The sequence below is a fragment of the Argentina silus genome (genome assembly GCF_951799395.1).
Source record: "Argentina silus genome assembly, chromosome: 1".
Lineage (NCBI taxonomy): Eukaryota > Metazoa > Chordata > Actinopteri > Argentiniformes > Argentinidae > Argentina > Argentina silus.
Genome location: NC_139655.1, coordinates 17,087,595 through 17,231,773, shown reverse-complemented (window position 1 = coordinate 17,231,773; position 144,179 = coordinate 17,087,595). Strand labels below are relative to the sequence as shown.

The window sequence follows — 144,179 nt, the reverse complement described above, 5'->3', positions numbered from 1 at the left end:
GAGAATCCATTTGCAATTTAAATGGAAATTTAATGACCCCATGGTGGCAGTGAATTAGCCTGCTGATCAATTGATCATGTCAAGGACAAATAGGTAAACAAACATGTCCATTAGCTCTGCACCTCCTCCTGCCCCCTCCTCCTCCCCCATCTCCTCCCTGCTGGGGAAGAGTGCTGGAGGATCACAAACAGAGAGGATGGGGGGTATGAATGGGGTAGGTGGGAGAGTCAAACAAGGCCTTGCCTCACTTGAATTGGCTCTGACACACACACACACACACACACACACACAATCCCCCACAGAGACAGACCTGCCCACCTCTTTACACAGGCAGTTGGGCCCAGCAAGGCTCCTTTGAGAGGTAGTGGAGAGGGATAGCAGAGTAGGCAGTGAGGGTCTCCAAGCACAAGCTGTGTGGAACCAGACCTGCTGCCAGACGCCACCCAATCTGCCCCCCAAATCAGAGGCATCTGTGAGAGAATGAGGTGGATATCTTGGTGTGGTGCCTATGTGTTGAAGCAGTGTGTGTGTGTGTGTGTGTGTGTGTGTGTGTGTGTGTGTGTGTGTGTGTGTGTGTGTGTGTGTGTGTGTGTGTGTAAGCTGCCAATTCCAGAGAATCCATGCACTTTATGAGCTGGAATCAGAGGATGGGTTTGTTGCTTGAATATTGATAATTATATATAATTGCGGGTTACTGCTGTAGCAACACAAGCCTTTAGATCTTTTTAAAAGGACTGTGATATATTGTGACAGTTAATCATTGAATTAAATGTAAGAATTCCACAAAATGTGTGTATAGGCACAGATTCAAGTACAGTATGAACATTTCACTGCAGATGAATAGAGTTGGATACATGGTGATATTTTATAACATATATGTGTTGAAATATTTGAAACGTGAACTATTTTCCTCACCCCTCAAGTCATGTTTTGAGAAATGAAGACCAAATTTAGTGTGAATCAAAATATTGAACCAGTCACTGGCGAGGTCCACAATTAACCAATCAATAAATGGTGAATATCCTTCTTCTCTTTCATTAGTCACAATTGCTTCATTCTATCATCTGGACGTTTTTTTTATTTTTTTATTTCTCTCTGAGAACTCACTCAATCTTTTAACATAATTTACCCTAATGGGACACAGATAAAGACTTTCTCTGGCTTGAATGCTTCAGCCATTTTGATTACCGCAGAATGGCTGAAGCATCAATAAAACTCCTATACAAAGTCAATCAATGCGTATAATCAGACTTAAAAGATAAGTTTAGGTTCTGAAGAACTTTTCAACCTGCACTGTTTGTTCATCAGGCATAGAGACCTCTTTGAGAGGTATTTTAGGGTTAACCTATGCCTATGTTTTTAAGTGAGTTTTGATATGGAGTATGGTGAGCTGAATTCAAATGATATGCCATAGTAGGCAAATCTCCATCCATCGATCACTCGATGTGGATTTTTTTTCATGTTGCCCCATGCTTGCTCAGCTAATACAAAAATGTCCACAGCCCAACTTGGAAGCTGGATATCATCCCCAGCCTTTAATGGCAAGGACATATTGAAAGGTATTTAAAAATTATATTAACTATTTTTATAAGTTTCCTATACACTATGCTCCCCAACAACATTATGGGAATGGTGTCAAAACTGTACAACTAGCCTCCATCACACCTGTTACACAGATATGACACACCAACATGTTGCCTCTATGATGCAGCTACTATGACCTGTCTAAAACACAGTGAATGAAACAAGAACAAAGTCACATTACATGAGACAGTAGTTTAATACAGGATGACATTTTTACCCAGGGACAAGAGGCAAAAATGCAAAAAAGCTTTTTAAAAGGGCCATTTGTAAAACAAGGAGTTTAAACCCAGATTACAGGACAACAATAAAACAATCCCTGTATGTTCATTCCCGTAATACACTGTGAAGAAGAGGATTTATATTTATTGTGGCGATGCAGAGCATCAGGCTGCCTCACTGTGAAACATTTGCTCCCAGGCCAGGTATAATCCCTGTGTGGGGAGGATGCTTAGCCAGTGATGAGCTGAAGATTTAGGAAGTATTACCACTTGCCACCAAGGGAAAACGTCCTTCAATCCAGTCTATATCTGTGGTTTGGTGATGATTATCTTCTTCCTCTCCACACTCTTAAAGAGTTGGATTTCTTCGGATTGGTTTAATTGGCTCTAATGACTAAATTGCTCTAGCTAAGCTTCATTAGCTTACAGCATTAGCTCTATTAAGTGGGGAGGGAGCCAGGGGCAGATAGTCATTCTGAGTGTTGATGAAGGCATCATAAGGGCAGAATCCAAATGGAACTTTTGTAAAAGCATATGTCTCTGCTTATGATACATGCCATTTATATATGCCATTTAGCTGATGCTTTCATCCAGAGTGACTTACATTGCAGTGAGTGCATTTCAGTATATATGGTCCCAGCAGGAATCAAGCGCCATGCTCTACCAACTGAGCCACAGAGGACTGTGACAATTTCTACTTCAGTGACAAGTGCATGTTCTTCTCAAGATAATGTCTAACCTGTGATACAATAAAAGCAAAACACTTTAAATGGTGTTTCAATGTTTTGTCTGTGTGAGCACAGGAGTCAGAACAGCATCACTGCAAAGTGTCCAAATACACTGTGTACTGTAAGTACATTAGCACTAGTGCAATTTAAGCACATTTTCAGTAATAATACAGTCATTTTCCTGCCTCTAGCTGGTAGGTCTACTTCCCCTAACCTCCACAGTGCTCACTAAAACCCTCACCACATGAGCCTCAATTCTCTAACCCAGATTAAGGTCTGATATTCTAAAGAGGAGCCGATACAGTAGGATTGGAAGTTAAGACAGATGTTGTAGGGGAGGGATTCAGGCTCAGGGGGCAGAGGGCTTTGCTGGGAAACATACTGTCAGCGCTGGGTAGATTCACCCCTATGAGCCCATTCCTTTAATTCGGAGAGGAATATGGGCGAATTAGGGCATGCCCCTATCTATATTAGCAGCGTGGAGTGGAGGACAGACAGCATTAATACCATATCTGTGGTGGATCAGGGAATTCTTGTCGTCTCTACTTTATCACTGTGTGTATCTTGGCTCATTCTAGTTCCAGATTGTTACTGTCTTGTATACCTGGACCTAGCCTGGTTAGGTTCCCCTTTGGGCACTGACACCCCTCATCCAATATCTATTGATGGGGTTTTATCAGTGTATGTCACTCTAAAGTAAAAGCATCTACTAAATTAATATCATATTGTCATGGTCTGGTGAACAGAGGGCTGAAGGCTACAATATTTGAATCACAGGTCAGATGATATTTTAAGAGAAGGGGTTAGAATAAGTTATTTACACTTTACACAGCACCTTAACCAAGCACTGTAAGATAATACCCAAATGATGTTCACACTTTTTAGCAAGACGACTTCTACTGCTATGAGAATTTATGTCTTGCTTGGGTGAAGCTGAGACATCTGTGTTAACCCTTCCCGTGGTAACGACATATCGCTGAGTGTATCTTAAATCTAGAAGCTATTTCTATGCTTTTGTCAGTTTTGACACATTTATCTTTGTGTCTGGAGCAGCTCATGCTATCAAATTTCTCATTGGGGGATTGATAAAGCACTGTGTTATCTTATCCTGAACAGATTATAATTATAACTATAATTCACCAACCTCATTTCAGTTCTACGGGTGAGTGCCCAATGGATGAATATTACTGCATTGGAACCAAAGAAAAAATCAATAGGAGCTTCTGTCAGGATACGCTAGTATTCCCCAACCTGTGCCCCCCTAACTGTGCACCCCACCCCAACCCCCCTCTCCTCTGGCCCTCCTTATAAACTGCTACACTGACTCAATAATAATCACCCAATCAGGGTTGGGATTCAACTGCTTCAAAAACTTCAGGACTAAATGCCAGGGCAGCTACTATACAAGGATCTAAACAGACATTGTTCAAACTACTGTACACCGTAACTCTTGGTCCTATAATGGGCTGGACCGACGCTATTGTTTTCAAATGTTCTCGTGGCTCTGGGGGAAGACAAGATGTAAGAGCAGGTCAGGATTATTAATGAACATCATATACTGTAGGATAACGACAGTCGTATAGTACCCTGTGTCAGGATGCACATTAGCTCAGTTGATGTACTGTATGGTCCTGTCCTGTTGTGGTTTATATTTTTATTTGGTTCACAATGACCACTGAATTTGATTATTTGAGTGTGGATGCAACAGATATGAAAACCTGTAAAACCTGAAACTCAATCTGTAAAAACTATACACGTATGCATCATTCTACGCTTTTTGTTTTTGAGGTTACCAGGGGCAATCTTCTAACTGATGGTAAAAGCTTGTCAGTAATGGTTAGTTTCTCCAAGAAACTCACTACTTTGGATCTTTAGCTCCTGGTTCAGCCCCAGAATGTGTGAGATTTTTTACCCTTCTCTTGTTTTTTCCCCTTTTCTTTTTTCTTTTTCGAAGCGAAGGTGGATTAAGGCAGAGGGGCTTTTGTTTAGATAAAGCGAGGGATTAGAGAGAGATTTGCCCCCATAAAGTTGTGGGCTTGATGGGCCTTTTATCCCTCCATGTCGCTAAAGCTGTGTTGCCTCTGGATTAGGACTATACAATGGGGCCCCTTGTGCTGAGGGATCGGGGCCAGAGAGAGAGAGAGAGAGAGAGAGAGAGAGAGAGAGAGAGAGAGAGAGAGAGAAGAAAAAGAACAGAAACAGGACAGACAGAGTAAGTAGGGAGAGGAAGAGAGGGAGTGAGAAAAGAAAAATAATGGGGTATGGGACATATGTAGAAAAAGCAGCGAGACAGAGGGAACGAGAGACAAGGGAGAAAAGAGGGTGATAGAAAAAAGAGAGAAAGGGAAAAAGAGGGGGAATTATACAGCTTTAAGGAAAACTGACAGGTTTAAAAACTTTTAGCGGGGGGATTTTGAGAGGAGATCCTGAGATCTTGTCACGAATAAAAGGATTTCAGGAGGATTCGGAGGCGTGGCGTTGTACAATAAACCAAAAGTGCCGCTGTCCCTTTAACACAGGTATCTAATTTGGAAAATAAAGCAGGGAAAAACGGGTTTAAGATGAAGGTGCTGCTAATAACGTGTCCAATAGATGGCTCCTGGCAAATTGCTTTGTTATTCTTGTCAAAAAGGTCTCCTGGAAGCAGTCGATTTTAAACTACACATCAAAATGATTAATTGCCCTGGGATGAACAGATGCTGAAATACCCTTGAATGGAGACGGGGAGGCTAAAGCTTGCTGGATTGCAGACCTAATGTATTAATGAAGTTGCAGAAACATCATTAGAACTATTAATTAGCTATTAGCGAGCAGTATTCACTGACAGTGAAACATGTTTTCCAGGCTCCTGTTTTTCTTCTAAAGTAAAACATAGGCTACTATTCAATCGTTTTCATGTAAATGAAATTGGGGGGCAATTATCCAATTGGCGAATTAAGTTCACAGTGCCTACTTACAGGCGTCATTCTTCACCTTTATCATCCTTTATTCTATAAAATATTGTTTCCATTCTTTAAATTACAGTATAGGCTATGAATGTAGACCATTTACTGTACGAGGATGGCAAACCACATGAAGATGACCATCCTCATGGATACATTTTGACAAGCGCACAGGACTTAAACTAGCCGATGACATGTCGCCAAAAATATGTGATGACATTTAAGATAGCTCCTCTGCAATGTAGGACCGTGGGGTTATAAATGGATGAGGTGGGGACTTTTGGCAGGGCTAGAGGTATTCTAATGGGAAGCTCTTGTGACACTTGACGTTTAAACCTTTCAGATGCGCTGGACAGTATAGTCGCGCTAAATCCACCGAAAGAGGCTTTGGGGAAGAGGCGCTGAGAGGAACTCTTTCTCGCTTTAATTGCTTTAGAAACGGTCTTCACAAAGAGACATTGCCCAGATTTACCTCCCGTTTAAGTTCTTATTTTCATTGGTTCACAAGTTAATCCTTTTTCTTTCTCAGACCTAAAAAACCGAGTGATACGAAGGCGACAGAAACTGGAGAGGGACACGAGTCCTACAAGCAAAACTTTTTAGTGTAGAAATGTAGGCCTACATCAAAAGTTTAAAATCCATGATCTATGTGTCATACCTAAATATGTAGGTCTAACAATGATAGCAATATGCTTATTATTATTATTATTATTATTATTATTATTATTATTATTATAGCCTAATTTAAGGTTGAAAAAGTGTCCATTCTACAATGTTAATTGACCCTAACCCTAACCCTAACCCTAACCCATATTTAGGCTTCAAGTAGACTTGCTTAGAAAAACGAATCTGAACAACGCGAATATAGAAATGTAACAAAACATCTGACATTGTCCCCAATTGGAGCACATAATTGAACTGCTAACTCAACCAATGGTTAGCCTATTTGCAAACGAAATATTAGGACCAACACAAGCGTTCAACTCCTGCCTTTGCACCAATCAAAGAAATCAGCAAATGACACGCTATTTAAGAAATTAATTGCGAGATGAAGAGTAACATTTTCCAATTCAAAAGCATATAGGGATCAAGACAATATTGTCGAGTTTTTCATTCACACCCTACTAGATAATACAGCCATCACTATTTTCTTGATTAGTCTCAATCATTTGAGTGCGTAACTCAAAAGTAACGTTCAATTCATGTTTTCAATATTAGAGATCTCTCTAATAATAAGATTAATCAGGAGTCATACAATATTAAAATCATATTTGGTTTACATTCAGACATTTCCATTAGTGCCTTATTCAAATAAGCTATATCAATCAAATAATATAGTGAAATAATATACTTATTATGAGTTGCAATACCTGCTGTGTATGTAACACCGCCTCACACACACGCACGCACGCACACACGCACACGCACGCACACACACACACACACACACACACACACACACACACACACACACACACACACACACACACACACGTTCACGAAAGTTACATTTTAAAAATGTGACACATCAATGGAGTTCAATTTAAGCTAAGTGTGTCCAGACAAATTCATCACGTCACGTATAAGAGGGGGCATTATAGCCTATAAAAATGAAATATTTCTGTCTACAATTCAAATTAAAAAATTAAAAAAAAAAAAACGTGACAGAGATACAACTGCGGTTAGTATGTTCACCCTGGCCCTCATTCCCCTAGAATCTTTAACAAAATATGCAAGCTTTACATTAAAGGCTACTTTGCGCTGCCCTTAATTCCCACCTAAACGGTTTTGCTCCGGGAGAAGAAATCTTCTCTAAAAACCCTTCAAGAAGAGAAGGGCATTATTGTTTTAATCCTCTTACCCGCAGTCATTTTAAGACAGGGGTTTTGGAGGCTAGGGTGGCGTCTTGTCTTCCCTATCCTATCCCAAATCCTTCAAGGCCGAGAGAGATTCTAAAGGCACTAGCCTGGCATCTATTAGTGATCTCTCCAAAGTCTCTCCACCGCGCTTTCTCCTCCAATGGCATGAGGAAAGCCGAAAAGCAAACAAAACCAACGTGAGGTAAGACTTGCATCCATGCACATCACGAATGGCAAAGTATTCGGAGGAATAGGACATTTATTTGCACCTTTAATGCACCTTTTATTTGTACAAAATACAAAAGTATACACTTTTTAATATAGCCTATCTTGCAATAGATTATATCTCTCAAATAAAACTGTAACAACAGTGTCAGTTTAAGTTAAAACTTTATTTTCTCTGTTTATAAATCAACTGAGTATTTTTTACAATATTAGAAATTGAGTCTATCGATCTCGAAAGATATATCTTGATTATAGATTAGAATCAATCATGTCTGATAGTTTTAATTTAGAAAACACATGATTCCTCAAAATCGATAGAAATGTTAAAAAGTGTAGGCTATAGGCTATGGTCTTTGAGAAATCATTGCCTATCCTTGTTTTTACACTTGTTTTCTCGAGGAGCTAAGCATTTATACTCTTCTTAATCCATTAATTGACTAAACGTTTATTATTTCAAACACATTCAACAACAAAAATATGTTGACCGACACATACATTTCTTAAGTTGATTATTTCGAAAATAAGTTGGGTCATTGGCCAGAAGTATGCTCGTATTCGAAAACAGATCCTCTTTATTTGATTGACAGCTTCAAGGACCACTAGAAAGCTTACATGACCTCACGGAGCACTCTTTAAAATCCTTCTTCAGCTCCTAGCCTGGTAGATGGCAGTTTCCCATGTTGAGTGCGAGACGCAGATCATTCTGACACGCGGATAGCAGCGCAGCGCGCGTTTCACACAAGGCATCCGAATTATATGGACTTGCAAGAGTTCGTGAAGAAGACGACACAATTGGACATTATTACACACAAGGAGACACAATTATAAGAATCAGAAATATACAAACTGCTTTAGATACGGGATACACGTTCATACGTCAAAACTTCCGAGGACAACTGTACTGTTTTGGCGAGAGGTAAGAACTTTGTCTTATTTTGAGAGGTAAGGACTTTGTCTTATTAATGGTAAGGAAAACAAGAGTAGCCTATTGATAGACAATGGTGCAAAACAATTGCCTTTTGTAGGCTTATGCATTGCGTATTAAGCAAGAATTTACAGCACAATATATTGATATCGTTGTGTCGAAAATGTCTGAATCAGAAGTCCAATATCCTTGATCAAAGAACTAAATTAGGAATATAAAATGTAACTACGTTTATAGACTACATGTCCATAAATCTGCCGTACACCTCCATATGAAAGCTGTTATATTTTTTTAATATTTTAAAGAATGGGTTAGATAAATATTTTTCAGACAAAAACTGTAGACCTATTAGATACTGTGTGATAGAGTACTATCCAAAGTAGTAGACCTAGATATTTTGTATTTACCTTTTTGTATTTACGATTTGAAACTTGCGTGATAGTCTATATACAGTGACCGACAGGTCATGCAGTAATTATACTGTAGGCCTAGTATACGTTTTAAAATTGTATTAATGATCTTAATGTGCAAAATATCTACCTAGACTCTATGTATTTTGATGGCATGCGTAAGTAGCCTACCTCAGAGTAATGCCACGCAGGAATTCTGAAAAGTTGTCTAAACTTCTTTCGATGACTCATGTCGATTTTGACTTGCAGCGAGAAATTGCTGTTGATTTTGGTTCAAGATATACTCAACATTTACATCCAATACATTTAAAAGTAGCACCATTTAACCAAATTATGGCTATACAATGTATCTCTCTCAACTCTTATGTAGGCCTACAATTGAGTAAATATACTATACAGCAACCTAAAACCACTTGCATTAGCCTTGGTTTAATGATAATCAATGAAAGAATTATACAAAAAAGTAGCTCATGTAAACTATATGCCCCTCACCCCGCCCCTTCACGTGAAATTCACTAATCAAACACTTATCTCGCGGCCTTTGACAGTTTGGAATAAAAAACAATATATGAGTGACACTGCAAAGCGCAGATTGTCGCTTGCCACACGAGTTGCCTCAGGCACATGGGTTTTTAGCAATAACATTTTTCCTAATTTAGTCAGATCAGAGAATTGCACTGTACATGCCAATTTACATAATGACGTTTTAATAATCGAAGCATTGCAGTGCATGCTGCCAGGGGCTCTAAAACATAATGCCCGGGGCAAGGATAGGCGCATGAATAGACAACAATAAGAGCATGACACTATTTAGAATAAGCAGGCTTTTGTAAAAAAGAAAAAAAAATGTAGCCTTACAGCGTGACGGTTATCAATGACATTAAACAAATTAATAACGTGAATCTAAATATTGAAGAGTTGAAAATTGGCCTGTGAGTTTTTGAGGCTATTCCTCACACCTATCTTTCTCTCACATTTATTTCACACACACACACACACACACACACACACACACACACACACACACACACACACACACACACACACACACACACACACACGCACGTTGTTGAACCGCACTACGTCCGTCCATGTCAGCTTTGATGATAAATGGAGGTCCTCGCAGTCGAAACCTATTTGCACTTCCATTAGACGGGAAGCCAAATGGGGATCAACATGCATATTTTACCCGCGGAGAAGCCATACATCTCAGCCAAAACGTTGCCCCGGGGCGATGGGATAAGAGGCCGCGAGAGAGGGGTGGGAGGAAAGCGGGCTCCGTTTAACTCAAATACTTGGGGGAGCAAAGTAAATGTTTAGCGAAGCACCTTCTGTCCAGGCGAATTAAACTATTCCCAATTGCCTTCTGATCACATTCATCAGGCGCTGCGGTGACTTAATAGGTTGGGAATGGGCACTGCAGGCGTCATTCACACACCCACGGCCAACACCCACGGCACACACTCACGGATCTCACGCACACAGACGGCTGTTCGCCCCGGGAAATGGACAACAGCTAAATGGTGTTGAAACTACTCCTTAAATAAACATTGTAATGACGCCTTTAAATCAACAAAACTATAATTATTGCAAGGATTCCATAACATATTCCATAACAACAACAACAACAACAACAACAATAATAATAACAATAGTAATAGTCAGAATAATTACCAGAACAACGAAGTAAGTAATAGCCTAGTGGATTAAGAAGGCTATTGTCAGGGGTAATGAAGATGAATTAACCGCAAATGAAAACGTAATTATAAAAAGCATGTAGGCCTAGTGAGCAATTAGGCTATTGTTATTATTCAATTAAAAGCATACATTCGATTGTTATCACAGACTGCGTAGGCCTACATAGCGTATAGAATCTCTTTATTGTCTTCAGAATTGTGCTGATTTAGAGATGTGATTCGGGACTCTGAATTATTTTTCTTTCGCCTTGGGCATGATTTAAGAGGCATAATTCATTCTGTTATGTAATTCTTTTAGGCTATATAAACGACTGAAACATATATCTTTTATCAAGCTTAACCTTCTTATGAGAATAACTGAGACGATAATGCAGTCCCTGAATCAAATTTCATCCTGAAATTATTTAGAAAATGACAATGAAGATGACCTAATGGTTTATACGTCTGACTTTTCAATAATGTGAATGCCCACATTTATGAGATGCAAATGACAAATTACCCATGGACAAAAAATGAAATGGTTTATTTTCTCTTTCTCTCTGTTCTCTCGCCTAAATCATATAGCCTATGATACACTTAATATCGCCCGCCTGGACGTCAAATGAAACAGGCCTATGGAGAACGGTGTTAAATTTCAGACGCCGGTGAAAAGAAATATCATAGGCATACTACTACATCCCAGACCTATGTCAAAATGCTGTATGGGGAGAAACGGCAATTTAGGAACTCTCTTACTCTCTCCAAGTCCCCAGATAGGCCTATCTGCCATGCATGGAAAGATTTATATATTTTCTTGGCGGACTCTCTGTAATAGTCATAACTGCTTGGGTCTCCAAGATATCCCTTCTTGTCAACGACCTGGATACTAATACATATCTAATCGTGTCCTGAAGCATTTCACTTGAAGGACCTACAAAAATGGAGGATGGCTGCATTCTGAGACCTAAATATAATAAATAAATAGGCTTTAGTTTCTTGTTTAAATGTGTATTCTGTCCATCTCCATGTCCACTGTGATTAACTAATATACTTGCAATGTTGTAATTTTTTTATTATAATACAATACCTTTTTTTTCTTATCATGCAGTCAAATATGGGCCACAGGGTCGTGTTTTCAGGGAAGCATTTTGAATATGTAAGCTATTCAGATTGTAACAATTAATTATAGCGTAACTGTCTAAACTGTGTGGAGAGTAGGCCTATGCATTTCTCATAACTATATTCAATATGATCTACCGTTTCAGGTTGCCACCTCTCAAAGCATCGCTTTCAAGGGGGATTTGCGCTTTGCTCCGATCACAGGGAAATTAAGTGATTAAATTCATTCATAAGACATTCGTTACGCTTCATTAGACGAACGAGTGATAATTCGGCTTCCCCAATTAAAAGCCTTTTGTATAATTAATAGCTTGAACCAAGCGATAAGGATGTTAATGGGTAACGTTTTTGTCTGAGTCCAGATTTATTTTAAAATCTATTGCCCCTGAGCCAGATCTGCCTCTTCGAAAAGAAATGTGTCCATACGATTATCGCCTGAATAAAAATAATGTCGGCTAAATCTACGGAGATACACGACCGATGATATAAGTGGGCTGTTGAAACAACAGGACTTTGACAAATGCAAATTACGTGACAGTTCATAAAGAAAACCCTGAAGTGATCAAATTACGAACAATAATAACCTCTGTCAAATTGAACCTCTGTCAAATTGAACCTCTGTCAAATACTCAACTGCCGGTAAACCCTCCCCCAATTATAATAGGTTGTAGGCGTACAGTGCGCGCCTATAAGCAAAAGTGGGCACATACCGCATGCAGTGCGCAAAAGTAAAGGGCATGGCCATCTCCTTTCAGAAAAGCCAAATCAAATGTGCATCACGTGTCTGTGTTTGTGCTCCAACAGATATTGTCCGTCATGCAGCACTATGGAGTGAACGGCTACTCTCTTCACGCAATGAACTCCCTGAGCGCCATGTACAACCTGCACCAGCAGGCCGCTCAACAGGCGCAGCAGGCGCCTGACTATCGGCCCTCTGTGCACGCGCTCACCCTCGCCGAGAGACTGGCTGGTACTGGCACACACACCGAAAGACTGACGCACGCACGCACGCACACACACACACACACACTTTTTGCCATATTGTTCATTGCATTTCCATGCCCATGTCAATTTAATTAAACTTGCCGTGTCTCTTCTCTTCCAACGGCTGCACATTTCAAGACATCATACTTGAGGCTCGTTACGGGTCCCAGCATCGTAAACAGCGGAGGAGCCGCACTGCATTCACTGCCCAGCAGCTGGAGGCCCTAGAGAAGACGTTCCAGAAGACCCACTACCCTGACGTGGTGATGCGTGAGCGCCTGGCCATGTGCACTAACCTCCCCGAGGCCCGCGTGCAGGTAAGCATATTAGAGCGCACGTGACCAAACATGAAAGACAAATTCACTACGAGTAATTAGAACACATGTAAAATAGATGGCATTGAATATAAATCAGAATTTAATTAGATAAACGTTCTTCTCAACACAACTAAACCAAACATATCCATGTATCCTGGTATTAAAATATCTCACACTTTAGCATGCTTCTCATGGTCTCCCAACTTGTCCTCCCTTCAAACAGGTATGGTTCAAGAACCGCCGGGCCAAGTTCCGCAAGAAGCAGCGCAGCCTGCAGAAGGAGCAGCTGCAGAAACAGAAGGAGGCTACAGCAGAGGTAGGGGACAAGGAGGAAGTGCCCATTATTCCAGAGAGCCAGCTCCCTCCCTCCTCTTCATCCTCCTCTTCCTCTCTGGAGGCAGAGGGTCCGGGCCACTCATTGCCGTTAGAGATGTGTGTGGAGCTGAACGTGACCTCTGCGGAGCAGTCTGGCTGTGAGTCGGCGACGGAGGACAATGCAACCGACAAGGAGGAGGAGGCGAAACCACTGAGAGAGGAGCTAAAGTGTGAGAGGGCGATGACGCCCGGGAACGTCTCCCCACCTTGCAAACGGCTCAGCCCCAAACCTGGTAAGGACATGCTCTTTTGACTAGCTTTGCTACACCTCTGTTGTGCTCTGTTGTAGAGCATAGGCAATAGATAAAAAGCAGGGGTTAATCCTCAGAAATCAAGAGTCCATCAGGACAGCCAATCAAGTGCAAATAATTACTTCAAATGATCACATTATCCCCTAACACTAATTCAATGATAGTAATGTTCACAAAGTGGCAATAGGGCTTCACTGGTTCTTCATCAGTTCACAGTGGCCCTGTTTCACAGCCCCAAGAGCAACTTAATGTTCTCAAACCTTGAAACTTCTTTGCTTTTCTTCCCTTCCCAGACTCCCCCCTGGTGTCCCCGTCAGTGACGCCCTCTTCCAGTGGTGTCAGCAGTGGAATTTCCCAAAGCCACTGCTACTCCTCCTCCCCGCTCAGCCTCTTCCGCTTGCAGGAGCAATTTCGCCAGCACATGGCTGCCACCAACAACCTGGTGCACTACCCCTCCTTCGACATGGGCACTCCATCCTCCCTGCCCTACATGGGAATGAACGTCAACATGGCCCCAGCGCCACTGGGTTCTCTGCCCTGCCAGTCCTATTACCAGTCCCTGTCCCACCATGCTCAGCAGGTGTGGAACAGCCCTCTGCTCCAGGCCTCCGGAGGTCTCCCCAGCCATAACAGCAAGACCACCAGCATTGAGAACCTCCGGCTGCGAGCAAAGCAGCATGCTGCCTCCTTGGGACTGGACACCATGCCAAACTGAGCCCCAGGATCTGAGTGCGGCCTAGCCTGAAGATCAAAACCATACACCCCACCATACTATGTCTGTTACTTTCGTAGTCCATTAGGAACTAAACCCTGCATCAAACAGGTTCAGGACATTAGCATTCAGAGCTCAGAAAAAAAAAAAACAACATCTTCATCTCACCCTGGATTGAGTGCTCTCCGGCTTCTAACTCTTGGGCTGCCAACACAGCAGGTCATAACACAAAAATGTATCCATAAAAAAGAATAGGCATACATATTTTACCTACTGGAGTTGCAAGTCCCTGTATTCATCAGACACAAAGGGCCTCTGACTACTGACATGCAGATGGAGACAAGTAAATAAATTCCCCTCATTGATATATTTACCTGTCTAGTGATGCACTCAGTGAGTGAGAAAGACTTTGCAATGTAATGTTTACAGATATAGAATGAAGTGAGGCACTTTTTGAGGCACTGAGGAATTTGGGTCTTTTGGGGGGGAGATCTTCATTGGTGCAGCTCAGAGACCAATCGCATCATGGGACCATTAACAATTAAATTAGGCTTTGTATGTATGAGGCATGTACTACATAGGACATACATAAATAAACTCAAGCCATGCTCTCCTTAATTGCTTAAATAAAAGTGACTAATTTACCAGTTTAATAGCCAGTATTAAACCACTTTGTACATAGACTGGCTTGGTAACGAGAAAATGATTTCAGTGACTAAATGTGCAAAGCTTTTGATTACATTTTGCCCTGGGCAGATGGAGGGGAGCATATGCAATTACAGTATGAACATGCATACCATTTAAGATGCCCTTTTTTAAATCCAAAGCTCTGAAGAAAAAAACACCACAAACACAAGTGATGGGAGAGCATCATCTCAAGTCCATTGATATCCTGAAAAACCGAGGGAGGAGAATGCAAAATAGAGATTCACACTTGGATAAATTACTGCAAATATTGAATATCTTTTTATGTAACTTGGCACCATTAATCCCTCCAAGAAACTGTCACTGGGGGGTCTGATGGGGCTGGGAGATAGCTGTATACAGCACTTCCTATTGTAACAGAAAGTAAGCACTTGGAGAAGTGGGTGATCTCTCCTTTCCTTTCAACTGTCTGTCTGTGTCTCTCTGTGCTGGGATCCCACAAAGTCTGTCCACCACGATGATGTAAATTATTTTAATATGTAAATTAAGAAAAAATATGTCTATCTATTAATGTTTACTGGTAAGACAAATGTTAAGTTCTCACATGTTTAAAATGAATTAAGAACCGTCTGAGTTGGCGTTTCTTGTAGTTGTAAGTCATAGGATTGTATGGGCTTACGCCTTCCCTTCCCTTTTCTCCTGAGATCTCTGAAACTGTACCGTCTGGCTGTCTATGTATTTCCACCATTTGAGTTCCATTGTTGCTGTGATCTTCAAGTTCTACTGTTTCTCCAACTATCTTTGTCATACTAATTTGTCCAGTGATTGATTTAAAATGGTGGAGATTGATACAGAAATCATAGGCATATTTTTTCCCTCTGTTAACAATGTAGGTTTGAACAGTGATGTTGTAAAATAAATCCTAAATAAAAGCATTGCTTGGAGATCTTTATAACCACGGCTTCCCTCTCTGTTATTGCGTTCCCTGTGAATTAAAAATATCCACAGCCAATCATTAAAGAAAAGCAAGCCTATCATGTCTATTTAGATAGGGAAGTAATTAAAAAAAAAAATGTAAAGTCCAACTTTCAATAAACTAGCTCTGCACAACTACTGTATTGCTACTTTCCACTACTAGGCCAACAACAACAACAACAACAACAACAACAACAGTACATTCAACAGCAAGTTCCAGAGTGGGAAATAACCACTTGAACGAGTTGTTGAACAGTGGAAACTCAGGACAGTAAGATGATATCCGAGTTCACGAGTTGTGACGTGTCAACTGCAAGGGAGTAGGAACGATATGGACATGGGGGGAGGGGACGACACACATTTTGCTATGGGGGTCCGGGGGCATGCCAAGGATACAGACAAATCTTAACTTACAATTGAAGCAACTTACAAAGGGGGGTTTGTGAACGGGCACTTACTCTTGTACAATCCGATCAGTCTTAGGACCATGGCCATTCATACTATACTGAATACCAGTGTGATACCGCTCTCTCTCTTTCCCTCTCTGCCTGTCTGTCACTCTCCTGCATGAAGTTAACACATGCACCCTTGTATCATTTCATCAGAGATCATATGTGATTATCCAGATTTATTCACACTATGACAGATCATTAGTCTATGATTATATGGTATTGGAGAGGCACTTCTCACCATCTTACATATTGGTTTGTGGCCTCTCTCCCTCTCTGCCTGTTGTTTGCTCATCTCTGTCACACTCCTGCCATGATTATGATAGCACCAAACAAACACATCTCACATTAGTTCTAACATGTCAAAGTGTATTCACATTCACTTTTTACTTAAACTTAGGCTACTGTTTGTTGTTGCCTACTTAGTAATTGGTAATGATGCTGCTGCTATTTCACTCACACACTGTAAAAACGTAAAAACGTAGCAGTGGGGAAGTGGGGAATAACTCACATTGCAGGCTGACAACAGCAGAGGCATTTTTTAAATAAAAGTCTCTCAACACATCTGGTGAGTCCTTTTACAAAATAGAAAACCGGCGACTCCACATTGGGGGGGGGGGGGGGGGGTGTTATGTGATATGTCCTTGATCCACTGTAACCTTTCAGCTTCTCGTCAGAAAACAGACGTTGATTATGACAGCAAATGGTCAAAATGTCAAGAGTATTCATCTTTTTGTACAATGTTTACATATTTAATTGTTAACAATCACAGGTGTATGTATAATGCATGTAGTTTGTTAACAATCTCATTGGTTGAAGGGTTGTTCCCACTTCCCATGTAAACAAACACCTCTTGATTTGTACTTGTAATTCATTATTCACAAACAAACACCTTTTGATTTGTATTCGTAAAAAAGGTTTGAATTAATGCAAAATGATTTATGAGTAAATGCTCTAAAATGTGTAAACATCATAATGCGTGAATAAAAACGAAAGCAGTGACAAACATCTTTTCAAAGTTTTCTTTTTAAAAGCATGGCGTTGAGTTAGAACTGTCAAATCTGCATTTGCAGATCACATTACATCTGTGCATCTGTTTACATTTTTGTATAGAATTTTGGCACTACCCTTCCGCTTGTACACGGAAAACGATCCACAAATGCAGGGTTTAAGGAGTTAGCCCTCTCAACTGCAATCAAAGGTCTTATTAGAAAATAATATTAACTGTGGTTAAACATTTTTGATATATACAATTAATATATTATTTCAATTAGATGGAAATTCTATTGATTTTATGACATAGCTCCATCCCTAGGCTAGTGTATTACACTAATAATGCCATTCAAAGATTGACATTCCAAAAACATAATGCTAATCTGGATTTTTATTTTGACGAGAATCGCTGGCTTCATGGTGCTGAAGGTTGAATGCACGTGGAAGCTTTGGTGGAAGTGAAGGGATATGATCGGGTGCAAGGGGATGGACTGTGTGCCCACGAGACTGCTAAACAATTAGATAGCTACAAAGATCCAGTACTGCTAAATTGGTTTTAGTTTTACTAGTCACAACTCTTAGGCAAACTGAACAGCTGAAGCTTCCAATGCAGTTTGAAACACTGCAGCTCTTCCATCCCAACTCTCATGCAATCTATTACCCCACTTACAGGGTGTATCCCATTAATCAAAAAAAATCTCCTTTCCACTACCACTTTCCTGACCCGGAACTCGATTTTCGTGTCGCCATTTTGAAGGGTCGCCCAATAGTGTAGGAGAAGTTGAAGTCCACTTCAGATACTTGCCGAAGGCAACTTTGGTGGAGGAGCCAGTAATGGAGAATCCTTGAAGAATCCTTGTTGGAGATAGAATTAGTCAGCTGAAAGTGTTAATTCTTCAATTTTTTCATCAGTAGCAGAGAATGTATATTCCAGCATAGACCTACCCAATTTACACATTTCACTTTGATTTTCAATGCTGATAATCATTGCATTTTAACACGTTATTCATATGAATAACATTTTCTTTCTAAATGCTGCCATTGTCCCACTCCTCAATGAACATGGCTCCATTGAAAGCTCTGTGATTGGTTTGCAGTCATTGGTAATTGTCGTCGCAACATATGATGCTGAAGTGGGTAGGATGTCCCAATTCTCACCACTCAGCAATTTTCTCCTCCACTCATCTTCAGATATTTTGAAAAGTGAAATGTTTTGGGACACGTCTACAGTCTTCCACCAAAGCTTCCACTTACGATCATCCACTAGCAGTTGATGCTTCCGGTTCTCATTGAGAGGTTCCATTTACGATTCCCCAGTTCCACACCCGCGTCACCCTTCCAACATTCACCCTTCCATTGCCTTATCAGTTGTTAGTTGAATATTACATATCACATTAGAGGAATAGGCATGTATAATGCTTCATAATTGGCCTTGACCATATTGATTCAGGCTAAATATTATTAGTGGTATAATACTAGTGTCAATGTCATTTAACAACGGAATAAGTGGAGAATGGTAAAGAGAAAAAAAATGTGTTAAGGAGGGAGGGATGTGAGAAAAAAGAGGAGGGACAAAGGTTATTGATAACAAGGAGCAAAGACAGAAAATATATGGGAGAAGGGCAGAATGACAGTGAGGAGGGGAGAGAGAGAGGTAGAGACACATACACAGAAAGGGAAACAAGGTAATCTGGAAAAATAAAAAGCGTGTGGGGACATAAGCCATCCCAGATGAATAAGCAGCCCATTATCCTGAAGAATGACGGCCTGGGGCGCTGATTATGCTGCTATTATATCTTAAACAGCGTGGTTTGTCAAAATGCAAAGGACCTACCACACACACACACACACACACACACACACACACACACACACACACACACACACACACACACACACACACACACACACACACACACACAGGGTCTCCCCCTCTGGTAGTGTTCTATCTGAGATTGCCATCCCTACCACCACATTTACTGTGCCCTTGCTAAACTAATATGTATCTGAGAGCCTGGCTGTGACATTGTAAACTGTTAATTGAATTGGCCTCCTAGATATATTTTCCCTCCTGTGTAAATAAAAAATGCACCTGGTAGGATACCGCCTGTTATAATGGAAAATTATTGTTATGAATGAACACTTCATGAAAAGCGGATACATGGGATAACATCATAGATTAACAGAGTGTTAATGTGAACGTAGATCCTAACCTCAACCTTGCTGTGTTTCATTACATTACAGATAACCTACATCGAGGGCATCCTAGCTGTAACACTGATATGACTCTTGATATGCAATGCTGAATGTCCTTGTTATCGAGCGGTAGCCATCTATAAAGGTACACGGCAGCATTTCCCCCCCTGAGATTTTGAACTAGCAAACACAACACAATATTTTTGTTCTAATAGCTACCTTACACCCATCCCCCAAACACACCCACATAGATACATGGACACACTCGCAAACACGCGCATGTGCACACACACGCACCAGTGCCTGAGGGCCTAACAAGGATTGCTAAATTGTAGTGGTGTGGGATCAAGTGTGTTCAGCCCTTGATGCAGGATCAGGTGCTTCCTCTCTAAAATACTCAGCATGAAAGTCTTTACTGTCCTGGTATATTGTACATTATCAAATGTCACTACATGATAATTATCTACTCTGACCATACCGTACCAAACTTACCAAACAAGGCAAACACACACACACACACACACACACACACACACACACACACACACACACACACACACACACACACACACACACACACACACACACACACACACACACACTTCCGGAGCAAGCTCTGCACAAAAATCACAGTGTACCATTCAATCAGTGTTTTTTCTCTCTCTCCTCCTATGGTTCTCTTAAAGGTTTTAACCACGCTGAGAATGAAAAGTGCCACCGTAAGAAACCTTGGCCCATTAAGGAGGTGACAGCCTCTGCCAGAATATGATCCTAATCCTATTTCTAGCATTCTTTTAGCCCGCTGGCATCGCAATTTTGCCACATATTCTCCAAGCTGTCAACCCAAGGAAATCCCTCTAATAGCGCATTGTTCAGATACACATCAAAGTGTTCCTGGAAACCACTGGGAGCTTAGTGACACACACACACACACAATTAACGCTAAGAAATTAACCATTCTAAAATTCAACAAACTTGACCAAGTCTATGAACCAAGTAAACCAAATCCATGACTGTTGTCAGCTTTCCCACAAAACTTTTCCACCTAACGTTGTTGGATGGATAGTAAATGAAAGAAATAAGGGAAAAAGTGACATACAGGACAAAGAGAGGGGGGAGTGATAGCCAGAAGGGGATAACAGGTGGTTATAACAGGCCACCCTCCTTTAGTTCCACTTTATCTTCCATTCTATTCCTTCCCTTTTTAAACATTCAGCCTGCTACTCGTCCCAGAGTAATCCTCTTAACGGGAAAAAAAAAACTATTTTCTAGTGTGGCCCAACCAAAGCCAATGGGACCACTAGATCTCCTGTCCCTGAGACACAGTGGCAGTCAATAATACTTCACACCAGCAGATGCACCCAATGCAAATATTAAATTAAATTACAAGATTCTAATTGACTGTCCATCAAAACATCACATACAGTGCCCTGTGTAAGTAATGGGACAAGCATTTTTTCTTCTTTAGGCTCTACACTCCAAAAATGTGGATTTGAAATCAAACAATTACTATGAGGTTAAAGTGGAGATTCTCAGCTTCTATTTAATGGCATTTGTGTACATATTGGTTTCACCTTTGAGAAATGACATGTTTTATGCATAGTCCCCCTATTTTAAGGTACCTGAAAGTAACGAGACAATTGGCTTGACAGGTGTTTCTGGTAAGTCAGGTGTGTTCCGTCACATCGTTTGTGCAGGCATAAGAGAGCTGTCAATGTGTAGTATTGATTCTAGGCTTTGGATTTGCTATTGGTATCTGTCAACATGAGGACCAAAGAGGTGTCAATGAAATTCAAGGAAGCCATTATTAGGCTGAAAATCTGAATAAAACTCAGAAACATAGCCAAAACCTTAGGCTTGCCAAAATAAACAAAGAAAATAAAGAAATAAAGAAACAAAAGCACTGATGAGCTCAGAAATCGCAAACAGGCTGGTAGGCCAAGGAAGACTTCCACAGTGGATGACTGATCACTTAATTAAGAAAACCACCAAAACAACTGTCCCACAAATCAGGAACACTCTCCAGGAGGTAGGCGTGAATGTGTCAGACTACCATCTGCAGAATACGTCACCAGCAAAACTACAGAGACTTCACAGCAAGGTGCAAACCACTAATTATCCTCAAAAATGATGGTCAGGTTACAGTTTGCTAAAAAGTGCCTTAAAAGGCTGCAGAGGCCTGGAAAAAGGTATTGTGGACAGATAAGATGAATGTTATCATGGACCAGAGTGGTTGCAAGAGGAAAGTTTGGGAAAAATAGGATCTGCCCAATATTTACAGCATACCACCTCATCTGTGAAACATGGTGTAGGGGGTGTTAAGGGTTTGGGCATGTATAGCTGCTACTAGAAGTGGCTAGCTTGTCGTAATTGATGATCTAACTGCTGATGGCAGCAGAACAATGTATTCTGAAGTGTACAGAAACATCTTGTCTGCTCGAGTACAAGAAAACACCTCCAAATGGATGGCGCTTCATCATACAGTAAGACAATTGTTACGACTCTAGATGAAAACTTGTCTACGTCTAGGGGCTGTAGAGGAGTCGCAACAAAAGGGAGTACACCAAACTTATTGTAGGAATTAAACAGGCCACAATCCAACTAATATACAGGTATCTATTTGCTCAGGGCAAACACAAACACAAGACACACGCCAAGGGGAAAAGGGAACTACAAGCGGTGCCAAAGAAAAGAAATCATAAACAAAAGTGATCTCCTAAACTAGTGCAATAGTAGGCTATTAATACTATCAAGGCTATGCTAAAATGCTATGCTACACTAGACTAATACATACAGAGGGCGGCACCCACTCCTAACCTGGTGAATTGTAACAGAGGTAAGCCTACGTGGTGGAAATGTAAACCCATGGGTCTCTTACCTATTCACCTTACCCCTATGGCATACAAATAACAGAGACAAACTACGAGAAAACAAGATGAGGACGAAAAATAAAATAGGTAAACAATGACGTAAACAACCACTGACTACAACCTAACAAAAGAAAACACGATGTAAACTATAATATGTAGGGGATTCGAACAAACAATGGAATCGCGAGTCGACGGCAACACAGGAACAGACAGGAACAGATGAGCGAAGGGGACGAATGGCCAATTGCTGATGGACACCTGAATATAGAATAATAGGACAAGGGAGAAACAGAAGGAAACACAAAACACATCAAGGACACACGTACATACAGGAGTGGGAATGTAACACAATGACCCAAAACATACTGCCGTAGCAACTAGGGAATTTTTCAGGGCCAAAAAGTGGAAAGGTCCTGACTGGCCAAGGCAATCTTCAGATTTAAATCCATTTGAACAAGCATTTAATTTCCTGATAAGATTTTAGGCAAAAAGACCTCAAAACAAGCAACAACTGAAGATACCCGGTGTGTGGTGGGGTCAATGAATCGCAGACTTCAGGCAGTTATTGCATGTACCATATACAAACTTGAGTGCTTAATTTGGACATTTGATACATCTGTCCCATTACTTTTGGGTACCCTGAAAAAGGGGGACTATGCATAAAAAGTGGTGTAATTTCTGAATGGTGAAACCAATATGTACACAAATACCATCAAATAAAAACTGAGAATCTCTACTTTAACCTCATAGTAATTGTTTGAATTTCAAATCCAAACTTGCTTAGAAAAAATGCTTCACTGTACCATTATTTATGCAGTGTACTGTATATTTCCGTAAAATGTGTGGAACCATTTTATTTCTAGTGGGCGAGAGTGTCACAATGTGTCAATTGGCCCCTACCTGTGTATGCTTCTGAAGCACTTCACTGATTGAATAATTAGTGGGCTTGCTTCAGCAAATAAAAGCTGAGAATCTCTACTTTAACCACATAGTGATTGTTTGAATTTCAAATCCAACCTTTTTGAGTGTAGAGCAAAAAGAAGAAACAATGCTTCACTGTCCCATTATTTAGGCAGGGCACTGTATCTCAATTATCAGCAATGAAACAATTTGTTTTGTTAATTAAGTCAGTTGAAACTAAATAAAACATTTTTTTAAGTACATCATACAGACATTTCAATTATCTGTAAATGTATTTTTTTTTTTGTGGTGCTAGAATGCAGGGACAAGGCCATGCTGTGTCATATTTGAGCCCTGTAGCAGAGGGGTTTCCTGCTGAGCCCACTGTCTCGGTGCGTCTGGGACAAAGACCCCCACTGGTGAGATCCTCTCATCACAGCAGACTGGGCTGGCTGTCTGATCCTCGCCTGTGGGCTTAAAACCCAGCACCAGCTCCTATATAAACATATGGAAAGAAGGCCTTGGATGGGAAGAGGTAATATCTCCTATAAACTTGGGGATGACTTTTGCCCCCGTGCCTTCTGTTGGTTTTTAATGAACTAGGTGCCCTGGCCTATTCAATCAAAACCGGCCATCTGTGTTTCCGGGATGAACCTAATACAACATTCTACTGCAAGATAGTTTTTTTATTATTGTCCACAAAGCAATTGTACATATCACAGCCACAGGCTGAATTGCAGATACAATTTACAATTGACTAATAACAATTAAACAGAACACCACCACAGACCACACATTTAAGTTTTACTCTACTTCTTCATCCCTCTCTGACACACATTCTGTATTTGTCACTACTGACACACATTCTCTTTTAAACATGTAAGCTTTCTCCATCTCTCTCTCACACACACACACACACACACTAATTCAATAATGAACCGCCCAGTATATAGAGAGGCAGAGAGAGTGCAACTCATCCCTAATAGTCTCCCGTCCCATGAGTGTTAAAAAATGTAAATTTATGTAAAAACCCATAGGAAACACATATTTACAATACGTTTAGGTAATCACAAGATGTGGACATGGCATTCTAGCCCCGCCAGCAGAAGCAGTCAATACAGAAATAGTTTTTATGTGTCATTAATTCCCTTTGCATTCCCTGATACATCCTCTGTTACCGAGGTAATACAGTAATCACTCACAATTGCACAGAAAATGATCTGCACTCATCTGTGGAATAAAAAGGCGAAGGGGAAAACGAGGTGAGACACCCCATTTTAGCACTCTCTTGCGTCCTTAATGTTCATCTGAGAGTCGTCGAGCAAACAGCTCCCCTCTCCCTTAGTGCAAGATTGGACTAGACTTGCGAGCCGCTTAATGGCAGCGGGAAGTCGATGACATTCAACAGCGCCCACTCGTTAGCATACCTTTTTCATGCTACATTGCGTGGCCGGTACAACAAAGGGTTGAAGAGCTACCTTTGTGCTCATGTTAGATATGAGAGAAAAAACATTGTACATTTTGAGTGATATTGTATCAATGCAAAACTGCGACACTTACACCACTGTAATGACAGGCCTCAACATTCTCTGAAAGTCAAAGGTGACATGAATAATAATTGTTCATTATGCTAATTTAAAGGCCAAGATGAAAGTGCCCCAAAGTATAAAACTTAAGAAAAATAAAATAGAAAACCAAGTTTGAGGCCGCATTTGTATACTGAAGTTTTGTATTGTCTGAGTCATATTTATACTTATGATTATGTAGAATACTGTGTAGGCACAGTAATATACCAGTCCTCTGCTGACAATAAAATAAATGGAGGGCAGATAGAGGGCTAACTTGTACATTTGTCTATGGCTGACATCTGCAGGCCAAAAGTAGCAACGCATACACATGGCAGCTGTTTGTATACAACACAATTATATATATCAAATCAACCAAATGCTTTACTTTGTGCGGATTCTCAAAAACACATGAGTACAAAAATGCGACCACCTCAGGGGGTGTTTCTGCTTTATGCCCATATCAGTTCGTTCTAGCTCATCCTCTGCAGCTTGCACATGTAGATGGGTCCAAAGTTAGCAGCCAAGTGGGGCAGGACCAGTTCTCCCAGCTGGGGGTCGGGGGCGAAGTTGAAGGTGTCCTTAAAGAGGCGTGTGAGAGGTCGGAGGTCAGCTACATGGACATTGATGCTGTGTTCATTTCTGGCAAGGTGAATGGCCTGCTTCACCACGTACTGGTTCTGGAGCTGTGAGAGGGAGCAGGTGGAGTAGAGGACCTCTCCTCCTGGCCGAGCAGCCTTGATACCAGCCCTGGGGAAGGACAACAGATCTGTATTTAGTAGTGTCTGTTACATTATGACAGACAGATAGGATGCACATCACATTCCATCAGTGCTCAATATACAGAGCTCAAATATATAGAGCTCAAATTGAATTGCCTATATCATAACATAGCTATTATAGTTAGCAAGTTAAAGGAGCAGGGCGTAGATTTGTAGGAAATCTACCACCTCTGGCCACCACAACAAAATTCTGTTTGAAGTTCCAAACAACATTTGCAACATCCTCCCTAATAATAATATAACCAACCAAATTGGACTTGTGTTTCTGCATGCGCAAACGATTCTAAGAGGCATCCGCCAGAGACAGAAAGAAGAAATCTGTGAGTCGACTCCCTTGATTTGCATAAAAACATGTTGTTACTGTTCTGACTGTCAACCGAGTTTCCAGACCAAAATAGCGTTTGTACATAAAATGTATTTCAAGGGATCTCATTCCCTGATCGCTACTGATTAAACTTAGTCATTACAACCATTTAGATAGCTTGAATGTAACATACTGGACCTAAAAAAATAATAATATCATACATCATATGACAAAGCAACTGAGGGGTACAACTAGGACAAATGTGAAGAATCGATTGCAGACTCAACCACAGCCAACTGAAATTATGAGCTTGAGTATAGTCATTATAGCACAAATACAATGTGGAACACTTACAGAAGGAGTTCTGTCTGCAGTTGGGGCAGCCTCTGCCTCTCCTTTGTCCTGGTCCTCTTAAAGATGTTGTTGTCCTCCTCCATCACTGAGTGTCTGTCAGTGGTGCAGGGAACATCAACAAGAACCTGGCGGGAACCGGGACATTGAACTTACCACAAGAAATAACATCAAATTCCCTTACAATTAGGAGTAGCTAATGGTAGTTATGTACCATGACTTCCCTTTTTATCAAACAACAATCATTATAAAATAAATCACAATACTTACTCTGTCAAAGGTGTTCTTCTCAATTTCACCCCAATTCCTGCCGTCAAAGGAAGTGATGCGCACCCTCTCATCTCTCAACAGCTCTTCAGAAAGATAACTGTTGAGGACACGGCGAAGGCGAAAGGTGCGCGACACTGAGGAGTCATTGACACACAGATAACCTGCAAAACACAAGCTAACACTAATAACCATTCAAAAAATATTTATTGACGCAAATGAACATGACACTGCCAGTCAATGTAAAGTTATAGATATTATTGAATGTATATGCCAGAATTCCTGTTGTCTTTCAAGACTAATCCCCAATACAAAGGTAAGAGACAGGATGTTGTTTATAATAGACAGGACATTGTACAACAGTCATTATCCTCTTACGGATGGCCTGAGTCTGGAGCAGAGCAAGGGTCTTGCCCCCAGGGGCGGCACAGAGGTCCAACACGGCATGTCCCTCCTGGACATCGAGCGCCAAGGCAGGCAAAATGGACGCTGCGTCCATGAGGTAGTACCCAAGCAATCCATACTTGTCTGGTCTAGGGGGAAAGAGAGAGGACATAAATTAACAATAGGATTATATGTTAGCTATTTGTATATCCCAGAGATCTACATGGTGTTATTTTGACTACAGCAGTGGTCTGATCCTAGGACTGAGAACAACTGTTTGCTTTCCAGACAAACAGCCCATCCATTTAGCCACACAGATGGAACAGCAGCAATCACAGTAAACATGGATAACCTCCTGTTACAGGTCACCTCACACTTACAGAGTCTCTAAGAATCTCACCTGGCAGGCTTGAATCGTGAAATATCTCCCCTTGGAAAAACAAAGCACTTGATGTTGGGGCTGAGGTGAGGAGGTGCCACCTCTTGACTGACACATGGAAACTCAGGAGACAAGGACTCTTGATTGGGAGAATGTGCAGCCTCTTGCAGTCTGCCCTGCATTGCTCCGCCAACCCTATCCGTGAATGGAGCCAGGTGGCTGACAAAGTCTCTACATCCCTGGGCCTGCAGGTCAGCCATTACCCCATCTGGGTTGGAGAAGTTGTTCACCAGAGCCCCATACTTCTGTTCACAGAGCATACTGACACGGACTGAAGGCCACTGCGCTCCTAGCTCTAGACCATAGGTGGCATCAAGGTTCTGTAAGGCCAGGTTTGTGGCAGGGTACTTAGGCTGGGAGACAGCCTGCGGAGAGATCACAACATTTAAAAACGTTACTATGAATTTACTTGAGAACAGCAGGAAAAGGACCCTCAAACAAGGCATATGGCAGGATTTAGTCACTTTGAATAGTATTTTGATCACTGTTTTCATCCATGAATTTCAGAGCCAGACGTTCTAGCTAACTTTTGTCACAAGCAGCTTGGGTGCGTAGTTCCAATTAACCTTATCAGCATGGACGCAGGTTTGTTTACCCTCCTGAAGAGAGCAGAATATACCACTTTGATAGTTTGAAGTTTGTCTTGATGATCAAACTGTCACAACAAGCTAGATTGAACAGCAAATCACTGATCAAATCAATATGCAGTGCATTGAACATGTGAAATGTTCATTTGGCATAAGTAACTGTGCACATAAAATAAATAACCGTTGCGCTATTTATCAATGGACATCATTTCAGGTCATTTTTGAGATATGGACTTTTGCCTAATCAGCATTAAGAGCATCTTTTTGCCATTGTTTAATCATGAGAATTGTGCTACAAAGGAACCATGTAAACTAAATGATATGTCAGCAGATTTATCGGTGAATGTTACCCCCCACAAATCCGCATCGGACCCAAAAAATCTAGTATCGGTCGGGTTTAGAGTTTAGGGTTTTTTTCAGCACCGAGCGCGAGTAGACAGCGCCCTTGGTGCTGAAAAACAAACAAACTCCAGATGACTTTGCTGCTGAAATGCCCCCTCTCCCAGACGACCTCGCTGCTGCAGTCCTGCAATACTCCCGCGCCCGCCATACTTACCTGGGCTCATCCCGCTTGATTCATTGTTTGTTACTATGTATTCGTACGTTTCTATGTGTCCGATTCATTTTGATGAAGGCTAGCATGGCCTAAAAGTCAATGTTACGTCTTTTTTGGAATACAAATTCGTGTTTAAACCGCCGAGCGAGTCTCGTGGGCTAATCTTCTCCATGAACAGACCCTCTACAGAAATAAAAACAGTCCCACAAACGTCACAAAAGTAATCCAGTTCTCAAACCGAATAATCTGTCTCTCTTGACTTTAGACCGTTGTAGGCATAATAGTTACACCAACGAAAACTAATCTCCAGATTGGTTTTGGTTCTGGCATAATATAATACTTTGAAAACAGTGTCACAGAGCAGCTGGGCTGGCTAGCGAGAAGCGACGTGTCGTAGCTGTCGTCCACAGACAGTTATCTGGACGAAAAACGGTCTTACCCTAGATTGTGCTTTGTTTACGAGGTATTACATTCACCAGTATCTAACCCATACGACACACCTACCCATTTTGCTTTCACACGATTCCGTCGAGGCGTCTGGCACAGTAAACCTTTAATTTTACGTAGCAGCAATCTTGTGCCCATAAACGCCGCCATCTGAATGTGCCACGCTCTATGTATTCCGTTTTCTCTTCGGTCAGAAGTTTAGTTCCCGCTTGGTACATCAGAGGCGAGGGTCCCCCATTCCAAACCTATGTAGCTAGATGGTTGGAGCACTGCCATCTAGTGAATATAAAAGAAACAAAAAGAAACATTCTTCCGGTGATCTTGCTCGTTATTTCCTGTGTGTGACCTCAACACGTCCTCCTCCACAGATACTCCTCTGCTGAGAGTCTGTGAGCCAGAACGTGTCTCTGCTGCAAAATTTAGGACTACAATCATGGTTTTTGCAAAGAAAATGATCATGTATGGGGAGCCCGATGACGAGGTATTGATACAGATGAAAATTTACCCGTGTTACAGCCATTTTATCTGTTTTTTTCCCCCGACCAAGCCGATGTTGCGCAACTGTTTAAAGTCATTTAGTTAGCTGCCTAGCATGCTAATGCTACCCCATTGCTAACTGCTATTGGACATCTCATCTTTTATTTTTTTCTAAAGAAAAAAAAAATCTTAATTGATCATGTCACGATTTAATGTCGACGATTTAATAACAGCTGGTACCATGTACATTTAGATGGTTGTTTTAAACCATTATTAAATATGTCTGGGCAGCAAAATCCTATCATTATCAAAACGTTAATTGATGTTGCATACCACCTATTTTAAAAATATTTACCACCAGCTCATTCTCACTTCTCAGCTATGTGATATCCATAACTCAGATACTTTTATGGGGTTTATACAGGAAGTGTAAAGCACGTTCAAGATTTGTGGTCAGATAAAGTATACAGTAAACATGTTGTCCCCCTCCTTGTGTGAATATTTGCGACAATATGAAACTGAAAAGTTACCGGAAAAAGTTACCAGTGCTTATTTGATTTATTATCAGTCTTGCTTCTCACATATTTGCGTTTATTTGAAGGCAGTCCACGGATTTGAGGTAGGCTGGAAAGTTACCGGAGCTTGTAGTGCTTAATTGAATAATTTCCAAGGATTTGACAGTATCATTTGAAAACAGTCAATTGGCCAAAATGGCACCACTTTAGCCGCACCATCACGAGATGAATCGTCGTCACCTCGAAACTCCTAACAATAATTTTGACAAGACGCATCATTCACCCAAGTTTCGTCAAAATTGTCCCAGTGCTGTTGGAGATAAAGCGTGACAGAACGGACAGAGACCGACCCATAGTCCCCTCCCCGATTTCATCGTGGGGGACAAAGACATTCCTCCATGGAGAATAAAGAGTCATGGCAGCTTTAATACATTTCTATATGCACTTTTTCACATGATGGATCCTACTAAATATGCCCCCCAATGATGTCATTGGCAAGGATGAAAAGGAAGACATGGTGGCAGAGGAGGAAGAAGAGGCAGAAGGAGATGAGGATGAGGAGGAAGAGGAGGAAGACATGGTGGCAAGTATTTTTTTTTTATCATAGACAATGAAGAAGCTGTTGTTACGGCTGTTGTGTGTGTGTTTGTTGTTCACTGTGCTTCTTCCCAGGTTACCGCCCTTTCCCTTCCTATTGCCATGGTGACAGCCTAGGTGCGCACACATCTTCTCACCTGGTCATCAAGAGTGGACTATAAAAGGCTGGGAAGAACTCACAGATGTTGCCAGTGGGCCATCCAGCAACCTATCGTGTTGTGCTATAGCGCCCCTTTACTACGGTGGTAGTGTGTGCTGGTGTCGGTAAATCTGACTCCTTGAGAGTGTGTTTAATTACGGTGTTAACCTTATTTTGCTATAACTGCTATCTTTTGTTAAACCAATCCTCGCTTTCTCCCCTTTCTGAGAAGGTTTTCAGTTGGTGTTTGCAAGTTCTCGGATTATTTTGTATGATCAATACATTATTGGTTTATCCATATTCTCCCATCTGCCTCCCCTTCCCCAGTCCACTTTATTGTTACTCCCCTCATCCTCTAGATCTTACTTGGGGACGTAACAGCTGTGAAGATAAAACATTTTTTATTATGATTAGTAATGCATGTTGTATGCATACTTGCGTGTACACGTGCTTACAGTTAGGGCCAATGTTAGTCACAAATATATTGAACACCATGAGATACTGGAAATTATTTATTTTTGTTGATAATCTAGCATTTGTTTAAACATGCTGTGAGTTAAGGCCATTTGAAACTGAGTAAACTTCTCATGTTCATACTTATTTAAGCAAACTTGGGCCTTGTCCTCAAACAACCCCTAGCCACAACATCCTTAACACTTCTTTAGATCTGAAAGGATGTGATTGGTTTCAACAGGATAGTTAAAATTCTTATCTAATCAGAAAGGAGCTTTTTTTACCATCTCGCGTCTTAACGATTAAATTGTTAGGGGTTGTTTTGGTACAGGGCCTTGGAAATAGTATGTCCTGTCTTTAACACCTTTCCTGTAGATTGAGTGTTAGTGTTATTGATCACCTGTCCTCTTTGTCCCTCACAGGACCCCCTAGAGACAATACGGCAGAAGTGTGAACAGACTGAGCACTGCGTACATGCACGGGAAAGGCTGGAGGCGTGCGAGGGCAGAGTGGGCTCACGGTCAGAAACTGAGGAGGACTGCACAGAAGAACTCTTTGACTTTCTACATGCACGGGACCACTGTGTAAGTGTGTGTGAGTGGAGGCATAGCATACCTGCAAGGTATACAGTGCCCTACATTACTTAGGCAGGGCACTGTGTGCGTGTGAGCGGAGATTAAAAACCTAAAATGCAATCACCATTGTTTTTAATAAACATTTTCCCATTAACTCAAAACCAATAGTTGTTTCTCCTCCCCTGTCACAGGTAGCGCACAAGGTCTTCCACAACATGAAGTGAGCCTCGTCCACCATTCTGTCATTTCTAGTAGTGTTTTGTAGTGGAATGCTACAATTGTGCAGTCAGGCAAGGCTTCAAACCAGATTTTGTTGTATGTATTAATGTGAATAAATGACACTTCTTATTGATATATCTTGGGTTCCTGGACTAAATATGCTGTTTTCTGTATACATTACTTGAAGCCATTGGAGATACAGTATGTCAATTCTTATAAAGTTAGGTATATAGCTGATCTACTGCTTGTGTTGGTGATGGACGCTAATTTCTGTGGTCCAAGTGAACAAAGACTGCCTAGGACAGCCCACTCAGGAGTAATTGCATTAAAATGAGTTCCAAGCACTGCAGACCCTGTCTCCCATTTACTTTTTCCCCAGTCTTTGCATTGGTTTTGGTGAACAGTTCAGACAAGATACTCCTAATCCGATTAGATTTGCAGAGTCTGGCTTGGCCCTTTGCTGAGAATGTTGGCGTCACTGAATATTTTGAAACAAAGTAAATTCAGACCTTAGCAATAGAGAATATTGTGACCATTCCGTCACTGTACAGTTGTGTTGAAGGTGTCTTTTTCTCTCCTCGTTTGACTTGTACCACAAACCAGTATTAATGTAACCTTATCATACAGATTTTCCTTGTAAACACAACATTACATTCTTGGTTTTAGTATCTTGAAGGGTTGCAGTGGGATGTGGCACTTTGAACTCAGTACATACCAAACTGCTTACATAGTGCATTTCCTTTCAGTTAATGCCCTTACAATAGAGGCAAAGCCTAGAATATGCATAAGGAACTATCAGTGACCTGTTGAGGGAATACATTATAAATACTGGTAAGACAAAAGTAGATAAACTAAAACTTTTATTTTCTTAAAAAAAAGTACATGTTCACAAGCTCAGGGTCATGAAAATAAATTAAGAACATATGTATAAAAGTGTTATACAGATGAACAGCTGGTGGCAGTGCAGTTCCATGATGTAATAATATAGCAAAAATAGTTAGCCATTTCAGAACAAATCTCAAAATCAAAACCTGGACAAATTAAACATTGAGACTCCATAATACAGTGGTTGGATACATCTGTTGACACTCATGCACACATCATTTGGGGTATTGTGGGATCCTCACCAACGATTGTTCTCTTTGTTGCTTTTTCCCACAAACTCAACCATGGAGGCCTGCAGAGAAACCACATATCTTTGAGCTTTTGGAAATACAGAAAGCATTTCTGGGCCTGACCCTTTATAAACTCATGTAGCTCAGTTCGCTGCCACAGAAGGCACTATACCTCATCAAACACAAGATGGCAGCAAACAGCAAGTCACCATGGCTGTGCGTGCCACTAGGATACTCATGCACACATCATTTGGGGTGATCCATTGTGCTGATCCATTTGGTTAATTTGTATTCAAGAGCCTAAAACTGAACCAGGGGGATAAAGGTGTAAACACTTGAGACACTCACCTGCTGGAGCAACCGCTCTTTCCTCAACTTCCTGTAGAAGAGCAGAACATCGGGGTCGGCACGGACCACGCGGGGGTCAAAGTCCATGACCCTCAGTCCCTCTAGGCTGCTGGCCCGAGACAGAGCTACATAGGCCTGACCGCTTTCAAACACTCGCGCCAGAGAGATCTCCACACAGTCCAGCGTCATGCCCTGAAAAAAAAACAGATAAGAAACCCTAAATCCCTAAATGCAGACAGGGATACCAAGCTATACAGAGAACATGTTAGCCAAACATACACCGGACCACATAGGCTACTAGACACACATCTGTCATGAGTTCTCTCCTGCTAATAAAATAATAAATAATAAATAAAAAAAGCCTACTGGCATTACAACTGCCTATGGCCCCTGGTGTGAGCATTGATTACTTTGTCTTATGACGACTGTGGGATAGATGATTCACTTACTTAAACAAATGTATTGTTGTAAGTCACTTTGGATAAAGGCGTCTGCTAAATGCCATAAATGTAAAAAATGTAAATGAGTCATAGTCCTGTAACGCAGTGAGACAGCAATGTTTGAGAAGCTGAAGTAAAATACAATTGCATTAGACCACATCTTCAAACCTGGAACAGGCTATTTATAGGCTGCAATGATGGTGATTCTGTGACATCACTGCTGCCTAGAGGAGAGGGAGCGCAAACATGGGTGACTGGTGTGACCAATTAACTCTATTCCTTACCTTTCCTCTGCCCTTTATGATTTGACTGTGGATCTTAAATGTCCATATTTTAAAGCAGCGCTAGGACAGCCAAATGCCTACACAGCCATTTTAGTGCGGCAGTGACATTTCATGGGTAGATGTTTGGTCCATGTTTGGATTCCCTACCCCTTGTACAACCTGGAGCACACCATATATTGTCATCACCTGACTCTTGTGGATGGAGATGGCCCAGGACAGTTTGAGTGGCAGCTGCTGGCGGCTCAGAAACAGCCCACCTCCTGTCTTGAACATCCAGCGCTCAGGCTTCAGCGCCTCTGTGACGCCACTCAAGAAACGCACACGCGGGAGACCTGAAGAGATACCCATAGGAAGTGAGTTAGAGCAGAGTGATGAGATTGCTACATGCTGTGTTTGAATGCTGTGATCTATTTAGTAAGTGTTTTCAGTATGCAAGATTAGAACGTTTTGCAGTACGCAAAATGTGCAAAATGTATAAAATGCAAGGGTGTCATACTAGATTTGCCTTTCCATGTAGAATTCACTGCACACTATTCAGGAAGTCCTTTACAATTTTAGTCCCAATAGCAAAATTACTGTGAACAACATGGTTAAATTACAGATGATTTCTCAGTATGAATGAGATGTATGTTGAAATGTGAATAGCCATGTTAACGTATTGTGATGTCATGTGCTCTTTGTGTGTATGCCAACACCTGGCTTCAGTGATGCATTGTATTTCATGTAGGCATGCGTGCATTATCAAATATTAACCCTTTTGGCCAGGTTGAAAGTCCACTACCACTCCTCTAGCCCCATTGACCAGGCCCCTTTGGACATCCAGGTTCTTTGTTAGCATGACCTAGGGATACAGTCACTTTTAGACATGGCAATTCATTGTTGACCTGACAGAGGTCATGCTATTGACCTGATGAAGTTCAATCTACACTTTCAAGGGTCAAATTCATGCACATGCACATTCAGTTGAGAATCAGAATCCTTTTATTTGGCAAAGTATATTTGCACATACAGGAATGCACTGACCTGAGCGCCCACTTTAAGCTGTAGCAGCCTGCTGACAGGACTCAGGCCATCAATGGTCTTCACCAGCATTGGGTCGCTGTCCACCGCCTCAAACACCCGCACCGACCCTGGGGGCAAGAGTAAACCACTTTAAATTACACACAACCACCCCCCCCCTCCCCCAAGGACCTATTAACTTTAATTAACATTGAGCAAAATGTGAATATATCAAGGTAGTCTGTAGTGACATCAGGGCTTAAGAAAAGGAAATGGCAATGGGAGGGAGTTTGCACCCCAAGACGCACACTGCACTGCATGAGACCCTCAAGGTCCAATGACTCAACTCTGACAAAGTAGCAGCCAATCATCACCTGCCTCTTGGGACCAAACTCACATCTATGGAAAGACCGCGGGGGACAACTCATGTGAACAACTTTATTAAAAACAAAAAACAGAAACCTGGTAACTGTTGGAGCTTATTCTCGTTAGTGAGCTCCACATCATCCTTGTGCGTGCAAAGCCTGGTTGCTAGGATACCATTACGCTCGATCTTGTGGTAGGCACTTTGTATCAACTGGGCGGTGACTTCTTCTGTGACTCTGTGGTGGGATTGGTTGACACACATTGTAAAACTACTTCATTGTATATTGCATGATTAAAAGTCCATTCCAATGAATAGCAAAGGTGGCGAGTTTTTAACTTGTATTATATCATGAGCAAATTATATCATGAGCAAATATTAGCAGCTTTATTGCATCTTTAGCTTCCTTCTTTTTTTGTGTAAAAAGTAGCTACCTACCATTGTCTCCTCATATCCATCTACACTGATATGAACTGGACATAAAGCAAATTCACAATAAGCATGCACCATATTTCTTTCACCAATCCCATGCTTTCAGATCAGTGAGGATGAATGAGAGGTGACAAAGCCACTAGACTACAGATTACACAAATAAACCACTAAAATGGCTTCTGCTCAGTGGCCAGTGTAAAGTCCAGTACCTGCCCACCCTCACTGCCTGCAGGAGAGAGATGAAGGACTGGTCAGTCTGCCTGCGTACCTCCATCAGCTCCATGTTCACCTGGATGCACTTCCGCCAGCTCTTAGCCTTGTGGTCAGAGTTAATGATTTTTAGAAAGCAGTGTTTAGGAAGGCCTAACAAGTAAAAACAAGTAAAAACCAGAAGCCAAAATGCAACCTTTAGCAATACATTGAGAACTGTGAGAGTTAGAGGGGACATTGTTGGGCCAGTCAGAATCTACAAATTCATAATTTCCTTTAGCTCAGAGATTATTTGAAAACAAACAGACCAATTTAAAGCCATAACATTCTGTCTTTTACCCCGTTTGATAATCATCTACTTTTTTATTTTATTTTTTTAAATCATTGAAGCTGCACCATTGATATGGTCCCAAAATAGAATTACTTTATGCATACTAACCTCATAGATATCCTAGTCCTAAAATCGCTGTTAGGATATCTATGAGGGTCTTTATGCAAAATACTGATATTCCGCTTTAACCCTTCTCCTCACATTTCATCTAGTTCTAGCCATGAAAAGGGCCATCTAACCTGGAAGCAGAAACTGGCCTTGTCCTTTCCCTTGGTGACAGGGGGAAGCTGGAGGAAGTCTCCACACACTATCAGCTGGATGCCTCCAAAGGGCTCTGTAGACCTCCTGACTGACCTGGAAAAGAGACAGCAGAGCCAGAGAGATGTCAGTAGACATCACATTAATTAAACACCATTTTAACCATAATGCTTATAGACTAAGCGCACATTATGCATCTTACATGCATTACAGGAAATATAACTTTTGTAAGCGAAAACCATACAAACCCACCTCAATGGCCTGAGTAGATCCTTACCTGGCTATGGATTCCAGCTTGTCAAAAAACTGGGCCTCCACCATGGAGATCTCGTCTATGACAAGGTGGCGACAGCTGGTCCAGTGCTGCAGGACCCCGGGCCTCTGGGCCAACTCCAGACACTGCTCCAGAGGGGCAGAGCCTGACCCAATACCTGAAAGAGAGAAGAGAAAGATTGGAGGTGAGGTGTGCCACTGCCATTTCTAACCCTACACTATAGAGAACACATACCTCTATCATTTTCAGTGGTGTATTGACTTACCCGCAAAATTGTGTAATGTGGTTCCTCCAATGTGACATGCTGCCACACCTGTACTGGCTGTGGCATAGGTGCTTTTGGGAGGCAGGGATCCCACTATTCTCTTCAACAGGAAAGACTTCCCTGTGCCTGAACACAGCAACACAAACATTTTTTCTAGGCAATTTCAAAACATCTTGGGTCATGTTAGCTGATGAGTTATTACTGTGGCTTGAGAATATGGTAGGGAAAAGTGTATGGGATGAAAGTGTTGGGTCGAAGTTTGATTAAACACTACACCAGATACTGTCAGGTTCACGTTTTGGTCAGCACTGCACCACATCTCATTACAGGTAGTCAAACTTGGTCAGTAGAACTGAACTTCATACAATGAATGTCTGAGGCTTTTGAATGACTGTATAATACATTGCAAATACCTGCGCTACCCGTGAAGAAAACATTATTTCCGCTTAAGACTGCACTGAGGACAGCAGCCTGTTCTTTGTTCAACTTGCGTGCTGTTGGCAGAGACAGGATTGGCTTTTTACTCGGGTGGAGTGCCTTCACCTGAAAACAGAGCAAGAAAAACAAACAACCACACCTCATGAAGGATTTGCTGTTTACAACTTGGGATATCAAACCAAACTATCAAATGTTTAAAACCTCAATTGTTTATTTGCCTGTTAACTAAAGTTGCTGTGTAATGAACAACCAGCCCAGGGTTGTTTTGTCCAAGTGATGTCAGAATCAGCCTTTATTAAGACACATACAAGGACCAACTGAATTATAGCTTGGACAACAGTGATCCCAACATTAACTCACCGGGCTAGAGTCAAAGTCAGTCCTTGGTCTTTTGACCTGCTGTCGTCCTGCAGTGGTCTTATTGGCCATTCTTTCAGTCAGGCCTTTGGAGGGCAGAGGAGCATTCACTCTACTCCGCAGCTCGTTAGCCTTCTGTACATCCTTCTGCTGTAATGGGCTGATGGTCTCAAAGCTGCGTGGCAGACCAGCTAGAAGCTTCGCTCGGTCACTCAGCGGCTTGCCAATCTGCCAAGCCTGATGCTTGATGTTCAGGGTCTTCAAGAATATGCTGAGTCGGTCGGTTGGGCAGTCGGAGATGAGGACCTGAATGTTTTCAGGGAGTAGTTTGATGGTGCACTTGCCATCCTTGGCAAACCGGGTAAAGAGCTGAAACTCTCTGAGCATGTAGTTTTGAGGTACTTTTCCATCGTGCACACGCAGGACTATCTCCTGGAACTCATTGCGCCCCAGAACAACAGCTGCTTTTCTGATAACTTGCCGTTTGATGGCCTGGCCAGATAGGTTTAGGCGCTCCACCACAACACTGCACTGGATCTGGGCAGCATCTTCCCCTTGCGGCATTGTGTAGGCTCTGGGGATAAAACACGTATGGCATCAGTCATCTGAAGCGGTATTGTAACAATAATGTGTGCTCAGTTTGAACCACCTGAAGCCACATAACAGGGTGGGCTCTGTAGCCATGAAACACGACTAAAGGGATTTTTTGTATACTGAAGAGAATCACTAATAATACAAAAACATTAAACCATGTTTCATCACATTGATGATCTATGCGTTTCACGGGTTCTGATAAAACAATAGAACATATCAGCGTGAATACAGTGACCTGAAGCAACATTGTAACAAAATGTAGGCTCTGCGCCACTGGTAATAACACACATATCAGCTTGAAAATAGTCTCCGAAACAGAATCACAACAAAGAAAAGAATAGAACGGAAGGTGCACGTTCGTGTGAATATAGCAATCTGCCAAGGCTGTTCAGTGTCTCATAATGAAGAGACAGAGCAAGGTGATACTGCCAATACTTCAGGCCAAATAAACCAAACGATGTTAAATGTGGATGTATTTTACCTCGACACGTAGCTAGCTCCAACTGAAATAGGCATCGGTATACTAGACCCATGATCTGTGACTAGGATCCTTGTCGCAGACAGATGGGGCTTATGTGGACGGAAAGCCTGCCGAAGACTCATACACATCGCAAAGGACACCAGCTACATATATGTTGTAGTATGATTCTTACCTGTCGAATTGAAATCCAATAATGCACTTACAGTTACTTTCAGCTAAAGCAAAGACAACTGCCTTGCTTTGTCGCTCGCTTTACTGCCCTCTGCTCTGTCGAAAGCAGTTTTCAAAGTCTTCGTGTAAAAGAAACCAATAGCAGCTCACTATTGTTGACCAATGAGAAGCGGGTTATTTAAAACCCCATCCAATGAAAGATATATATTTATTTTGACGTAATAGACCCCACCCATACATTTGCAAAATGGACCAATCACAGAAGAAAAGAAATGCTAAAGTTGAAGTTGACACACCCAAACAAACATGCACCGCTGCAACTTTGACAACAGTGGTAATATGTGGCTGCTAAAAGTGCTCCGAGCATAATATCAATGAATACTCTTCATTATTTCATCATCCCAGAAAGTTTGACGGTGACTGTGTGTAAAACTGCGCAGATTAGATTTATCGGTTTACAGCCATATTAACGTCTGTTAACATTAGCCACATTACTTGTACTAGGTCACGAATATCAAATACAAATGTTTTATGTGCTATGTGGATTATGTGGTATGTGGTATGACTCACATGTGCAGTAATGGGACAGTGAAGCATTGTTTCTTCTTTTGGTTCTATACTCCAAACGTTTACTACAATTACTATGAGCTTAAAGTATGGATTCTCAGCTTTTATTTGATGGTATTAATGTACATATTGGTTTCAGGGCACCATAAGTTATGGGACAATTGGCTTGACTGGTGTTTCTGATATGTCAGGTACCGTCACATCATTTGTGCAGGCATAAGAGAGTTGTCAATGTCTAGTATTGATTCTAGGTTTTGCATTTGCCTTTGGAGTCCGCTATTGGTGTCTGTCAACATGAAGACCAACGAGGTGTCAATGAAAGGCAAGGAAGCCATTATTAGCATGTATTAGAAACATACTACAAACATACACTTGCCAAAATCAACAGTTCAGAACATATTTAAAACACATTTAAAAAGAAAAAAAGCCCTGGTGAACTCAGCAATTGCAAGGAAGACTTCCACAGTGGATGACTGATGATTGCTCACCATAATTAAGAAAAGCCCCCAAACAACTGTCCCACCGATCAAGAACACTCCCCAGGAGGTAGGCGTGAATGTGTCAGAGACCACCATCCACAGAATGGTACACGTTACCAGCCAAACTACAGAGGCTTCACTGCAAGGTGCAAACCACTAGTTATCCTCAAAAGGGATGGTTTGCAAAAAAAAGTACCTAAAAAGCCTACAGAGGTCTGGAAAAAGGTCTTGTGGACAGATAAGATACATATTATAATGTACCAGACTGATTGGAAAGTTTGCAGAAAAAAAGGATCTGCCCAATATTTACAGCATATCACCTCATCTGTGAATCATGGTTATGGTTTGGGCAGGGCCGGCCAGAAGCATATGACGTATACTAATACATTGGGGATTGAGTGAGTGGTGAAGCCCATTCTCCAGTCTAAGTAAGTTAGTTTAATCTTGTTTAAAGTCTGTGTGCTGTTGGTAGCTTGTGTATTTTGCTGTGGCTATCCTGCCTTAAGCTCAGGAACCTAGTTTCTATTGGAAGCCAGCTGTTTGAAGTCAATTGCTGTGAAGTGCTGTCAATCTCCAGTGGGAGGGCCTGACACTATCCTGCAAGGTATTTAACCCCTGCTCACCTTGGACCAGGACTAATACATTTGGGATCAGGTGGGAGGGCTGCTACCCTGCTAGTCATCAGCAATCACAGAATCTGCATTTATATTGTGACGATCACAGAACAACAGCCTCCTGACACGAAGACGAAGGAGTCAATCTGTGGAGTCCATAGAGGAAGGCCTGAGAGGAAGGCCAAACTACTAAGTATTTTTATTCTATTAGTTTGTTTTTTCACTACTCTTGAGTGTACTGAGTGTACCCACCATGCTCAACTGACCACGACCTCGCTGTCGCAGGAGGACTTTGGAATTGCCAGTCAGCGGTCCGGAAAGCAGAGGCTATCTCAGCTTACGCCTGCTTCATGTCCCTCCACTTCCTTGCTCTCACAGAGACATGGATTACACTGAATAACACAGCTACTCCGGCAGCCCGCTCTGATGCCTACTCCTTTTCTCATTCCCCTAGACTCTCTGGTCAAGGGGGAGGAACAGGACTCTTCATCTCGTCTAAGTGGTCACATAATGTCCTTCCTCTGTCACACCTGTCCATATCCACCTTCTAATTCCATGCTGTTTCTGTCACCTCCCCTGTCAAACTTCTATCGTCCACCAGGCAAGCTTGGCCGCTTCTTAGATGAGATGGATGTCCTTCTCAGCTTCTTCCCTGAGGACGGCACACCGCTCACACTACTGGGCAGCTGAGAGGAAATGGAGAAAAACTGGCCTCCCTGATGACCTAGACCCTTATCTCTCTCTCCTCCTCAACTACATCTCAGCTGCTAAAGCTTCTTACTACTATTCCAAAATTCAACCCTCTGCCTCTGACCCAAGGAAACTGTTCTCCAATTCTCCTCACTCCTCAACCCACCTTCCTCTCTATCCACAGGATCTGTCCCAGCTGCCTTCAAGAGAGCCAGAGTCAAGTCTCTTCTCAAGAAACTCTTGACACGTCTGCTGTCCATAACTACAGACCGGTATCCCTTCTCTCCTTCTTATCTAAAACCCTTGAACGTGCTGTCTCTAACCAACTGTCTCACTACCTCCTTCAGAACAACCTCCTTGACCCTCACCAATCCGGCTTTAAGGCTGGGCACTCTACTTAGACTGCTCGCCTTGCTGTCACGGAGGCCCTCCACTCTGCTCGAGATTCCTCCCTCTCCTCTGTTCTCATTTTTCTGGACCTGTCCGCTGCATTCGACACAGTAAACCACCCGATCCTTCTCTCCACCATCTCAGAATTGGGCATCTCTGGCTCTGCACTCTCCTGGTTTGCATCCAACCTGGCCGATCGCTCTTACCAGGTGACGTGGAGAGGATCGCTGTCCTCTCCACAAGCCCTCACCACTGGGGTCCCCCAGAGCTCTGTCCTAGGGCCCTTACTGTTCTTCCTCTATACCAAATCTCTTGGCTCTGTAAGTTCCTCACATGGTTTCTCCTACCACAGCTATGCAGATGACACTCAACTCTTTCTCTCTTTCCCCCCTTCTGACTCACAGGTGGCAACACGTGTCTCTGTGTGTCTTGCAGACATTTCTGCTTGGATGTCAGCCCACCACCTCAAGCTCAACCGTAACAAGACTGAGCTGCTCTTCCTCCCAGGGAAAGCCTGCCCTCTCCAAGACTTCTCCATCACAGTAGAGAACTCTACTTGGATGTAGCATCCGCACTACTCGATCACGGCTTTTCACAGTCACTACCAGTCTTCAGCCGTAGATTGAAGACCCATCTCTTCAGGCTACATCTTAATGGTCCCTCCTAAAGACCTCTTCGCCCCCACTACCCCACTGTACAAGTTTCTCTCCTGTTAATAAAATAAAAAAATTGCATTGTGACTGCCTATGGCCCCTGGTCTGAGCATTGATTAGTTTATTTTATGATGACTGATGGATCGATGATTCACTTACTTAAACAAATGTATTTGTTGTAAGTCGCTTTGGATAAAGGCGTCTGCTAAATGCCATAAATGTAATGTTAATGTCGGTGGTCGCCTATGGCGCCATCATCTATAGGGGGCGCCAAGCCAATAGGATTTTTTTTATTTTTTTTTATAGAAAAATACAGATTTATTTTTGGGATACAAAATATAAAGATGTTGGGCGCCCCCAGATCAGATTTTTTTTATGTTTTAAGAAAAATAAAGGTCCAACGGAGATGGATGTGATGCATGTCCATCAACAGACCATTCAGCAGAAGTGACAGCTCCAAACTTCAGACAGAAAAATATCGTCAGGTAGATTTTTATAAGAGGTCCAAGCCGTCTGGTGCACAGGGGAGAAAGCGAAAAAATAGTAGTCGGTTGTTCTCTTGCGAAGCTCCCGCTGCTGCTGGACCATCCTCCTCCTCCACCACTGATATGCCTTACGCCAGCTACATAGCAAGCCCCTTTCCTTGACTATGACAAAGTAATTAATGCTAATACGAAAGTATACGATTGCCAACTTCATTATTTTAGATGGTCAGCCCACCCCTCTCCAATCCACCGCTGCTCCAGATGGCTTAACGCAGTGTTTCCCAAAGTGTGGGGCGTACTGCAGGGGGGACGCAGGGAGATGGGATGGGAGAGAGAAATTAAGTGTACTGTAGTGGGGAAAAAATCCCAAAACGCAGATTGTACAAAAACGCCCAGGCGAAAATATGTTGCACACAAGAGCTGTAAACAAATACTGTCACTGTTGCTTGGTTACAATTTAAATGCCCCGCCGGCTCTCAATTTAAACGACCCGCAAAATGCCATTTTGTATGAATTGTTAGCCTAACTATCAACTCAGACAAAAACATGGACAAATTCTTGTCAGTGTCTAAAAGAAAGGCAGACGCCTTGTGTTCCAGGTAAAGCCACAAAGTCGACGATCAGAAAATATGACGAGGCATATCTTTCACTTCTACTGAGGTCGGTGCAGAGGACTGTGTACTGTGTCTCAAAACTCTTGCGGCTGACAACATGAAGCCCTGTAAGATGAGGCGTGACCTTGAGACAACACACCCAAATGATGCTGACAAGCCCCTTGACTTCTTCAAGAGAAAGCTCAATGAATACCGAGGTCAGCAGAGTCGCTTTCTTAAAACGGCATCTGTACCTAGCAATGCCCAGCTAGCCTCCTACAAAGTGGCCTAGAGAGTTGCCCAATGCAAGAAGCCGCACAAGATAGCAGAGGAATTACTGCTCCCTGCTGCTATAGATATGGTCTCTACTATGATAGACGAGGAAAGTGCCCAAAAGCTGAGATCTATCCCTCTGTCCAACAACACAATAGCGAGACGCATCACAGATATATCCGAGGATATGAAAGAGCAGCTTATCGATAAGATCAAGGGTAAACACTTCGCTCTTCAAGTGGATGAGGACTGCCTTTTAACAATAAGGACTGCCTTTTAATGGCCTACATGAGATACATTGATACAGATGAGTTCACAGAGGATTTGCTGTTTTGGAACAGTGTTCCAACGCAGACAATAGCTGATGAACTGTTCAAAATCATTGACAGCTACGTGAGAGAAGCGGGTTTAAAATGGGAGGACTGAGTGGGGAATATTGCTCTTAAAGGATAAATCATTGAAACCATCTTTGGTCTCAGTGTGGTTGGGCCATCTTTGGTCTCAGTATGGTTGGGACCTGGGCCACATCCACATGCTGGCAAAGGTCTGGCCTTTTCATGGCAAAGATAAGGCTCAGGAATGGCAGCCAGGTCCCGCCCAAATAATACTTGCCGTTTCCAGCACTCAGCAATATGTGCCGCCACCACAACACCAGATCTGGCCCACAATTATCTGCTGACTGGGTAGGCCTATGTATTTTTTTAAGATGTGGATACATGCTACCTGTCCTCCTTCAAGTTATTTATGTACAGTACCCCTCTTTACATGAGGTGGCGTGCCATTAATCATTTATGCATTGCTGTACTTTCTGTAAACCACAACACCCTAGCGTAGGCTGATGAGAGAACTTCCAGGCACAGGTTGATTGTCGAGCATCGTTAGGCAGGGTTTAGCACACAATGCATCAGTTTTTAATTCAGGAATTGGACAGGGGCATGAATTGTGACCGCTTGGCGGAAGCACTGACAGCCTTGGTATAGACACTTGATTAATCTGGGAAATCACTCCTCCACATCCTCTCCCCCACCCCTGCCAGTTAGTGTTGACATCATGCATGCTTTAGAGAAGCTGAGAGCTGACATATTGAGAGAAAAAATAGAGGGGGAAAGGGAGAGATGGGGAGAGGGAGAGAGTTGGGCCTAGCTGGAGAAAAGGGTAAGGGGTGAGAATGGGTCACAACATTGCTTTTAACATTTGCCAAGTGGAACCAGATAAAGCCTACTCCTGGACTAAAAAGCCCACATTTAGACATTTTCCATGAGTTGGCTTCATCTGGGTTAAGGAAACCAGCCCATTATGTATTACATCTCCAAGTATTTGGAATTGTTTTTGGAATAGCATGTGTAACGTATAAAGACAAACTTAGTGGTCGATCTGCAGTAACACCTATTCACCTTTCACTATATTTAGACCTAAGATATTCATCAACATATCCATCCTTTAGTGGGACAAACTACTATGACAAAAACTGCAATCCATTGTGAAGGTGCGAATTGTCAAGCAGGCACCTAGTTACCCCTAGAAGTGCATGAGTTATTAGCTCATTATTCCTCCATATTCCTGTATTGCATGGCGTGTTTTATGTAGTGGCTGCATAGTATGACGAGGATACCGTATGTTGTGGTTACACTTTGTCATGTTTTACAATAAAATGTCCTATCATGAAGTGTATCGTCACATTAAACAGTGTCATGAGAATGACAACCTTTACTCATATAGCCTGAGGAGGACACTTGCAAATCCTGTTGCCATTTTTAACCCATAACACCCTTTCTACTTTCAAGCACATTCTCTTTATTTAGCATAAACAAGAGCTTAGGACAGAGAGTCCAATGGAAGAACACGAGAAGCAGGAATGGAAATGTACTGGAAGAGAAGCAGCACAAACAAGCATTACAAATATTGTTGCGAAATATATTAGGGGCACTTTTCAATCGATTTCTTGCTTCTGGATCGGAAGTGATTTAATTCACACAATTACATTTATTTGTGTTTCCCATTTGCAATGTCAAGGTGCATTAGTGGCTGCATCATTAAAGCAGTGTGTTTAAGTTGGCTTAGCTTCACATTCAAACCAAAGGAGAAAAACTATTTTCTATCTCACCCAGACCAGTTGTTTACCCCTTTGGTAGTTAAAAAAAGGTTGTTGACACATTTTCTTCTTCCATTGTAACCGGCAGGGTTTGAAGCTGGGACCTCTCACATGGATGCCACAAATGTAAACCGTTATACCAAGAGGACACATCTGGGCATAGAAGTCGCAGGGAGGGCTACCTTATCAGAAGAGTGTGATTCCAAATCAACTCCACTACACATGTACAGACATAACAACATTATGAGATGTCATTCAGTTCACTTCATTTTTTATTATTTATTATTTATTTATTATTATTTAAAATGTACAAAATGTATATACATATCCCCTACATATCCTGTCATAATTGTCCTTGGTGTGGCTTATTCCAGTACAGTAATGGAGAGGACAGAGACAGAGCCCATACCTGTACCCTATCAGAGGAAAGGGCACACAGACAGCCAGGGCCTTGACTAATGTACACACAGCAGTGGGAATTGCAGCCCATACTCCCACACTCCTTTAAATAGCTAATTACAGCTGTTCTGCCTTCTCTCTGAGCTTCTCTGGGAACTGATCCCAATCATGAAAGCCCAATAAGGAAGACATTTTGCACATTTTGTCTTTCATTAGTTGCCTACTATTATTGCTTCAATAACTTAACTTGTGTCACCAGTAAAGTCATTTTAGAAAGGGCCAAATTAATAATGTAAAGGAGGAGATGGTTGGAAAGCCCAGAGAATATTATATTCAGTAGATCATTTGCATTTTGAAATAGGGTGGCTTTATAAGCCATGACAATTGAGTTTTTCGTCAACAACATCTAGTGAAGATTGCTGTACTGGAAAGTCACTGCATATTAAATCTTTATATGAATAAGAGTGACCCACCATGCATTCATATTAAATATTCCATGACAATTGTTTGATCAGTAAACACAAACCACTTTTCTCCCAATGTTGAAAAGAAGAGTGGTTTTCAAATCCCTCATATCCTAACAGCAGATTGTCTTTAGAATGCCTCTGTGGGCAGATGAACTGCAGGTCCCTCCCAGCAGGAAGAATAAACGCAGGGTTAGATATGCTAATGGATTTGGTGGTTCACTGCTCTGTTCAATCCAAGACAGGAGGCTTTATAGTGTATACATTGAAATGAGAGAGAGAGAGAGAAAGAAAAAAGAGACAATATTCTTTATCAGTAATTAAGTTCACATGGCTAAGAGAGAATGGGAAAAGTAATACAGTAAGTTAAGTGCTGTGGCCATTTTCTATGCCAATATCCATCTGCTGTAAAGTTGAGGATGAACTAAATTAGGGGAAGGTCAATGGTAACCATGTATGTATGTGTACAAAGATATAAAGACCCTTTTCAGTGTACAACTCTGTATGCACTAAAAACCATTTCAATGCCTCATCCAAGGCTTTATTATATAGCCCTATCTGCCACATGTGGCACTTTAGTTCAGAATTGGGACAATTCCTTATGACTCACTTTAATGTGTGGAGCTCAATAGGCCTGTATTAAGCAAAATGTCAGGTTCACAACCTTGCGCCCTCTACAATGATAACCCACTCCTTCATTCATCTTTTCCTTTCATATTGCTGGTCTGAGCTTTATGGTATGTTCGTTTGGTTCTCTGAAGAACTTCAACATGAATGCATTTGCTTTTGGGAACAACTCTTTTGTTTGCAATTCATAATGAATGTTAACAAACTACACACATACATTATACATACGTGTGTGATTGTTAACAATTAAATACAGTGCCTATAGAAAGTCATCATACTCCTTTGAAATAGTTACTATATTTGTCGTACAGCCTGAAATCAAAACCCATTAAAAAATATATTTTTCCAGCTTTATGTACAAATTTAGCCATACAACATCAAACTAATGAAAAAAAAGGCGACAAAAAAATGAAAAATGAAAAACAAGAATAACAGGTTTGGAAAAGTCATGTGATTTAATACTTTGTAGAGCCACCTTTTGCTGCAATTACAGCCATCAATCTGTTTGGATATGTCTCTACTAGCTTTGCACACCTAGATTGGAGAATATTTGCCCATTCTTCCATGCAGAATTGTTCGAGTTCAGTCAAATTCCGTGGTGAGCGGCGATGGACTGCTCTCTTCAAGTCCATCCACAGATTTTTTATCGGATTTAAGTCAGGGCTCTGACTTGGCCACTCAAGGACATTCACCTTTCTATCATTAAGCCACTGCGTTGTTCTTTTGGCGGTATGTTTAGGATCGTTATCGTGTTGGAAGGTGAATGACCTGCCCATCTTCAGCTGTCTAGCAGAGGGACGCAGGTTGTCCTCAAGAATTTGGGTGTATTTGGCAGCATCCATTTTCCCTTCGATCCTGACCAATTGCCCAGTCCCCGCTGAAGAGAAACATCCCCACAAAATAATGTTGCCACCACCATGCTTCACAGTAGGTATGGTGTGTTTTGGGTGGTGTGCTGTGTTTGGTTTTCGCCAAACATAGCGCATGGAGTTCAGTCCAAAAAGTTCAATCTTAGTCTCGTCTGACCATAAAACCTTTTTCCACATGGCAACAGAATCTTCCAGGTGTGTTTTTGCATAGCACAAACGAGACTGAGTGTGGCACTTTTTCAGAAAAGGCTTCTTTCTTGCTACCCTGCCATACAGGCCAGCTTTGTGTAAAGCTTGTGAGATTGTTGTCACATGCACAGACAGACCCGTCCCAGCCATAAAGACTTGTAAGTCCTTCAAAGTTGCCTTTGGCCTCTTGGTAGCTTCTCTGATCAATGTCCTCCTGGCTCGGTCATCCAGTTTGGACGGACGGCCTGATCTAGGCAAGGTGTTGGTGGTGCCATACGCCTTCCACTTCTTAATGATGCTCTGAACGGTACTCAGTGGGATAGCTAAAGCCTTTGAAATCTTTTTGTAGTCTTCACCTAACTTGTGCCTTCCTACAACTTTATCCCGGAGGCCTTTTGAAAGTACTTTTCCAACCATGGTGAATTCTTTGCAGAACCATGCACTTCTAGTAGTGGAATCCTCAAGAAACAGCTGGTTTTATTCTGAAGTAATCAAAACCACTACAATTGATGTCAGGTGGGGGGTAATTAGCCTGGTGTTTGATCTGGAAGTTGATTGGTTGCACCTGAGCAAGTTTATAATGGTATGCTCTAAGGGGCTGATCACTTAACCAAACCAGGTATTTCACTAATTAATTTTTAATAATTGTCCAGAATTTTTAAATTTTTTATTTTCACTTTGATGATGAGGGTTATAATGTGTACATACAGCTCAAAAAAGTTAGATTTGATTTATTTTAATTTCCAGGGTGTAATGTGACAAAAGGTAAAGATTTCACAGGGTATGATGACTTTTTATAGGCACTGTATGTTGAAATTGTACAGAAAGATTAGACAGTTTTCCCATTTACTGTCAAAGTCAGTGTCTGTTTTCTGACGAAAAGGTAAGGTTACAGTGGATACATCACAACTCGTAAACGCTGGTATCATAATACTGGTCCGAGTTTCACTCTTGGAACTCCGACTTGGAGGGTCGTTCTAGTGGTAATTTCCCACTCGGGAACATATATCTGAGTTTCCTACAGCTGCTGAACGCACCATAAGAACTGGGGCAAGTGTGTCATCCATGGCTATAGGAAGAGAAACAAGAGAAAAGTAAGAAAATGGTATTTTACTGAAGTGGAGTGTGAATGGGAATCCAACAGAACACCACTCAGTATCAGTGTATCAGTAATACAATATTCATGCAAGCTGAAAAAGGAACACGGCGAAATGCATCCATGCATTAACTATTATGATTTATCGTTGATTAATTTGAGTGCTGTACATTTTTTCATTTGCTAATGAGGATTAATGTAATATAATGATCTTACCAATAATTGCATTTATTTATTCAAAATATATATACTGTAGCTGTTGATAGTACATAATGATTTAATAAGTATCATTTGAAACAACAACTCTTCAAGACTGCTTACATAATTTCTCAAGCCTTTATCCAGGAATCACCAGAGTTTCTCCCTCAGTCATCAGGGCAGTCAATAAACAGAGACAGACAGTAGCTGAATAGCCAACGCAAACAACAGCCAGCCTCAATATCTAAGACATCTCACAAAAAACTCAAACAAATGGGGAACTGGAGAGAGTAATGAACTCACTCACTCACTTTCTCCCCCAAAGACACAGGGGGGCATACAAGAGTGTCAGACTCCCAGAGAAAACCAAACAACCCATTCCTTCTCAACAGGTAGCCTGTATTACTCTATGGGAGGCTTAGGGAGGATTACTGGTAGAGACAGTAAAGCTGTGTCACAGTGGTATTGATGAGGGCAGGTTTAGGGGAGATAGCAGAGGGTAGTGATCCCCAGCCCTCCATGTGGTGAGAAGACAGCCTGTAATTCCCTCCATCTGAGCTGTACTGGGTGGAAAGCTTCAACAGAAGAACACATATGCTGCCTGCCTTGATTTGTTGCACTGTGAACTTCAACTTGATAGATGGGGCTTAGGGCGAAAGAGGGCTTGCTTGTTAATTTATACCTGTTGACAGATAGAGGCTCTAATTAACTAGTGGAGAGCAGAGGCAAAAGGCTGGTTGGGATAGGAGGGGATTAAGTGAATTTAGGTGGACAGAATGTAGGTGGACTGTGGTGGACTGTGAAGAGATCCAAAAATATCATATTGCGGTTTGCATTCAATAAGCCGTTTTGAATAACTTACTCGAGTTCAAATTTTTTATACCTAGCCAATGGATACTTGATTAGACTAAAATAACTGACAGAGCTGGGTATCTTGGTTTTAGACCACATCTCTGACCACGTCTGTTTCAATGGGAGACACTGAGCTATTTTACACTAGTGTTTCTCAACCCCCAGTGTGTGGTGTGTTGCAAGCTGGCTAGTCAGGTGGTGAGCATTGACTTTCTTGATTTAGGTGATCCTCGGGGGAGGACCCTAGCAGGCAATCTTATAACATGTTGGGAAGCCCTGCAGCTACTACAGTATACACAATATCATATGTTTGCCAAATGGCTTGGTTTAGCGGTAATAAAGAAGGCTATATATCTTCCTCTCGCCTTGACTCCTTTATTGCACTCCTCTTTCTTCCTTCTCAGCAGGACACCTCCCCCCTTGCAAATAAAAGGTTAATAAAAAAACATGAAATGCCTCTGTCTTTGGCAGGTTCCTCTGTGGCTCATTCTCTTCTCTTCTCTCTCTCTCTCTCTCTCTCTCTCTCTCTCTCTAATAAAGAGAGGAACTGAAGTGTCTCTCAACAGATGTCACTAACACTTTTAATTGTCCTCCCTGTGTTTTGGTGTGCTTGGTTTGTTTGTTTTCCCCACATTTCATTAGACAATTATGCACTGCATGAAATATCTTTTGACCCGATTTGTGAAATTCTGCAAATGCCATTGCATTTGGAGAAGAAAGGATAATGTCTGTCCAATGCAGTTGCTAATATTGTTTGACACATAATAATTTGATATGCCAAGGAAATTGAGAAATTAAACCAGACCGGCATTTTAAATGGGGACTGGGGTAGGAGAGGTATTAAAAACACAGGCAATTATCACTTTATTGGTTTCACAGCACCAGTGTAATCACAAGCAAATATCATTTGCATCCAATACAATTAAAGATAATACTGTCTGTACAGAGTGGCATGAAATCTAAACTCAGTCTTCAGTGTCATCATCTTAAAAATCTTTTTATCAAGCGGTGTCCAGTAAAACCTAACTTGTCAATAATCTAAGGATAATGTGATTGTTCCTTTATTTGCTCACACCAGAATCAGACATAACGAAATGTCATTGATATTATATGAAATTGCAACAGTGAAATAGATACATTTTCAGACACCTAGATTCAATGAACATTGATTGCGTCTATGCAGACGTCTAGACTTGGGGCCTATTAATATGGTTGGAAGATTTCAGCAGAGGCTTGGCCAGTTACCACCGAAGTGTCTCGCATGCAGTCCGGTGGGTGGAGTAACGGTAATAGAAGCGTGTTCATGACGATGTGCAGGTTAAGTGCTATCACGTGCGCTGAAAAATTCTGGCCTTGTAAATAGCACTAATATTTCAGACACACCCCCTAGCGCCACCGCCAGCGCCCCTTTCCAGCACCCGCATTCGCGCTAAGACACGTTTTTACGCCATCCGCCATAAAATATAGCCCTGATGTTTATATTCACACCTGTCAGTTTGTGACAATAACTTTATGCTTGAATGCTTAGGTACTGGATACTTGAAGACTACAGTCACACACACGCATACACACACATCTAACCTCATAGTTCTTTTACATTTTTTGCACAGTTCCCTTTAAAGCAGAGTGCTCATTATCATTGACAGGGGACATGCTCCATATTTCACAAAGTCTCACCATTACATTGAAAATCCAGACTCACCATTTAGAGACTAATTAGCCCTACTTTTAGAGAGACATGTTTTATTCAGGAGCTTAGCAAGGCTTGTGTGTGTGCATGTGTGCGTGCATGTATGTATGTGTGTGCCAGGGGAGGCACATGTTGATACCATTCCTCATTCAATTCCATGCATTACAATGAGCACGTCCTCCGATTTCAACCTCCACCAGCCTCCACTGGTGTGTGCACCACCTCTGTGTGTATTTGTTTGTTTCTGTGCTCAGTGTCCATAACAGCAATACACAAAAAAATAGTCCAATCTACCAAGAAATATTGTCTGACATGTCTGTACCCAGTGTAACATCCTGTATCCTATCCTACTAGCATCAGAGTAAGAGAGAGAGAGGCAGTCAGAGGACATTTCAGGTCCACTGGGCCCAGGGCAGGGTATGAGGTAAGCAAGGCAGAGAAATGGGGGATGTGTGGGATGATCATCCTAAAGCACAACGCTGAGTTGTAAAGAGTACAGATGCAGGCTAGAATCCACAATGCAGCCATGCAAGAACTGAAACTAGACCTATCTGTGATTCAGTGTGGGGGATCACACATAGTGGTGGGCCTGCAGCAATCCACCACACATTGTTCAGGTTCAGCCCCATGGTCATCTAGCTCACGTGTAAATAGTGTATTAGCATATAGCACACACTTGTATCCTCCCCCTCAATACCTCAGGAAGGGTATTGCACTATAATCATTATCATTGCAAGGCTACCCACCCACAACCAACCCCTGCTGAAGAGAATGGTAAAGTGTGTGTGTGTGAGAGAGAGAGAGAGAGAGAGAGAGAGAAAGAGAAAGAAAAAAAGAAAGAGATTGAAAGAATAGTGATTAGGAGAATGAGACATTTATTTAATGAACCTGGCAGCAGAGGCAGCTGGAACTCTGTGGGAGGGAACCAATGATTTCCCCTTGCAGAGAGACTGTGAGTGCTGTGACGGAGTGGAGCATCACAGCACTGTATCACTGTAAGCATCATAACATCACTGCTGACGTCACTACCATAGACGAGCTGCCATCTCTCATTCCGCCGGGTAAACACTTGTGAATAAACACTTGTGTCATAACACCAGAGAGAGTGTGAGACGCTGCTGCGTCTCTACTGCGTCTCTGCTACACTGATGACACTCAACTCTTTCTCTCTTTCCCCCCCTCTGACTCACAGGTGGTGACTCGTGTCTTGCAGATATTTCTACTTGGATGTCAGCCCACCACCTCAAGCTCAACCTTAACAAGACTGAGCTGCTCTTCCTCCCTGGGAAAGCCTACCCTCTCCAAGACTCCATCACAGTTGAGAACTCCACTGTGACCTTCTCCCAGACAGCCAAGAATCTTGGGGTGATCCTTAACAACCACTTATCCTGTGCAGCGAACATCACAGCGACAGTGCACTCCTGTAGATTCTTCCTCTACAACATCCGAAGGATACGTCTATTCCTCACGAGAGAAGCAGCACTACTCTTGGTCCAGGCACTTGTGATCTCCCGCCTTTACTACTGCAACGCACTCTTGGCCAAGCTCCCCGCCTCCGCCATCAGACCTTTGTAGCTCATCCAGAATGCTGCGGTCCGTCTGGTGTTCAATCTCCCCAAATTCTCCCATGTCACCCCCCTCCTCCGCAACCTTCACTGGCTCCCAGTAGCAGCTCGCATCAGATTCAAAACCCTGTTGCTCGCCTACCAGACAGTAAAGGGAACAACCCCTCCCTACTTGCAAGCAATGGTCAGCCCCCAAACCCCTGCTCGATCACTCCGTTCTTCCACCTCGGCTGGCCACCTGGCACCACCGCCTCTACGAGGATGCAGCAGTCACACTGTTCAGTCACGGCTTTTCACTGTCTTGGCGGCCCGGTGGTGGAACGAGCTTCCCACTGCTGTCAGGACTGCAGAGTCACTACCTATCTTCTGCCGTAGACAGACATCTCTTCAGGCTACATCTTGACTGTCCCTCCTAAAGACCTCTTTACCCCCCACTACCCCAGTTCCTCTACTGTCAATAATAATAATAATAATAAAATAATTAATTCTAGCATTGTGACAATGGCACCTGGTCCTAGCAAAAAAATGTAAGGACACAGAGGTGTGTGTGTGTGTGTGTGTAAGGGGTTGGGAACGTATACTCCTCTCACCAATGCATCAGTCTCAGTATGTTATCTTAAGACAAAAAATATAAGATGCAGTTTTCCTGAATACTGTCCAATTTGATGTAGGAGCAAAAACCTGGAAATAAATTGTATGTGGTTACAGTTCAAATCCCTAACAGTTGAAGAAGGGAAACTTGCAAGTTCCAAGTTTTGCTCAAATAAATATGACAGTATTATTCTCTACCATGTAGAGAATCTCTTGTTTATTTTACAAATAATTTTGAGTAATGGCATAAATAGGAATGACAAAAAATGTGAATGTGCATAATGCGTAGAGTACATGAACACACACACACACACACACACACACACACACACACACATACACACACACACACACACACACACACACACACACACACACGCCATCTCCTTGAGGACCCTGGCTGTGAGGAGTCCTGTAGAAAGAGACACACTCGAGCACATTCTACCCTGTAATTGAGTGTTACCTGTCATGTGTAAGCATTGAGGGTGGTGGAAGAGGATGAGGGAGGTGTCAAAGAGGTGTTAATTAAAATGAATTCATAGTTTCAGAGGCGTTGTTAATTAGGAAGGGTGCAACATTATCTCTTCAACTCAAGATTATAAAATAAATAAGTGCTTGCGAGCGGCTAAAATAATTACACATTTACAGATCTTCTACAGATGATTTAATGTCTTTGTTGTTATCAACAAGTGTTTCATTTCTGACTCATGCCACCAATTTGTCAATAAGTTATGACAATGCTAAGAGTGCAAGGTGAGTAACACCCTCCAAATAATTCAACCATTAATAATGCTTTTTCAAAGCTACTTTGTCATCTTGCTTTCTATTGTATCTCACTACTTGATCTGGGAATTTAAAGTCATATTGTTATGACTTTAGGAAAGAAAATGTAATGGTCATTACAGTCATCAACCACAACAACATGCACAATGTTAGGATAGAATAGGATTGCAGAGCTTTCTCAATCTCCAGTATATCCACTCATATTGGGTATCCTATTATAAGTAATGTCATCTTAATCAGCTCAAAGCCACACTCCCTCTACTCATGATTATGAATGTATATAATAGATTTCCCTACACCTTGAGGCTGGATATCCCCTTCAGGAGCCAACAGATTCATCATTTATTTAGAGCTCTAAGAGTTGAGTGCAGAAAGAGGGAGATTAAATTGCTTTTATTTGGATGAGGAATCCCCAAGGAATGTTTGTGAGGGGTGAGAAGACTAATGAGTCATTGCACACACCAACTGTAACAGCCCAATTACCAATGTGTACACACACACACACACACACACACACACACACACACACACACACACACACACACACACACACACACACACACACACACATTAGACTCATATACCATAGTGTGTCTGTGTGTGTGTGTGTGTGTGGAGATCTGTCCCTCAGGTAATAGTTTGTATGTCTGTGTGTGTGTGTGTGTGTGTGTGTGTGTGTGTGTGTGTGTGTGTGTGTGTGTGTGTGGGGGCTGACGTCCGAAGGCTCAGGGTTATTACAGCGAGGGGGGCAGACAGTCTGCGTAGGAAACCCATACCCAGGGGCCATCCGTCCGAAAGCCCACCACATGAGGAGGAGAGGAATCCACTTACACAGACAGAGATAAAGCTCCTCAGCCTCAGCCATATCATACCATTAGACAGACCTTCCATTGGATATGATGAATTCTTTCATTATTCCAGATAAGATTACCCAGCCCCTCATATCAGATGAGGTATACCTGGCTGTGGAGTCATAGTAAGCCTGCAGCGTGATGTACAGACATGGAGGGACTTTCACTTTGCCACCAGACCTGTCTCTATTCCCTTTGCAACAATATACAGTATAAACGTATCTCATCCCTGGATCAACAGTCTCCCTCAGGGGCTTTGGGCACAAACCAAAATGTTGTTTTACATGCTAATGGTGATTTCCAGTTTGATATAATTCATAGTTTGATTTGTTGCTCATTTCCATAATTGTAGCACCATGAAGGAAAAGGTGCCTTTTCCTTCATAGATGCCTTTTCATTTGCATAGAAAGTACAATTCCTTTCGGACTTGATAGTGGCAAAGCAACTAATTCCATCCAATTATTACCATTTCTGTGATCTTTCACAGTGCTGGATCCCCATTACTTTTAAATAATCAATGGCAATGTTTGAAAGCTTATAAATGTGTGCAGTCTGCAGAGCCATGATGACTCATGGCTCAAAGACAAAGGGAGTTAGACAGATACACAGAAGTCTGAATTCTTCAAATATTCTCCTTATCCACTGAAAGGGAGGATGTAAAATTAGAGAAAGGGAAAGAAAAAAAAGTATGTCAGGTTTTCTGAAACACCTTAATGAGGAATGTTCTCATGCCATTGACCAGTTGGAAGTAAATATATTTGTTTTTTGTCAAGATATAAACTATATTCACAGAGATACCACAAAGATATGGTACTGTAGGCATATATCCTCAATTTCCTCACATCCAAGAGAGAGCTTTACATTGTCCTGATTGCTTAGTTGCTATAACTAGACCTTGGCCTACCATTGAACTTGACATGGTTGAGGAAGCTACTGAGCTGTGGTGTTAGGCTGGGCTTACCAATTGACAATGTATGTTGAATAAAGACAAATTCGGAGACAACACTCGTTGAATATTTATTGTAAAAACACAGTGCTGAAACTAAAACTTGCTATTTGGCATACCAAGTCTATTTAGAGTGTTTGTATTGCCTTCTCATTTAGCCTGCATTGTTCGCCTGACGTCACGCTATTGACATCAGTGGTTGTGCGCGAGCGAGCACCCTGTATCTTAAATACCAGCAGCAGCAGCTTCAGTAGTAGAGTAAAAACAGATCGAAGCACATCTTCATATGGGGCTGTTGGACAATGTTTGCAGATGGGTTACAAAGATCAAATGTATAGATTTAGTGTTGTCCTTTACTTGTTAATAATCTTTTGTGGTAGGCTATTTTTCTGAGGGGAAAGACACGCTTCTACGAAGTTGCCTGTGACACTGTCAAGATATTTTGATTCAGTTTTTAAGAATGATTAACAATTCCGTTTATGTCGAGGGCGCGAATATTTCAGAAATACAAACTCTCTATCTCGCCCAAAATCTTAGCGCTTTCCCACCTCTGGAGTCGAAATCCCTGGTCACGTCGGCCACTATGTTTGCCGTAGGAGTCCTTGGAAACCTCATAGCCATTGTTGTGCTCTGCATCTCAAAGAAAGAGCAGAAGGAGAGCACTTTCTACACGCTGGTTTGTGGAATGGCTATCACGGACCTGCTGGGCACCTGTTTCACCAGCCCGGTGGTTATCGCCACCTACATAGCCAACAGGTGGCCAGGCGGAGCGCTCCTATGCCACTTTTTCTCGTTCTCTATGCTCTTCTTCGGCTCGGCTGGAATGTCCATCCTGTGCGCAATGGCAGTCGAGCGCTACCTGGCTATCAACCACGCATACCTTTACTCTCAATATGTGGACCGGACTATGGCCCGTTTCGCGCTCATGGGCACGTACCTGGCCAACATTGTGCTGTGTATCATGCCCAGCTTTGGGTTGGGACAGCATGTTCGACACTTTCCGGGCACTTGGTGTTTCTTGGACTGGAGAGCAATGGACCCTCTCGGTGCCTCTTACTCGTTCCTGTACGGCGGGGTTATGCTGGTATTGATTGCGGTGACTGTCTTGTGCAACTTCGCTGTTTGTCGGTCACTTGTAGGGATGAGACAGAAGACGAGGATAGTAAGAGCGGAGGTGTCCGCAGGAGGAGTAGGGTCTCGGCGCCGGTTCCCGAGGTTGCCCTCCGTTACCTCGGCGGCTGAGATTCAAATGTTCTGGCTTCTGATCTTCATGACCATCGTGTTCCTAGTGTGCTCCATTCCTTTAGTGGTAAGTTATATGCTTTCATTGGACATACTAGCCTATTAAAGAATGCAACTATTTAAGCCACAGTGGACTGACAATTACGATTATTTGCTTTGCTTCATATAGCCAATTCTTACTATTGCTTCTCTCAATCTAACAGGTGCGCATCTTTGTAAACCAATTGTACGGCCCTGCGTATATCTCTGCCGGAGGAAAACCCGATTATCGCAGTGATCTCATGGCCATCCGCTTCGCCTCGTTCAACCCCATTCTCGACCCATGGGTGTACATTTTGTGCCGGAAGAACTTGTTGGTCAAGGGCTGTGAGAGGTTAAAGAGGACAGTTGAACATGTCAAGGAGGGGCATGGGCGTAATTTAGGCTGGGAAGATGGTCAACACTCACCCCCATCATTCGAGCACAGCAACGAGACCAGTTACGCATCATTACGCACGACCAACTACAGAAATGATGTGGAGAACCAGGTTTCCGCCCAGACAAAATCATTTACAGACTTTACCATGCGACAGGCCTGGAATTTTGACACAGCACGGGACAACTTTCATCCGTTCAGTGTCGAACATACTGCCGTGCTTGGTTTCGAGGCAGAGATTGCTTCGGTGTCCAAACCGGACATGACGACGTCAGCGCACGGACGCAGCGAAACGCTCCCGGCGGTGTGTGTTCCAGCGGCACTCCATACGCACGTCAGAAAAGTAGACATTGTCACTTGTACTTTCAGCACACCAAGCTCCTGTCAGTCGGAGAAGTGCCTCTGATGAGTTCTGCTGTGCTGTCGTCTTCCTCTAAAAACCTAAATGTTCTCACATTGACTTTTACATCAAATGCCAAGTCACTCTCACACAAGTCCACAAGATGACAAAGTGGGCCTTTACACAGTGATGATTTCACAAAATGGAACCACTTGAACACTTGCTGCTCTTGTGATTACGTCTTTTGATGTGTTCAAATGAATTCTGGGAATTCAAAGGTGAATAGACACATGATCCATATTTAGAGGGTCCAGATATATTTTGAACAATCTTGGCAATTACAAATGTCTCTTTGGTTATTTAAAATGATTCACACAAATCAATTGTAAGTATTACAAATGCTGTTTGTATGTGCCATACCAGTCTTGCATGCAGGAATAGTAATTGAATGTACCTACATGTCAAACCATGTTTTGCACTGCTGAATATTTTGATCGCTATGATTGTGAATGATCTGACACCTTCTTCTTATCTATGTTGAAAAGAAATGATCATTTATTGTGAGTTTTTACTCTTTGAATAGGTTGTGTTATTTGTGATGTGAATGTGTTGTTGTATCTATGGAGAATTAAAGACACCATAGACAGTACATTGTGTTCACAGTTAATAGGTAGTATAAATGACATAACAGGCAGATGAAGCACATTTTTTTAAAGCACATTTTAAGTAATGTGTCAGCAGGTCAGATTTGTGGTGACAAGTGATTCTTAAAAATGTGTTCTGATCCATTACATACTGTCAAGTTCTGTGTCATGAGAAGTTGAGGTCTGATTGGTTGCCTTCGTCTTTTCGTGAGACAATAAGTGGCTATGATGAGAAGGTTATTCTTTTCATAGTGACTGCTGGTACAGATGATTATTTTACTATCAACAGCGTTTGAACACTCATCACTTTGGTAAAACTTGATAAAAACAATCATGGACTCGTGAAGAATGAGTTTGATACTATCTTGAGACCATCATGGTAAAAACCCTTTTGTCAACATGAATTTATGTAGCCAACCTGTAGGAGGCACTATAGCACAAGGATGACCAGAATCACATAAAGTTCTGAGAATGACCACCAGCAAAGTATCTCCATCATGATACTAAAGTATTCTGGCAATGTATTGTTACAGAAGTCAATCAGTGGTCAAGGGTTGTATATATAGACAATTTATTCCAACAGAGAATAATGCCATTGTACAAAAATAAAAGAACACTTTCAATAATAATAATAATAATAATTTTGTTGACTGTAATTGTTCTGCAATACTGAAAGTTTCCCACAGCATGACTATTTCCTTCCTCTCTTTGAAATGAGACTTGTGTTGAGGTCCTCTGCATTTGCTTTGATCGTTTGGATGCATCCAAACAAAAGACAATCTAAAGGCAAAGTTACCAATAACACACAAACTCACCAGATATGTATGATCATGACAATAAATAGATATCTATAGTCTATGAAAACAACTCTTATATGAAACAATAATAAATAAATAATTTATCTGAAATAAATATGTTGTCTACAATAATGCAGGGGGATGCATGGCATCCATTGGGTGGAGTTCTACTGAACAAATTCAACAAACATGTAGTTATTGTAGATCCCTGTTTTGAGCGAAGTGACAAACTGTATGTTGATATTTGGAAAGTTTTTTTTTGTAACATGTATTATAATGTGGTTATAATACACACTCTTCCTTTATACAAATTTGGTTTGATGAACAAGACATTGTTCTCTTTGGAAAGGCACTGTGGAGGCACTATTCACACAAGAGCCCCAGATCAATCTTGTATTTGTTGCGTTGCAATTCAGTTTCCCAGAAGAAAAAATCCCAGCATTGAGGTCTATTTTACCTTTGAGCTTTTTGCGAGTAATAACGTATTAAAATCCTATATGTGTGTGGTATCAATATTGTAGTAGAGAATAGTAGTTCAACACATTTATGGAAATGGTGTAAGCTACTCATAGTAATTTCTTAACAGGAAATGGACAGCAGGAAGTTGCTGTGGCCTCTGTCCCCCACTGCAGATATTCTTTACAGAATCTCCATCCTTCTCTGTACTGGACCCTGCATGTTTCTCCCCTTTGAACATTCCAAGGCCTCCCAAGACACAGCTTTCTCTCTCTTAGCCAGGATATATTCTCAGCCGGGTGAGTGACAGCCACCCTCCCATCTTCCTCTCCCTTGCTCTCTCACTCATCTCAGCCCATACACATGCAGCTGGCAGCAGAGAGCGACTGGATGGTCCTCCAGGTAGTGTGGGCGTCCATGAAGGATACAGGCTCGTAGCGGTCCGGCCGGCAGCAGGGGTTGTTGCTGACCCGCCTGGAGGTGCGGCGGGGCAGGGAACCGTTCTCCAACAACGCTCGTAGGGCCAGGTCGTAGTTGGTCCTGGAGGACTGGCAGGAGCCCACACAGAACTTGAAGAGAACAATCTCATCCGAGTCGAAACCCAGGCCCAGGTCCCGAACCCGCATCTCCCTCTTCTCCACTCGACAGTCCCTGCTGCTCTTCTGTCTGCCCTTGCCTTTACTCTTTCCTTTCTCACGTTCTTTCTCTTTCTTCTTCCTCTTCTTTTTTTTCTTGGGTGAGCCTTTGGGTTGGGCATTGGAGGGGTTGGAGGAACGGGGGGAGCGTCCCACCCAACGCCCCCCCGGGTGGTTGTCTGCATCGTCAATCACATAGGGGTCTGAGAGACAGAGAGAGAGAGAGAGAGAGAAATTAATGGCAAGAACTTATCTTGACACAAAAATTGTTTTGAATGCTATTCTCCACCTCTTTGCTATTCATTTAACTATTCTTTTTTTTTTTAAATGTTGTGAAATGCGCATAAGGGGGCCACTCTCACCATAGAGGCCATGCCAGGGGGAGTAAGGGTCACTCTCCTCATCTTGCTCCTCCTCATCCACCTCTGGTAGAGTATCTGGTAGCTGCCTCTCTTCCATCCCTCCCACTAGTCCCACAGCATGACCCAAGTTTGCCCCTGTACTGTACCCCATACGGGCTCCATCCACCAGGGGCAGCAGAGACACCACAACCCACAGCAGCACCTACAGGAGAGGAATGTTGATGACATACTGTACTTGAACATAGGTTGACAGACTGTCAAAGAAAAGAGTAAAAAGCCCCCCCCCCCCAAAAAAAAAGCCAAATCATGAAAATTACAACAGCAACACAAAAGAAAGAAGAGAAGGGAGGATGATGAGGGTGAGGATAATGACATTGATAGTAGTGGTGTTGGAGATAGTAAGGATGATGACAATGGATCTCATAGATAGTGATGAGAATAGAGATAGTTATAATGGTATTGATGAAGATGGTAATAATGATGATAATAAAGATGGTGAGGATGACGATGATGATATGCTGATGTTGCTGTTGCTACTGATTAAACACACAAAAAATATAAGTCGCTCACCTTCCAGTTCCTCAGGTGGTAAGGGCCTGCTGATGACATGGCGGACACCCCCTGTCTGTCCCTCCTCCTTGTCTGCCATCTTGGCCCACCTGGAGAGACAGGAGAACAAGGGCTTGCTCTGTCAATTGTTCAACCTCAACAAGACACTCTGAAAAGATAACATAAACTAAACACACAACATGCGGGCGATAATGTATCTATACATTCAAGTGTACTGTACAAAACATTTTTGCCCCTCTAAACAACCCAACATGTCACATTAATCATGTCCTCTATGCCAATGGAGGACATGTTTATTGTTACTGCAGTAAAAGGCCAGTGTTTGCTGCCAGCTAGTGTGGCTAGTGTCAGCTTGTCGATCCATACAGCCGTACAGCAGGCCCAGTCCAGCAACAAAGGCAGCTTCAGTGAGATATACCTGTCAAAGGCATTCTTTATGAGGTAGGGTTGTTTCTGTAGAGGGGGCACAGGGAGGGATCGTGAATAGCAGTAACGCTTCATGGAGGTCTTAGAGAAACCACAGAGATGCCGAGGTGGTGATAAGGGCTGTTATGGACACAGATGTTTATACAGTATATGTGCAATGTGACTGGATTCACTGTGTATCACCACACGTTCACCCCAGGGTCATTACGTTTCTGTAAGTTCCCCTTGAACATGAATCTGACAGAGAGTTGAGAATATCTGAGATGGTGCTTGAGTAAAGCTATTCTATTTTGCTGTTGTGAAACCAATATGTGTTTGCTGTGCTTTCATCAACAAAGTCCAGTATTATCGGCTGAACATTTATAATCAAAACAGAGTCCAGTAGATACCACTTATGCATGGAGGACTTAGCATCCTGCAAAACAGTCACTGAACAACTGGGGGCTATTATCTAATACTAATTAATATGGCCTTTCTCTCAGCTCTACATACAGTTTATGACCAGGGCCTGCTTTTTGACCAGGAATAACCTCTGGTGCTACATATACTAATACCTCAGGAACCTCATTGACTAGATATTGACTATAAACCCTATACTCAAGTGGATCTGAACTGGAATCATCAAGGTCAAACTACCTAAACTAAAGTCAAACTTCAACAAAAAATGGTACTCTATAGTGAAAATAAATTCTGCTGACCTAAAAGTACTGAAAAATCAAAGTACAGTGAATTCAGTGGAAAAACAAGTCATCTATCATCCATATATATTAGAACATGGTATGTAAACTTTGCTCATAGACATTTCATAATAAAACCTTTGGCTTTAAAGTCAGAAACAATCATTGTGATGCTATCTCTACAGAGAGATGGAGGACTGACAAGGTTACAGTTCAAAGGTTACGATAAGCTCTGTATTTGGATTTCCAACACACTGCAGAAGATCTTTGATTCTGTCAAGGTTAATGAGACAGTAAGTCAACTCAGGGCCAAGGAGAAAATAAGCATGTTGTTTACACAATGAAAGGTGAATGATATTGTTGTGTGTGGAGAGAAAGAGAGAGAGAGATGAAGAGAGAGACTGTAAGCCAAATCCAGAGGTGAATGCTCTCGCCTCACCTGATTTAAAACCAGCACTTTGAGCAGAGGGCGAAAAAAGCTTTTTAAACAGATCCCCTCTCAGTCCCTGGAGAGGAGTTGTTCTGACTCCTTGATGCCACATCTGGGAGCATTTAGCCTCCTTAAGTCTTACTGCTGTGTGTCCATGTGGGCCTGTCTGTCGGTTCTTTTCACCCCACTGCTCTGGAGCTGTTTACAACCCAACGCCTCCAGCCCCTCGAGGGGGTAGGGGGGTAGAGGTGGGGTGCACGGGTCCTGAGGACCTCCAGAGCTCCTGAGCCTGTGCCGATGGTGTGTGTGTGTGTGTGTGTGTGTGTGTGTGTGTGTGTGTGTGTGTGTGTGTGTGTGTGTGTGTGTGTGTGTGTGTGTGTGTGTGTGCGTGCGTGAGTGTGTGTCTGTCAGTGTGTATGTACATGTGTGTAACATCCTGATTAAAGGCTTTCATTTGGTCAGCAACATGGTCATCCGCAACAAAGAGTCAATTACTTGTCATCTTACATTTGTGTTGTTGGTATAGTACACTCCCCTTATAATATACATCCACTAATTACATAAACACTGAATTGCAATTTGCTCTGGGTAAGGTTAGACCGAAACAGAAAAAACTGTTTTGCATCACACCCTTTATTTATGTTATTAGTCAGCTCTCCTGATGGTAAACAACAATATTGAATAATATTATGAATAATGACCTATTCATTTAATCTAAGTGTTGTTGTCATTTGCTCTGCTTGGGTCAGATGGTGACTCACCCTAAAGTAAGGATTAATAATAAGATCATATGTGTGTTTCAGATGATGATCACTAGGGTAACTAGTAGGGTAGCTATACGGTTCACGCATAAAGGCTCTTACAGAGCATGGCTTTGAGGACCCAGGCGTTGTTCTGCCTCTCTTTAACAACACATCTCTCCAGAGCCCTCTCTCATAATGGACTCCCATTAGAGGTGTTCTGTCCGCCAGCTCTACCTGTCACCAATGGTGCCGGGCCGCAGGGGGGGGGGGGAGCGCACATCACTAAATCACCACCCGCAATAAAAGACACCTGGGGAGAAAGAGGAGATGCAGAGTCCTAGCCACTGCTGGGTTCTAGCCTGATCACTACCAGACCCACATTTATCTAGGGGGGTATAAATTCTACTGTAACACATATGATGATATACATGGTATACTCAGTTCTGAGTCCATATCCAGCCAGAACACACAATTTGTCTTGCAACATGCTACTTTTTGCTTGTTACTTTGTATTTGCACTGAGCAAGTGGCAAGCCCCACAAGCCCCACATTTACGTACTATAACATTACGTGTCTAGGTGGCGAGTTTGATTCCCTGATTCCCCCTCCCTGACGACACTGATTGCACCCACCAGATGTGCCCTTATAACTGTAGCTAGACTAGACTGCACTTTGACTGCAGAGTGAGAGATCTGAATACAGTCCATAATCCCCTAATCCCTTCCAGGCAGGATGTAATTGCTTGTTAGTGCCAGTTTCCACTCTTAAGGAGGCCTGTCACCCTAGTGGAAAACCAGAGAGGGTTGCCAAATGAGAAACAGATAGCAAGGATGTTGCAGCTCAGATGACCTATACCAAACCGGTAATCAAAGGTGTGGACACCCCTTCCTCCATCCGGAAGATGCTACAGTATACAATATCTGGATGACCTCACAGTTTTTCTCCTGTTGATGAGTTTCTTGGCAGGCAATTATGGGCTGTATAAGGGAAAACACATAACAAGGTAGCCATTACAGGTCGGAGAGAGGCTATCATGGTATCAGATTTGTAGTTTCCAAGTGTTTTTTCAAGATGAACAGTTATATAAAGGAAGACCATTGGAACTATGAAAAGGAATTCAGGGTTTTTCATAATCTGGCCCAGAGTGGTATATTAGAAGAGTGGCACCAATGAGCTTCAAATAGTTCCATATAGCTTCCTGGTTAAACTTCCTGATTTACCCAATGACTAACAATCAATTACCTGGTAACATGCTCTGTTGGTTCAATGTAAAGGAACTATTTGGCGTTGGCCAATAGAAAATGTACCTCTTTATTGGCGCCACTCTTCCTAATAGAACACTCTGGTCTGGCTTATGAGGCTTTAGAATCAGAGTAATTGCTGATCCTAAATCAGCCCAGTGCAGTCTAGTGAATCATAACCTGGGTGCAATCAGGGGTGCCGGATAGAACCAAACAAAGTGGTTGCCTGGTGAAAATAAAATAAATGAAAAGGGATTGACTCTGGCCCTGAGGTTGTGTCTTGTGTTTAACACTATGAGGAGAAGTCCAGAGAAAGCCAGGTAATGGTGTTTTGAGGAGGAAGGAAGTGTTTGAAGTATAAGGGGTGGATTATCGCCTTCACACTCCTAGTCATTGCACGCCAGGTGCTAAAGAGAGTGGGAACAGACCTTCTTCCAGGGAGCATTGCCAATCAGTAAGCTTTTGGATGTGGTAGTGGTGGGCAGCAGGACACCAAAAAGCCAAGTTTCCTTTTGCAAGACAGATATCAAAGTTCTATTCTATTCCATTCTTAACATTCATTGGACTATAGGCCACACCCCTCTGACTGGTACTTAGGGCGGCTGAGTCCTTTCCTGGGATCTATCCTGATAAAAGGCCACAGTTAAACTACTGTGGGGGTTTCAGCATCAAAAGTAACATGTGCAAAGCCCTCTGCAAGGTTAGAAAGTTCAAACAATATGAACTTGGCACCATTATGAGAAAACATATTAACAAAGTAGATTGTGGCCCATCCACTGTAAGTATATATTCAACTGAGACACAAAATTAATCAACAGTTTTTTTCCTTTGTTCCATGGTAGGGCATTCCTGTGTCCCTGCAATAACTAACATTCCAAGCTGATTAAATGCATTTTAAGAGGGAGTCGCAGTAAAGGAACACTTGGATAAACCTCACCTTAAATGGGAACACATAAAGCAGAATTGTGGCAGCAGTAGGAGGATAATATTTCAGATGACAGGTTTTGTGAGTACAACAACCCACTGGAGTCCAAAAACAGACAAGAGAAAGGGAGAGAAAAAGATGGATATCATTTAAAAAGATCACTCACACACACACACAAACACACACACACACACACACACACACACACACAACCTTTGCCCTCACATCTCATGTCTAATTTCTTCAAATTAAGTTCACTGTGGGTCCAGGGAAAGCTGGCCATTAGTGCGTCTGGATGAACAAGCACCCTCCAAAGCGTTTCCGTGTCGCCCGCTTGAGCCCCAGACGGGCTCTTGTAATGACCTGGCCCGATAGTTCAAAGCAGCCGACGACACCATGATGAATGGATTTGACCCGCTAATTTCAGAAGAATACAGCTTATTGTATTAAAAAAGTGCTTACAGCTACAAAACACTAGAGTACTACACTGCTAGTTAACATTCTTCTGTATTCAAAGTTTCAAAAAGTGAGATCTTGCGATAAAGACAGGAGTTAGCTCCATGTTTCATCAGTGTTTTGAACTGTATTAACCGTTGCTTTGTTCCAAATTTGAGTTGTCTGAAGAGCCAAACTGCTCAACCACAAATCAGGAACAGACATTAACTAATATTACATTAAATGATATTGTTGTAATACTGGTATACTGACTGTCTCTACTGTGATACAGCAAGACATACTGTACAGCAAGACAAAAAACTGGGACGCTATGATGACCATTTTTACTTGAGTGCATTTACCAATTGAAATTCCTCTTTTGTCAAATCATGCCTCCTTGAGTTTACCCAAGAAGACTTATTGTGGCTCACTGTGTTCCTTAAACAATTCCAGATTGAAGATGCCCTGTGGCACTCCAATGCATAATCAATCTCACTCATCACTGATTCTCCATGCAGCATAATCAGAGGGACATTACCCAGTAATGTCAGTTATGCTTCCAAAGCCTAGGTTCACTGTGAAGACTCAGACAACTTACTCTATTCCACATACTGTAGGAATCAGTTTGTCTGGATTTTTGGAACCGATATAAATTCATGACTTGTTCAAGGTGTAGTTTACATTTCTTTCCAAATTATCTAATATTTTGTTGCCACAAGGGGGAGAGAGTATCAACTTCAATAATAGAGCTTGATTATTGTATAGCAAGGTAATAGCAAGGTAACAAGGCGATTCTTGCATCTGAAATGTTGGCGAGATTGGAGAGATACACTTCTAAATAGTACACTCATTACCACTGCATGCATATTCAAACAAACCAGGCTACACAGTGGATGGTTGCTGTAAAAGGGGTGTCCAGTTGATCTGACCCTTAACAGGGCTGCTGACCTTGTAACCTCTGGCTTGAGGAAGTGGAACTAGTGACAGGCTCATGGGGGAATGTGAGATACCTCAGGTACCACAACTCTCACATAGCACCCTACCCCTGTTTCAACCATACACACATTGAGCTCACAACACAGCGCTTACCTGAGAGTGTGATCAGAGAATTTACGTTTTCTTTGAGGGTAAAGGTAATAGATCCACAATAGTGAATAGTATTGTATTTAGTATACCACAGCAGCTCACAGCGTCTGCCAGGGTAAGTGGTCAGCCACATTGAGTGTGAAACCCCTTCAGCCCTGCAGTCCCCTTCACTGTGCTCATGGGATGTGTACAGACACTGAAATTAAGAAGACAAATGTAAACAACAGCATTTATGAAGATAAAAACGCATAGCACGTAGTCCTGGGAAAAGCCAGTATAGGTCTAATGCATCCCACAGTATCCTAGTTCTGAGAACTCAAGTGTTACTGAGTGCAGCTAAGGAGGCATTCAAAAGTAATAGAGCATTTCACTGTTGTTCTCTCTCATCATCAAAAGGAATACATGTCAGACTGAGAAGCATTAGCTGGTCAGACATGGACAAGTAGCTGAGTGCAGCACAGGTGAAGCTAAGTAGGCAGAAGAGGAAAAGACTATCTGAAAGAGACCAGCTAAAGCCAAAAACACCTCCCCAACCCCTGGGAGGTCAATGAAATCAGGGGAAATGGATATGGCTGTTTGTGTGAGGCACTATGCAGGCTCTAAGTGGGGACACACTGAGCACATGTGTATGAGCAACACTTTGATATTCAGATTGCATCCCACCCCTACAGGGGTGAGGGTCACACACTAAGACTTCCTGAATGCCACCGTTTCCTCTTAGTTAGACATGAGCACCTCATATAAGCAAACTAGTGCAAATACTGAGGTCAACTATAACCTACTTTGTTAGCAATCTACAATGACAGAGAAAACGCTTTTCAGAGTTATTCATTTTAAACAAGATGACAAAGCTATATTGATAATAAATAAATGTATAGTCAAGCATGTCTTATCAAATAAAGGAAATGTTTACAGAAGTGCATTCCCCCCCAAAAAAGCGCAATATTGTACAACATAAACATTAAAAACAGAAATACACCCACGACCTGCAACGCACGCATAGGCTAACACAGGCCGGGTCGTTCTGACTCAAACATGTCATGCCATAACAGGTGGCAGGTGTGAGCGAAGAGAATTAAGCACTACAAACGCAGCTGAAGTGAATTGAAAGCCATTGACATCAAACAGACATTTAATTGTTGTCATAGAGCAATATGACTAATGAGAGGCAAGGACAGTGCCTTCATAGCAACCATGTACCATTACGCGCAAGTGAACAGAAATCGAGTAGTCTATAGTCCACACCTAGTATCACGTTTAAAAAAACACAATTTGGAAGTCGATTTGTGCTTTTCTATTGTGTATTTATTAATCGTACAAACTCATAACAGTGTAAATTATCTATCAGTAGGCCTACGTTACCATTTCTCCAATGCGTATTTGTCCAGTCCGAACGCGGGCAGGTACTGTCTGACCCTTTCCCCCCGTTTGCTTCTCGTCGGCTGCAGAACATGTCTTGGCGGTGAAAATCCACACAATGATGTCGTTTAAAGACACATTATTCCCTAGCTTCCAACTCTTACAGGTAGGCTATGTCTTGATTTAAGATTTAAGTGGACAAAAAATCCTTTAAAGTCTTTCGTTTCAGGAGAGCGCGAAAAGCGCCCCCCTCTATGCCGATAAGCCTTTCTCTTCTCCAAATCCTATTTTTTTGGGGTAAAGGTCTCACCCTGCATAGGAACAAAATGTGTAAATACCATTCTCAAAACCCAATCCTAAACTGTACACAAGTAGGCTACGCACATTTCCAAACAACATAGAACATGAAGAAAATTTAAGATTTCACTTTTGCTGTAGTTAAATGTCGTTCCGTTAATTCTTAATGTTGAGGACATCTTTGGGCTTCGGTTTAAGTCCGAATCATAAAAAAACGGTTTTCATGTCAAACATATTATGGCCCATCTCTCAAATTAGGCAATACAACGTGTAGCAGACGTACAATTCTCCCTTACCTTCTAATACTTGTTCAGTCTTGCCTTCAAACATGTATTTGATGAATGAGTAAACAATGCGACAGGAACGCACTCAACCTTTATTCCAGGACGAGGTTACTCCAAAATTCTAAAACTAAATTCTAAAACTTTCCAAGATATGCTCAGCAGTCCGCAACTTCAACAAAAAAAGGTACTCGGCTATGTCCCCAGTAATGTAGCGTTGTGTGCAAAGGCTCTCATTGAGACAAACTGTCCTCCGCCCAGAACTTGGAACTCGAAGAAGCTCAATACAATGTTCTTCTCTTTACCTGTCCTGTTTTTTACACGAAGCTCAGGTTCAAAGCCTATTGATATGACCATCGCCTGTCAAAATCCACTTCTCCAAAATGTATGCATTTCAACTCCATGAGTACTGCCATTACGCGGTGACAGTGCAACTATCAAATAATCTCCAAATTATGATTGTATCTTCTGGAATATTGTTCGGTTAGTATCCTAAATACATGGGACAGATATATCCAGTTTTCACAACGTTTGCTGCTCCAATGTCAACAATACTATACAATACTCTAGGACTGGAGGCTATGCGTATCACGCCGCACTGCCTGTCAAATACTTGAGTGTGAAACCAGAGCGCACTGATGCGAGAGTGCCGTGATTTGTCTTGCCCCTCCGCAAAGTCTTCTTGTGGGGAGGGCTCACTGGAATTGTCATATTGTAAAGGGTTTTGTGGTTCGACCAAAAGAAGTGTCTGTGCGTTGTCTTATAAAAGAACCTAAACATTTTTGTCTAATTAGTAGCCTATATATCCCACACCTTTCTGCTCTCAGTCCCATAAAAAAATGGGACTTTATTGCATTCCTCAGCAAACGAACAAATGACATACACACTCACAAACATCACACGTTTGTTTATGTTTTCCAACATCGTCTATGTTTGCATAGTCACCTATAACAGACTGTGTAACCAAATCTAGTGTCAAGTATTCGCTGTGGGAGGGATGGAGGTAGGAGGGGAATCCTCAACCTGGAGAAGGGCCTTTCTGACATACTTCAGACCCAGGCTTGGGTGCACCTCCTCTCCATGGCCTCCACCCCCCTTCCCCTCCTCCCAGCTTCCTCCACCCACCAACAAGCTCTCCAGCTGGGGCACTCCCTCCAGGACAAACACTGGGGCCCGAGGAGCACAAAGCCTGGGCAAACAGCGCCTCGTTCACCCCGCTCTCCACCACACGGCACAGCAGAGACAAATGCAGGGAGGATCCCCGCGGGCCCTATTAATAGACCCCGGTAACAATAAACACAGCTGAGCATGACACGCAGGAATGTGCATAGTACCTCATGTCAGGTTCAAAGACACATTGGAGAGAAAAGGACCCATAAACTGGGCCTTGGCAGAGATGTACCCCAAAAAGACCTGGGTTATGATTACCCAATATGTTGCGACATTTAGTTGGATCACACTCAATCAGCATAGGGACGAAACAACATGACCATTTCTTAAAAGGAGCATAAAAGCATCTGGGAACAAGCCTCTGGCAACAGGTACTGTGAGCAACCATTAGCTGCCAACATGTTTGTACACAGCTGTGACATAAGCAGGCATTGCCACTAAAAACAATGTGCTTTGAAATACATGGGTTAATGACATGATTGTGCAAAGAGCAGTTCCCTCTCTGTGTGATAGAGTGCCAAGCCATCCCTTTGACAGAGTAATTAATTTGTATGTCATTGTGGCTTTAACACAGTAAAACACAGTTTCTGAAACACTACGTTGATGGTGCTTTTCCACTAGAGTCCCAATGCAGTGTTTTTGGGCCCAAGCACCAGTGTTTTTTCTGGTGCGTTATGTTTCTACCACCCAGGGTAAATCTGAGGACTTGGGGAGAGCAGGGACGAGTTAACTATCAACGTCGTCAGGAGTTTCACCCGCAAACCACCATGACTACTCGTAACTGAAACAATAAATCTGTCAACAATTTTCAAGTTTTTCTCCAGTGATTTTCTTAGTAATATGACTTGCAAAGGAGTTGTGGGGTTGAATGTGTGCATTTATTTAGTTTGGAAATGTACATGAAAACTACCATAGATTGTTCACCAGCCAGATGAGCCAGTCACATCTCCCATGAAATGAAATGGGTGCTTACTCACAGCTGAGTAAACATAAAAGTGCATATACATGTTTCTAAACATTACATTTTTTGGGCAATAAATTGTGAAATTGTGAGGCCGGCGGTCTATAAGTCAAATCATTGAAAATATATTGTTTTTTATGTTGCAGATACTCATCCAAGAGACCAGCTTAAAAGACCATGAGAAAAACAGCTTGATAAAACATTATTGTAAGCACATAAAAGTCCAGCCAGGCTCAGCACTGTCCTGTTAAAAGTGCTCCACCTTACACAGCGGTTATTTGCCTTTGTGACCCTCTTTGAACACAATGTACCCAAATTTGGCTTCTATATTGAGTCAGAATGTGTAAAGAAATTAACCCCAGAAGTTGGTTGGCTGGCAAGCTCAACAAAAAGTTAAAAGGGAAAAGATGGTTTTCAAAATGAATGTCAAAATGCATTGCCACAAGTTCCAAGTCCCTATTCTGCAAAGTGGGGGGTATTCTGTGTGGTTTCCATAGTTACCTGATAGGTCTGGGTCTTTGGACCGAGGTCTGGGTCTTTGGATCGAGACAGGATCGGGGACTGTCCCCGATGGGGGATCAGGTGGGAGGAGGGTAGGAGAGGAGAGGGTGCACCCTCTAGATGTGGGGGGACAGTTTTTAAGAGCATTCGGTCCCCATCTGGGTTCTCCAGTTTCATCTCATGCACAGGTCCCATCTCTGCCCCCACCTCTCCTCAATCCCAAAGTGCCTTTCTTCCTTGGGTCCTGTCCAGCCTCCAAGTTTGTTTTCTCCTTTGTCTTTAAGAGTGGAAACCGCTTTCTGGCCTATAGGCTGTATGACAAGGTACAATATAGCCAGCCCCATCACCAGAAGGTCAATGCTATTTAAATTCTGGTCCATTCATTACATTATTCATGGTTTGAAATATATAAAATAAATTCTGGCCAATTGTCAATCCATAAAAGGCATCTCAAGCTTGTTCTCACAGTTCTCGTTATGTCAGTGTTTATGTAAACAAGTCATAAACTACAACTTACACCTGACTTTGATAACAAGAGTGTAATCCCAGAATGGTCATCAGCGTTTTATTGGAGACAGTGGGTGGGCTGGCAAAGTTACAGGACCAACCCTGTCACACTTTATTTTTGTTTTTCCCAAACACCCATTAACTTGTTTTTAAGACATATGCCTGGGTAGTGCTTCCACCACGTAATGGTAATTAGTGAATGTTGCAGTGTTTTCATAGAGGCTGCAATATTTCCAAATGTTTCTTTGTCTGCTTCTGAGGAATTCCTGTTGTGACCATTCTAATCACAGAGGGAGGGGAGATGACTCAAATAACCAACCCCTTTTTACGAAGGGTTCCACTAAATACTCAACATTTTCTGAAGCTCTTTAGTCACAGGATCCATCCACTGCACACTAAAAAGCGGTAACATTGTGTCACCACAGCCATAGAAGAGAGGGATAGGTAAAGGGAGAAGCAGGGGGAAAAAAGGACAGGGCAAGAGAGGAGAGGACAAATAGGGTGTTCTCCATCGTCTCAGTTGACCCTCTCTAAAGTAAACAGAGTGAAAGGCGGATGTTGTTCTCCTGTGTGTGTGCGTTCTTTCCATGCAGCTCTCTGACTTTTACGAGGAGTTTAGGTTTCGGCTCTGGGGTCAAGGCCTTCCCATTCCAAACCCACGAGAGGAGGCGGAGTACAAAACCTGTCGCAGGGAATAAAAGGAGAGTCGGCTGAAGGGGTGCAGGCGCACTGACACTCCTGTCTGCTGGACAAACAGGCTACCACAGCCAGCTGCCTAAGGAGCTCCCCAACGGCACATATTCACCAGCCGCAGCCGAGAGGCGAGCATTGGGGTCACAGAGGAGATTGAGAAGTCTGTTGAGTCAGTGAGGTGAGAGCAGGGTTGTCGCCAGCGTGTAACGGAGCCGGTGTTACTGGCACCCTTTTAATGGCAGGATGGACCCCTCCACTGGTCCTTTAAAGGGGCTTCTGCTGCACACTCTCACTATACACTTACAGCACCAGCAGCTGTACAGTGCTCTCAACCTCCCCTCTGTTTCAGGACTACGTGTATCAGTGTGTGCGTGTATCAGTGTTTCATGGCAATGCAATGTGTGTTTCTTGCTGTTTCATTGTTGCAGTGTGTGTATATATCCAGGTTTGGATAGGTTCCTCAGGGCCACTACAATGAAACTAGATCCTCATAAGGGGTTGGTAGGTGAAATGAAAGCAGAGCAAGAGAATGAGGGAGAGAGGGAGTCTCTCCCTCAGAACAAAAGAGAGAGAGCACACTTGAGAGGATGCCAAAAGGATAGGGACTGAAAAACTATTTCCTCCCTCTGCAGGTAGGAGAAGCAGAGAAAATCCCCTTCCATGCTTAGATCCATCCTCCATCTTAACAGTATGTTTCCTGTGGAGTATAATCTTTCAAAGAGAAAAATGTATACATCTATAGTGTAGGGGCTGCACAACAGGAAAAAACCCCAGGGCTTTGTAACCCTATGCAGGCCATATTCTGCACTGAGGGTTGCCTGCATGCAACAGACCGCCCATAGTACAACGTGAGAAATCTGTCAGTCCTAGAAATGTTTATACCATCTATTATATAATCTATTATACAGTCTGTATAAGAGCAAGGGGAATGTAAGAGGTAATCTTCCGCAGTTCTGGGCCGATTGGCTCAAATGAACCGGGCTGGCCCGTGAGCTGGGATTGAGCAACTTTAGAATTTCATCTGTTAAGATTTACAATTTCCTCTGTTTAGATATACAATTTGGATTTTCTAAATCCATTCAGTCTATTGCTAACCATATTAGAAAACACTTTTTCTGTAGGCTATACTTAGAATGACATGACATCTTTGGAGGTGTTGCCGCTGTCTGCTTTCTCACTTGTAAAAATGGCCGTTCTATATCAAATCTAAGTTACAGTAGCCTGACAACACTGAGTTAAAGCAATCAGATCCAATGATGTTTGACCATCCATGCCCACAGGCATATTGTAACAACTGCACATCCAAAATGTCCTGTGTTGCCTACCTCAACTCCAACCTTTTGTAACCTTTTCTATAGGCTATTCTTGACTTTGGAGGGTTGTTTCTTCCCAGTATATGCTTTCCCACTTTGTGACAATGTCAATGTTAAAATGGCTATAGCCTTAAAGGTTGAATAACTTTCAAGGGGCAATCTGGGATTCAAACAACAACAAAGCTTTTTTGGTAAACAGCTGAGGCATGGGGCTGGAGAAATGTAACCACTCTCAATTTCAGAGGCAGAGCTAATGGTGCAAGGACTGACCATCCATGAGATAAAAATTATAGTTTTAAACATATTTTCAAGGAGTGTTTGTTTACAATAAAATAGTTTATAAACAGTAGAGGTAAACAAGCTTATATTTTGGGTTCTGATGGGGTAATACAGTTGAACAAAGCCCATGAGGTATTATAAGTTATATTCCTCAAGAATCAATGATTATAGGCTGGCCTATATAATTAATTTAAAGGTCCAAAAATAGTTGTACTAATCCCAGATTAACCCCTTAAATCAAAGGAATCAGATCCAACAATTTTTGACCGTTGTGAGTAAGTGGCACGTCCATGGGTAGCGTGTGCGTCTTATGGCCCGCTCACTGTCCCATTAATCCAAAACTAACCCTAAAATCCTTGGACTGCTTTCAAATAATACTGTCAAATAAAATAATATTTTAAATGAATACAAATTAAACAAATAAGTACTACAACTCCCCATGCAGTACGAGCCCATGCCCATGGCTCACTCTCTGATGCCCTGCTCTCATAGACATGTCCTGTTTACTTCAATCCTAAACTGAACCTTAAAGTACTCGGAGGCCCTGTCGAAGAATGCCTGGTTGAATTAAACTATAAGCACTAGGCCTCGACATGGTATAACAGTTAATGTCAGCTACTTTGCTCAAACTACACGTCTCTCATTCTCCGGTTCAACATGACTCCCAAACAGCTCTCAACTAACCCAGATATGTGGGCTGCTTTTAAATAATGCTTTAAAATAAAGCAAAGTTCATTTATAAATCCACATGAATAAAAGAAGCATAAGCTACAATGTAGTCTACAAACATGAGCCCAGTTTACCTTTGTTTGATGAAGACCACATAAAGGTATAGGTCAGATTTTGACTTGCGATGTGAGACGGTGGGATGGAGGGGCATAGAGACCTGTTCTCTATGTTCTTTTTTTATTACATACACACAAAAACATAGAAACATACACATATAACATACACACAGTACATACACAGACTACATACAGTACTGTAAAACACAAAATACCAAAATGAAGTACGTAGGGGTGATTTGGACATTGGGTGGGCATGCTTATGATAATGATAATTTCTAGTGACTTTTGGGAAAAGGATACAGATAAATGTTACGTCCAATCAGTCTTAGGGACATGGCCATTTATACTGATTAGAAGTGTGATGCCTCTCTCTCTCTCTCTCTCTCTCTCTCTCTCTCTCTCTCTCTCTCTCTCTCTCTCTCTCCCCGTCGGTCTGTCCTCGGCTGTCACTGTACTGCATGAAGTCAACACATGCAATACACCCTGTAGACTTAAGCTGGTATAATTTCATCAGAGAACATATACGTAGATCATCTTATTCTGATTAATTCACATTATGACAGATCATCAGTCTGAATTCTATGGGACTGGAGAGACACTTTTCACTATCTTACCTGTTGTTTTGTGGCCTCTCGTTGCCTCTTTGCCTGTTGTCTGTTCATCCCTGCCACTCTCCTGCCATGATTATGATAGCACAAAATAAAGTATTCACACATGCACCTTCATGATCCATAATCACTGTTAACCAGACATCTAAACTGAAAGCACTCACATTTACCAGCTAGTTTGCTCGAGTGATGTGCAGGCAGCTGCGTAGAACCTTACTTAAGGTTATCTGCACTCCCTTATGTCTTCTTTCCCCCCCCCCACTTCTTGTTTGGTGACACATCCATGCTGCTGTTGCAACAGCTAACTTGCTGACCCTATGATGAAAACTAAGTGTGCAAGTAGTATTCTTGGCTATCAGTTTTTTCACAGCCAGAACTACTACTAACTAAGGTAGCAAGTGTTAGAGATAAAAAACCTGACACTGCAGCTAATATTCTACTAGCCAGGAGAGAGCTTACAGTTTCTCACATTAGTTCTAACGTATTTACATTTATTCACTTTTTACTTAAACTCACTGTTCATTGTTGCCAACAACAATTTCGCTACCCGGTGAGGTGAGTAATGATGCTGCTGCTTTTTCACTCACACACCGCCAATGCTTGTACTGAGGGTGAGAATGTAGCATTGAGGATGGCAGGAGTGACTCACGTTCCTGGCTGACAATAGCAGAGGCCTTTTCAAAATAAAAAGACCCTCAACAAATCCGGCGACTCTTCCTACAAAATAAAAGTCCCGCCATCACGAAAACTGGCGACTCCTGTTTCAATTGAAAGGTCCGGTGCCATGAAATCAGCGACACGTTTTTAACATGGAGGGGGGGGGGGGGGGGGGGGGGGGGGACAGGAGCCCCCTGGCTCCTATGCCCTTGACCATAACATACACAAAAACAATAACAAACACAACACAACAAACCTAAAACATACACAGAGTACTATATATACAGTTCCCTGCATAAGTAATGTGTGAAGCAAACAGTGAAGCATTTCTTTTTCTTTTGGCTCTTCATTCCAAAGGTTTGGATTTTAAATCAAACAATTACTATGCGGTTTAAAGGAGAGATTCTTAGCTTTTATTTGGTGGACATATTGGTTTTACCATTCAGAAATTACAACACTTTTTATGCATAGTCCCCCTGTTTCAGGGTAGCCTACTCAAAAGTGAAAGGATAATTGGATTGGCAGGTGTCGTTAGGTGTGTTACGTCACATCATATGTGCAGTCATAAGAGAGCTCTCAATGTCTAGTATTGATTCTATGCTTTGCGTTTGCCATGAGTCTGCTATAGGTGTTTGTCAATTTGAGGACCAAAGAGACGTCAATGAAAGTCAAGGCTGAAATATCAGAAAAAAACTGAAACATAGCCAACACCTTAAACCTACCAAAATCAATAGTTTAGAACATCATTAAAAGGTTACACTAGTTACAAATACCTCCAAACTCATTGGACGGCGCTTCATCATACAGCGACTTGCTTCGTACAGCTTTGCATTTATAAGTCCACAAATTTGAGGTAGGCTATTATTCACGACGTGTCCTTTAATGCATGTTGCGAACTCAATTTACCATTCAAAAAATGATAGACTTTAGTAGCAAGGTGAGTTTTGAGTGGGCATCTTTTACAAATACTGTACCTCCAATTCATGGTAAACTTTCTATCTGCCCCCTTTACTGCCTGCAGGGTCTGAATGGTTTTGAAATAGTTGGTAGAACCAATTTTCTGTTGAAGTTCATTCAGATACCGTCCATATCCTTTTCTGTATACAATCTCTCAAAATGACGGGTCTATGGTTAATAAGTATAAATGGATTATTCCAAATTGTCGTTTAGAGAGATGGATAGAGATATTTTACACCTTTGTTCAATCAACTTCAAAACATTCTATGAAGCAGATATTGTTGGATGTTCTTTCAGATATTCAGGAATATTACCATATGCCACTAATCCGACTGGTAAATTAATGGTCTGCTATTTCACTTTACATATCCAACCAGGCAAGCTCTTGTGGGGGTAAAACCAATCTATAGTTTGTCTCGTCAGATAAGAAATGTAATTTGTTCTAATGTCTGGTAGCGCCATTCCTCCCTCCTTTTTTGGTAACATTGACTTTGCAAGGGCAATTCGTGGCTGTTTTGAATTCCATAAGGTTCCATAACACAATTGATTATAAGATCAGCTAAGATCATCTGCTTAAAAAAAAGTATTGGGGAGACTTAAAGGCAACATACTTGATTTATAATTTATTGTTGGTTCCATAGTCATTTTAATAATTTTGATTATTGCCATAAAGGTAAAAGATTTGGCAGACCATCGAACAAATCAGAGTTCATTGGGGTTACCTCTGACTTTCCCCTGTTTATTCTAAACCCAGCAATCTTTGTGTATCTATCCACTAACTTAAACAACCCATTAATTGAATCTGATCGGTAAATCTGATCAAGCCTCCATTCTGTTGTTACCAGTTTACAAACAGAGACTGAAGCAAACGTCACCAGTTACGCAGATCTTTCACACTGGAGTATCCAATCGGATTCTATGCTAATGGTGAGATCCATGCTCTGTTAAAAGCACGGATCAATGCATTTAACTCTGGTGATTCAGACGAGTACAAGAAATCCAGATGTGACCTGGGCAAGGCTATCAAGATCACAAAAAGGAACTACAGAGGCAAGGTCGAATAAAAAAAAAAGAGGACGCTGATGTGAGAGGTATGTGGCACAGACTACAGACGATTGTATACTATAAACAGAAATCTGACAGCTTGTTATAACGATGCTTCGCTACCCGACGAATTTAACACGTTCTACGCATGGTTTGACGACAACGACACTGAGCCCCCATTAAGGCTCTCGCTGCTCGCGAGGACAGTGTGTTAGCAATTAACGCGGCTGATGTGAGGAAGGCTTTTAAGCGTGTTAACACCGGCAAAGCAGCCAGACCAGACAATATCCCGGGCCGTGTTCTCAGAGCATGCGCCGACCAGCTGTCAGATGTCTTCAAGAACATATTCAATCTTTTCTTCCCTGTCTGTAATCCGCACCTATTTTAAGGTGACCACTATCATTCTAGTCCTTAAGAAGACCAAGGTAACCTGCTGCAATGACTACCGCCCCGTTGCACTCACCTCAATCATCATGAAGTGCTTAGAGAAGCTAGTTAAGTCACACATCAACTCATCATTATCTGCCACTCTGAACCCCCTTCAGTTTGCATACCACCCCAGTAGATCCACAGATGACGCCATCACCTATGCCCTGTATACTGCCCTATCCCATCTAGACAAGAAGGACACCTACGTGAGAATGCAGCATTCAACACCATTGTCCCCTCCAAGCTCGACACTAAGCTCAGGGACCTGAGTCTCAACACCTCCCTATGTAATTGGATCCTTGACGTAATGACGGGTAGACCCCAGATGGTGAAGGTAGGCAGCATCACCTCATCCACTTTGACTCTTGACACAGCACACTGAGCTGTGTGCTCAGCCCCCTACTGTACTCCCTGTTCACGCACGACTGTGTAGCCACACACAGCTCCAACTCTATCATCAAGTTTGCTGATGACACCACTGATCACTAAAAACGATGAGTCAGGCTACAGGGATGAGGTAAGAGTCCTGGCGGACTGGTGCCAGGATAATAACCACTCTCTGAATATCAGTAAAACTACGGATCTGATTGTGGACTTCAGGAGGAAGAAGGGGGGAACCACGCCCCCATCTGTATCAGAGGGGCCGAAGTGGACAGAGTCGACAGCTTCAAGTTCCTTGGTGTCCACACCACAGAGGACCTAACATGGTCACACCACACCCACTATGTGATCAAGACGGCGTGTCGGCGCCTGTTTTTCCTCAGGCAGCTGAGGAAATTTGATATGGACCCCAAGATCCTTACAAACTTTTACAGATGCACCACAGAGAGTATCCTGACCGGCTGTATCACCGCCTGGTACGGCAGCTGGACCGTACGGCTCTACAGAGGGTGGTGAAAACGGCTCAGTCCATCATGGGCCACAAGCTACCTGCCATTCAGGACATTTACTCTGAGAGGTACAAGAGGAAGGCCGGGAAGATCGGCCTTTTCTCTCTGTTACCTTCTGGCAAAAGATTCCGGATTATCCAGACCCGGTCCAACATGTTCTGGAACAGCTTCTACCCGCATGCCATTAGACTGCTCAATTGGCCCCCCCCCCTGCTCAACCGTCACTACCTCTACCCCCCCTGCGTTGCAGTTGTAAGCAATCACACATATAATATAGTGTATATACAGTATATAGTAAGAAAGTCTAGACCATAACAACAACATGACCTCACAGTCATTGAAGTATGATAAAGGGAAATTCAATATACACTAAAGTTTGATCAATACTGTACATGTTGCACTGGATTTGAACCCCAGTCTCCCACAGTCTGCAATTCGAGAGCTGCTATATTAAAAATGTTCCAGGTGAGGACACATCAAAAGTGAGTACAGTTAAATAAAATGCCAAATGTAATCCTGGTTGTAACATCTGTCATGTGTCATATTAATGACACCATTCCTCAGATAAGTGAAAACTAGAACAGATCAAACTTATTTTTTCAAAGTATCCGTGTGGTTAGGAAGTTCACGACATTAATATTAGACTTTTAACGTTGTATTTACGTAAATAAGCAACATTATAAAAATTATTATTTTCAACTGAGATGGTCTGATGTTAAGAAAACTTTCATTTTCAACCCATGAACAATCAAATAGCAACGTTAGATGATGAGCATCAAATGACAACCTTAAGTCAACATTGAAAAATTACGATCACATTACAACTTCTAATAAACTGTTAATTCCAACCAACATTTGACTGAGCAACAACCATCAAATAACAATGTAAATCCAACATTGCAACAGCTACAGAGATCCAGTGTTTGCATTTTGAATACTCTCATAACCACTGTATGTTAGTTTGGTTAGTTTTGGACTGTTTCACAACTGTGACACAATGAAACATGCGGTACCTTCAAAATCCTTTTCACGTCTTATGGCCTCGGCCAGTGGCTCTAATACCAACACAAAAAGGAGAGGGCTTAACGGACACCCTTGTCTTATCCATCTGCCCAAAGTAAACAAAGCAGCCGTTAACCCATGTGTTAGCACTGCCGCTTTAGGGCAGTTGTATATACAGGATACCCACTTTGTAAAAAAAGAACCAAACCCAAACCTTTTCATTGTATACATCAAATATTTCCATTCTACTTGACCAAATGCCTTCTTTCTGCCTGTACAATATTATAAAATCTTCCTGCATTATCTGAACTATAATGATTTGAAGCCCACTTGATCTGTGGAAATTATTTTTGTTTCAGATATATGTGCCGCAGCCAGCTGGGCTTCTCCACATACCTTTGAAAGGTTTTACAGCCTGGATGTGACTGCGCCCTCTGTGGTGCACACCGTCCTAAGTGCTGGTTAGAGACTGTGTGATGTAGATGGGGTACATCCGTGTATCCCTACAGGTTTCCAGTTCGGACCAGGCAGGTGGGATGTTTTGCAGGATCCCATTGTGAGGGGTTGAACTGAGTAGACTGAAAGAGCACAAGAGGTTACAAATGTAACCCAGGTTCTCTGAAGAGATGAGGGAGCCCCCTCACCTTGTTGGCCCTCTCGAGTTGAACTTGTGAAGAGTGGTTCGTCGGATAAAATGGGTGCGCTTGCTAGGTCCTATATACAGGACAGGCGGTAGGCATGGCTATCTGCCTGCAAGCATCACCAGCCTGTACCAGGCGTAGTTGTATAGAGGTCTCCCTCATTTCCTTCAGAGAACCTGGGTTACCAAAGCAAACAAAGACACAAAAGACACCATTCAATTCCACATACAAACGTATTTATTAACAAGTTGCAGATAGGACAAAGTTTTTGTATAATATTTTAAAAAGAAACAGTAACACTTGTGATATGATCTGTAACGGTCTCCCAGTGATTGGTGAGGTCTGGTGATTGATATTGACTTCTCATTGGATGATTTGGTGAGGTCTTCAAATTGTGTCTTTGTCTCTAGTCCTAAGTGATACATTCTTCATAATGACCAGGCTGAAGAACAGGTTTGAGGTCAATCCCTTTCAGGCTAGATTGAAATACCATTAATGAAAACTCATAGAATAGTTGAAGATATCTGGATCTGAAGAGGAATTGACCCCAATCCTCCAGAGAAAAGAAGAGTGGAATATCCTCACCCAGGGCAGATCACCGGACCCATTTGATACCTCGATTGGTCAAACTCCTCTCTCTGGTATGAGGGTGAGCCACTTAACTGCGTGAGGCATGCTGAGTGCAATGGTAAGTTGTTCCACTTCCCTGTTAGAGCCCAAAGCAGGGTTCCATTCTGAAAATATGATCCCTTCCTTCTCACCTTGACGCCTTGCCCCAAATGATCAGTGGCTTGATAAAGTAACAGCAATCTGGTTACAGTAGCTAGGCTCACGCTCTCACTCAAAATAAGAGGAACAGGAGCCCCTTTTGGTTATGTAACCTAGTGTAAGTGTAGCTGACTGATAAAGAGGATGGGAAAGTGAAAGGGTGTGTACAGTAAGTATGCACCTCCATGAAAGCAGTAAAAACACAGACCATACTTTAAAAAAGCAACAACCAAAAATGTCTCAAAAAGGTACAAAAACTAAAGTAATCTGTTATGCAGAATAAAAGTCACCATCTCCATATAAAGCTGATTATCGTGTCATGATGTCTTGCTTTGTAATACTGGATCACCTCTGTGCTGGAGAAATACTTAAATACGTAATAGTTCTAATTAAATACCAAACCAGTGGAGCTTATATCTCAGACTTTCACAGAGACATTCTGGACCAATAGGGTTCCATATTGTAACCTTAGTAGGGGTTTGTATAATACTGAACTAATGGGGCTCAAATTGATATACGAGACAAGTATGGTTTCATTTTGTAACACTACTCCTTTTACGGAAATACTGGACATGTGGGACCTCATCTTGTAATACTGAAGCATATTAATCATGGACCACTAGTTCATTCTTACTTACAATAAATATTGGACAAGTGGTGGCTTTATAGGATTTATTCAGTAACACCAGTCAACTGGATAACCAGTCCAGTGGGCCTCTCGCTGTAATACTGGACTATTGGGACGACTAGGTCTGATGCCGGACTAGAGAAATATTGGTTTGTGGTCATTGGTCTTTGACTGTAATACTAGGGCAGCCAGGTTTGAGGGACATCCACCCACAACTTATGAGACTACAAAGAGTGCTCAAGGAAGCACATTAGGGTGGAAGAAAGAAATATTAACGCACCAATTATTATATCAAAAACAAAACGAAAAAACAGGCCCCTAACCACCAAACAGCAGGGCCCTAAAATGAAACAAAATAAATAGATAAAATGAAGAATAGGGACATAGTCTTTCTGGATGTTGAAATACGAAATGATAATCTCAAACGAAGAGAGTTTTAAAAAGGCCTGCTGATATGGAGAAAGGGGTTGTGTCAGAGTTTGATAAAAGGCCTTTCCGCCCAGTGTTGGTCTGGGGCAGGATATGTACTGTACGGCGATGCCTGGACGGAGGGAGGCTCGCTGATGAAGGCAGTACCGAGAGAGGAGGTGGGGGGGGGGGCCTGCAGCTTGTTAAAAAGCACGGTAAAAACTTTGATATTTACACTGTGAAAGTGAATACATTCAGGCAGTAAAAGGACAGGGCATATCCTCCCCTCTGTAGGAGGTACGTTTGGCACTGCTGTAACTGTTTCTGCAGTCTCTGTCCGTCTGTAAATCCTTCCCCCTTCCTTCCCCCGCCATCCGTGTGGTCCAGCTCCACACCATTCATTAAAACGATGCTCATAGTAAACATGGGAGCTGTCGGGACCTTCCGTGACAGTCCTGAAGACGCAAGATCCATCCCCCATGTCTTCCCTGCTGTATCAGGAGCCTTTGGGTCAGAAGGCACGTGTGTGCATCTCTCCACCGAGCAGTCCACTAAATCTCCTTTGATATAAAAACTCAGGCAGTGTGCAGACCACCCGGGTCTAAGGTCCTTTCCCCCCACCCAGGTAATTCCCAGCATACTCTGTTCTGTAGTTCTTTGGGGAAAAGGCAAACCACTGGGATGGTACACTCAGATCCCATTGGTCAGGTCCGTAATGACATTGGCCTTCACCAGCTTGCGGAGAAACTCTTTTTCCTTGGATATGTTGTGTGTCCAGGACTATTGGAATGAGAGAAGGGAAAAAAGTCAAAGATGTGTTTGATACTCAAAGACAACAACCTGCCTAAATAAACATTTGTTGTTTGTTTCCAATCCTGCATGAAAACAAGGAAAAACTATGTATCCATATCAAACCATTTAACTTTCACTGGTTTTAAAAGCCTTGCCATATGTACTACAGTAAAAGCCTGTACTGTTTTCTGCTGGTGAGTGTGTGCGAGATAATGTGTGTGTGTGTGTGTGTGTGTGTGTGTGTGTGTGTGTGTGAGAGAGAGAGATACAGGAGCCACGCTGAGTCAGTTTCCCTTTCAGTAGTGCTTAGGGCCCTGGGTCCGGTCGGTGAGTGTGTAACCAGAGCCTGTGGTTCCTGTGTGGGGCTCTGGACCGAACAAAGTGGGAGGACTGGACTAGGGCTGTGCTCCACCGGGCCCCACAGCTTCCCCTGACACAGGCGCTTGGGCCTGGCTGGGTCCAGGCTACAGGGTCAAGCCTCTCCTGAGGACCCGTAGCCTGTCTGGGTCAGCCAAGCCCTGACTCTGTGACGGATCACACACACACAGAACCACACGGAACCATGGCTAGGGTTTCACTTTCAGTTACTATGGGGAGAAGGGCTGGGATAGCAGTTGTGAGCAGTATTACATAACAGTAAGGATTCATGTCCAGTGATGAGGACACATGCACACACACCTGGACACCCAATAGGGTGCCTTCTTCCATTTGCCTCTAACATGGAAACCCACAATTTTTATCCATCAGCATTTAAGCAGGGTAGCCCTGTTCTGGGAGGGGACACATTTTCAATGCACAAGACAATGACTGCATCATCCCATCACCCCTTGAGATGTGACCTTGCCACTATGATTTCCATTTATTAAATGGTTCAACATGGCAAATGCCAAGAGTTACAAAGGTAGACAAAGGTTATCATTCTGAGCTCATTGTTTATATGTCAGCTTTCCTCTGTGACACCTTTAATTTCATTAGTTGGATGTAAACACTGATGTCAGGAGGAGTGGAGAAGAGAAACTGATGTCCCTCTTGGGGTCATTCATCCAGTCATTGATGGAAGTTGGGATAGTAGTGTAAAATAATGTAAGAAATTAAAAAAAATAGAAATTAAGAAAATGTAAATCAGTGAATTATCAAAATTACAACTTAATCAAAGCCTTTTGATGTAAATGTAAAAACACACCTCTTTGATGGCAGACATCTTGACTGTCTCGTAGTAGTGCAAGGGTGCATGGGGCGTGTTCATGTCATAGCCAAAGCCAGCTACCGCCACCTCGTCGCAGTTGTGGAGGGCCATCGTTATGGCAACTGTACCAAGGGTCGGAATGTTCTGTAAATAAAAGGAAGGGTGAAGGTATGTCACTGACCCATAGAATATTGGGTACAACAAACTAACAACAAAGCATCTTTTGAGTGTGAGATAATGGTTTGCATTACCTATGATAAACTGATGAGTACCTGAGTACCTACTTGCATCCCCTGTCCCCCCCAATACAGCTGGCTTTGTTCTGGGCTGGAGTTGTTAACTCGCCTTGAGAGCAATGACAGCGGTTCGAGAGGGCAGACTCCACTTCCTAAAAGCCCAGGGGTCCATGGGAGGGAGGCCCCTTTAAATCATTAGCCTGATTTGGAACCCTTAGGGCAGGTGTAGCTGAACCCCCCACCCCCCTGCCACACACACACGCACGCACGCACGCACGCACGCACTTGAATGATGCGTCAGGCTGTATCCCGCCTTGATCACCATTGTATGAGACAGCTACCCCCCAATACACTCAACCACACACACACACACTCAATGAGGGGGCACCATGGCTACCAGCACATGTTCCACACATGTTCCAGAACAAAGTTCAACCAGGGGTGTTATGGTAGTCTCCCCTTTAAACGGCAGAAGGTTATAGATTCCCTGTACCCCATCCCCCTGAGGCTGGTTCACTACCCCCTACCATTTGCACCCCTCTCCATACCCCCTACACCCCTGTATTGCTGTATAACTTTATACCTAAAGCTGGATTGTACATCTCAATTCCTAAAGGGTTAGGCTAGGCCTACTCTCTCCCTTTGATCAGTGAGCCACATTAGACCTGTCAAACAAGGGGAGCGGGCTCATCAAGCCAAGAATGAATTTGGCAGACCAGCTGAATAAGAGATGAACACCAGCAGACAACATGGTCTTCCAGGGTCGGTGTTGTTCATCCATCCACAATTCGACAGCCCTTAGTGGTCTAGGGTGGCCCAGTGGTCTAGCACCATGGCCTACAGTGCACACGTATGCCCATGTCGGAATCGGTTCAAATCTGGCCCATGCCCTGCTGACATTCATCTGTGTGAAGGAGCTGTCATAAGCCATGAAGCTTAACTTTACCTCCCTAAAGATTTCCCTTTCATCTTACGAGAGGCCAATGGAGTTGTTTAAAATTTGAATTTCCGGTGACGGCATCAGGAGGTGATGTGTCGCTGTGGTTGTCATAGGAACAGGGGTTGTGCTAGCAGGGCCAGAGTTTGGGGCCTGAGCTGTGTCACACACACTTTTGTTATGACTGCGCGGTCAGTCTTCAGCTCCCAGGTTATCTGTTATTCTGTGCTTTTTCCCCAGTGTGAGGGCATGCATGTGTGTGAGATTTAGTGTCTTAAGTACAGTGTGAGTATGCTTGATAAGTATGTGAGTAACACACTTGCCTGAGTGAGTATCTGCATATACATACTGACTGCAAACAGGAGATGTACAATTTTCGTACGAACATCTAGGTGACCAAAGTTGTCATATTTTCAGAGATGTCCTACTATACACAGTGCCAGAGGTGGTTTCTCACATTTTTAATAGGATTGTCCAATGACACCTATTAAGATTGTCATTGGAATTAATCGAATCAACTAAGGATCACTCTCTGGCAGGGTGTGGCACTTACCCCTTTCCCCATAAGGCCGTTGTTGAGCGGCAGGCCAATGAACAGGAAGGCAGCCTCCTGGATGAAGTAAGGGTTGAGGATGCGCATCTCGGTTGGCTCCCGGGGGACGTAGTGGGCCACAGACTTCCAGAAGCCCTCAGTTCCCCGCTATGAGAGGGAGAGAGATGGGTTTTAGGGGAGAGGCATTGAAAGCATAATAATGTAATTAATGCAATTAATAATGCAAGTCTGATGGAAAAAGAAACAGTGGTGAGCAAAAAAGAGAGAGCCATCAAAGAGAGATTATCTTCAATAACTGTTACGGGTGGAGAGGTCTTTTTCTGTTAGACCTGGGGTGTTTTGTTTGTTTGTGTTTCTCTCTCTTGTGTTCCAGTAGGTCCCTCCTGTCAGGTGAATCAGTGGGAATGCCTGGCAGCTGGGATCCTTCAATCAAGTCCTCATTTGTTCATCAATTAACCCCTACCATACCCTATTTAAGTTATTTTGTTTGGTTCCTCAAGAGGAGTGGCAGTCCTCATTTGGTTTGGCTAAGTTAGAGAGGTGGCAGCTCTCCTTTTGTTTTTTTGATACTTTGTTTAGGATGTAGTTTATGTTCTTGAGTTTTCACTTGGTTTATTTTTCAGTTTGTTTACCTTTTTGTGAACCTTGTTTTTTTTCTCTTCTTTTTTCAGCCGGGCACAGAGTTCGAGAGGTAGGGTAATTAGTTACAAACCTGCAGGTTTACATCTTGTCCTGCACACACGTAGGGTACCCCTTGTATTAGTACATCAGAGAGCGGCGACACTAACCCTTGTATTGTTTAGGTGCTTCGGCACCGGTCATGGGGATTTGTTTAGGGGGTTAGCCTTGGGGTTGTTTTTGAGTTATAAGTTTAGATTTAGTTTTTTTCCTGGGGTTTTTCCTTTAGTCGTCGCTGCATAGCTCAGGGGGTTGGGTCTATGTTGTGTCTCGTTCTCTGTGTCCCGTGCTGCTGTAAATAAATTATTATTGAACAGATTTTTGGTTGTCGCTGGTCTCCTTCGTTCATGCTCTCACTGTCCTGTGTTGCGCCGGCGGTCCTCTACCACCAGGGGGTTTGGGCGTAACAATAACACTGACATAAAACACAAAGCCTGTATCACCAAGAGAGGCTCGAGGGTAAGATGGAGCATGTCCATAATAAAGACCACAGTCATCATCAGCCAGGAAGTGGACCAAATCACACCCTGACCTTCGAGGGGTGTTCTGGTAGCCCTCACACACCCCTCAGGTCCTCCCTCTTCAATCACCATAGAGACCAGACCTGACTCCACACCTTTGCTAAATTACACAGATCTACAGTATAAGGGCACACTATGAGCTGTGGTCTGACTTCAGATACTGATTCAGATACATTCCTATATAGTGTGATGCACCATTCTGCCACAAACGGCTCTGCCTGCCAGGCTGACTGACTTGACTGACTGTCTGGCATTCAGCCAAAGGGGTCAGCAGATGTAAATGGGAATCACCTGTTCAAATAGTCAGACACCCGCCCTGCCGCCTTTGATATGGTCGGGGGGGATAATGGGAGAGGCAGATGCAGCAGAGCGGATGACTTTGAGCAGCAAGGGCATGTTTTTTAACAGGAGGCCATCCGTGCCCTCAGCAAGCCGCAGCAGGAAAATCTCATCTCTCCTGTCAACATGCCGCTTGTTTTTGGGGATCTGTTTGGCAGCGCTACAGTGGTGAGCATAACTAATGCTTATTCTGGGGAGGGAGAGTTGCAGACTCAATGACATGTACTGTACACAGAAAAGAGTGTCACCTTCAACAGTCAGTCAAACAAACTACAACTTCAGTATAAATGATTATTTCTGATTAAGCTACTACTTGGTCCTGCAATAAAGGAGACACACATGCACACGCATAAAACATACACAGTAGTGTGTGTGGCTGGTGGGGCTGTATTTGGTTGTGGTACAGTAGACATGGCTGTTTACACTCTCTTGCAACAGGTCTATGGTTTAATTGGACTGGATTATTAGATTTTAGTGTGTGCACAGGGCTATGTGCTCCAACAACGGCACCTGTTAAAACAGGAGTCAATTGGAGAGGTCTTTGTATGCATGGCAGGGAGAGAGAATGGGATGGACGTCAAGATTTCTCATCCAGACAAGAGGCTTCACTACAGCCAACTACCATAGCCCCATGCACACACCATTTTTCAACACCTACCAGATGCATATCAATAAGACAAAACAGACATTGCCTTTTGGTCATATATTAGTTATGAAAAAGGAGAATGTCTAAAAATGCATACAAAGTCCTCTGGGTGGATCATGGGCACAGTTATGAGAAACATTCTGTAGAAGGCAGCCAACCTGAATCAGAAAACACACAAGTGTAGGTCTTTAATAACTGTAAAGCCAGTGACAGTGTATTGTCAGTAACCAACAAATCAGATGTAACATTTTTTTTTAATAATAATCAGATCATTTTTATGTAATACTTTGTATCTCCTACCAAGGGTATTCCCTTTGAAAGAATTGCGATTGTTCTGCATGGCTTAATCTCTGTGTGATAGCTGACAGCCGCTGTAGCCTTGACTCAACTCATCTTGGTACTTGGACTGGGGTCTTGCTTATGCACTCAGCCGCTGACAGCTATTCAAGAATCTTCAATGCTCTCCAGCTGTCTGCTCTGGTTGGCTCATGGCCAGAACTCCCACCAGCATTCCCGTAGGGAATTCAGCCTTGCGGCAGCGAGTGGAGTAAAGAAAAGGGATCCTGATGGATCATTGAGCAGAAAGCAGTGTGAGCAAGTCCAGCTAACGACCACTGTGCTCTTGTAACTGAGCTGTCCCATAACCCAGCGGGAGGGAGAGCCAGGCCTCTTGCTTGATTCCCCTCATCCTCCTCCTCCACAAGTCAAGGACTGTCACTGCAGCACCCCTCTTTACAAACCCCCAGCATGCCAGCTCAGTGTTAAATCATCATCTTTTTATGGACAAAATGTAATGTTTTGTTTAATAAATCAGTGTGTGCTAGTATATACATTTTATATACATACTTGACTGACCATGATAGGGGCAAAATAAAAAGGACAGAACACCCCCCAAACTTACAACCTGGTTAATGTTGGTCTTGCTTGAATGATTGGGCCGGAGACTTCTTTCCAGAATCCTTTTTTTGAACACTGTGTTGTAAAACTGAAAACAAGTCAAGTGGTGTGCTTTTTTAAGACCAACTTTTTCTGTTGATCCCCATCAAACAAATGGCTCAATATTGTTTTGGTCTTTCCAGGAATAGCAAAAACATTCACTGTCAGTCTCAAAAATCAATTTCTGAATACACAAAAACAGAAGCTATACTAAGTGGATCTCTCTCGTCATTCCAATGCTGTAGGAAAATACTGATAAACCTACCCAAGAATGTAAACAGCAGGATTAGAGCATGACAATGTCAGTGAGAGGAGGAGTTAGCCTTATAACCTAAGAATGAGACCATTTTCATAATTTCTTCTAAATTCATTCATTCATTTCATAATTTCTTCTGGCTTGGAGGATTAACTGGCCCGGAGAGTTTTTAAACCCTTGCCGGGCCAGCAAGCAAGTGGGATTGTCAAGCCCTGTATAACATATTCCCTCCATACATGTGCAATTCAAGACAAGCCAGTCAACTATGTTCTTCTCCTAAATAGGTTGTAGGCAACACCAGAATAGCATAAGTTGGAACCTGTAGATCTCTATCTTATATGCTTTCCTGTTTGTATTCAGTTTATGTATGGCTGAGGTCAATAAACCCAGAGAACACACATTGTTAAATTGGAATGACCTGTTTTTATATGATGTGTTGTAGTTAACTACGCAGCCATTGCTTCGTGTGACAGAATAAGACTTAGAGGAAATGTGAGAGAGAGAGAGAGAGTTGGAAAGCTCACATCTGCAGTCCATACACAGATGGTCATAAGACCCCTCATGCAAACTAACACAAACACGCTTAACCCAGCCACAAGCAGCCAGGCCAAACCGTCTCACCAAGCTACAAAAGGGTAGCAGCACTGTAATGAGCATGGGTAGAGAGAATGACGCTGATGCTTTGCCCCTTCCTGTGCCCCACCTCCTTGGGTGCTCTGGGGGTTCTGAAGACACCAGTGTAATAAATAGGCGCTTGGGCTTCCACTACTTTCAGAGTAATCTTTCGCCAAATTGGTTAATGTTTATACCTATCTGGTTCCTTCAAATCCTCAAACACAGCGACATGTGGTCGTTTATAGACTGTGGTAGAAAGGGCACCCAAAGACCAACCGGAATGTATAAGGAGGTCCATGTACGTTTGACTTTTGAATTTAAAAGGTTTACAGAGTCTTGCCCTACAAGTGTCACACAGTAGAGGGACTATTTCAGTAAGGGGGGAGGGGGCTCGCTCATCCAAACCATGGCAATTTAGCGAGAGACTTAGGTTCCAGTTACCACGATCCAAAGAACAAAACTCTGAGACCCTTTGATGCTTTATTCCCTTTTGTTTGGGAGGAATCTGAAGCATTTTTCCAATTTGCTTTCGCCTTTCCTTGACACACACTACAGCCTTTGCACTCTGAGGGCAGTCATGATGTTTTCTCTGTTCACTGTTTCTCCAGGGTTATCCGGTGTGTGAAATCCGTGCATTCGCACTCCCATGATGACAAACATGGGAAACAATGGGAACACTTGACAGCATTCCGACCCCGAGGGGGACTTGTGTGCACTACGTGACCGCTGGGCATTTAGACGTTGTCTGAGACGATCCAGAGCTACACTGGCAGGTTCTGTGGTGGTTTACTTAAGAACTCTATAGTAGACTTCTAGTCCTGGTGGTTATTTCAGAAAACAGGAACTAATGAGTTAGCCAGAAAACTTTCCCAAACATGTAGTGTATTTCCTTGTTCATAAAGATACTCTCAATAAGTCAAATATAATAACCCAAAGCTATCGAAGAGCTGATGAACTCATTGATTGCTTGCTTGGTGAAATACAATGTTGATGGTAATCTATGACATCCTGCCTTTCTGCTATTACCACTTGGTTCATGTTACAAATCCATTTTTACTGGAATGTAAATGTTTGTGTGTGCATCTATGCATGCTCCTTAGGGATTCTATACAGTTCTCACTGTTGTGATCCATAGAGAGGCTATGAGAGTGTGCTATATCTCTTTCAGGCTGTGTCCTCAGCAATGGAGTTACAGTCAAGATATTGAGCAGCAACGTACTGCATACTATCATTAGAAAATCTCTAGGACTTAAATCTCCCTTTCAGCTGGCTCTATGGGTGTAAATACACATATGCTTGTCCCCCTTAAGAGATGTCCCACACTTCAGTCAGCTCCTCACTGTCTACATTTAACAGGTGTTTTGTAAGTAGAAATGTCTAGATTTCTACCGAATTCTGCTAATATATTCCAATATTCTATTTTTGCGAGTGTCCATTCCTGGATGTCAGTCGTGTCCCCAGGCAGAATACTTCAGAGTGTACCATTGAGAGAGTAGCAAGAGCTCCTGTAAACAAACAAGAAGGAAGGAATACCATTGGTCCACCTTCTGCCACCATGTTTACCACTGGGTGTATATCCTACATGGACCGCTGTTTGAAAAGCTCCCCACATGTACAAACACAAAAACCCAAAAGGCAGGGTTTGTGTAGAGGTCTGTGTGCCCTTGCAGATGTGTCTCAAAATATAAAATTTACTGTACACTGACAAAAATACATTGATAATCAACTAGCTATGGAATCAATTAATGAATGTAGGCTATATAGATTTGGGTGGGTGGGGAAGTAAATGAGTGACATGTTATAATTCCAGTCTGAACCATATAGGACTGAAATAATGAGGGATTATAACACATTCATAGAAGCAGGAAGCCATGGATTAAAACCAGAGAAGAGGGAACCTTGTGGTGTGTGCAATTTCTACTGAGTAACAGTGGTAGACTAAATTGCCAGTGGCTGTCATTTTGTGTGTGTGTTTCCAGTGAGAAGCTATCCCTCTCAACCCCTCTCTAAGGGCCATTTCAAATACTAACTGAGGAGTCATCTGACACTAGTTGTTTACCCGCCCTTGACCCCATTTCTTACTGCATCGTTATGCATCACCATTGAATAGCAAAAACATGTCCTATAGTAGGTAGGCACAACAGGCAACAGTAGTTGACAGCCAACCGAATAACAGCAGTACAAACTGGCATTACTGTTAGACAAACCTATTTCAACTCTAAAAATTGCAAACATATTTACAGAGCATCACAAAACTACTTTCTAAACCACACACATCGTAACCATTGATCTATATACCCTGATACTATCGATATATGATGTATACAATATTAGGCTATATATGATCTATATATGGGTTTTAAGTCATTGATTGAAACACTATTCCGGGAAAGGGAATGTCTTTGTTCAACCACCAAGACAACATGCCGTGGGTGTCAGTCAGTTACACATCCCACAAAGCAGCCAGGAGAGAGAGGGAAGCAGACGGCCATGACAGCGCAGGTGAGTCACTTAAGACGGTATTATTATGAGAGTGTGCAACCCGCCCACCTTATGAGACATGAGAAACCTTCCCTTTCAAACCTGGTGATAGAGAGCTATCCTGAAAAGGCCCTTGCTTTCTTTCCACCTGCAAACGCCTACTACGCCACACAAAGGAGCCCCCATCAGACCAAAGACATCAAAGCTCCCACAGGCCAACTGTTCAAAGTTACATTAAGTCTCCCTGTGGGCCAGACTATAAGAGAGAGTGAGGGGGGAGTTACGTATAGGGATTAGCTGCCAGGAGTGCAAAAACATGCGTTTTCTAAAGCTCATTGTCTTTACACAGTTGCTCATGCCTTTATTGGTGTACAACCTGCCGGCTGGTATTAGAGAGGTGAAAATGTGAGGGGTTAAAGGCATGACAGCACAATGGGGCTGACTAGCCGCAATCGAAGAAAACACACACATACAAACAAACACACTGTTAGTCATGTTTCCACTGCAATAGTACAGACCACTTATGTTGAAGTTATTCCAATAGCACAGGAGCTACGATAACAACAATCAGTCAATTGGATTTAGTCTCTGAAAATGTTTCCCAAAACAACTTACAATAGTTACAGTTATAGTATACATTGTTTCTAGGGTTACTGGCTGTTTATAAAGAGAAAAATATCACAATGCCTGGAGAGAAGTACAATGTGAAATCAGATCACCTCCAGCAAATCATTCATATGGAAATACAGAATCTATATCAAATATTCACCATCCATCTCATACTTTGTTAACGCTTAACCAGACATTAAACTAATATCTAAATGCCATTCCTTTGAATTAAGCCCACCATTTAAAGAATAAACACATCCAAAGGTACAGGCTGAGAACTTGTTGCAGCAACAGAAGGAACGTGTGTGTGTAAAATGCTAATCTCTCTCTAAAAGCCAACAGAGCCACTGGGATCATTTTTCATCAGCAGGAATTCAAAACAATGATGCGCCTCATTTCTCAAGTGACAAACACTTAAAAAGTCACTTTCAACATGATACACATAACATTTCATACATACACAAGGTCACATTTAAGTGCGGAGAGACTCAGTGTACAGCAGCGGCTATTCCTAAGCACACGCACGTGCATGGAATACACACTGATCAAAATTTGTTGCCGTTATACCCACTGTTAAATATTAAGGGCAATTTTCAATGTCTTTTACTTTTCTTTTAAGTTTATTTTTTGTTCAGCACTTACAAAGTACACTTCTAAGCAGTAAATTGTCTTGGTACTGTAATGACTCACTCCATGATGAAAGTACATACATTACAATATGGGGGCTCTTGTGGTTGTCAGTGATTTTTTTCAGCTTCAATAAAGGGTATACTCTCCACCCAGCTGTTGAGATACTTTTCACTTTCACAGTAGTTACAATGAGCAGAATGGGGCAAAGGCCTCTAAATAGTGAATTTGTGTGAGTATGTAAGTGTGTGTGTGTGTGTGTGTCTGCAACAACAATTCTGTCATACCAGAGACATTAGAAGACTTTTTGACCACTAATTTATTTCATGAGAGAAATTCTTCCTTCCCATCGAGATCAAAGTCAGGAGCCAGAGGCCAGATCAATTATCCCTGTCCGCGATTTCCACTGTCTCGCCAGTTCCAGCATGTGACAGTCCAGACAAATCTGTCCATTTCAAAGGCTAAGGGGGCCATGAAGCAGCCAACTATTTTCCTCTGTCATTTACTCTCTCTCACCCCCTTGCTCCCTCCTTCTAACCTTTGTCTCTCTAAAGTCTTGTATTTTGACTAATGTCACCTAGTAAAAATTCCTGTTGGTCCCTGAAAGTCACACAGCTGTGCTGGATAGGATGTGGGGTCCCCAGACACTGGATTGCCAGATTTGCCAGAAGAATCCCCTCAGAAAACAAGCCAGATAAGACGTCCCAATAAGCCCAGCGCAAATCATGAATGAATAATTCTCCACCAAGTTAAAAACTACATTAAAACTACCCAGATTGCCATTCTTTTCTTTCCTGCAAATGTCCTTGAATTGAACAGACCCTACCTTGACAGTAGGAGAGAGTCTCTAGACAAAAGAGAGAGAGGGAAAGTGCTTGAGTGTGCTCTTTCATTGATAGATTAATGACTTCATGTCCCCTCAAAGTGTCCACCGCCATCCCTGGGCGAGATAAGGACAACCCCATTCAGTCAGACAGGCCCCCGATTAAGGGGCCAATTCCCAGGCTGTCACTCAAGCGTGGCAATCACAGGGTTTTCATGGCTGTCCAAAAAATGGTCCTCAGAGGGGGAACATGTTTTTAATTTCACATCATGACAAAATTAAAAGCTGGAAGAAAATTTGTTCCAATGTGTTTTCATTAAATTTTCCACGCTTTAAAACTAATTTTATATTCATGAGAAAATGAAAAACTATTGAAAAGTATTGTGAATAGGCTACTGTAACCACATCTGTTAAATGTCCCTGAACAAGCAAATAACTGCAACAGAAGACACTTCTACAGTTGGCTTAAAACATAATGTTTTTTTACTAACACCCCTACCACAGAAAGTAGGGCTTGGTATTGGTCAAGCACCTCACGATACGATACTATTGCGATACAATACATATGATGATGCATTGCGATACCTACTGCGTTGTGTGTACCACCTTGGTAGTGGTTTTTGTACAGTATGTACAGTGCCCTGTGTAAGTAATGGGACAGTGAAGTTCTTTTGGCTCAAAAGTTTGGATATGAAAAAAACCCGAATTACCTCAAATTACTGTGAGGTTAAAGTAGAGATTCTCAGCTTTTATTTGATGGTATGTGTAGGTATTGGTTTCACCATTCAGAAGTCACCCTAAACAACTGTCCCATACTGTAGATCAGGAACACTCTCCAGGAGGTAGGCATGGATGTGCCAGAGACTACCTTACTTCTGTAGAAGAGTTCTGTAGAAGAGTTCACCAGCAGAAATACAGAGGCTACACTGTATGGTGCAAACCACTAGTTAGCCACAAAACCAGGATTACCAGGATTGCCAGGTTATGGTTTGCTAAAAACTTCTTCAGGGCCAAAAAGTGGAAAGTTGTTGACTGGCCAAGTCAATCTCAAGATTTATATCCTATTGAACATGCATTTCATTTGCTGAAGAGGAGACTTAACTCCCTCAAACAAACAACAACTGAAGATGGCTGCAGTACAGGCCTGGCAGAGCATCACCAGAGAAGATAGTGGGGTCAATGGGTCACAGACTTCAGGCAGTTATTACATGGAAAGGATTGTCAACCAAATACTAAAAATTAGTGCTTAATTTGGACATTGTATACATGACTTGTGGGTACCCTGATAGGGGTACTATGCATAAAAAGTGTTGGAATTTCTGAATGGTGAAATCAATATATAAACAAATATTAACTAATAATAAAAGCTGAGAATCTCTACTTTAACTTCATAGGAATTTGATGTAAAATCCAAACCTTTGTAGTGTTGAGCCAAAAGAAGAAAAAATGCTTCACTGTCCCATGACTTATGCTGATCACTGTCTCAAAAAGGGGAGAATGTATGTATACTTGATCTGTGTGTCTTCAGAATCCTAACTTGAGATGTGCGCGCATAACTGGAATTTTAACCCGTTGATAAGAACGCAATTAAGTTAGGATTCCTCCCTCAGAGCAGTGGAGGCTACCAAGCAACATCAAAATAACTTTGTTGATTGGGGTCACTGTGCACTGTATGGACACTGCTAACACCTCATAAATGTAGGTAAACTATTAGGCATTACCAGCTTCTCTTTGAAGACCATCTGTCTGAGCCACTTGAAATCCAGCGGTTTGAAGGCAGAGAAGACAAAGAGTGAGTCCTTCTCATAGCGCTCAGGTTTCTGGATGGCTCCCTCAGGGTAGGTGATTCGCATGGTGGTCTTGGTGCCCACGTCCCTGCCAAAGCCACTGACAGGCGCCTCGTTCAATCTGTGGTTCAAGAGAATATGTGATCATACAGTTTGCCTTTTCAGAGGGTCTATGCATGTTGGTGACACAGTGTGTACTTCTGAATTTGACTTTCAGAGTTACCGTAACTTTGGTAAACAACAGGCCTCCTTAACAGTGCTCTTTCATAGTGTAATATACTGGTATTATGTTGCCCTTGTTTTGAAAGTAGAGACTCACCTCACCACAACATCATAGCCATCTATGCGGGAGCCTAGAGACTTGTTGGCAAGGATACCTCCATTGCCCACAATGATGCAGCGTTTACAACTCAAACTGGAAGAGAGCAATGTTTGAAGAGTTTTATGAGTTGGAGAAAGTGACAGGGAAAGTGTGTGCATGCATAATTGTGATTTGATTGTAATCGTTTCCCGTGGCATTTACCTGTCAAGGTCTTGGCCCAGTCCATAATTTTTTGTAGCAGTAAGAATAATGTCTATAACCCTTTCTGTAGAAAGAAACAGAAAATATAAGGACAATTTCAGCATCAACCACAATTCACTATCATCAGTAAAAAAAAAAAGAAGAAAAAAAAGAAAAGAAAAAGAAAAAAAGTTGAATGGCTACACTTTAATAACAAACTGATATGATATGGCAGTCTAGGTGGTCCTTGGGCGAGTTGGAGGAGAGAACATCTCTTCATGTTTATTCAAATACAGATAAGGAGAAGCCGTGAGCCTGGTGACAGTAGCATTGGAAAACTGTCAGCAGCTTTCAGGAGCAGATGAATCCAGGTAAAACAGAACTTCAGAAAAAAGATGCCCCCTAAAACCAGTCAGTCAGGAATGTCGTTTTCAAACAAGTACATTCTCCTGGTGAAGTGTGCGATGCTCTGCCCTCTGACAATGCAGCTAGCAGCTCGGTTTCTGGTGTGAGATACAGGGCTGTTTAGCCATAGCGAATATTCCTGCCATGTTCCACAGAGGGTATTCTGTAGGAGTCACGACTCTGGTGTTTAACATATTTGGCTCTTTCCATGACTTTTCCTCCATATTGGTATCCTCAATCTAATTAATGTGGGCATAGTAATCCAGTTATTGAGGGATTATTAGAATTTAAAAATGTTCTATATTTTATCCTGTAGTCCAGAGCCAAGGATCAACCAGTTAGATATCCAATGAATTAGCTAGCATCAAATTTCACCACTACAACACTTAGTCACCATTTAGTGAGTAATGGGCCTCTTAGGCGCTTGAGGGGGCAGTGGAGAGTTTAGGGCCTTGGGAGACATCTTACCGCTTTATCTCCACTAACAATCCTAATGATTACACAGCTGAAAAAAACGGCGGCCATTGTTTGGACGAGATGTCGATGTCTGGCATCAAGCATCACCCCCCCAGCAGCATAAACAGAGAGGGGATCCCACCCAATTCAAGATGGTGAAAAATCACAGTAGGTAGGTTTCTTTAAGAGGAAGACATAGGGCTAATTGTTATTAGCACCCAGGATAAACACTTCAACCAAGTATGTCTGGGTGCAGTTCAGACAAATGGCCATGGCTTTAGACGTTACTCTGGGAGGGTGAGAAAAAATATTTTTGGAAAATATTGGAGGTGTCACCAAACACGCTCTCAGAATGTCCTGCCACATTGGCTGCTGTAGGGTAGAGTATAGGCAAGAGAAAGGGAGGAATAACAGTAGAGTGGTGGGTCTAAATTTAGAGACCCTATAAAAACAAGGATATTCATTCCAAAATTACATGAACTATTATCCTTGCATTAAGATGGACTCAATTCAACTTACTGAGTGATTTGTTGATGACATTTTTGCATTTTAGCTAATTTTAAGAGTGTCATAGCAAAGGGTCTGAATACTTATGTACATGAGGTATATCTGTATTTCAATTGTAATAAATTTACTGAAATTTCAAAAAAATTGTTTTCACTTTGTCATTCTGGGGTATTGTGTGTGGATTGATGGCAAATTCTTTTAATTTAATCCATTTTAAATTGAGTCTATAACACAACAAAACGTGGAAAAAGTGAAGGGGTCTGTGTATAGGTGATTTTCAAAGAAACCTAAAAGCTGATATGTGTATTTTCCTGTGAACATGTTGCGCCTCTGTATTGAGAAGCCATTTTTAAAGACTACTATGCTGCACTTGTGTGGGGTGGTGAGCACAAGAAGAGGAGCACATGCCTTATTTCAATAACTTGTGCGCCTCACTCATTGTTTTGCAATAGACTGTGACTTGGAAGGGTGGAAATCCAAGTCATAAAACTTTACTTCACACGTTTGCTAGACTTAACAATAGAAAACAAAAAATTACTGGGAAATTGGTAAAATGAATGCGTCAAAATCGAAATCTAAAAGAGAAAAAATGGCAAAGAATCAATCTGAAAACAAAGAGCTAAAGATAAACATTGAAAGACACACTCTCATAAAAGGGGCCGAATTGAGGGCCGAATGCGAGTGCCCTGAACTAATGCGAGGAAAAGGCTTTACAACTCCACCCCTCCAAGTGGCCGGCGACGGCCTGAGTATGGAGGGGTCACTCAAAATCCAGATGGATAAAACAAGCTGAAGGGGGAGCTATTCTGCCCCCCTTCCTTGAGATTCCTTCCCCCGAGGGGACAAATGGCTGTGAGCTCTCTGGGATGTTTTATGAAAGGTATCAAATCTGTGATGTCATCAGTATAGAGGTGATAGGATGAATTCTGATTGTCTCCTTGTAAACAGCTCCTAATTTAAATACTTTAGTCTATAAAACAGAGGTAAAAGCACAGATTAATTCTCTTTGTTCTGGTGTGTGGTTCTCGCCCTGAGCAGTGAGTAGCATTATAAGAATGACCTGTCCTCATCTCTCTGTCTCTCTCTTTACCTCTCTCTCTCTTTATCTATCATTTACCATTGAGGGTAGAATGTAACATTTTCCTATGATGTATTTGCCTTGTAATAATTGTATACGTATTATTAAAGCCTCATTTGATTCATTCTATTTGACCATTCTTGCTCTAAATCAGCACAAACTCAAATATTCTTTGCACAGTGATAATTACATTACAGTACATGGATTAATATTAGATATGATTTGCTATTAACAAAATATAGCCAAATGTCCTTGCTAAACCTTCACATGGAACTGCCATCTTATATAAGGTCTACAGTTTTGAATGAACCCTGACGTGATTGTAGTTGAAATTGCTTTAGATTTATTCATTCATTTTTGTTGTATTTGTTTATGGTACTGTATTATAATCGCATTGTTTGTAAGGAAAACTCTGCATTGAATAGCGTTATAAACTAGGCCTATTTTCAGGACCGATATAAATTGTGCTTTGATAATTTAAGGTAATCACTCACCACGTAATTAATACTTTGGTGTGCTTCTGTGACTGTTAAAAGCACATGGCTGAAATTGAAAAGACAAGAAGCATCTTACTGTCTGAGAATTAAATCCTTGATTATTGGCAACAATTGGCATTCGTAAAAGCAAGTCAGAGAAAAAGCTAATTCAACACGCGATTGATTAAGCCATTGTAGGGAGTCACTCAGGCAGTAGGGAGTCACTCTCTCGTCGGTCCTCGGCAGGTTCAATCAAAGCCAACAACCAACGTAACTTTAGGCATTGAAATTACCATAGAAGACAGGGACACTCAGTGACAAGATGTTGGGATTTGGGTAGGGGAAATCCTCTTCCATATTTCAGACATGGTGTATACTGTATTCTCAATGTAAAGAAATCCACTGTGACTATTGCCAACGGAGTGGTCACACCGAGTCAAACTGTTGGGATTTAGGGAAAGGTGCCCTCCCCCATCCTTTGTTATTCGTAGACTAGGGTTGAGCTCAATGGAGCACATGACTCTGTTTGCCCGTAATCAACAAGCCACCCAACAGATATAGTATAACAGTCCTATTATGACCGTTGTGTTTACTGTGAGTGCCCCAATAGTCTCCCTTCTGTATTACAATATACAGTATATATACACATTACATATATATTTAGCAAGATTTTACATTAACGCCTTTAGTCCATTATTTAATGATTGGTTAATTGTCTCTTGAAGATGCTCCAAGTTGCTCCAAGAGTTGCTCCAAGTGATATGTGTTTAATAGCCTATTTTGAACTGATGTTCAGTTTAACTGTTGCATCCCTGTCCTAATGGTTCCGTATCAATAAAGTAGCCTACCTTTGAGACTAGCTCAAGGAAAGAGCTGTGTTACAAGTCGATGACAAGGCATGTCCTTTATCCCTTCCCTTAAATCTGGTATGTGAGACGGTTTAATGTTTAAAATGTATATGCACATTTTGTCAGCCTACGACTTTCTTATTCTTAATTGAATGCTTTCTTAGAACTTTTGCCTTTCACATTATGTTAATATTTGGTGTGTTCACCGTTTTGATTGTATGACTTGAAGTAAGCTGGATTGCTTACATTATTTCTGGTCTAAATTAATCTCCTCAATTGATTATGCTTTTCTCATTTGTCCCGAAAACGCAATAGATGAATCTGTATACTAGGATAATCTGCTAGAACTCTGCTTTGAATACCTAATGACCCAGTTAAGCATAGAAATTCCTTTATAGTCAATTAGTTTGTGTTTGCATACCCAGCATACAATACGGTTCAGGTGTAGAATGTAACATTTTCCTATGAAGGATTTGACTTGTAAGAAATGTATAAGTATACAGTATTATTAGAGATTATAAAATATGCTTTGCTATTAACAAAATATAGCCAAATTTCCTTGCTAAACCTTCACATGGCATCTTACATACAGTCTACAGCGCCACCTATATGTTTGTTATTTTCATTTAAAGGTATGTAGCTTTTTCCCTTTGAAAATGTCACCAACAGACATAACTTATTATGCATTGGCAATCTGTGACAGTGCATGAACCTGCCAAGACCGCGCCCTCCTGCCTGAATTTGCTTTTCCAAAATATCTGGGACGTTTCTAGGCGTCTACCACTTGCTGTGAACGTGTAACCTGTGACTTACGTGTGTGTGTCGCATTGGCCTACTGTAACGCCTGGGAACCGCATACATTTCTCAGTGCTGGAAGCCGACCTAAGCAACGGTTGCCTTTGTGTGCAAAACGCACATGTATTCTGATATTTTTTCCTAATAAATGTCCTGTTTGATGTAAAAGCCTTGTCTGAGTTTTATTTGGGGAATGAGGGGATTTGTTTGAAACTTCGGGTTTAGTGAATACAAGTGTCTCCACTGGCTGGCTCATTTCCGTGTTCATGTTTCCTCTAACATTTCCAAACTAAATAACGACTGCATTTCAACCACACAGGTCCTTTTTATTTTCAAGGTCATGTAACTAAGATATTTGCTGGATAAAAAAGTGTAAATTATTGACAGACTGACAGATTCATTGTTTCAGTTAGAAGTAGTTTGCATTGAGCAAGGGGAGGGAGAGAGGAGGAGACAGTATTCTGAATTGTCATTGCAATTCCAATTGCAGTGAAAAGAGTGCGCAATCCTGCATATGGTACCTTTAACATCATATGGTTTGGACTGTTCTCATACCATTTATTTCATTATAGGCTTAATATGTTATTTTGTTTTTAAGATGATGCTACTGCATCAACGATTTCTATAAAACATAACACCATCAATGCTTAATCAAACAGTTGATTGAGACGGTCAGCAATACAAAGTATTGGAAAACCTCTGGTCCCGATCCCCAAGGCTAAATCCAAAAAGGTGTGAAAATTGGCCAAAAGCGCAAGTCGGGCTCAAACCTCAGATTATACTTGCGTATCTGCTTGTGCCAGTTTGAAAACCACCCTGAGAGTGCTTTTGAATCACTGACTATAGCCATAGACCAAAATTATACCCAGGAATACACTTACAGTATCATCTAACTTACACTGCAGCGGGGTACACCTCAATGCCGCTGGCGCAGCGTACACACGGTGTGAAGTGCTGCCACCAACACAAGGTGGTGAGAAGCGCTGTGAAGGATGTTCAAAAGGAGAATGGTTTGCCTTATCAGATAGATTGGCAAAATCAAGTTTATGATAGCAGCTCATGAATTGTAGATCACACATTCTCTCACAGCGCAGAGAAACAGTCTAATATGAATAAGCGCATGTCGGCTTTAATAATGTAACAGAATAATTACAGAATGAAGTTTTCATGCGAGACAGCAGTAAGTATGTTGGGATTCAGTGGGTTTGAGACTGGGTAGAAAAGTAGTCTACAGTTGTTATCATTAAAACCGTCATAATATGGTGAACGTCCACATTTTCAGCAAGGGCAGACTTCTCTCATTAACACAATGTAATAATAATAATAATAATAATAATTTATTTTGTATAGCGCTTTTTGAGGGAGGATTAACGTTTGAAGGGGGAAAGCGTGCAGTATAAATTGTCACACCTTTGTTTGTTAATCGTAAACGATCAAGATTACCCAATCATCAATCATACAGTATATGCTGAGATTAAACGTTGAACTCCTAGCTGGAACTTGTAGTTTCAACAATAAAACAATTACAAAAACACATCTCGCTCCCGTCACACAGGATTTTAGGCGGCTCTATCAATCCGCCCTGCGCTCTCTCCATCTTCTCGAGAGTAGCAGAGTCTGATATTTTTGGTGACGAATAGGACACTATTGAGAGGCCGTGTTGGTAAAAAATTACAACCATTATTGACAACTAATTTGTCCACGTCTCACGCAAATTAATACAAATGCGATTTACACAAATCATCAATATACGCTACAGTGTCCATCCGACTGCAGTCATGTATTTTCTCAGAAATATGAAGAGGGTAAAGGAGGTGCGCAGGGACTGTGGCACAATGCATAAAGCCTCACACTGTACAGTATGTTAGCCATAACTTTGACTGAAGTCTGTGAATAGAGACACGCCAAAGGTGAGATTTGTTGGCACAGGTCTGTTTGCTACTGTTGTCATAGTTGTTCTCTATCACCAGTAAGCTAAATCTTGATTTTTTAGTAAGCTAAATCTTGAATAATGTAATCTTGTTTTGTACACACATTTTTTGTCATAACGCCATTGCCTATTTGCAAAAAGCATACAAAACAATGCACCCCTGGTTTTGGACACGCACTCGGCTGTATCCCCCTCCCGTTCCCTCACACTCATTGTAATGGAAAAGATTACCCTCCCCCATCAACATTACATCAGCCGCAACTCTGACTGAAGTCTGTGAATAAAGACGTGCCAAAAGTGAGATTTTTCGCTCGGATCTCCTATAATGACACAGGTCTGTTTTGCTACAGTTGATAACTATCACCAGTTGGCAAAAATCTCGATTCCCATCCTCTGTCATTGTCGGAATAGCCATAATACCAGGGTGACCAAATCAGATTGACATACTGACAAATATATGCTGTCGTGATCAGAGCTGTTTATATTGTAGGCCTTGTGTAATTCAGCTGAGACCCGATCATTTCATGCTTTTCACTCACACTAACCACTCTGTTATTCTCCCGTCACCAATGTCGTTGGATACGGGCAGTAAGACAGGGAAAATACAAACTGCGCTCTTTGCTTTGTCAGTGCGCTGTGTCCATATAGCCTACTGTTGAAATGCGCAGAATCAACTGAGAAACATTATATCCAAATTGAAACAACAACTCATAAGCTACTCTTCACATAATTAATCAGGCTGCAGTTTGTAAACACATTATAACATACTGTAAGCATATCCATTATGCTCAATGATGCCTCCTCTTGGTTGTTTTGCTGAGGTGAATGACCTGAAATCAAATTTCGGGGTGTGTCCTACGACATCGTCACACCGGCGGCCCAATTCTAAACTTCTACCAACAGTATGGTCTGGCATTGGTATTGACCACCCAGGCCACTATCTAGCTTAGGTAAAGAAGCCTGTTAAAAATCCACAGTAAAAAAAAAAGAAAAGAAAAAGAAAATCTTGTGGTTACATATGGGATGGAGCAAAAGCCAGTTTGAAGGATAAAGGATGTTTGTGGTAAACCTCAGAAACTGTTCAGCCACAAAGTAAAAATAAACTTTTATTTTCATACTCTTTTTTTTCTGTTCCTAATTTGGAATCCTTTGTGGTGTTCTATTCAAGATCCACACGTATCGCCTCTCCACATGATTACAGCTAAAAGGGAAACCCCATCGCTATCACCATCCGTGGAGAAAACAGAAACCAGGTGTAGCATGCACACAGCGCTCTCTTTTGAAAGTGATTGCTTGCTAGAGCACAAAGGTAAGATTCAGTGTACCTTAATGTGCACTTTTGCTCAAAAGTATTGGAAAATGTGTGACAGAGCATGCATTCAGGCCACCCTTTTTTATCTTATCTTCCCAATTCCAATTGCATGATGTGCTCATTTGATTTGTGTAATGCAGTCTCATAGAGATCAGCAAGCTAAGCCCATATTCAGACGTAACAATTTGCACTACAGTACAGTACATAACATAGCGTAAAGTGTAAACTACTTCATGCAATTCACCGGGAGGGAAAGTTGTTCATGTAATAGTAGGATGGACATCCTACAATAATCCATTCACACATTAAGCATGGTCAGATGCAGAGTGTAAGATGATTTGATAGCATAACAAGAACAAGATCAATCCAAGTAGGGCAGGAGGGGTGTTCTGCCAGCTCTACCATAAGGCAGGAAGGTACACAAACAGAAGCATAACATACATACACCCTGACATTCTCCCCTCTTTCAGTTTGGGGTTTACCCCACCTTTCCAAATAAGCCAAAGCCCACACCACCACCCACACCTTAGCAACTCTTCCCCCTTATTGTGATCAATAAGATTAATTTAATATAAAAGTCACTGATCATGCAAATGATTACGTCACACAGGCAGACTCACACAGAATTGGCCTCACCTTGTGTTTTGAATCCAAACGGAGGTAAGTAATTGCTGACTTTAGCTAGCTTCTTGAAATTCCGGTCAAGAAACATGGGGGCTGGTTTCATGAACCTGGAGAAGACATGGGTGAGATAACTTTCATTAGATGAGGACAGCAGCTAAACAGACAGTGTAGTCCTCTTAGAACTGATCTCGTTTCAAGACGTATTCTGTATTATTAAAAAGACAGTGAAAACCTGTGTTGAGACGGCTAGAAGAAACAGGATCAAACTGTTTACCTGACTACACATATATAGTGAGAGAGTGAGTGATCAAGCAAACTACATGAGCCTGCGACTACATGACCTCTGTGCCTTTCTGGACACTAAATAAGAAGCTGACTGTTCTGTCCCCCCCACCCCACCCCCCCACACACACACACAAAGAAGTGCATGGCCCCCACTCATCTCTGCCTTGACTTCTGGGGCTCTGGTGTTAATGTCCTGCTCTGAGTTAAAGACACTGGGTTGTAAAAGGAGACGCTTGTTCCAGTCTCATCAATCTCATCAAACACTGTTCCACTTTCCACTTCCCCCAAACCCATCCTGCACACGTAAGGAGAAAGCAGGTTAACTCAAGTAAGAGAGTAAAAGAAAGAGGGAACATGTCTGCATACCCCCGCTGACACACAACTCACTCACTCCCACTCCCCCCCCCATAATTCTTGCCATGCAGTTTTGGTGAATGAGTCTCGATGATGTATTGATGTCAGCGTTTCTTTCTCAAATGATTTGGGGCCAGACTGTTTTGTGGAAGTGTATTACTGACTGAGGGTTGTGTTGCTTAGTAATAGTCACAGATCAAACAAACAAAGTCTTCCAACTCTGCTCTTCACACAAAAAAAAATATGGGAAAACATTACTTAAAGCACACATATGTTTATCATGAATTGTAACACTTGAAGCTTGAAAGACTGCATTATAATGTCTAATATCATCTCATAATGATCCTGACCTACTATAAACCATTGTTGTCAGTTGCAAAAGTGCCTCTTAGACAGACATAACTCATTATCATAAAGACATTATAAGGCACCATACATGACTATAATGAATGATAACACTTTACTTTACGCATACAGGTGTAATGTATTATCAAACTGCCGTGATTATAACAAATGTTCCCTCATCGAAAGCTTCAAATGGTTTGTTTGAAAGAGCCACATGAGTTTACCCTGAAAAACTGCCTAACGGTTCACAGTACATTAAAACAGATTTCAACCCCTTTCATAAAGCACTCCTCTCAAATCAAAAGGAACCACTTCCCTCTGTCATGCCTCTGACCCAGGCTGTACGTGCTGCTCCTGTTTTCATGACCTGCTGTCTTGCTGGGGAGAGCACAGATGTCCTTCTTTAACAGTTTTATAACTCTGTTAAGGTTCACAACATGCCCGCGATTGGTCATTAAAGGGGAGGGGGCGACTATTTGTTTACATAGTACTGTATGTTTTCTCATTGTAGAGCATTATATAATAAGTAGACTAATCTCATTCCCAGACACTTCCGCCCAAAAGCTTGCATAGCCATTGGCTTTACCTCGCATCGTTGGCTTTACCTTGCGACCAAAAGTAGTTTGACACCTCTGGGTTAGGGTAAGGGCTAGCTTTGAAAAAAAAAAAAAAAAAAAGTGATTAGATGTAACATTCAACCTATGGGGGGGGAGCTCTGAGCTAGATGGGTACCCTAAATAGACAGAAATATTGTCAAGAAATCACCTGATTGCATACAGGGGCACACCTTGCATGAGTAAAAGCTTATTTTGCAAAAGTGTGTTAGCCTAATACAAATGTATGACATATACTCATAACTGATTCTTGAAGAATATTACTTACAGATGCCTCATGATCTTAATACTACCGTCTTAACCCAATATATAAGGCTTTTACTCCAATGTTAACAGGAATGTAAACAAATCACTGCTCAGCTTCAACATATGTTTAAAACTCCATGTTGATGTCAAACTGTCAGTCCTTGCAGTCTGTCAATGTATTTTAGACTCATAACATACATCCAACTCCATCACCCCCACGTGTGTGACACTTAAAATGAATGGAACAAAACATAAAAGACAATGATTCAGGTAAGTTATTACATTCTTCATTGAAAATAATTTACTCACTGGATAACATAATAACTACCAGATGATGTAATAAAGTTCTTACATTTTCTGTTGAACAACTTCATTACATTATCTGGCTGGTTCTTACATTATCTGGTGTTATTGCATTATTGGTTGCTACAAGCCCCCTTCAATACAACAAACCAAAAATGTAATTTTGCAAGCTGAGAGTCAGTGGTTTTGTTTCAGAGTGCAAGATGTCATGGGACAAGTCATATAAGGGTATGTATTTGTTTGCTTATTTTCTCTGTAAGTTGTCCATAATTTTGCTCAGCAATTGGGAAATTATTGCTTCTTAAAAGTGCATAAAAGCTATACACTTGCTCACTTTGAAATGCAAGTCGAGTAAAGAGCTGTTTCTCTTAAAGGGGCAGCGTTGCATTTTGAGACAAGCAAATATGCATAATGGTAACCTACCTACATTTATGTCTGATTCTCTGCATGGTATTTGTAATGATATGCATTTGATTTGATGTGCCTTCTTGCACTCAAAACATTAAACACAGTAAGAAAAATATACATTTGGGTGGTTTTCATAATTTCAGTCAACTTTTTGGCCTCTGGTGTTTACAGACCATTTTCACCAGACTTCAGCTCTCGGACAAGTTAAATACAGTTGTGTTGAAAAAACTAATCATGAATAGATTTGATTTATCGTTGAATGGGTCAAATTATTGTGAGAAGTGTTTTTGTCCATATTGCATGAATCTTTAAGCATGTCTTTACAATGCCATCTCGGTAGCCTTTAGTTTGAGAGTCTTTTCCAGCATACCAATGATGAGAGTGGGAGTTGGTCTGTTCGAGTTGGCTACACAGTGAGGCCCCTGTGGCGTTTACACTGCCCACAAGCTACAGCTAGGCTAGAGAATGTCTATTTGTTGTCAGTGGGTGCATACCACAACAGAACACCATATGTCCCCAACATCTGGATGAGGAACTCAGTGGTGTCTAAGCTCAGAGGGGCTGTGTCTACATCCTCAGCCATGGGTTGTTGTACTTATGACATCCCACAGTTGAGTCGACAGCTCTCACTTATACTGTGCAATCAAGAGGGAAAGGGAGATGAGTGGGAGACACCACAGAGGAGCCTCGCTCGGTTATCAACAGTTCATTAGACTTCACGTTTTCAAAAATGTATGTCTTAACTCTGAACAACTTAACAATAACCAAACATGGCTTACAAGAGGAGCCACTTGTCAACTTCTCAAAAACACTTTGAAACTTCTAATTGCACTTGATGCAAAAGGTGTCCCACAGTTTCTATTATGATGGAGGGGGAGAAGAGGGGAGAAACAGTCACGTCTGGCTCTCTCCTCATATCACCTGACAGAGACAGACATGCAGAGACCCATGCCAAAACAAACTGTGATTCATTAACATGTGACTTCAGGGGCCGGGGCAGGTTATAAATAACTGGGACCGTCAAGAGTCCCTGGGCCCATGGATAGACAGATAAGACAGACCGGGGGTCGAGTTGTCGTATAAAGAGTGCTCCTAAAAACAGGAGGCCGGAGCACATTGTGCTCATTTCCTTCGCGGGCCATCTCTCACTGGGGGCCATATTTTCATAACCGTGCCGCTCAAGTTCACCGCCAACACTTGATTTAGGGCTGCAATACAAACAATTTGGGTAGGCCAGAGGGGAGGGGAGGTGTTGAAAATAAATTGGATTCTGTGGGGCAGGGCCTTCTGTGAGGAAAAACATGGAGAATGGAGATGATTAGGGAGGACCTCACTTTGGGAGGTTAAGGGGGATTTCTCTGGCCAACTGAAGCACTGTCTGCAACTCTGCATGCAATAGAACATGGTTTCTACAGACCTAGTGCATTAACGTACATGTGAAATTCAGTTTGCGAGGGAAGAAATCAATAAACCTTTCCTTGGAATTATCAACTAATGTGGTTTTGAATCAGAGGGAGAGAAAAAGTTAAAGTCTTTGGCTTGAGAAACACAAGCCAAAGACTTTAACTTGGGCTTAGCACTGTCAAACTGGCTTACCTTATACAAAATACTGACTAAAATGATGATGATACAGACTACTTTCAAGGTGAGGAACCATCTAATTAATTTAGTAATCTGAGTGAACTATCCCTTTAGATTTGGCATCTACACTTGTGTGTGAATGCCCCTTGTATGACCTAGGATGCAAATGAGTCATGTAGCCATCCCAACATCCCTGTCTAAGATATTTAGATAAGCTGAGGTTCCACAAAATGTATATAACTAACAGAATAGCTATTTTATATTTCTTGTTTTTCTGGTCTTAACATTCCTGTAATATAGAGAAAACAGACACAACAAAACTCTGCCATGGCACCCACAACCTTAATTTTGATCCTTGCCTTCCCCATCACACATGGCACTCATCAAGCTCAAGATCTGACACGCACGCACACACGCACGCACGCACGCACGCACGCACACACACAATAAGCCATTAATCGTGTTAATTGGCCTGTGTGTGACTGAAGTGAACGTGGTATTAATCAATGAGGTCCCAGTGGGAGTTCTGTGTTGTAGAGAACTTTGATCCGACACGTGTGGCTGATTAGAGGAAGTTGTTGGGAGACATCGTTAACACATACCCTCTCAGTTGAGAGGGCAGTTCTATATAACCAGCTTCTTTTTTAATTTACCAGCCCCGATGTTGGGCTGGTAAATTAGATAGTGTCTCAACAGGCCTTTCCTCATGTTGAATAATCAACTGGTACATGTAACATGCTGCATTGAAGGCCCCTTTTGGCTGGCTCCAGTCTCCATAAAAGTCAATCATCCATTTTAACACCATAGCAGCTTAGAATATTCTGAACATCAAATCTATAAAATATATACTATCCAATGGATGTCCCAGAGTAATTGTGGATTTCCGTTCAAATTCTAAATCTATTAAGCCTATTCCAACATCATAAGCAACCACATTTGCTATATGTATTGCTATAATATATCCTCATTGGAGTCTCCATCTTTCACAAATAGTAGCCAAGCAAAGCTGACTCATGCCATTGTTTTGCAATGTGGAAAATACCCCTATATTAACCATAGACGGTTAGCGCTTATGGAACAAAGACCTATGGCTAAAAAAAAGAAGGGTGGAGGGCTGACATCAAAGTGCATCATAGAGGGCCGGGTTCAGTGGATTGTGTCGGGAGGAGGAAGTGATGAGTCATGCCATTTTGTAAAGGAAGTTGGTGCCCCTCAGAGAAAATGCCTCTAAGGCACCACTGGCATCCAACTCAAATAGGGACAGGGGTGGGGGTAGGACGGGGACAATATTCTCGCAACAGAGATGCGTTTGTATACAGAGGGCTGACAAGGACATAGACTATGTTTGTGGTGAGGACATGAATGAATTAAATCTAAAAGATTTCATGGGAATGTAGATCTTCTCTGTTCTAACTTATTCCCCTGAGGCTATACAGGCTAGAGTAATGAAATGATGTCTCCAAGGGTGCATCTCAAAACTCTAAAGTGCCCCCCCCCGCCCCCCCCTACTTGACCCAATTATTTTGAAGTAAAAAGGACAGAAGGCCTCGAGACTATTGAGATGCACCCCAAGACAAACACTGAAGAGACAGAAGATGAGGAGGCTGAGGTTTTAATCACTTTGGATAGATGGTGGTCATCTTGGCAGCTGCATATCCTGGCTTACACACTCCATCACTGAGGTTGCCATACTTGTACACCAAATCTGCTGGCCTGCAGATAGTAATAGGGAAGAGGAGGGGGGAGAAGAGAGAGGTTAGATTCAAAACAACATGACAACAAGCCAGGTTTGCATAAAGTCAAATTGAGATAATTATCTCCCAAGAAAACAGGTTGCAATTGCAGCCAAGATACAACACTGCAAATGCAACCAGTAATGGCACAGTGAAGCATTTTTGATAATTTTGGTTCTACACTCCAAAAGTGTAGCAATTCAAAAGTGTTTAATTACTATGAGGTTAAGGTACAGATTTTCAGTCTTTATTTGATGGTATTTGTGTATATATTGGTTTCACCATTCAGAAATTAGAACACTTTGTATGCATAGTCCCCCTATTTTAGGGTACTCAAAAGTAATGGGACAATTGGCTTGACAGGTGTTTCTGCTAAGTCGGGTGTGTTCCGTCACATCATTTGTGCCGGTATAATAGAGCTGTCAGTGTTGTATTGATTCTAGGCTTTGGATATGCTTTTGGAGTTTGTTATTAGTGTCTGTAAACATGAGGACCAAAGAGGTGTCAATGAAAGTCAAGGAAGCCATTATTAGGCTGAAAAATCAGACACATGGCCAAAACCTTAGACTTGCCAAAATCAACAGTTTGGAACATCATTAAAAAGAAACAAAAGCACTGGTGAGCACAGCAATCGCAAACAGGCTGGTAGGCCAAGGAAGACTTCCATAGTGGATGACTGAAGATTGCTCACCATAATTAAGAAAAACCCCAAAACAACTGTCGCACAGATCAAGAACACTCTCCAGGAGATGGGGATTGTGTCAGAGTTGTGGACAGATAAGATGAGTATTATCATGGACCAGAGTGATTGCAAGAGGAAAGTTTGGAGAAAATAGGATCTGCTTAAGACTTACAGCATAAGACCTCATCTGTGAAACATGATACAGGGGGTGTTAGGTTTGGCCATGTATAGCTGCCACCAGAACTTGCTAACTTGTCTTAATTGATGATTGTAACTGCTGACGGCAGCGGCAGAATGTATTCTGAAGTTTACATAAACATCTTGTCAGCTCAAGTACAAGCAAATGCCTTCAAATGTATTAGATGGCGCTACATCATTGACATTTGGCATAGCAACTCAGGAGTTTTTCAGGGCCAAAAAGTGGAAAGGTCTTGACTGGCCAAGTCAATTTTCAGATTTAAATCCAATTGAACTTGCATTTCATTTCTTGATGATGAAGATTTTAGGCAAAAAGACCTCAAAACACACAACTGAAGATGTCTGCAGTATAGGCCTGGCAGAGCATCACCAGAGAAGATACCCAGCGTCTGGTGGGGTAAATGGGTCACAGACTTCAAGCAGTTATTGCATGCAAAGGATTGTCCACCAAATACTAAACATGCTTAATTTGGACATTTGATAAATCTGTCCCATTACTTTTGGGTACCCTGAAATAGGGGGACTATGCATAAAACATGGTGTAATTTCTGAATGGTGAAACCAATATGTACACAAATACTGTCAAATAAGGTGAGGTGGGGACATGGCAAAGTATTAACACCCCGCCAAATGCTGGTAGATTTTGGCATTGCCTTTAAATCTACAAATCTTACCAGCCACTTTTGCGGGTAGCCAACAAAGGTTTGCGAATACTATGCTTCAATTTAAAAACGAAACTGGTGCGATCCACAATTATGGTCACCGTTAAAGTGAAATTCAACTACAAGCGACAGCACAAAATAGCAACTTACATGAACCACTTGAGATACTGTAGAAAACATGCAGGGGAAAATATTTAGCAGTATTTTGACATAAGGGTAGGTGCGAAACATAAAGCCTATTCCAGGACGTTTGTTCTGTGCAATGATTAATTTTTAATGCATCTGGAGTCATGCTCATGTGTTTTTTTTTTGTGATTTTTGCCTTTATATTGGTTTAATAAATAATAATTGGCTGTTAAGAAAATTCACCAGCCACTCAGATTTTTTTTATCCACCAGACAAAGAGTACATTTTATGCCCTGGGTGGGGAGTTCAAACACTCAAACCAACAACCCCCTTAGTACCTCCTCACTGCAAACATGCTCATTAATAACTTGCTATATGCCATGAGACCAGTTAAAATAAACAGGGGGGGGGGGGGGGGGGGTGAGGCCAGCGCTATGGGAGGCCTATCTGTCAGACACTGAGTCAGTGTTGATGAGAGGAGGGGGCATGACGGGGTGGGTGTGTGGATGGACAGGCTGTAGCTGGAGTAGAGTGGAGTGGGCTCTTTTGATGACATGCTATCTCTGATAAATGTTAGGATAGAATGAGGGAATTATTCCATATTCTTAATTCTCTGGGCCTCATTTTAATGACCTGAGCAACACTGTGAAAAATGCCAATGGGCTGACCTTTCCCTGGGATTCAAATCAGTATAAAGGCAGATGGTGTTGTGCTGTACCCTGACAATTTCACAAGAGAGGCAACTGCGGATAGAGGCTAGGGGTACAAAAAAACATGTTATGTAGACAATTATGTTTGCAGCCGCTGATGAGAACTAATATAAACCTTGTCTTGAGGTTCTGCTTATAGTGCAAGTGCACAGTGTGGACAGACATATAGCTGGAGTGACGACAAGAATGTGGCCTGTGTACTAGGGATACAGAGAATTGTACACGTTTTATTTAATCTCTCATAAACATAATGTTCTCACTCCAACAAAATACAATCACTCAAGTATGTAAGTGATGGAGAACCACAACCCCTACATTTATCTCAATAGAAACACACTTCAAAATGTATTAATCTGGTAGGGATTAATTTGGACATCATACATCGTCATACTTGGTGTCAAATTTGGAAAAAAAATACTCATGATAGACTGCACATTTATTTGACTGGACTTGTGACACTAGTGAGATTACTCGGTAACAAGTTCAGTGTCACATTTAATTAATTGTCCCATTGATTATGTCTATTGGACTTTATGTAATCTTGTATAAGAAACAGAGCTGCGCTCTATTGAGGGCACAAGCTTCAGCTCAGACTCAGGATATTGTTATTGTCAAAACTGAATATAGCCACTTTTTATCCAAGTCAGGACACATGTCTGTATGTTTACTTGGCTTCGTACCAAACAATCAATCAATCAGAGATGAGTAACAGATGGTATTGAAATCATGAGGGTTTGGTTTATAATGGAGTCTTACTCACAACTTTCCATCCAGCTTCAGCAGAAAGCCCTGCTTATCATACACTAGACAGAGAAAAGAAAGAAAGGGAAGGAAAACAAAAACATTTAATTAACAAACAGGATTTAAAACTTGAACTATGATTCGCCCCATACTTGGGGTGGGGGGGGGACTCATCCAGCCTCATGTTGAACATACAATCAACTATCAGACTTTCAGCTGTAGTTGTACATCTCTCGCCATGTAAACAGCCTGTGCATTTTAATAAGAATGAAAACAAAGCAAAAAACTGAGTGAAAGCATTAGGGTTAGCGCATTTGCGATCAAAAAAGCCAGGTTAGGGAAAGCCAGCCAAAACATTCCGCTTCAAATCTAAATAATAGTTTAACAGCAGTTGTGGTTCACCTATGGAGGGAGACCATGGGGGTCAGTCCATAGGTGCCGTTTGAAGCACTGGAAGTGTTGGTTGAGGATTTTTTAACCATATACATGTATTCTAATTACCAGCAGTTCAACGTTATAGCCTGCGATACCGTCTCAGCCTGTGAAGGGGGAGATATTCTGCCCCCCTTCCTTGAGATCCCTCCTGTGAGCTCTCTGGGATATTTTATGAAAGGTGTCAGAGCTGTGATGTCATCAGTATAGAAGTGATAGGATGAATTCTGATTGGTCTCCTTGCAAACAGCTCCTAATTTAAATACTTTAGTCTATATAACAGGGGTAAAGGGACAGATTAATTCTCTTTGTTCTGGTGTGTGGGTCTCATCATGAGCTACGAGTAGCATTGTAAGTATGACCTGTCCTCATCTCTCTGTCTCTCTACCTCTCACTCCTTATCTATCATTTACCATTGAGTGTAGAATGCAACATTTTCCTCTGAAGTATTTGCCTTATAAGAATTTGTAAGAAGTATACAGCATTATTAAAGCCTCATTTGATTGATTCTATTTGACTATTCTTGCTCTAAATCAGCACAAACGCAACAATTCTTTGCACATAGTGATAATTACATTACTTGGAGCCAAATTATTAATTAGATATGCTTAGCTATTAACGAAATATAGCCAAATGTCTTTGACAAACCTTCACATGGAACTGCCATTTTATATATGGTCTACACCTGCGAGTGTAGCTACAAGGTATCGCTCCGCAGCTGCTGTGCGGAGGGACACAGTAATGCACAGTAAAGTATAATATTAAAAAAAAAAAAAAAAAAAAGAATCTACCAAAGTAATAGATTGAATGTTAATTTGACTGATGGATTAGCTTCAATTGACTGGTGTCGCTTTATCACTATGTGGAGTTTATTTGGGAGCTTTTTGGACAGACTGAACTTGTAACCCCATCTAAGTAGCATTGTGGCTCATGAGGAAAATGCTATCATGTGATGGTACTCCATAAGAATGACAACACAGACAGGTTCCAAAATAGTACCCATTGATCGACAGCACTGCTGGTAAGAAGAATACATAGATATGGTTCAAAAATCCCAAACCAACCCTTTAAGGCTATTTAGTAGAGGGGGGAAGAGCACAAACCAAACCTGTCTCCAACAGACCTACCTGCTTTCCCCCCAAAACAGGAGAAAACAGCTTTGTTTTAGAGTGTCCTTCTTCATGAGAATGTATTCCAAAAGACAGTTATTTAAATTCATTTCAGTCCGTTTGTGTATGCATCCATCATTGGCCTACACATTGCTTTGACAAATTCTGAGTTCATATAACATTCAAAAAAAAAATCAGTGATAGAAAAACACACAATTAAAGTGAAACTAAAAAGAGGTAAATCTTTACAAACTATCAAAATAAGACATTAAGCAAAGAGAGAAAGAAGGTGAAAAATGGGGAAAAGCTTCTCTGCACTCCTGTTGTTGTGCTATGTCTCCAGAGGGATGCTAGATGGGAGAAAAATAGAAGGGAGAAAGAGACTAGGAGCAAGGAGCGTGTGTGTGTGTGTGTGGGGGGGGGGGGGGGGTCTGAGCACTGCCTTGAGGTATGGGACTTGGCCATGGGTTTTTCTGCAGCAGCTATGAATGCATTTGTGGGTGTATGGGTGTGCAGGTCATAGCCAGAGCTGAGCAGCGGGTCTCAAGCAGAGAAGCAGCAGCTGGTAGCACAAACCTAGTCCACCGAAACCACCTAGCACCAGACTCCTACAAACTCTGTGTCACTGCCTAACCTTTCAGTTCCCTTTATGGTCTTGTACATTGTTTATTGGTACTTCTGGACCTCTACAAAAGAGGGTGCTACAGCATCACATTCAAATAAATAGTAGGGTTAAATGTTAATAGAACTGAACTTTATTTGCTCTTCAACAGGGTTTAGGAATTGTTGGTCAAAGTCTACAGAAGTCAAAGTCAAGCTGCCTACTCCAGTTCAGGGTAGCTGAAACTAACTGACTGACATAAGTGAACTAACTGAGGTTCAAGTGTTTGAGAGTCAAAATGTCACCCATGTGTGCTTACTTACTTATTTACTGTCCAGTATTAATCTGTCAACAATTCTCAGAGGACACCTCACAAAAAGGGCATGTCAAGTAGACTTTTCTAGGGAAACAGCACCTAGCGTGGGGCCTTTATCAAACAGTGGGTAGTGACACAGTTGTTTGCGGAGTCTGGACAGGCACGATGTTGTGAGGGAGCAGCCCAATAACAATGAGCTATGACTATCAAAACAACCATATCTGTCCAAATGCCATTCTCAGTTACAGGTATCGAGTTCAAAACATTTTGGCACCAAAAAGACAAACAGGCCGACTGATACCATTTAAATTTCTCTTCTGTTTGCCTTTGGCCATTCTGCTTGCCTTTTATTTTCCACGTCAGCTTCTAATTGGGACTATGATTGCAGAAAAGCTCTATTAGCAGGAAACAATGGTGCAATATTATTTTTGTGAGACTTTTGGAGTTGAAGATCCCACAAACATGGCCGCTGAGGTATCATGTGTTTCAGGGAGTACTTCTGGAAGGAGGGAAGGGGAAAGGTGGGTTTGTACCTGAGCCTACTATTCGTCCCACGGTGAGAGCAATGTCGGCTTCCAACTCTGAAACACAAGAGGGTCAGTTAGGCCCAGTCGTTCACCCAGTGACCACTGTCCGCAGCGACAGGTTAGGGCTTGTGTACACATGTGCACACTTTCAAGAGAACAAAGCAAAGGTCCTACCATCACGCAGGCAAAGGAGGAGGAGAGGAGAGGTTAGTGGTTTTAGTCTCAAAGGTTCAATTAAAACCAGGAGGCCGCATCCCCAATCAAGATGGCAACCCATTGTGGTGGTAATTACCTCCAAAATGCACTGTTGCGTTTAGTGGTTGTTGGTGTGGTTTCTGAAAGGTACCAGTAAAGACCACATTCATTCAGTGAATAAGTACATTCTCGAAAAAAAAAAATTATAGGAGAGGAACAAAATGCAAGGCTTATTTTGTAGTGTTAGCAGAAATTTGTTGTTCCAAAGTGAGCCCCTAAGCAGCCCAGTTTCACCACTTTCCCACCAACACCCAATGTAAGGGGGGGTAGCACCGTGGCGCCTCTACCTGTGGTGCTTTTAGTCCTTTTAGTGGTGCTTTTAGTCCCTTTAGACGGGACTACGACAATGGGCTGCATATCTTTCTCTGCAAAAGGGGGTTGCATCAGGGGTTAAGACATCAGAAGAGCCAGAATTGCTCGCTCTATTACTGGATAGCTGTTGAAGCAACTGAAATAAAGAGCACTCAATAGGTGAGCAGGGGCAGAGAGCGTTAAGAGTAAGGTAGAGAAGACATGGACAAACACAAACATACACATAGAAACAGACACACTACTTATGAGTGTCACTGCTCTGGCTTGGCCTTAATATAACCCTAAGCCTATTCTAGCGTATGTTGGCTAACAACGGAGATGATGGCCAGCCATCCGTAATTCTTCTGTGCGTTTTTCAAACTTCTGAAGGACAAACATATGCTGAACATATCTCTTTCTGAATGGCCACTTAGACTCAGACTTTGGTCATGTAGGACCTAAGCATCACAGGGAGCTGAGCTACAGCCAGGCAAACATTGCCTGAAAAAATGCATTAAAAAATAGGATTTGTTCACAGCATTGCCAGACCCACCCTGACCTTCTGTGCCGCTCCGACGCCCCTTACAAGTGTTGTTTGTTATCTTAAACTGTTGGCAAAAGCTGCACATTTTCTTTCCACTTCCCCTTACAGGTTTGTCATTTTCAATTTATATTTCACAAAGATAAAAATGTGAACCCTGCATAACAAGAGTTAAGTTCAAACAGACTCATCCCAGGTCTTCAAAAGCAAAAATATTCCTATCAAAACAAGCAGAGGACAGCTGTCATGTTCATTTATTCAACTGGTGATAACCAACCATGCTCTGTTAAACAATGGCATTAAAAAAACTGCAGCCTGTAAAGATGAAAGAAAAGCATGAAGCTCTCTCCACAAAAAATGTTTGCGTTTGGCATAAATTTCACACTGCATTGAAACTGCTTTCGTGGGCCTTCTAGCTTCATGATCCCTCTGTTGCACAACCAGTTTGATCAAATTACCAATTAGGGATCCTCCAACACTTACCTAATTATGACTGTATAACATGTCTGTTCCCAACTACATTGCTAGCCCAGATGTAAATCTAGCTGGGTGTGCACATGCAGGAAATCCGCCTATCGTTATTCTGATTATCTGATTGTGTCAACATCCACGCGGACACAAAATATGTCTCTAACTTCTAGAGGCTTGCCGATGTTATCTGTCTGCACTAGCTATATTTATTTAGATTCATAGAGAGCGCAATTTCCACCTTAATTCTGATCTCCACCTACCCAAACTTGATTTGTGATTTGTCAGTAGAAGACCCTCCCCAGAAGATTTTTTTTCTCCCTTTACAAATTTCTCAAAAGCTGGATCCATTATTTCCTGACGTACCACATTAGTTGGTATGAATAGTTCAAGACTAGGGTGTCTAGTACAGGTGGCTAATGTGTGCTTCTGCCAGTTACTGAGAGTGAGACCTCATCATGCCAAACACAGGTGTGGTCTTCGAGAATTGACATCCACAGGTGACATACCAACAGCTGAAACAGTGGGTGTCTGCTTTCAGTCACACCTGGATGACAGTGCTGAGGGTGATGGTGCTAGAGTGGTAGAGTGAGATGACATCAAGCTGTTTTTCTTTCCTTTTTTAAACAGCTCATCTACAATGCAAACTATAGACTAACAGCGTCAATGGGTGCCGAAAACTAGTAATTTCTTACCTCAATCAATTTCCTGTTGTGATCCTGTATGTTAATTTTAAGAAATGTCATGATGCAAGACATCTCTAGGAGGGTAAAACATTTCCCATGGACAGAGACAGGTGTGTTCAGATTCTGAGCAGCTCTGTCTTTCTTGGCACCTTAACCATGTGTACCATGGGGAGGGTGCCACTACTCTAGCTTGTGAGAATAATGCAATTAGAGGGGAAATCAGAACCATGAATATTGACAGTATAAGGTGATACACACAGGGGTCTTGTCACAGCAACTTTACAAGTGTCAAACATCCTCTCTGATTGCCACAGGTATTAAAACATCTATCTGAACATGTCTGAAGCTCATATAGCAGGGCAGGTCACATCCAGTAGCAAAATAGTCTATGTGCATTGGAAACATATCATTCTCTTGCCTGCACTTGAGCCATGAACTAGCATTGAAACACCAGTTTAGTCATGACGCAATAAAAAGTATAGATCAAGTTCATTGAACGGTACTTCATTGGTAATTAATACTGTAAGCAGCTTGCAAGCAAAGAGAAAGCTGTCATCTAGTATGCCTGTCTTAACTCAAAATCACAATTTGCAGCCAATAAAGTTCACCGCAGTTATTAGGCTCAGAGAATAGAATACCTCAAAAGTAAAAAATAGGGATTATCCAGTTTTATCCTCTCTGTAAAATAAAAGCTTAGCAGGGGAGAGTTCAGGAGAGTAGACAAAGGGATTTGTCAACATGCTTCCCGTCCTCTTCAACAAACAGACTTCAACATCAGGCATTGGTGTGCAAAAAGCCAAACTCTTCAATCCAGACTTTTTCAGATATATTTGTATTCTTTGTGTTTTGAGATAAATAAATGGAAACTGTTACTGCAGAGCCTCTGAATAAAATAAACATCAAATAAAGAAGCACAGAGAAGACCTAACCCTTTTGAAGCTCAAAAGCTCAAACAATTCATGCATTTCATTGGATCGCTTTGAAGACCACGTCTCCAAAATGATGATGGTTACGCAAAAAGAATTGGGGCGTATACACAACACAGTAGCAGGATACCGTTACCGGAGTTTCAATAACTTGAGGATGTGCTATACTTTGGACGGCAGCCAAAAGCTACAGTAGGCTTCGAAGACGCCCTATTTATTGTGGTATTATTACGCCCTCCTGTGGACAAGAATCAAAAACGTTGACAATATAAAACTGTTAAACACTCACCTTAAATGCACATGTTCCACAGTAACATTTTTACTCTTCCAAGGCAACCATAGTTACATTGTCAAATTCCATTCAGGCATCGTCATTTAAATATTCAAATAGCTTTTGAATATGCTGTACAGATATGAAGCACACCAATGGCTGCTAAAACAAGTTTCAGAACATGTTTTAGGAAATCGTATAGCCCCCCCTACTGGTAACAAAGAACAGTTTGGGGGAGCACTGACACATCCCCCTCTTCAACAGCCAGAGAATCTTCAACTTTTCCGATGTTACGTAGTCCTCTCCATCATTCTGATTCATAACCAACACCCAAAATACAAGGAGGGTTTGGGTCTGATCACAGGGCTCAGCCTGTACCTCTAGTCCCCATCAATGACAGGAACTGAGGGGGAGAGACATAGTAAGAAGCAACATAGTTACAGTACATCCATGGGCTTATAGTTAGACCTGCATGGTCTGTTCGATTACTCTCAAGTAACTCTCAAGAGAGTCTAGTGGATGTGCATAAAATCTAATTATCCTCTCCCAAGAGGACTGGTGAGGCGCAGTGAATTAATGACTAGCATGCTAACCGAGAGAGACACTTGGGTTCTGAGAAGCCAAGAGGAAGACTGACGCGCAAACAGACAGATGAGCAGACAGACAAAATTGAGCAGACTGACAAACACACAAGTTGACAGAGACACAGACAGACAGAGACAGAGTAGCCAGATAGACAAGACAGACAGACTACTTTAATATAGCCTACTTAAAAGACAGAAAACACATTGAATGACAAAAGAGTAAGACATCTGACAGAGTGAAACAGACTATAAGACAGATAGATAGATGCATAAGTTGATGATGGATGAATAAAAAGGGATAAGCTAGGGTAACTCACGTGGCTTCTGGCCCCATACGTGCAGGTGTAGCTTCCCAGAGGAGTAGTAGATGAAGCCCAGGACCAGCATGGGGCACAGGACGAACAGCAGCTTGTGTGTGGGCTTCATGGTCTTTAGTCATTCACATGGCACCATCCACCACATCACCTGCAAGGATACAGGAAAAAGGGGGAAAATAGGAAAAGGGATGCAAGAGAACTCAGTGCTGTGTCCAAATACTTTACGATAATGATGATAATGGCTTATTTTCTCTACCTTCCCTAGGCCTCCACACTTTGGTGAAACTGATGTACAAAGTATGTGCAGTTCAGTCAGGACACTTACATCGGTTTAACATTGTTTAATGAAAAATAGTAATACATGCGTTTGGGCGTAATTGGATGGCTCCGCTCTGTATAGCTCCCCGCCTGAAGTTTAAAAACATAACATACGATAATATAAGGCAGGGAGCCCATAACTTCAAACCCCCCATAGGTAGGTAAATACAGCGTGACCGTGCAGGTGGAGGCAATTGAAAGTCGCATAGCCAGTGATGTTACACTGTTTAAACATGGTAGAGTGTTGCATTACTCGGCTCTTTTAAACCTTGTCCCTGAACATGTGATTTTGCATACACGAGATCAGCTGTCCGTCACCTGACGCATCATTCAACTTCTGCCTGAACTTATGGAAACTTCATTTGTCAACTAATGTACAGTATTACAGTACTATCTTTTGTGACATCTAGCCTAGGTTTTTCATTTCCATTAACATTCAACAGCGCCTCATCATTGAGGCAATTCAAATCAACGAGCCTCAGCTTCCATTAGCCTAATGTTCAAATTGTTTCCGCCATAATAAAAGGAAGAGCCATGTTGAAGTGTGAAGATCGCGGCATTATCTGGTTTATGAACATATTCTCTTCTAAAACATATTTTGCTTTCTCAAAACATCCCCAATGTCTACTCCTGATAAATTTAATCCAACACCATACAATTAGGCTGTCTAACCTGCACATTCCAATCACTGTATTTTACTTTCATTACACACAGAACTTGTTCAAACAAGTATGCTGCAATTTGTGGAGCGTAATATGTAAAAGTGAGCCTGATTTTTTTTTTTCACAACAGCTGCAGGCTTGTGCAAATGAGGATCTGAGAACCATGGCGAATGAAGTGAGGCAACTGAGCTGAATTAGTGTTGCTATGATTGCATTAGCTACCCCTCTTCCATATAGAGAAGATTAAAATCCAAACGCAAACAGGGGGTTAAAATCATACTATAATTCTATCATGACCTGAAGATTCTCTGACATGACTATCCAGGAGGATTAGCCTATTCAACAACCCAACCCAACACGATCTTCTGGTTTTAAGAATCTATAAACGTGTTCTTTTAAAAGTCAGACACACAGCCTACACTTGGTTTTGCACAGCAGGCAACAGTCAAGTCAAAACAGAACATTGCCCACAGGCATTCCAGCTTGTGCATATAAAAAGTGTTCTCTAATCATGGTTACACCAGCATCTCCCTGTGGCCCTATATAAGAGATAAGTCACTAGCCCTATAAGTGGTGATTGAACAGTTGGTAGCCAAGGCCTTGACTTCTGCCTGGAATGAGGACAGTACACAAGTCTGCAATGAAAAAAACATTTTCTTGTAAAAATGAAGCATGAATTCATCATTGGCAGCTACGGATATAGTGATCTCAAAGATCCAAATAGAGACCATAAAAGCTAACTAGCCTAATGGCAAGGCAGAAGAATATTCTGTGATAACAAGCCATCATTAAGCCAATGGTAATGGGGAAGTTCTGTGTAAAAGGACCTATGAGGATCAAAATGTGAAATTCATCAGAGCATATCAAATGAAAGCTAAAATTCTATATCTTGGGGAAATTAAATGAAAAGAAGTCAAAAACATTTCTCAACCATCTTCCATCATACTTATTGTACAAAGGCTATGACTTTTGTCAAACATATGGAAAACGTCTAAGAAAACATACAATAAAAAGTCTTTAAAAGGTGTTTAGAAAAACAACAAACCTCATTCATGTTCAAGTATAGACTCCCATCAACTACTTATATTTTATTTTTAGGAAATGGTTTGGCATTGATTGCCCAGTCTTCAGGTCATTCTGTTTCCAAAAACCCACATAAGTGTAAAATATTTTCAAATATCTCTGCCTCATGAGGAGCGAGGATAATGAAAGTTACAAAAGTAAGAAGTATAGGTAGAGCTATCAAATACTTTAAGTGTTTTTATTTATATCGATTTAGTTTATGAACTAATAAATTATTAAAACTGGTCATTCTGTTACTAAATCGATAACAGAATGACCAAATCAAATCATTAACGGAATTCCTTAATTGGCTACATTCACTTATGTACAGGTTGTACAGAACCTAAAAGGGTTATTCCGATGTTGCTGTGGGACTTACAGTGGGGTTACAGTACATGGAACTTAAAAGGGTTAGGGACAGTTCTTCCACAGGGACAGCCGAAAAACATCATAGTAGCAGTTAGTTGTTACGACCAACTGCATCAACATCCTCATGCTTCAAATGGAGACTTAACTGTTGTTGAATTTTTTATGTTATATAAGTTGATAAGATAATACATTATTACCTTAATGAGAGTGTCTATTCTATATTTCTATCTTTGTTTCCCTATTATAACTACATCATGTACAGCATGACATTCAGATCCATAAATTATTTCTGTGTGGGACCTATTCAGTCATTCTGTTACTGTAATTCTGTTACCGGATGTAAATCCACTTCACTTACTGTAGCTCAACAACCAAAATAGATAGGCATCATATGATAGCTCTTTCTGCAGACATACTAGAATCTTAATTTGGATCAAATATTCAACAAATTTGAGGAAAGGTGGTTAAATAAAAAAACCCAGGGAGATGTTAGGGTCATTTTAATGTTCAGTTGGAGATGTTAGAAGTAGTCTTTGTGCATCTAGTTGTATAGTTTGTTGAACCCATCAAGGGTTTTTGTGTGGCCCAGGGTCATTCTGTTACTTGAATTGCCCAATGGCAAATATAGACTAATCCTGACCGCAAGGAGTAGTGGCCTTTTTCCCAGATCTAACCGAGGTTGTTCATTGTTAACATAGAAAAATATCAAATGTATTACACAACCGTTTTCATCATATAGAGAGTATGCTAACAGGGGTATACCCCATTGCTATACACACAGTCACCTATGTTAATAATTTGTAACTAGGAAAATAAACTGCTGACTCCAGGTCCATACACTGACTGCTTATGCAAGATCGGGAGTTTAAAACATTGAGACAAATATAGCCTAATTTAAAGGAACAACCTATTTGAGACTGGACTCCTTTAAAACCCATGAACATGCATCCTAATAAACCATCCTAATAAACTTAATCAATAAGTATTTAAAGGAGCAGTATGTAAGTTTGTTGGAAATCTGCCACATCTGGCCACTGTGGCAAAATTCAACAACATCAACATCCTCCCTAATAATAATATAACCTCAGGAAATTGACTTGTAGTGTCAGACATTAGCTGTTGTGTTTCTGCATTTGTGCATGATTCGAAGCGGCAGCCACCAGAGACTGACAGGCGAAAATTGGTGAGTCAAATTCCCTAAAACACCCTTGTCAGGTAGGACACTCCATTTTAGAAAGTGCTTTTTCTGGACCAAAACCGCTTTCGTAAGTGAAATATCTCTTTCAAGGGATCTCATTCTCTTGATTAAACAGTCATTACAACCATTAGGAAGCTTTTAGAAAGCTTGAATGTTGCATACTGGACATTTAATCAACAGGTTAAATATGAATGTTTCACTTATGAATATGAACAAATTGAATTATTCATAGTTTAAGTATGTATTAATAGTGTAGCAAACATGCTTTGTAAATGCATTACTAAATGGCTTATACGTGTTAACTATTGCATTAGTACATGGTAATTATTGTATCCTTTATGTTGATAGTGTTACCAACTATGTAAGGTGTTAGATTTCCCTATTCAACTTTTGTAGCTTACTTATGGAACGCAACGTGTTTGAAAGAAAGGTTTGCCATTTCAGTGACCAGTGCCAAATTTGTGATGCGAGACATTTTCCTAAATTAATCTATGGCAATAATTAATAATGCCTAGTTGCCTACATCACATAGCTATGATACCACTAAAACGTATTACCTGGCTGGCTTAGTTAGCTAGTCTAGTAGAGACGGGTGAGGTGAGGGAAAGCAAGCTGGAGAGAATGCAAGCTAACTTGCTAGCTAGCTAGGTAGCTTTCGTAACGTAGCTAGCTAGGAAAGCCCCAACACCATTCAATCATGTATGTAACCAGAGGTTACGGTAATTAATGGTGGTAAGCACCATCTGCCTTTTGCGATATTGGCTAGAAATGAATATGTTTGCGCCTCTTGAAAATTGGTTTCTCTGTCGCTGTCCCCATCTCGCTATACTGTGTCTGGGCTAATATACAAAACTACAAGGAAAATAACGGTCCCATAACCGTGAGTTCGCGACTGTGTAAATAAGGCAGGTATTTCGCAATGCAAAAAAGACAGCTGTACCAGCAATATATTATGTGTTTGGTTACAAGAGAGTTACAACACAATTAAAAAACCCACCATAATTAGCTATAAATACAAATAAAAAGTCAACTACCGACTGGCTACAATCTAGAGAGAAGAGAGACGCGGAGAACTTCTGTCCAGCACCAGCCAGCGAGTGAGTTAGCAGCTACTGCTACGTGCCACCATCCGTAGTCCTCTAGCTTGGGTTTGTTGCTGCTAAGATTCTGGGGCCTTCAAGATACAACGCAATCATCACAACCAAGGCTGGAAGCGATGACTGCGTAATGCATAATCGATATAGTAGTTAGGAAAAATTAATAAAACGACAGAAATTAGATGGATTATACAGTCACGCAAGAAAGCGGCGGTGGTCTTCTCAATCGTTCCGCTGCAGCCGAAAAAGCGATATCACTAGAAAAGGCTGACGTTCTCTCAAGAATGTAACTGGCTAGACAGTTAGATACAACAACACATGTATCGGTCGTTACCTTGTCTTCTCAATATTTAGTCCTGGGTTTAGGAAAAGGCTAAATTTAGTTTACAAAATGAAGTGGTCGGCAACGCGACCGTATTCCCCCTCCTTTCCCGACCATCATGTTTCGCTAATCCGAGAGAGCCTTGCGAGCACAGTATGTCCACCCTCCCTCTCCTCTCTCCCCCCCCCCCCCCCTTCTCTTGCCGTAATGCCAACGAGCAACAGTAGATACACTAGTCACATGTTTCTCTGTTGAATTTACGATGTCCAGTTGTTCAAATGAGATGAATGCACCTTTTCATTTGTTCAAACCTTCACGTGGCCCTCTATTCAGCTGTGGGGGTGCTATGCCATGTTTGCAGCATGCTTTATGTACCCAATGCAAATGGTCACATCAAAATCCCTTCATTGTCCATCTCCTGCTTTCAAAGTTCTATCTCTCCATGCTTCAGGCGCAACAATAGAGATTAATGTATTTGTTGTATTGTCGCCTACACTGTGCATGCATGTTTTTTGCTTTGTATGCACATTTTGTGATGGTCGGGCCCATAGTGAAAGTGGCAGTGATGGTCACAGGAGTTTTAACTTTAGTTCTAGCCTACATAACTATTTCAAAAAGTGTGGTCAGAAATCACACCTCAGTTTCCTGCTCACACTTTGAAAGTGAAACACTTTAGGCTTGCTCACACTTCCCAGTTTCACCCAGTTTCAGCATCATCTTCAGCTATTATGTGTTTGTCTGCTACTAGGTTAGGATTACTGTGTTGTAACAGCTTGTATATTGTTATTCACAATAGTTTTTTTGTTTGTTTACTCTGTAGTCATTTCTAATCGTCCAGTTGTTATGTACATTTCTTCATGCTTGCTCTTATCTTCATCATATGTAATGGATGTACTGTATATTTATTTCACTTGATAGACTATTTCTCATTTCAACACTTTGTCTCTTTGGCAATAAAGTTATCTTGTGTGTGTAACTCCCTGTGTAGTCTCTAGCTATCCATACCAGCTATGCAGAACATCTGGGGAAAAAATCATGTTTTTGAGTTTGAGAAGTGATCAAATATATTACTCTTGGAGGGTCTTTTACAGACAGACACTCCCGACAAATCAGAAGTTTGGGTAGCTGGGGTTGAGAATTAGATAACCATAGCTGGTTTCCTGCGAGTGCACGTCCCTCCCATTCCGTCTATAGGACACGGAAGCCAATTATTGAGTAGACAGTTAGCCGATAGCATATGTTATTTGAAGGAGGCAACACATCTGACTTGGGAGACTGTCACTGACAGATAGGACGAACACACCAATTTAAGAGATTAGATTAGATTAGATTCAACTTTATTGTCATTGTGCAGAGTACAAGTACAGAGACAACGAAATGCAGTTAGTGTCTAACCAGAAGTGCAAAATAGCAGAAAGTGCAATGAACAGTATTTACAGGTAGTGCAATATATGAGCAGTAAGTAGTGCAGTATAATATAAGTATAAAAGGTTAACATCATTTGAACCCTTTATCAGTAGCAACATCATAGGCAGGCAGATTGTAGAAGCTCAGCAGATCTATATTACTCACCTTCTAGGATTACACTCTTAATTCAATTTTCCTCTGGCCAAGTCTTGCATGTGGCATGGGCCCTATCCTACATTAGGCTGAGGGCCAAGATGGGGCCCTCTTATGTATGTGACAATATTGCACACTGATCTATTAATATTGAATTAACCAGGAAACACTATCCGCACACCCACTGTTTTCCATCTGGACCAGGAGATTAGGGGGAGGATGAAGTATTTATATCTCGCCACACATACAGTCAAGTGTTCAACATCATGTCAACATCAGAGTGGCCCTCATGGGAGTGTTGAAAAGTGACTGTGCCTTTTGCTCAGTTATCATTAATAAAAAAGACTCCCAAAAAGTTTGCTATCAATGGCAGTATGAAAGTGCCTCACTGAAGTGGAATGTATTGTTTGCAGCTTTCCATCGAGCTACCATTGTTTCGTTACGTTTGATGTTCCTTTACATTTTCATCTATCAAATAACTCGTTAGCAGGAATAGGGGACCAACATGTAACCATGAGCAAGCATTGAGACCAATTGTGCTACAATTGCAGTCCATTTGCATCTGAGAAGGTTCACTTGCAAACTTACAAGCAACCATAGAATTCCATCATAAATTCCTCATTCAATTAATGTTTGTGCTTGGACCAGGGGCATTCATGAGTTGAGCAGCATTTGGCCCGGAGGCCTCATGATCCCTACCCCTGCTCTTAAGCACATGATCTTGTTGTAAGAGCGTCATATTCTCATAGAGTAGCCCTCTATGTTTTCTTTTTCACTCGCAATTAGTAGGATGCAGGATTCTTTTTAGACTGACCTGGGAATAGTGGAATATTGAGTTCTTGAGTGACACCTTGGTGTCTCATGACTCTCCTCTGTGAGGATTTCCTATCAGAGTGATAGTAGTGATATTATCTGTTCCATGGGTAGGATTAGCTTTAATCGTCACCAACACAGTTTACATGCTTAAGTAGAAACCTCTCCAGGGATTTAAATGGCAAGGGATGCATTTGGGTTACTGGAACGTGGAAAGGTATTTAGATTCAGTCTCTAATGTGCTCGTAACACGAGCACATTAGTAGAATGGAAACTTGTAGTCTTGGAGCATTATTTTCCAATGCCTAAATAATTGATCCCAGTGTCCTCTGAATCATATATGAGGAGTGTGCTCTTTGATGGTGTGACTTCGCCCAGGCAGCAGCAGCAGCAGCAGCAGCAGGAAGTGAAGACGACTTAATAGGATACAGAGAGTAAGAGTACAGTGAGAGGCTGTGAGTAACTGAGCCTAAACATAGCCTTTCTTATTAACATAATTTAACAGCACAACTAACTACAGCCAACCATTCAGCAGACACTCAATGAGAAGCTGAAAGTATAACGCTGTGTGTATTTGCCAAATCTGAGGAAACAAAAAGCTTTTTCTCTCTCAGACATTTGGGCCAAGTCCTCTCAGCATGATAAACATTTGTCTCAGGGCAATAATGGGTTTGAGAGCTTTCTACAATTACATTACTCCTTTATGTATGTCCTTTATGTTTCCTACAATCAACATCTCAGAGGACTTGGATTTTTTTAAGGGAGATGTTGCTTAAGAGTGGTGTTACATCATAGAAGTTATTTGAGGTCTTTGGTGCATGATCCTTTTGGCCGTAACCATCTGTTGAGCAGCAATACTATCTGTTTTTCTTTTTTCATTAAAGCAGAGTGAAATCCCTCTCCCCTTTCATATTTTAAAGGTCCAGCATGTAGATTTTAGCTTTATAATAGTGAGATCACATGATGAAGAAGTTCATTGAAGAGTACTATATTGGTCCAAACAAACTGTTTTCTAAATTCTGGTGTCGTGATCAGACATTGGCTTTAAGTACTTATTTTATGTTTGGTTTGTTAACAAGGACATGCACATGTTTGCCGCTATTAGAAAATGTAGCATATGCACGTTTTTCAAATGTTCATTGTGGCCAGCGGGGGCAGCAACACACAAAACTACATGCTGCACCTTTAAGAGACAGTAAGAAGGATGAGAGGACAGATGAAGAAGGTGGTGACAATCACAGGACAGAAAGTGGCAACGTGTAAATTCAAACCCCACTTTGCTAAAGTGCAACAGGAAACTGGTAGCTGCAGCACTAACGCACTGTGCCATACCCAAGTTCTATCTTATTATTCTATCTAGACTAGACAAAAGATTATACAAACCGGTGCTAGTATGTGGTAACATACCAAGTAGTCTGCTGTGTTTCTGTTGGAGTCGTAGCAGTCTCTATTGCTACTGTCTGTTGATTCAGCTTATACTGATTGATTGTTTGTCTATGTTTGGCTTCCTGAAAAAAATGGTCTCATGAAGCAAACATGAAAGTATGTACAATACATCACCACATCTTTTTCACACCTTATATTCAACATTTGTAAGAGGTTTTCAAGCTTTTGAAGCATACTGTAATGAGCATAACATACAGATTGCTGTGCGCTTTAAAGGATCCAATACAATGAGTACCTTTGAGATATGTTTAAAATAAAAGATAGTCTGATCGTATTGACTGATTTTAGACTTTTTGACAGGTGTTAAAAAAAGTATTGCCAGACCCTTATGACAGTGGTCCTTTCCTTTTGGAACTGCCTGTAAATCCACACTGGTTAACCAATAATAGGAAGAACAGCCAATGTTTGCTTTGTTCAAAGGTTAGGCTAACTATTTTGCTATTGATATAGTGAGGTATTTATGTACATGAGGACATTGTGCAAGCCTTGATCTAGAATAAAGAAGTGCAGCTTCCTGATTGTTGACGGAGAACCAGGAATAAGTGGCTCCTAAACCATTCTCTACAAATGCCAGTTTGATTGTGAAAACTAAGATTGTCTGCATTTATTTTGGGATAGTATGTTCCCTAGATGTTCTAGAGATGTTCAAACTATTAACTGCAAGTCAGCAACTATCAACAATTTGCTTAGGATTCAGATTCAGTCAGATTCAGGGTTGGGTTTAGGTTTCTCAATTGATAGTTTGAACATCTGTACATTTCCATTTTTCCATTTTAGTCATTAAGCAGACACTTTTATCTAAAGCAATTTACAAAAAGTAAATTTAAATAAGTAAGTGAATCAACTTACATATTTATACATCAGTCATTGTAAGTAAAAACCTTCATTAAGAACAAGCCATCAGCAGGAAGATTTGAAAAGTAAGTTCTGGTATTGTAAGCTGTTAGGGGGTGGAGAGATCTGAGGAGGAGGAGCCCAGGTGTACCCTAAAGAGATGGGTCTTTAGTCTACGCTGGAAAATAGGAAGTGACTCTGCCGTCCTGACAGTGGTGGGAAGCTACTATATGATGTATCACCATCCAATGAATGTGGAGACATTTGCTTCCACTCAAGCAGACAAGATGTTTCTGTACACTTCAGAATACATTCTGCTGCTGCCATTAGCAGTTACAATCATCAATTGAGACAAGTTAGCAAGATCTAGTGGCAGCTATACATGCTCAAACCTAATGCCCCCTGCACCATGTTGGGGTAGTATGCTGTAAATCTTGGGCAGATCATTTTTCCTCTTGCAATCACTCTGGTCCATGAAAATATTCATGTTATCTGTCCACAATACTGTTTTCCAGACCTCTGCATGCTTTTTAGCCAACTGTAACCTGACCATCCTTTTTGAGGATAACTAGTGGTTTTCACCTTGCACTGAAGCATCTCTAGTTTGGCTGGTGACATATTCTGTGGATGGTAGTCTCTGACACATTCATGCCTACCTCCTGGAGAGTGTTCTTGATCTGTGGGACAGTTGTTTTGGGGTTTTTCTTAATTATGGTGAGCAATCTTAAGTCATCCACTGTGGAAGTCTTCCTTGGCCTACCAACCAGTTTGCGATTGCTGACCTCACCAGTGCTTTTGTTTCTTTTGAATGATTTTCTAAATAGTTGTTTGTTTGATTTTGGCAAGCCTAAGGTTTTGGCTATGTTTCTGTTTTCATATTTTTCTGCCTAATAATGGCTTCCTTAACTTTCATTGACACCTCTTTGGTCCTCATGTTGACAGACACCAATAACAAACTCCAAAAGCAAATCTAAAGCCTAGAATCAATACTACACATTGACAGCTCTCTTATACCTGCACAAATTATGTGACGGGACACACCTGACTTACCAGAAACACCTATCAAGCCAACTGTCCCATTACTTTTGGGTACCCTAAAATAGGGGGACTATGCATAAAAAGCGTTGTAATTTCTGAATGGTGAAACCAATATGTACACAAATTCCATCAAATAAAAGCTGAGAATTTACTTTAACCTCATAGTAATTGTTTGAATTAAAATCCAAACTTTTGGAGTGTAGAGCCAAAAGAAGAAAAAATGCTTCACTGTCCCATTACTTACGCAGGGCATTGAATCATCTTTTACCTTATTTTGAACTCGCGAAAACGAAAGCGAAAACAAAAATCTTAAAGGCCCACAATAGTCATTACTTTTTTTTGCTGATATGACATCCTGGTGCTCAACATCATTGCACAACTATTCATGTCCAAAAATTGACATTTAGGTAGTATGTGTATTTTGGGGGATATATTCTATTTTCTTAACTCCCCCTGCTCAACCATGGCCTAGGCCCTTAGCTTGACCAAGCTGGTTGACCAGTTCAATCTTGGCCAACCAGCTCATTACCAGCTTGACCAGCAACTGACCAGCTCAAAATCCAAGCTGGTCTAAGCTTAATTTTCCAGGCTTCCTAAAACAATTTCCCATGTGCCATGACATATAGAGCTCCGAAGTGTGACGTGGCTTGCCTGTTTGTCAAGTTAGCTCGCGATCGGTGGGTTGGGCACCCCTGGTTCACCCTGCTCAGATGAGAATGAGGATTGTGTATTGGCAGACACTGATTACTGTGTCTTAGGGGTGGTAAAGAAACAGAATAACACAATGAAAGAAATAGCACAGAATAAGAAGGCTGTGACGTAGCACCTCAAAGGAATTAAACAAAATAGGACAAACAGAAAGCAATCTAACTGAAAATGAAACAACACAATATGAAGGAGATCAGACAAACAACACAGAACAATGTTCTATATGAGAGGCCTTGCTAGATAAGAACACATTTCCACAACACTACAAATGACACAATGGAACTGCACAAAAGACAGGCAATACACCACACAAGAACAACATGCTGTGTTTATCCGTAGGAGAGAAGATAGAGAGAGGCCAGGCCAGGCTTAGCTTGTGACGCAATAATCTAAACATCCCCTCCCCACAGTTTAGTTGTTGCCGGTTTAGTTGTAGGATTTGTATTATTTTATTATTAAGGCCTCCGCACTGCTATTGGCAGCATAATACGATGTACTCACCGCAAGTAGGTAAAGTAATTGTAGGCAAAAACAAACAGTAAATATAAGTGGAAAGTGGAAAAAATGGGAATAAACTTTCTGAATTTTTTTTAGGAACTCCTGGCTAGTATTTACTGTAGCTGCAGTGTCAGGTTTTTATCGCTAGGGACTTGGGTAGTTTTGGCAGTGTGAAAAATGTATAGTGAGTAATGTTTTGCACAGTAGCAGGGAAAGAGTCCTTGAACTGAATATATCCACCTTCACAGTCACAACATTGTCTTATGCAGGGGAGGCAAGTGGAGGTAGAAATCGGAGGATGGGTTTAACACACACGTGTTTGATACCATTCCTCATTCTATTCCATGCATTATAATGAGCCGGTCTTCCGATTTCTACCTCCACTGGTATAGATAGTGGTACTCTGTCCACACTGATCTATCGGATAACTTGCAATACAGATAGTTCAGGTGACACGGGTCGCGCAAGAAGACGTCACCTGTTTTGAGACACACTGGTATTCAATAAATTATAAAACGGTGGCTGTGTTCCAAAACGCGTATACCGTACTTGGTATACGCTCTAGATAGTGTGCAAGAATGCGTTTTGGAACACAGCCGGTATCTTGTAATAATCAATTTGATTGGTTGACAGCCGTGGTATACTGTATTTTCCGGATACCCTTTGCAAATGCCTCATTCAGTTCCATTTGAATTATCACTGTGCTCATTGACAATAATCATCACCCTTACTGGCAACTGAACAAGATTCACTTCCCCATGGAATAAAACAAAACACTTTTTATTTCGCTTGATACATCAGCATATTCATTTGCTGAACCCCTTTAGTTACAATGTTTCCAATTTTGTTTCAGCCGCAGGTGCATCATCAGTACTCACTGAACTGCAACAAGCTGCAGCAGTCACATCTACTGATGTTCCTAATGTTAGCAGACAGACATTTACTTTTGTTTCTAGGAATGTACAGTATAGCTAGCTAAGCCGGGAGCCGGCCAAACTTACATGTTGATACTATTAGCGTTGCCAGTTGAAGGCTACAGACACAAACGTTAGACTGGTATTACAGGCTAGCTGATAACATTGCCATGCCGTTGCTAGGGGCCGGATTAAATGATCGTATATAACGTGAATACACCACAGCTAAGGGGTTTGCCGACACTCCACTTCGCGGGACTGTACCAGAGTAAATGCCTATGCAAGGCCGCTCTTAGCCTTGTAATTTCCTTCAATTGTAAGTTTAGATTTGTCTGTATACCTTTCTCAAAAGTCACTAGAAATGAGCATTTAAAAGAGCTAGGCGTAAGTTTGTTGGAAATCTTCCACCGCGGCAAAATTCAGTTCGAATTTCCAAACAACAACATTCTCCCTAATAATAATATAACCTCCCAGAAATGGGCTTGCAGTGTTGTACATTAGCTGTTGTGTTTCTGCATGAGCGCACGATTCAAACTCCTATGCCCTTGTATCTGTCAGTGCGCACACACAAACATTCAAACACGCTTGCACATGTACCTACATTAGAGCTGCAATTTAGGGTGACAGGATGTCAGCAACTTAGCTGGAAAAATTGCTTAGCCTTTGTTGAGAAAGGTATGTGTCAAGCTGTGAGGTAGGAAGTGGGGAGGCAACCAAAGACCAATAACATGCCTTTCCCGACATGTTGTGGCAGGACCCCAGACAAGATTATGAGTGCACTGATGCAAGATTGTGGTCTACAGCATGCTGCCAACCACAGCACATAGCTTCACTGCATCTTTACATTCAGAGGTGAAATTCACTGTGCTTAGCCATGCCCATGACCTTATGACTGCAATGAGAAAAAACTTTTGGAATAAGTTTTGTTTTGCTGCTTTCATCATGATAACATTACGATATTATGTTACCTCACATAAAACATTAAGTTCCTTGGAGCAGGGACAATGTTTTCGATAAATGCATGTTTGATTGAATTGCAGCCCAAGTATTCTATCAGTCTAGCAGTCGGAAATAAGAGAGAAATTGAGTTACTCAGAGGCTAAGCAGCCTGATCTGAAATTCACCTGTGGCCTGGAGGACAATCTCACTGCAACACTGGTCATTCTTCCCTCCCACCCTCCTATTCCATTGGTTGGTTTTGTAACATTGCCATGGCAACAATCTAAGGTCCAGCTGAACGGATGACTGGTCTAGATTTAATTTGCATGGTGTACGAATGGGGTGGGTACAAAAGTCCATCCAAGGTAACTTTGAGCAAAGGGTCTATATTGCCTTGATAATGATTAAACAGGAGTGTTTTCAGAATTCAGAATGGAATTGATAGGTGGGAGGTAAGGAAGATCATTTTGGGGGGAGAATAGAGCAGGAACACAAACTAATCAGCAGTATTGCTTGCATGAAAATCACATTATTCTTGGTGACCCACTTCAGGGTAATGCATAGCCCTAGTGTGGCTCTCTTATTCATTTTAGTGCCTGAGGACCTACCCAGCACACCCTCACTCTCTGCCCCCTGGTAGTCAAACTAAATATTGCTAGTGCCAAAGGTCTCGAAGATCATCCAAATATTTACATTTTGCTTAATGGATGTATACTCATCTTATGCTTAGTCATCTTGCGGGACAAAGGGAGAGGAAAGCAGATATAAAGGAGGCTTTGCATGAGAGGTCTATCACCCATGTGGTTACAACTGTTCTAGGGCTGCTTTTGTTGTTAAGCCTAACACAGTTTAACACAGGATCCGGCTGATCTGAAATCAGATGTTATAAGGCAGAAAGTAACCTGAGCTCTATCGCCTGACCACCATGTGATTGGCACTAGGCCCCCCAACCAACTAATACCCCTCTGATATAAAGGACAGCTCTGGGAACCATACTGAGGTGGGGATGAGGCCAAGATAAAAATGGTGGTCAGGGGGGGTGTAGATTGTAGAGGAGGTTGTGTGTGTGTGTGTGTGTGTGTGTGTGTGTGTGTGTGTGTGTGTGTGTGTGTGTGTGTGTGTGCGCGCGCGCATATGTGCGTGTGACAGAGAGAAAAAGAGAAAGGGGGGGGTGAGAGACTACTTTTCATGTCAGTACAGTTATTGAACAGTGATGGGATGGTAGGTTATGAGTGGGATACCACTTCTGTGGGTAAGTGACCTGACGAGCATTGTAGGTTTTCTCAGTTATTATGTTTCTCATGTGGTTGGGACTGATTAAGCTGGAAGCTGAGATGTGATTGGCCACCAAATAGTGGTGGTTTTCAAGAGCAGTTTCTAAAAGGCCATTATTGTGTGACTGCGCTAATGGACTTGAACTTTGATATTGTATTTATACTTGTCCTACAGATGATGATTTTTGATATGGTGTGTTGCACAAGTACGTGTGTGTGTGTGTGTGTGTGTGTGTGTGTGTGTGTGTGTGCGTGTGTGTGTGCGTGTGTGTATGAGAGAGAGAGAGAGAGAGAGAGAATAGAGAAAGAGGATAGAGAGGGATGAGAAAAGTAAAGAAAGTATATAGGGGGAATAGAGCATAGGGGTTAGGGGTAGGGTTAGGGTTAGGGTTATGGTGGATAGGGGAAAGAGAGACTCAACTGAGATTTTACGCATTTCATACAGTTGATATCAGGCTATCGCACTGGTAGATAAACCCCTCTTAAAGTACTGTAATACCTAAACTCAGTATTTAATTTTTAGTTGTGACCATTGATTTCCCCATCTGGCAATGGTACGCGGAAAAGGCAAACAAAGCTGCTCAGTTCAAGGCTTGGCATCGCTGCCTGTCCGTCAGCAGATGTTGATATGATCCTCCACAGACAGGGGAGGAAGGAGGGGGGGGGGGGGGAGACCCAGGGCACGTGGCCCAGTGGCAAGGCTCATCAGCCAGTCGTGTGCTGCAGGTGGCTCCCTGTCAGTCTCCGAGTCACATGGATGAGGGAGCGAGCCGAGCTGATGAGCCAGTGGCCCACCCCCTGCCTTTGGAACACTGGAAACGGGGGGACTCCTCGCAGTAGAGATCACCATCACAGGAACATAAAAATGGCAGAACTCTCTTAGCGGTTTTTGTGATGCCCCCAGCTCACAACAGGTTTGCTTTAGGGAAGGAAGGAGTGGAGAATGCAAGAGTGAGGGTGAGAAAGAGAGGTGTGGAGAGTAATGGATCTGTGGGTGTGTTTTGCCAGGTCTGATTTAGATATGGGGAGGCTGAGCACAATGCCCCAGTGTGCTCAGGAAACTCTCTCCTCTAGATAACTCTCCTCTACCTGGGAGACATTTAGATGTCATCCCTAGTCATAATGTGATTGGGGACATGACTATGTTTGTAGTATGGCATATATCAAGTGTCACCTTTAACTTTCACTTTAGAGTGTTGCATCTCTAGCGTACATTTCCCACAATTTACCCCATGATTTGGAAAGAAATTGTTATTATGTTTATGGGTTTAGCATAAGTACCCATCTGTTTCAGTGTGTCCTGATTGAGATTCAAGCAATATGGTCAGGCAGGAGTTTGTCTTTCATTCACTTACAATGGTTCATGAGTCATTTCCTTTACATACCCACAGAGTTAGTCAACAGCTGCTGCAGATGTCCATTTGCACAGTAGCTGGCTGTCGTGTATAGCACTGTAGCAGGCCCAGAATTCTAGAGTCAACTGCCTTAGCTGAGATGCTAAGAAACATTGCAGAAAATAACTCACTGATGTTGTACAAGATGAGACTCTTGATTTCTGCCATGGATATGAGCCCCTGAGCTCTTTATCGACATTGAGAGCAAAATAAGCTCAGCTATAAGCATTTGGTGATCTAAGTACTGTAGGTATGTTGATCTATCATAAAGTTCCAATATTCTTAACTCGCAACTTGCAATAGCACTAGTAATGTTACATTACCAACTTGAACTTCCACTGTTTGTGATTTTAAAACCATCTGCAACCCAAAATGAAACTCTGCATTTAAATGCAAACTAATTTCTCAAATGATATAATGATGACTCAAGATTAATATCAGGCCATCAGAAAAAACTGGCCAGAGATGTTGATGTGTCCAATCTCTAGGTGACTGAAAGACAAAGACATTAATATGACAGTCTTTTTCCACGTGACCAGAGTGAATTGTACATGGAGGAGAGGAGATTATGTCACTAAAAGAGAAGAGACATGATGATTGAGGTCACAGCTTGGCTCTGGCTGCTGCTATTGTTATTACACTCTCACAACTATTTCATGCAACCTAATTGGCAGGGCCTGGTAATTCAGGGTGAGCAGCTGGCACTAGCCAGTCAACCTTTGCAGAATCACTCATCTTATACTATAGCATCTTCTGAATTACCTAATGTTTAGACCTTTCTTTACTCGTTTCATGCTGTACCTGATCATGCAAAACATATTCACAAACCTTGCCTCTGACTGAATTTTTATAGCCAGAGCTAATGATAGACAGAGTTCGGCAATCCATCCTCCATGTTGGCACCAAATTTTCCATTCAGATTTTAGTATTCTTGCTTGAATATCATTAGCTTGGAGGTCATTGGCCAATATGGAGCCAATTAAATCTATAACAGGGTTTGCCAAACTCTATCAATCTCATTCCAGTCATAGCTATACGTATCTATGTCGCTGTATAAAATGCCACAGAGAATATAGTATTCACCTTCTGTCAAAAGGTGATGACGTCACATGAATTTAATCATCAAAAATAATACTTGAAAATTATAAGTCCCGCCCCTTTGGGGCGGATGTGGTGTGTGTTGATGCTTGCACAATGAGGCGTGGGTGAGAGGCCAAGGTGTTCTGCTGATTGTGAAATTAGATGTAGGAACTTGACAGTTTTATGGGGTGGGTGTTGTTGTTTGCCCAATGAGACGTTGGTGAGAGGCCAAGGTGTTCTGCTGTTTGTGAAATTAGTTTTAGCAACTTGACAGTTTTTTGAGGATGTGGTCACCCCCCATAGGATATAGAACCGTGAGAATGGTTGGATTAGGGCCTAATCCAACCATTCTCACGGTTCTATATCCTATGGGGGGTGACCACAAACTAATTTCACAAACAGCAGAACACCTTGGCCTCTCACCAACGTCTCATTGGGCAAACAACAACACCAACAGCATCAACACACACCACATCCGCCCCAAAGGGGCGGGACTTATAATTTTCAAGTATTATTTTTGATGATTAAATTCATGTGACGTCATCACCTTTTGACAGAAGGTGAATACTATATTCTCTTGCCACTCTTTCCAAATTGGAAACATCTTGATACATAGTGTAAACATTAGGTTTTGGCTACTTTTTTCCCACAGCTTGCATTTAATTTATGTTAATAATTGCCATTGAAATATGATATATACTGTAGAGTGCCTATAGAAAATCTATATGCTCACCTTTTGTTGCCCCAGAACCTAGAATAAAAATACATTAAATTAGATTGTTTTTCCCACTTATCTACACAGCCTACTGGACACATTCAAAGTGAAAATAAAATATTGAAGAAATGCAATAATTTATTAAAAATGAAAAACAGAGAAGACCTGTTTGCAAAAGTCTACACCCCCTTGTGGCTCTGCTAAAATGAGCTCAGATGCAAACATGTCTTCAACAAGTTATTCAATAAGTTGAATTGAGTATGTGTATATTGGGACTTTGGAATTAATATCTTTGTCTTAGTAGGGTCCCTGATTTGAATAGGAATCAATTACACACTTGTTGATTAGGCTGTCACTATCAACTCAGCACATTACTAAATTTTCTCCTGATTCCGACAAACTCCCAAATTTCTGCCGGCAACAAGCATACCCATACCATGAACCTGCTACAGTACCACTATTCTTAAAACAGGACATGGTGCAGAAACAGCGATGTGTATGCTGGATTTGCACCTTTTATATCACTTGAATTCATTGTTGCAATTGTCTGGACACAGTTTAACCATTTATTGCATGAAAATGTAGAACTCCCTGCCTAGAGTTAAACAACCACAACATACAAGTATACAATATGACAGGGAGCCCATGACTAATCAAACCCCCCATAGGTAGGCTACATACAGAGCCTGTATTTGTAGAGTGACTGGGATGATGTCCCATCAACTGTGCCCTCTCAGCCATTCAACTTTGTCAAAGTCTCCCCCAGGCTTCAGGGTAGCATTCCTGAGCAGTTTTGTTCCTCTCCATTCGCTCGGTTTGTAGTGACAACCTGATCAACAGTGTGTAATTGATTCCTATACAATTGAGGGACCCTGCAAAGACAACTATTATCATTGCACTCAACAGAATCAATTCAAGTTATTGAGTAACGTGAATAAATGTTTACATTTGAGTTAATTTTAGGAGAGCCACGGCAAGGGGGTGTAGACTTTTGAAAACAGGTCTTCCGTTTTTCATTTTTGATAAATTATTGAAAATCTTTTGAAAATGTCCTTTTTGAAAGTGTCCAGTAGGCTGTGTAGATCCTAATTTAATGTATTTTAATTCCAGCCCTGGAGCAACAAAAGGTGAACATTTTGGGGGTGTAGACTTTCTATAGGCACTGCATATAGGATACTATTCTGCTACAGTAGGCATCTACAGTTTATTGCTACACATGCCAGTCCATTGTCTTTAAGAATGTTTCTTTCAAATGCTAGTTGTGCACACAATGCTAGCGATTTTCACAATCAATCACAGAAACAAATGGCACCTTTGTTCCATATCACTTCATTAATAAACTGCATTACTATAGGTGATATTCTTCCAAAATAAATAGTGAACTGATAAACCCATATACTCCACCAACATAAAAAAAGATGTCTAACACACAAACACACACCCACCCACCATGGGAGTAGTACATAGAGAGCCAGGAGCCATCCATCAGATCAAATTCCAGTGGAACACTCCACACCTCACAAATATTACACTACACAGGCACATCTGTGCACCCTTAGGCTGTGGTGGATGTGATCTAATGCCAGCAGAAGCGATCAGCAATCAGAGGAGATCCACCAGGGGCATAAATAGAGTATAGGGGTCAAACAGAGGTGTCTTATAGTTCTGTCTGTTACAATGTTAACATTGCTTCCCAGTGAATATAGCAGCCTACTCTAGCTGTGTAGAAATGCTAAATG

At 41.8% G+C, this 144,179-nt stretch overlaps 7 protein-coding genes and 1 long non-coding RNA gene across 10 annotated transcripts; 3 read left to right on the top strand and 5 right to left on the bottom strand.

The window, feature by feature from the left end:
* Positions 1 to 12,502: 12,502 nt before the first annotated feature.
* On the top strand, positions 12,503 to 14,328 carry dmbx1a (diencephalon/mesencephalon homeobox 1a; the record flags this gene model as incomplete). The annotated part of the gene is made up of 4 exons (XM_083678339.1): positions 12,503 to 12,656; positions 12,809 to 12,987; positions 13,211 to 13,595; positions 13,907 to 14,328. 4 exons carry the CDS (start codon positions 12,503 to 12,505, stop codon positions 14,326 to 14,328), a joined length of 1,140 nt encoding a protein of 379 aa, XP_083534465.1.
* Positions 14,329 to 24,030: 9,702 nt separating this feature from the next.
* On the bottom strand, positions 24,031 to 30,520 carry nsun4 (NOP2/Sun RNA methyltransferase 4). The gene is made up of 7 exons (XM_083676734.1): positions 29,868 to 30,520; positions 29,093 to 29,311; positions 27,407 to 27,810; positions 27,001 to 27,155; positions 26,626 to 26,786; positions 26,359 to 26,483; positions 24,031 to 25,668 (listed from the first exon to the last, which is right to left on the bottom strand). The coding sequence occupies exons 2-7, from the start codon at positions 29,183 to 29,185 to the stop codon at positions 25,392 to 25,394; spliced, it is 1,215 nt and encodes a 404-aa protein (XP_083532860.1). The 5' UTR covers positions 29,186 to 29,311; positions 29,868 to 30,520; the 3' UTR covers positions 24,031 to 25,391.
* On the top strand, positions 29,308 to 32,145 carry LOC310809475 (cytochrome b-c1 complex subunit 6, mitochondrial-like). Its single transcript, XM_083676746.1, has 4 exons — positions 29,308 to 29,516; positions 30,527 to 30,610; positions 31,639 to 31,800; positions 31,983 to 32,145. The coding sequence occupies exons 1-4, from the start codon at positions 29,469 to 29,471 to the stop codon at positions 32,013 to 32,015; spliced, it is 327 nt and encodes a 108-aa protein (XP_083532872.1). The 5' UTR covers positions 29,308 to 29,468; the 3' UTR covers positions 32,016 to 32,145.
* A 766-nt stretch (positions 32,146 to 32,911) lies between these two features.
* pif1 (PIF1 5'-to-3' DNA helicase homolog) lies at positions 32,912 to 38,689 on the bottom strand (the record flags this gene model as incomplete). The annotated part of the gene is made up of 12 exons (XM_083667931.1): positions 32,912 to 33,187; positions 33,474 to 33,665; positions 34,384 to 34,529; positions 34,951 to 35,038; positions 35,221 to 35,327; positions 35,659 to 35,798; positions 36,202 to 36,308; positions 36,773 to 36,887; positions 37,069 to 37,222; positions 37,331 to 37,456; positions 37,744 to 37,873; positions 38,129 to 38,689. The coding sequence occupies 12 exons, from the start codon at positions 38,687 to 38,689 to the stop codon at positions 33,134 to 33,136; spliced, it is 1,920 nt and encodes a 639-aa protein (XP_083524057.1). The 3' UTR covers positions 32,912 to 33,133.
* A 19,098-nt stretch (positions 38,690 to 57,787) lies between these two features.
* On the top strand, positions 57,788 to 59,390 carry ptger4c (prostaglandin E receptor 4 (subtype EP4) c; the record flags this gene model as incomplete). The annotated part of the gene is made up of 2 exons (XM_083675111.1): positions 57,788 to 58,636; positions 58,773 to 59,390. 2 exons carry the CDS (start codon positions 57,788 to 57,790, stop codon positions 59,388 to 59,390), a joined length of 1,467 nt encoding a protein of 488 aa, XP_083531237.1.
* Positions 59,391 to 60,567: 1,177 nt separating this feature from the next.
* Positions 60,568 to 85,406, bottom strand: LOC310808213 (uncharacterized protein; the record flags this gene model as incomplete). Its single annotated transcript, XM_083674990.1, has 5 exons — positions 60,568 to 62,059; positions 62,219 to 62,420; positions 62,789 to 62,877; positions 82,884 to 82,938; positions 85,185 to 85,406. The coding sequence occupies 5 exons, from the start codon at positions 85,404 to 85,406 to the stop codon at positions 61,572 to 61,574; spliced, it is 1,056 nt and encodes a 351-aa protein (XP_083531116.1). The 3' UTR covers positions 60,568 to 61,571.
* LOC310811135 (CMP-N-acetylneuraminate-beta-1,4-galactoside alpha-2,3-sialyltransferase-like) lies at positions 83,356 to 129,366 on the bottom strand. Of its 3 annotated transcripts, XM_083679205.1 has the most exons (13): positions 129,240 to 129,366; positions 124,200 to 124,347; positions 120,403 to 120,480; positions 119,867 to 119,914; positions 116,895 to 116,937; positions 113,644 to 113,736; positions 107,900 to 107,994; positions 99,478 to 99,541; positions 99,274 to 99,369; positions 98,889 to 99,075; positions 88,637 to 88,783; positions 86,908 to 87,054; positions 83,356 to 85,712 (listed from the first exon to the last, which is right to left on the bottom strand). In XM_083679205.1, the coding sequence occupies exons 2-13, from the start codon at positions 124,306 to 124,308 to the stop codon at positions 85,623 to 85,625; spliced, it is 1,197 nt and encodes a 398-aa protein (XP_083535331.1). In that variant the 5' UTR covers positions 124,309 to 124,347; positions 129,240 to 129,366; the 3' UTR covers positions 83,356 to 85,622. The 3 variants fall into 3 exon arrangements, with proteins under 3 accessions (XP_083535331.1, XP_083535332.1, XP_083535333.1); XM_083679206.1 differs by lacking the exon at positions 120,403 to 120,480; XM_083679207.1 differs by lacking the exons at positions 120,403 to 120,480; positions 124,200 to 124,347; positions 129,240 to 129,366 and adding an exon at positions 120,153 to 120,229.
* Positions 129,367 to 130,623: 1,257 nt separating this feature from the next.
* On the bottom strand, positions 130,624 to 133,957 carry LOC310815178. The gene is made up of 3 exons (XR_014554611.1): positions 133,896 to 133,957; positions 133,008 to 133,108; positions 130,624 to 132,016 (listed from the first exon to the last, which is right to left on the bottom strand). It is a non-coding gene; the product is annotated as an uncharacterized lncRNA (long non-coding RNA).
* Positions 133,958 to 144,179: the final 10,222 nt, after the last annotated feature.

Coding starts and splice junctions, on each gene's coding strand:
- nsun4 (XM_083676734.1), bottom strand. CDS start 29,185: ATGGCGGCGTTTATGGGCACAAGATTGCTGCTACGTAAAATTAAAGGT. Junction 27,811..29,092: donor ATCGTGTGAAAGCAAAATGG/GTAGGTGTGTCG, acceptor ATCTCTCCGCAG/GCTGTCTCCCAGCCTAAGTA. Junction 27,156..27,406: donor TCACGATTCAAGCCTGCCAG/GTGAGATTCTTA, acceptor CTTTCCCCCTAG/ACCAGACAAGTATGGATTGC.
- LOC310809475 (XM_083676746.1), top strand. CDS start 29,469: ATGGTTTTTGCAAAGAAAATGATCATGTATGGGGAGCCCGATGACGAG. Junction 30,611..31,638: donor AAGAGGAGGAAGACATGGTG/GCAAGTATTTTT, acceptor TGTCCCTCACAG/GACCCCCTAGAGACAATACG. Junction 31,801..31,982: donor TACATGCACGGGACCACTGT/GTAAGTGTGTGT, acceptor CCCCTGTCACAG/GTAGCGCACAAGGTCTTCCA.
- LOC310811135 (XM_083679205.1), bottom strand. CDS start 124,308: ATGAAGCCCACACACAAGCTGCTGTTCGTCCTGTGCCCCATGCTGGTC. Junction 113,737..116,894: donor CTGAAGCTGGATGGAAAGTT/GTGAGTAAGACT, acceptor TACTATCTGCAG/GCCAGCAGATTTGGTGTACA. Junction 99,370..99,477: donor CTGGGCCAAGACCTTGACAG/GTAAATGCCACG, acceptor GCTCTCTTCCAG/TTTGAGTTGTAAACGCTGCA.